Here is a 121,235-nt window from a genome sequence, read left to right on the forward strand (position 1 = left end):
TGATAGCCCAGTCTTAGTGACATTCATGATGTCCGCAGATACTTTTGTGAATGTGGCTTTTCAACCTGAGCATTGAGAACACCAATAAATTAAATAAACTAAGTCTGCCAGTGATCCTATAGCACCTTCTTTTTCTTTTTATTAAAGCAGTCAGAAAGGCAAAAAAAAAAATCAAACCCACAAATCTTCCACCATTTCACTACTGAGCTATAATACATTAAATCAGACATATGAGTCAACAACATCATGCTGCTGGGAAAAATGGAAAACCATTGTGGGACGAACAACCAAGTGTCATCTGTGGAACACATGGACCAACACTCGCGCTCAGCGCGCTGGGGGGAAGTGGAGGGCTCAGCTGTGGGCACCACCATCCCAGCAGGATGTGGGCAGAACACAAAAATCCTGGAGAACAGGGACAAGGACAATGAGGGGCCTATTAGAGAAGACTTAGGGCTGCTTGTGTTGAGGAGCAGAACCCTAACCTCAATCCCCTTTGTGGCAGTCCTGGGACACGCGAGGAGCAGCTGGGAGGAAGGAAGGGTTTCCTTCACACCCCCAGTCCCTGGACAGCATTAAGCCCTCTGAAGAGCAGGAGTGTCAGAGACAAGACTGAAACAAGCACCCCTGCTGTGACTTTCAGTGTAGCAGGGATTATAAATTTGTGCAGTGCAATTTGGCTAATTTCTGAGAAGTTCATCATGATCTTGCTGTGTGTGCTTGCTCTAAGTTTTCTTACCCCACTGCCAGAGTGAGAGTGCTCAGCTCCCCCTCCTGCGTCCACCTGGGCCTTCCTTCCAAGCTGCTCCACTTGGCTCTTCCTCCTTTCTGTTTACTGTTACTGGCTCATCAGTGGTTTGCCTGTCTTTCTCCTGAGCCTTTCCTCCTGGAAGCTGGAAAATGTGCTGGGCTCCCTTTGCTGACTCAGAAACACTTCCCTTGGAGCAGCTAAAGAAACAGTAACAGCAGATAAAGTAACCCAGCAGTTTCCACAGACTGACCAGATTGCACAGAAGATGTGCTGCAAATTAAACAAACAATTCAGTTAAAATAAGTGGTAGTAACTGAAAAGTGCTTGAAAGGACAGCAGTGCTATTTTAAAATAATTATTTCTTTAATTTTTTAAATAACAACTTTGTACAGTAACAGTGAAATGCAAAGTTAAAATGCTTCCAAGCACCACTATTCATTTGAGGCAGCAGCATTCCCATTAGAAATTTTAAGCAGAGGGAGTGGGTATGGAGAGAAAGAGAAAAGTCTTTTTCAGAATTATGTGTTGATAAATCCAAAAATAGAAACATTTTCCAAACAAATTTTCTAGGTCCAAGTATCCCACTTTCCCATCAACTCTGTCAGTGACTTAATGGTAACTTTGTGGGAAAGCAGCTCTGGACAAGAAGCTAAGAGCTTTTTGGAATCTATTCATAACCCTGCATTTGCATTTGATAAATTGCTTCATTGTTATAACAACTCCCCTTAAACATGATGATTAATTCTTCTTGTTTTACACAAAAACCCCCATTTGGTTTAAAATACTCATCTTTCAACATTTTCTCTATCATTGCATCAGAAGTTCTGTCAAAATGTTTCAAAACTTATAGAAAGTTGTTTAAGGTATTTTCCTCCACTAAAACTTTCATGGGCTAAGTTTCCCAACATTTTATATAAAACTGTCTCTAATTTTTATAGCATGTTCTTAATAGGTTTAAAACAAGATGCTTAATTACCTAGATAATTATTTAGAGCTAAAAGAAAGTGAGTTGTAACACTGTGGTAGCCATAAAAGAAATACAAAATTTTGTCTGCTGTTTTCAATTAATATTCCAGATATTTGTCAATTCCCCAACTGCATTCACAATTTCTTGAAAGAATGGCACAGGATCCTAGTTGCTTCTAATTTATGCAGTCGTAATTTTTTTTACATAATGGAGTTATTCACACCAACATGAACAGGACCACACTCTGAGCAAGCTGGATCTTAAAAGTATTTAAACCCAGCTAATGCCAAGGTAAGGGTTTCTTTAGAACTTTTCAACAGAAATTCATCCAGCCAATTCCTCTTCCCTAGTTTCAGCAGCAGCAAAGAGCTCCCCCAGCACACTCTGAGCTACCCAGACAAGCAAAGTGAGCAATCAAGTGCAGATCTGGTTTCTGCCAGCATCCAACAGAGCTTTTACCATGGCACTCCTGGTGATGGGCACAAAAGACCCCAGCCCCAGGGTATCAAACAAAGAGCGGCTTCCTGTCCCCTCCTGGGCAGAGCCACCCCAGCAGCTCCTTGGGAACTGGGTACACAGCAAGAACCCCCACCTGCAGCTTGACAGACACCCAGCCCACACGTGCTTCAGATCCTCTATATTCATTTCTACTTAAAATTCAGCTTTCCCCCAAGTAGTCTGTAAAATTTTTCTCCACTTAACCTCAAATTGCCTTTCTCCCCTGCTCATAACTTGAGCTGAAATGAAAAAAAAAAAAAAAAAGAAAAAAAAAAAAGAAAAAAAAAGCTTGGCTTTGGCTTGTCCTGGAGCATCAAGAAGTAAAATCAGCTTCAAAACAACTGAAAAACGGCACAAGTTGGGTTTCAGTGGGACTTCTAATGTGCTGTGAATTACACTGGTGCTTAATTAAATTACCTTGCTGAGCCTGGACCTAAATTAATGTGAGACACACTCCTCGGTGTTTATTTGGCTTGTAATTAAGGGAAGTAACAAAATGAGGGTTTAGAGCTAATGTAAATGCAAGTCTCAGTAATTAAGTATTTTTTCTCTCAGGCACCTGGCACAGCCTGCTTGGTGAATATAGTGACATAGAAATAGGTGAACAAAATCGTTGTGCTGCAATCCTCTGCTACACAAACCAAATGGGGCAATTCTTAAGAACCAATCTTACCTCATCCTCATCCATTTGTAAACTATTTCATTTCAAGCCATTAAATGATTTTCTGTGTCTCTTTTGTACCCCCTGGTTCTGGGTTCCACTGGAAGCAATCAAGTGGGAGCATAAGCTATTTACTTATTTACTTTAAGCCTGGAAAAATGAGAGAGACTTTGAAAAGGCTGGTGTCTTCTTGAGAAGTGGATGAAATTTCACACTGGTTCTTACTGAAACCAATTCACATATCCCAGGCCTTTGCTCTCCCTACCCCATCTCTCCTCTACCAACATAATTTGCCCATTTATGCTTTAGATCTGGTGTAATAACTCCAACTCCCTAAAGACTCTGAACCCATTTCCACTCTGTAACATGAGGGCAACTCCCCCCAGGGCTGTGAAATGGCATTAGGGTAGTGGAGAATATGCTTTGCAGTATTAACATGAATTAAACTGGAATTGAAAATAAAGACCCCTGAACAGAGTTTCTTTTTGCAGCACTAATAAAATCTGCATTCTTGGCAGCAGCACCCAAAATCTGGCTGGTGCACTGAAAGCAGAAACCCTTCCTCTGGCTGGTGTCGCCCCTTTCCTTCCCAGGGCTGCCAAGAACCACAGGTCGCTGCTGGAGGGGAACACCCATCAAGGTCTCTGTTAGTTTGGGGTCCCACCAGAATGAATATTAGCTCAGGGATACCAATTCATCTGCCAATGTCCTCAGCTGATGGAAGAAATGGATTGGAACAGGAATGAGTGAATGGGGGGAAAAAAAATCCTCAAAGTTTTGAAGTTGTCAAAGGTTTTGTTTTGATGTGGAGTTCAAGGCTCCAATAAACCTTTCTGCAAGTTTAAATGAAACTGAAAATGTGATAAACTAGACTCTGCTTTGCTGGAATAACCAAAATCTATGGACCACACTCATTTTTACTGAAGGAGACAGAGACAGTGTAGTAGCTTTCTTACACCAAGTTCTTATTGATGTTTCTTTGTTGTCACCTGCATTTATCATCCACTGTATACATGTAATTCTGAAATCCATCTTTTTTCAATGGCATCTCTTATGTCACTCTAGTGAGACACCTGTGAGGAATCCTGTAATGACCAGCTACATCCAGCAGCTCTTGTCTCCCACAGGACACAAAGAGGGATGATAAGCCCTTCAAAGGGAGCTTTGAAACTCTGCAGCAGCAAGTCCTGAGAGGGGAAAAAGTACCTAATGATTTGAAGGGCTTCTCTTAAGTTTCCTGCAACATGGCATCAGCCTTCAGATGATCTGCTGGGAGCTCATCAGGCCCCCATGAGCATCATTACTCACAGTACTACACTGTTATCGTCTTCCTACAGCCAGCACAGGCAATGCCAGTAAATAAACTATGGAAGCCAAATCAGTATTCCTTCAAGATCTAGGAGAAATATTGCCACAGAGGGATCATTGTCTACTGCACCTCACCATTACAAAAGTTTCACTGGAAAAAACATAGATATTGAAGAGAAAGTTAAAAACAAACAAAGGGGACTCCAGGGCTGTTTCATCTGGATTGCTGTTTCTGGTATTCTGCTGTCAAGTCTCCTGTCACTATCTGGAAACTTTTTAGAATTGATAGAGTGATCTAACACCTTCTGCTAAACTTGAACTCTCTTCAGCCTGCAAACCACTCTGTACAGCCAGACCTGCCTTGTTTCCTCCTGTCCCAAGGAAAACTTACTGAATACCTGGCCTTTCAATCTCATGGATATCCCCAGTGTCCACAGCCCTGCCATGCATTATCCCTTAGTCTCCCAGCCTAGCCAGTGGATACACTCAGGAATAAACCCACCCAGCTGAGAGGTCCCTTTTTAACTCCTTTTTCAGGTGACATAACCAGGTTACCAATCAGTCACCTTTCTAAATGACAAATATTCTGTGCTACAGTCAGGAAAAGTGCACCATCTTTTACATCAGTGGATTTGAACCCCAGCCCTTTCAATCTCCCTTTTCAGGACATCAGCCTATTAACTGACACAGAACACTTCAGAACAACCTGAACAGCCTCCAATCAGAAGAATGCTTTTGTTGCAAATAGTGTCAGAGATTTCTGTAAACAAACCATTGCAAAGGACCACCCACGGGTGTGATCAGCTACTTCATTTTACCAAGTACTTTATCAGTGTCTGTCCAGATCCCTCCCAAGTGCTCCAGCTATTGCCATTGTCAACTGCACACTGAGAAATGAGTGCAGGAAATGGACTTAGCTGAGGCCACAAAACATTTATCTTAATACTAGTCTGCTAGATTACCATGTTTATTTAAAGTGGCATAATAGCCTACAGTTGGGAAAAAAACTCCCAAGTGTAGGGATTTCCCAGTGCTTTTGAGTTCTCAGTGCTTTCCCCTAGTGATTTTGATTTCTCATCAGCAAATAAAAAGATGAAACACTGTTCCATGTGGTACTCTCTTCAGTGCCAAAATGTGGGCAGTGTAATGGAGGGTTAACTCACATCACCTACTTCCCTTGGAAAATTAGTAGGCTGACCAATAATCCTCAGTCTTTGGAGGCTTTAGGAATGTACAAATGACATTATTTGCAAATGTCTGTTTAGCTCATGCAGCTTTTGAGATATTTTTATATTTGCTACCCACTTTGGACATGTGAGTTATTCTCAGACTTCAATCAGGAAGCAGCTGGTCTGATCAATATACAAGCTTTTGTCCCACAGCTACTGGAGAAAACATGTTCTTGTCCAAGAAATTAAGCTCCTTGAGGTCAGGATCGCAGAATTGTGTCCAGGAGTCATTACCTGAACCCAAGAACACTAAACTTGACTACTTGCTACGAGATCCTGAGTTTTACAAATTAACGTGGGTCATGATCTGCCAAAGCCTTAATAAACTCCATTTATATGCATTATAAATTTCTTTCAGAGTCTTGTGGAAAAAATTACTTTTCCTGCAAAAAAAAAAAATCTCTAAAACACAAACTTTTAGTGACTCATACTTGCCAGCTGTATGAAAGCCCACCAAGGATATCACTCTAACCACAGAAATCATACTTTTGAACATCAATACCCTAACAAATATCACATTAGAAAAATAAACCAATCCACCTAAAACTCGTGGATTTTGCTTTGAAATCCATTCCCCTGATCTGCCATGTTCATTTCTCAGAATGAGCTTCAATGTGAATGCAGCTTTTTTGCAAGTCAGAGAAAAATGGCACAGCCATACAGAAAAATGTTCCCCAAAGGCTCCCTTGTTGTGTGTAGGACATTAATAATGAGTTATCTCTACTGGTGGCATTTCAACATGACACACCCCAGTGTCACTCTCTGGCTTCCTGGGGATTTTTGCTTTGTTTTTATAGCCATATAACCTCTCTGTATCACCACAATATTGGTCAATCACATGCAGAAAAAAAAAAAGAAAAATAATCTTTTTCTCCAGTGTTACAGCATGCAGCATAGAGGAGGGATAATTAACTCACAACTCTCCCTATTTCCCTTAGAAAATTATTATGCTGGCTAATAAACCTTACAGTTATGAGGCTTTTATGAACTTACAAACCCTGCAGTAATTTCAAGTGCGTATGTGGTTTGTTCAGCTGTTTGAACACTTCTCACCTCAGTCACCCTTTCTCCCTGTGAACTCACACCCCAGAAATGCTTTGCATCAATGAAAAAGAACTGTGTGATTGAAAGTGTATGAGATTCCTGCACATTCACTCCTTCCATGACTAATTAGAGGGTTTGGGGATATTTTTTTTTCCTTTTCTAAGTGGAGCTATGCTGCCAGACGCTGAGAATGGGGAGTTTGGTGCTTAACACACTCTGGATTTATTCCCTGATCTTCAGGTGAACCACTTAAACCTCTAGTGGTCTCATTTTACCAACTGTAAAACACAAGTAACAGTCATCACCTACCTTTAGGTGCCTTTGGACATTCCAGGGAAAACACCATCTCAAGGCCACGAGGATGTGCCAAACTTATACTGTGGGATCAACTTCTTCCTCCAACTTTCCACAGCAGTTCTTGCCATTAAGAAAGCAGAGAATGCAGAACATGCAGAAAATCCAACCTTATGCCTTCCCATTAAAAAGGCCTAAAAGATAAATACACTACATATAGTATTTTCCAAAACACTGCACCAATTTCACTAAAGATCACTTAGAACAGTAAAAAATGAATAAGTTTGAATAAATATTTCTGAATAAAGAAAGAACTGTTCCATATAACAGCTTGTGCCAGTTTATCTCTCTCCAACTGAAAATACCTGAGAAAACTGATGGAGATCATGGGTGTCCTCAGAACAAGTAAGAGCTGCAAGGCATCATCCTGTGATTTTCTGAACAGCATTTCCCTCTTGGGCTGCTGATGGGATCCTCTTGGACACACAGTCAATAACGTCCTAGAAAATATGTTTTCACTTAATGAATAATTTCTTTAACCAGTGTGAATGTGATACTTGGCTCTTTCAGTACTGTGAATAGCTGAGAAAAATGCATCTTCAACAAAGCAGGAAGGACATGAAATTCATTTTCACTGGCACATGGGTATTCCTGAATGTCAAAACACACACCAGTCACCAGTATATTTGGGGACTTGAAAACTTCTGTAATGCCAACTGAACAAATCCAGCTGCATCATTTACCTGGTATTTAATGCAAAGAAACACACTGTGCTATGTCTCTTCCCTGGTAGTTACTCCAGGCAAGAGATTTTTGTTCTTTATTTTTCATATCAGAATTAAAAAAAAAAAAGAAACCAAAAAAGAACCACCTTAAAACATCACCTCTCCAGTAAATACTCACTATCATTGTTCCTTTTTAAATAGGGAGATGTGACTTCACTTTGGCAAAACATTTTAAGAGATTCTAAGTCATTGCAAGCACCAATCACAACAAGGAAATGAAGCTCTGTTCAGTTTTGCACATCTATAGTCCAGTGCATACAAAAATCACGGAGCACGCCTCAATATATTTTCAGAATACTTGGCAGCAATGCATTAAATATAATCATGGCTGCATGTTGGCTCTTTGTTCCTATGCTCAGAGGTGGAAGATTATGAAGTGGTGTCTTTCATCTTCTTAAGTTTGTAGACTTATTTCCCTTTAAGTATACACATTACAAGGTTTGCAGAGGGTAAAGTCAACAAACTGTGCCCAGCAGCTGGAACCCAGAGCAGAGGAACTAGTTCCTGTTGAGGCTGAGCCTCCAGCTCCAGATTAGTCACCAGGAATGCTGAGCCCTCAGACAGAGGTGCTTTGTTCTCATCCCAGAAAATCCCAGTGCACCCAGGGAAGCTCAGCTCACAGAGGCCTCATTGCAGAGTTTTGCAGTTGTGTTCAGGGCTCAGTTTAAACCTGGGAAATTCACAATGACCTGAAGTGCTACGTGCCAGCATTCTGCTCTCAGTGCTCAGCTGGGCTGTCTCTCAATGCTCACAGCAGTTTGGGCTGCTGAGATTTAGAGGCCTGGGACCCAACTTTATTTACAGCACACATCAGACAAGAGCTTGTGTTGATGATCATCCCTATAAAAGCTTTTTATATGCGTATAAAATAGATTAACTCCCCACACCATGGGTTGCCTTGAACATTTCCTGATCTATATTTACATTTCTTTGGCCTGGTGAAGGGAAAGTCAGCACAACATAGAAAGGTCCTTATTTATACCCCACAAAACATGTACCTCTGGGAGAAGGGATAATAAAGTTCACATACCTACCTAAGGAGTGCAGTTTTGGTGACAAGCTGGTATTACTGCTCCCAGTCTGCTTTTTAACTGGTTTTCCTTTAGAGCAAGACTATCATGTCAGCTTAAAACATTACAGTCGGTGAAAATCATCTCCTTCACTAGAAGGAAAAGACGACATCCAAATTAATTAAGGAGACAAAAGAAAAATTTTATATCAGACTATTTAGAAATTCACACCACGAGGAACAGTTTAATTTAGTGCTCTCAAATGTGTAAAATTGAAAGATCTGACTTGAAAAAAAAAAGTTTACGTATTCTTCACGCTGCATGGCTGAATTTGCTTTATCTGACACTTGCAGAAAGGATGATAACATTCTCTCCTCCAGACAGAAAGATGTCATCTTCATAGCAGACTAACTCTGGGTCCTCATACTTGAAGATCTCTAGTCCATGACTGGGACTCAGTCCTGATCAAGCAGTTAACTTAAGCAAACTTGTCACCCTGGAAGGCAGGGCCATAGCACAGTCCAGTCCTTTACACACAAACTGTCTTTTCTCCAGCTCCCTGCCTCATTTGAGGTCCAACCTAAACACCCTATGAAGGCTGAGCTTTCAGAGCTAGGAGGAAGCAATTAAAAGATGTATCCAGCACATGAATGCTTCCAGGGAAAAAATGAATGCTCTGTAGCAATTCCTCACCTCTTTAAGAACAAGAATGTAGGATTTGCCCAACAATAAAAGTTTAATGGCAGTTATTTTACATGGTGTCAGAGTCAGCCCCACGCTGATCATCTGCTGGACTGAAATTCAAGACATTCAGATGCTCACCACTGACCTGCAAGACACAGGCCAAAGCCATACCTGGAACAACACCTTGCTATGAGGTTTTTATGAGGGCTATGCAGCAGAGCAATGCACAGCATGAATGCTTTTCAGGGAGGCAGGGAAGCTTTGCAACCCAAAAGCTCCTAGTGACCCTAAATGGGATCAGCTTACAACACTACAGACCTCACAGCCAGCAGGAGCTGTGCATGCCCTACAAGAGAGCTCAAGGCAGATTTCAGTGCTTGCTACAGACCATCCTCTCTGTACCAGCACAACACAAACACACCAAAGCAGAGCTGGGTGGCCCCAGAACAGCACCTGGGCAAGATCAGAGGATGCCAGTGGACGTGCTCCTCCTGCAGTCCCAGCAGAAGGCTGTGCCAGGGACAGACAGTGTGTGGGAACTGCAGCAAAGGGGCTTCCAACCACAGCACCTTGGCTGTGCTGCAACAGTCATTTGGTACTTTCCCACATGGCCAGCCAGCTCTCCTGGCTAGCAAGACAGAGATGCAGCAGAAATATCTTCCTTTCAAAGGATTACTCCTGGCTCTGGAGAGGTTTGTAATTTTTGGCAGTCTCAGGATGGGTTGTGCAAAGGGAAAAGGAACTTCTCTGCTCCCTCTCCCACACTGCAACCACGCAAGGCCCAGCCATAATGTAGCTCTTAATAAAAAAGCACAGATGTGCCCTGTAGGCACTTAAAAGACTAAAAGAAAAAAAAAAAGAAACAAAATGTTCCTGTGTGTTTCATAAATCGGTATATAAGCATAATGCAACCTACTATCCTAGATAGCAAATGAAATATCTTCAGAAGTATTGAATCCTTGGTGAATTTCCTCAGTGGATCGGCATGAAGCTATTTAGCCCAGATGTTTCCATAATTCTGATGCATTAGGAGCTGCACAGCACCGTGGCCAAGTGTTAACACAGTGAACTGGTAATGTAAAACATGTAAAGATCCTGGCTTCCAGAGTTATTGGAAGTTTTCACTCTAACCACTATGCTTCCTTAAGCAGCTCTATTTTCTTTACAATATGCACTTATATTTTAATGCAGATGGAAGAACTAAAGCATTCCCCTCTCCCCCATCAAACCTAATTCTGTGCCTTCTCTGGAAGAACACAGAGAGGCCAACGAGGGATTGACACAGACTCTTTCAGAAATGGCAGTCTCACCTCTGAACAGCAAATCTCACACTCCAGGCAAAAGCAGGGCCAGCAAGGCACAGCTGGGTACCACATGAGCAGGTGAAGAAGTGATGGTGAGATTTCTGATGATAACCTGGTGTCCAAAAGACAGACTGTCTCACTGCGAGGCTCTCGTTTGCATCTGTAATGGATTTAGGGATTTGTAGAGGTAGTTTCAAAGATATTCAAGCAGGTGCAATGTGTATGTTGGAATGGCCTGACTGAGTGTAGGAGCAATAATGGGAATATGAAGCAGCACAAAGAAAGGTAACAGCATGTGCTTAGCAGAACATGAGATAAAGAGTGCAAGAAATAAACTGGCAGTCTCTACAGAAGAACAATGCAATGGAATACCTTGCATGGACAGTTCATTTGGAAAAATCTTTGTCACTATACTTAATTATTCAAGAGTTTAAAATAGTTCAGGGATTATTTATTCAGTATCTACCTGCCAGGATGGGAGCTGAGAGTTTTGCAATTCTTCAAGACCTTATTATCTTAAAAGCACAAAACACAGTCCTAAATTAATGAAAATTAGCTCCTGCTACAGCCCTGAACCTGTAGTCACAATTCTGATTTCTTGTGAGTATTTGCTGGAATAGATCTCACACTCAGACAGAAAACCAGGTGTGAGAGGTGGAGTAACTTCCATTTCTTGGAACAAAAATGCCAAAACTTCATTTAGGCTGGGTGTTTCTCATGCCTTTTTAAGGCAAACAAATGTTACTCGGTTTTAGGGTCTACAGAGCACACTGGAGCAATCCACCATGGAGTATCAGCCTGACTATTACTACACTGATTACCCTCCAGAGCAAAGTAGGCCATGGAGGCCTTGTTTCACTTCTACACAGTAAAAGTTTAGTATCAAATTTTCTGTATGCTACTGTGAACTGTTCTGCTTTTTCTTCCCCACCCCATGGCTGCACAGCAACTTGTCCTTCAACTGTATTTCCCAGCATAACTACTTCAATTCACATTACTGGCTGCTACTTTGATTTAAAAATATTACAGGACTTCCAGTTAGTGAGAAGAGAAACCAGTAATTCAAAAACAGAGTTTTTAAAGCCATGGCAGGTGGCAGAATTTGTTCTTCTCTGTTACAGAGCTTAATCCCAAACCCTCTCTTCTTCCTGTCTGATTTAAACCATTGTTCTTTTCAGTTGGATACAGTCCTTGATAGCTGTTGGACAAAAGCTGATGACATCCATAACTGCCAGATAGCTCTCCTCTCTTTAATAGCCACAGAATTATCATCCAGGCATGGAAAAAGTAAAACATCAGCTTGTATGAGATTGTTCTACATTGTTTCTAAATTAGTGCTCTGCAATTTAAAAACCAATTCTCCTATCATCCATTTCATCTTTATCTGTTTGCCAGCTCAGAGGTTAAATGAAGCAAAATATCATGTTACCTTCCTTTAAATTTAGAAAAGGAAAACATATGGGGTTGTGAAAAAGAGAGGCACAGTCCTCAGATATTTTAAACTATGAAAATATTGTAAAATAACCAATATTGTCATGTTAAAATAAATGTTTGAACACAAAACTCCCAGATAACTAATGACCAGAATATTGTAACAATTACTTCTGTTCTAAAACATATTTTGAAAACTGTGACAGAAAATTCAGACTAAAGAAAGTACTAATAATCATTTGCACATTTGCCTTGAGTTTAACTCACTTCCTTCTCTATCCTTCTCTATCTTCCTGTCTGAGCTTTAAGAAAGAAAAGCATTTTTTCCTCCATTCCAATACAATCCTGAACAGCAAATTAACAGCTTAAAAATTGCAATTATTACTTACTGAGACTGTGCAAATGCTGCTATCTCCATTCTCTTTTTCCATGAGATTACTAACAAGAACATTACCTGTCTCTCTCCAAATAACAGACAGTAAGGACCCCATAAAAAATGATCAATTGGATTATCCAGTTTTCACACTTCATTTTGTAGAATTACTCCCTTCCTGTACAATTTTCAGTGATGTTTAACCAGCTCCCAAATGGCTCAGTGTCCACTTCGCTTAACTAGCTTCAATTTTTTCCCAAAATCTAATTGTTCCAGCAAAATTTTCCTGACATATAACTCAAACCTCTCTTTTTCTCGGTGTTTCTATATGAAATGGGAGGCCAGCAGTTCATTTCTGAGTAAACACAGAGACAAAAACACCTGCAGAGAGACAAGAGCTCCAACAGCTGAGCTGAGAGAAGCTACTTCACTAATGTTTAATAGCATGTGTCACCCAAAAGCACTGGGAAAGAGATAATTCATCACAACTCGTATACTCAGGCCATAATCAGGACCAAAATCTTCAATATTTTCTCATAAAAATAGTGTGACTCAAACATATCTGCATTATCTGCAAGTTTTAAAGCTCCTGTTTTGTTGATCAGCAAGCCTGTAGATTGGCTAGTCCCTAAATTCTTATATTTATTTTCACTCTTTAAACACAGCATATACCTGGGTTTGGTGCTTTCTGAAAGAAGTTTTCTCTTTACTTGGTTGTAAGATCAGAAATGTTCTAGTGAGTTGTTGTCTATTTTTGTCTATGGTATTTCTTGCTTTGCTCACGAAAAACAAAGTAAGGAGCAATTTTGTTATGAAGGAAAGACTCCTCAGAGCACAGGCATGGGAATGCCATTCATTACTGTAAAAATAGGGAACAAGAACAACTGCATGTCCCCAGTTTCAGTGCCTGTGCAGAGGTTTAGGTACAGTTGGTCCTGTCTCAAGTGTGATCACTCCTGTTCTATTTTAATGATTCCATTATTCTTCTTTAACTACATTTACCTGTTTTTGACATGGGCACTGCAGCACTGATATCCAGAGATGAAGACTGGAGCCCATAGAGGCTGCTGGGGATAATCTTTCCACAAACTATCAATCTGTTTTTGCCACTATGAGGACTTAGGGTATCACTTCCTATTTGGCAAGACAACACTAGTATTCATTATATCCATTTACACCAGCAACAGCCATTTTTGAGAGACTTCAGGATCAGTTTCTGATGGATTAGCTGTAATATTAGATCAGATGCAGAATGTTTGAGGTTTAAAAGCATTTTTCCAATTTGGTCTTGCAATACATTGTCAAGAATACATTGTTGCAATATTTCCTCCCAAGTTCCATTAGGGCTGTGGGTTATAAAATATTTGTAATTAGAAGTGGGGCTGTATGTCCGAGGTGCTCTCTTTCTCTCAGACAGAGCAGCAGAGAAGGCTGATTTCATACACCAGGCTCCACTCCTGACAAATCCGTGCCTGTCACAGAGGTTTTGCGCAGTGATGGACGGACTCGCACAACGATGCAGCCAAACACCAAGTTATGACTCTTCATATTTGACATGCTTTCATTTCCTCCTCCTTAGCCCTGCACCCTCAGGGATTCTGCAGATCCACCAGGAGATTTCACTTGGAATAGAAAACCCAGGGCCTCCACCTACAAACTCTCTTTATTGGCTGCACTTCTGTAAAACTTCTGGGGGTGGCTGCTTGCATTCCACCCTCACCCCTAATCTCTGCTTCACACCCTCACTCAGTCCTAGCAATGTATCACTGCTTTTCCCAGCTTTCCAAAATGCCTTTCTTACAGTGTCACAAGATGTAACAAGAACAACCTGCTCTCCTTGCCCAGTATTTGTGTTCCTTCCCCACTCAAATCCACCTGCCAGATGCTCATCTGGTACCACATAAAATTCGTCCCTTGTCAAAACTTCTTTTCCCTACCATTTATCCCAACTGTCAAGCTTTGCACTGGCCTATCCCTCCCAATCCATCACCCTGTCCATCTGTTTGTCACACTGCTCTACAGCCGGCCCACGTGTCTTTCCCCACACAAAGCTCATGCCAGACACACACACAAGTGTTTTCTAAAGACACTTTCAAAGCCTTGTGACAAACAATGACTAAAATGGGCTCATACCCATCCTAGAAGGCTCCTTTATTAATTAAGGAACAGAACACACTTCAAGATGTGCAACTGCTCTCCATGTGGAAGTCATTCCTTTAGACACCACTCTCCTGGCAGGAAAACACTGAAGCCCACACTCTTTGCAGCTTTTCCAGGCAGCAAAGAGGCACCTAAGTCACCAAAAGGATGAATAAGGCAGAGGGAAAGCTCCAGAACAGATACAAACCAGCTTATTTCTCATTCAATAAATTTTAATATTGTACTTCTTAGATAGAGCAGCCTCTCATACCTTCTGAAGAAAAAAATCTAAACCAAACAAAACCCCAAACACTGCATTAACTGATATGAAAATATCTGCTATAAGACACTCCTTGGTTCTTGATTAGGGTTTTCTGAGCTACAAACTGGGCTGCCCCTCCAAAGCCCCTCATCATGCTGTGCATGCTGTGCCTGCTGCAGCAGGCTGTCATTCTGGTAGAAAGAAATTCATTCCTGCAGGTCACCGTTCTAAAAGGTGACCACACTTAGTTCCTCATGCAAAATAAAGCAACAAGACAATGACCTCACTTACCCCAGGGTATAAAATGTGAAGACTGGAGAAAAGGTTTTCTAGCAGTCTGGCCTCCAAGACTAGAAAGACTTTGCTCTGTGACCTCTCCAGGTTTTTACCCTTTTAAAGCATGTGCTTGAATTTCCGAGAACACAGCCGATCGTGTTCTTATGAAACAAACAAATAAATAAATAAATAAATAAATAAAATAAAACATTTTTTCTCCTTATTGCAAACATGCCTGAAGTAATAACCAGTGGAAGTAAACTATCCCTACTGAATCATTTTTGAATGCACATAGCTCAAAAGTAGCCTTTAGCACACTGAGAATTACACAACTGAAAATTCTAAGTCAGCTTTTAAAGGAATAAATGATGTGGAGTTAATAACAGTCAGCAGAAAATGCAGAACAAGCTACTGTACTGAAGCTGTTGCCTTCATAGTACATAAAAGACTCTTTTTTTCTAACATAAACACCACTGGCACAAAGCATCTACTTTGTAGTGCCAGAGAAATACAAAATTCAGTCGCCTGTCTACAAAACCAACCTTGTCATGCAAGTTGTCCTTAACTCGGGGGTCAAACAAAAATGTAGTTCTTCAGCTCATTGTGAGGACTGAGGCAGCAAAGGTGGAAAAAAGAAACCAGGTTCCTTTGCATTGCGCAACAAGTGTTGCCTGTGATGAAGAAGGTGACACTGAGCCAGACGAACAGCTGCTACAGGCTGAGACCAAGACTGCAAATCCCAGAAATCAATGGAGGTTACAGGTTTACAGAATCCTGACAAAAACTGTGGTTTTCAAGCCATCAAGCACAAGAAAGCTTCCAAAGCATCCCAGTAGTTCCAAGCACATGAAGACAAACTGTGTCATACGTGTTTTACTCTGCAGGAAAACTTGTATTTGAAACAATGGACTCCTGGGGATCCCCTGTAAGAGCTTCCTAAGGGGAGATGCACAGTCTGCTACATGACTAAAAGCAACACAATCAGCTATGCCCAAGGCTGATAGAACACTGGTCATCTCTTTTGACTCAAGTGCTCATATCTTTCAAATATATGCAGATTATAATCATATACAACTGTATGGGAAATAGTTGCTAGAAACAAACTGGTTTCATAAATCAGTTTGCTCAGTCTCTGCATAATTTTTGGTTTTGTCCCCAAAATTGCAGAACTGCAGAGAATTTCAAAGCAATTCTGAAAAATGTGAAATGCTTAAGAAAGAGACATTACCTTTCATCTAGGGGGAGCCCAAATACACGGAGTAGCTATTGTTTGGTGCCATAAAGCTTCACTTGCAGCTCCTTTACACAGCAATTACACCTGAAAAGCACAACACAGGATGTGACACAGCTATAATCAAAAGGGTTAATTCCATCTGCAAGTCATTAGGTACTTTGGTTTTCAAACAAAATTAATTTTATCACGAAACCAGCCATTCCACTGCAAGAGCCACCAAAACACCCATTATTAATTGCACAGAATTATATCATCAAGGTCTTGTTTAAAGCTGACCCCAGTCCAGCCAGCGCAAAGTTCTTCTTTGTTTGCCCACGCCATGTCTGCAAATCCGCTCTAAGCCTCATCTCTCAAGCTCCATGAGTCTGTGCCCAAAGCAAACAATAAATTTTGTATCTCTTTATAAAGCATAATAAAGAATCCAGAAAACAATTTGCTACTCACTCCTTAACAAACAATAACCCTTTCTGTCCTTACTATGCTGACACCAATTTGTAAACACCCCCTTCTTTTTGAGGGTGACCAAAACCAATGCCCTAAGGGCCCAGAGAAAATGCCAGAGAAAAGAGGTGGATAATGGGAAGAGTTTCTGCTGTACCATTTCTACCACAACATTTGTGAGGCTTTTTTTGAATTAATCATATATGTTTGACTAGAGTAACAAGATATCAACTAAACTAATGGTAAGTCCCTGGTTCAACTCATTTGATGTGTTTCCTTCTGGCCATAAGAAGATTTTAATGTGACACCAGTCAGGTTAATTTCTAAGATGTCTTCATTCAGTATCTTCTGGCAATCAAACCCTAGGGGCTCACAACACTAAATTTTTACCACATTTCAGAACAGCTGTGGTTGTAAAAACAGAAACTTCTGATCATATCATAGTAGGTGTAAGAAAGTTCATTTGGCATAATTTTTCACCTGAAAACATGAAAATAGGTCACATCAACAAGAAAGTGAGATCCTTACCATGTGCTCTGTAAAGCCCTATAAGCACAACATGAGTACAGCCAGCCAGAAAAGCATGGGCAGTGTGAGTGCAGCTATCAATTATTTAAGGGAAATCTGCCTGGAGACAGCCATGCCAAGCACCTGAATCCACTTTAATGGTGGAAGTGAACACATATGCTTGGGGACTTCATATCCTTTCTGAGTAACGCTCACTTATGATACAGGAGCAGAGAACAAACTCTGAGCAAGACTGCAGTAAGTTCTGGGATTTGGGGGACCTTAGCCTGCTGTGGGTTAGCATTGCACAAGCTCTATATTCACTCATATTCTGTATTTATTGATGCACAGATGAAAAGGCAGGAGGTTCAAGTGATCTGGCATAAATGAAGGTTTCCATATCACAGCTGCTTGCTTTGGTAGTACTCACATGAAAAGGCCTAATGAAAAGTTAAGTGAATAATGTTGCACACTGGAAAAAGGACTCCTTTTGACAAAGTGATTAACTAGAGAGCCTCCACCAGCGCGCCTTGGATGCATTCCCAGGAAAGCCTCTCTTGTTCCTGCTATTCCTCATCCTAGATAAATAAATGAATACAAAACATCACTCAAACATGGACAAAGTTGTTTTCAGCAACTGATAGGATGTGTTTTGATAATAGTGTACTCTATTTTAAAAATACACATATCAGCATTTACAGAGAGAGCATTATTTCTCATGCTGCATTTACTCTCAGCTTAACACAGCATTTCAAAGTCATTTAGTTGGGAAAAGCAGATGAATATATGATACTGCAGCAAACCTTACTTTTAAAGTACTTCTTATTTCCTCTATCAATATTCCTTCGTAATAACTTGTGACGTTTAGGAAAAATAATTTAATTATAAGGAACTGTAACTTGAAACTACTCAACTCACTCTTTGGTACTTTTATAGAATATAACGCCTCTTTTCCATGAGGTATTATATGTGTCACCTGGAAGCACAAGCTGTGTCAACATTTGATCCAAAAGGCAATTGACATCAGTCAGAAGAAAAGGAAACCACACAGCCTCCCCAAGAAATTGCAATTACAAAAACTTGTAGGCTGTAAAAGCTGCACAAGATGAAAATGGGGGAGTGAGTGAGACACAGAAAAAGGATTTAATGGGAAATTAAAGAGGAAAGACTACAGAAAAGAAGAAAGGATTAAACACTTAGAAGAAAAGAGAGCTCTGGCAGTTTACAAGCAGAATAACTTCCAGGACAAATGTAGAAAATTTGGCATCAGAACTTGAAACGAAAACCCCAGTGGGACTGAGACTGGGAAAAAAGGCAACGAGAGAAGGAGAGATGAGCTGTAGTGTTGGCTGGCCACAAAACAAAGACCTTCCCAGCCTCATGTGTTGTCATGGCTAGCAGGCAATGCAGATAAATACACCTGCCAGTTTGTGGCATGAAAGCATCTGCAGTTCTTACAGAACCTAAATTAAGTCAGGAGGTTTTAATTCTGACCCTATCTCTAATTTTAGAGCCGGGACAATGGTCTAGGTCTTTTTGATGCTCTTATTCTGGTGCAATTGTTGTTGTCTGTCTCACCACTTCTTGCTCTTGTGCGCATCACTGGCATGGCCAGGCAGATGCAGAGTTTCCACTTGTTGCACTAACACATTTGGCACTGGAACTGAAGATGCCTGCCTACACTGACTGAACTAGTGGGTACTTTGGCATGCCAAAATACTCAACAAATTAATATGCAATGGAGTCTCAGAAATGGCAAGGGAAAAGGTGGTCAGAGTTGGGATTTGGATTCCTTTACCAGAAAATTCAAACATTCCAACCCCAAGTGCTCATGAAGTACCTAAGAGTGATGAAGCTGAATGGCCAGGGATGAATCTGTGGAATTGTGGTACTAGCTAGCTTCATATGGCCCTGCACAGGCATGCTGAGCTATCTAAGGTGTGCAGAGCTGCAGGCAGCCAGTCCTTCCCAAACACAGATGCCAGGTTTGTTCCTGTCACCCCTCCCTCCTCTCACTGGCAGTTCTGTTCTGCTGCTGACAGGGTGCTCAAAACAACATCACTTTAAAATGAGCTTTTCCTGCACATTTTATGGGCTGTGCTGAGGGTGTTTCTGATGAGCATTTTGCTCTGTGGCACAAACAATGACACCATGTGTTGTGTGAATGCCTGGGAGGATTTGACTCCTGTGTAGTTCAGTGGCCTTTCCTTCCATGATCTCAGGACATGCTGCTTCTCCCTGCCACAGCAAAATGGTGGCAATTACATCTCCCTCTTGTGTTTAGGTTGCTGAAGCTCATAAAAACAAGGCTGTGTTATGAACAGAACATTCCTGTAACTTCACCAGAAAGAATTGTTTTCTTCCTGGCTCCTCTTCAGAGCTCAGTGGTTAACAGGGCCAGGCTGCTTCTTCTGAACACAGGAGATATTACCAGAGCTCTTGGCCATGCACCACAAGAACTTCTGCCCAATCTGAATCAAGAAACATACTGTGTTTTGCAAAGGACAGGGAAAGAAACATGATTGTAAAGTCTTACTTGGCTTTTCTCAGTCGAGCTGACAAGCTGTTGTAGGCTGAACAAGTTGGCAGGAAAAGAACAGTGTTTTCCAAGCTGGACTCTGTAGCCAGGGCTGATGGGTAGCATAACAGACTGTATAGCCTCCAGGCAGAATAAAATCCAGAAAATTAAAAAAACCACAACAAACCACAGCATGCAGCCATCAAATCTATTCATATGTTCAGGACTGGCTGCATAATCAAAGGAAAATTACTTCATTGGGCTCACAGCCCAATAACAAGCTGGAAAGGGTGAGACTTTATTTCTTGGATTTAATTGAAGGCAACCAGGCTGACATCTCTAGCACCATAAAGCTGATATTCCTTGAACAGTTCATGATGACTTTTTTGTTTACTGTAATCCTGAAAATGTTACAACACAAAGGAAATCCAGAAAACAAATGATGCTGCTGTCATATAGAACCTACATATTTAAACAGGAAGAATTTCCCTAACTTCAAACATAGCCAAAACTTTTTATTGCTAAAATTATTTTCCAGTCCACAATGTTTGTCCTGGTTCAACAGGCATCTGTGTTTTAAGCTACAAACCCCTTTCATCTCATGACTGTTACTTAAGTTTTAATGAATTTGGGTGTTTAGACCACACTTTGACTCCTTGGCTGAGGCAATACCATTAAGCAAGTGTACTCCTTATGAATGCCTACTGCCTTTCTCCATACTTGGCTCAGCCTTGGAAGAACAAAGGCACAAAGGCAGAGAGAAGGTGCCAAGTGGTTTCTCCAGTCAGGGGAAGTATATCCCACCACTCCTGGGAGATGTCTGTCTGCCTTGTTCTTGAGAAAAAGAATCTTGAAAAGGGAGACATACCACCGCTTTGAACAGCTGGCTGTTTTGGGAGATCAGCTCTGACATCCAAATGCCTTTTTCCTGCAAACCAGTTCTTGCCCTATCCCTAGGGGACGTGGAGAAGCAATCTCCACCATCCTTCTTACATCCAGCTTTATCAAAAGAGAAATGTCAGAGTAGCCTTTATAAAACAACTCAAAATCCTCCAGTTTTCCTAAATCCCTTACTGCTCTGACACACTTCTCTGAGAACTTCTCTTTGTTTGCCTCAAATCTTCCAAAATTGTATCAGGCCTGACTCAGTTGTTGGCTACAATCATTAGCTGACTGCTTCAGCTTCTCTCTCAAGCCTTACACATGTCATCAAACTCTGATGTATGCCTAAATTAGCTACCTATTCTTAAAGCTCTTTTTCAGTATTAAGCTAGAAGTCTAAATTATTGGTTGTCAAATGAACTTTAAGGATTTAATTATTTGCATGGTGCCAGATCAAATGTATTAAAATTAATGTTCACAACATGTAAAAGTTCTTAACATTTGATGCTGGGACCAAAACCAAACTGCTAAACAGCACAAAAAATCTTGTTATTATCTCTTAATGAGAACCACTGATTATTTTTTACATTTCATTTGACAGTCTTCATCCTAATTAATTCTACATGGCAAAGTGAAATTACTCTGGTTAATGAGGCTCATTCTGGCTCTGAAATACACTTATTAAATGAAATTAAAGCATGGTGCTAATCAGGAGAATGAGCATGTGTTGCCAACCAAACATACAAACCCTGACAATGAGATAATGACAGGTAAGGTGACAGACACAAAGCACTGCTATTTAAAGAGAGTAAAAGGCTTTGAGCTTCCCTAAGAGAAAGGGAAACCTAGATGTCAATCTCTGCAATCTTCAGGAAGAACATCTTTTGCTTTTTAAATTGTGTTTGGTTTGTATCTCAGAAAGAAAGCAGCACCTGTATTGCAAAGGGACTAAAGACTGGAAAAGTAGTGGAGCGGACTGCCAAGCTGTACCAGAGCACAGGCCTTTGCTAAGACACAGTGAGAGCAGTTTCCCTCTAATGCCCACTAATGTTTCCCAAGTTTTGGCACATTCATCCAGCAAGTTATTTCAAAGCAAGTAAAAAATCCAGATTCAACACCATCTTCCAAGTGACTTTCACTAAACTGGGATATATTTGTTAGATCTTGAGTCAAGGCAGCCCTGTGTATGTGTAGCATGGGAATAACCTGGCACAGGTAAGTGAAGCCAGCAAAGCTTGCATGTTGATGCAATGATAATTTCTGAATTAGCTTCAAAAGCTTTGTTTTGCTCAATGGCAAGTGAGATGATTAACAGCAGAACTTTTTGCTTTCATTTGCATAGAACACATGGTTCCCTGGCTGAAAGGATCATTTTTCCTGGCAAACCTCTGACACAAGAAAGGGCTGAAGACAAGACCTGGCAGTGTAAATGTGTATAAGGATGCAGGCTGACAGAGGAACTTTGCTCTGAGCAACAGACACTTCTGGCTATGGCAGAGATCTCTTCTGTGGGTCTGAGGAGAGGGGAAGATTTATTCCTGTGCTTGCCTGTCCTTGTTGGTTTGGAGCTGAGCCATTGCTGGGGTGATTAAGGAGCCTGTCTGCAGTCACTGCGCTCTGTCATTTTGGAAAACATTTTTAGAGAGATACAGGGGTGTTCAAGAACTCTAATGGCTTCAATTCATTTCTCACACAGCTTTTCAAAGATGAGACAGGAGCGCAAGTAAAGTGCCATGAAATGCTGTGGATTAAACTCTTGAATATATTTACTACTTCTGCATAGCAATTACTCACAGGTTTTCCAGGGAGAGGAAGAAAAGTCTGCCTATGTTTCAGAGAAATTAAGTCCTATGCTTCTCCAAATATACAAGCGGAAGTTCACCCAAATGTTTTGCTCCCTGAAGTATCCCCCTTCCTGACATTTCTGCTTTTGCTGGGCTGTCCCAGGGCATAATTAAACCCAGATCTTATCTTCCAGGGACAATCACAGGCTATATGTTAGAAAATAAAGTAGCTGGGGAACCAGAACAGTTGTTTGCAACATATTATTGTCTAGATCCTTGAAGCTTTACTACTGGTCTTTTGAGGAATGCACTCAAGTACAGAATAATAAAGTGTATCAATTTGTAATAATCTCTTCCTACTCTGAAGAGATGGGAGTCTAAAATCGGCCACATACAAGAAGAAAAAAGATGGAGGCAGACTCTTCCATTATTTAAATTTGCATTCAGCTCAGCAGACTCTTTTGCAGAATAATTTGCACCTGTATTTTGCACCAGAGTGAGCCAGCACTCTTGGGCCTACAGCTTAAATTCAGAGAGGAAGTGTAAATATAGACATTTTAACTCCTTGTTTAGGTAGTTCAGATACTTGGCTAACTGTGCTGATATCTACACTAGCAGCTCTGCACAGGAATAAACGATGTCTTGTCACTCTATTTGTACGAGCCACTTGGCTGTAAAAGTACAAATTTAACTACCGTTTTTTATTTTTCTACCATGGTACATAACATAAAAAGGAGATATTGCAGCATGGGTATAACTTTCAATTAGTTTTTCCAGCTTACCCTAACTCTTAACAATTAACACTGAATTGCATTTGCCATTTTCCAGAATGGAATCACTTTATACAGACAAGCACTAAAAAACCTGGTATTTTAAATAGATCACTTTTGGTGTAGGACTGACTTGACTCAAAGTATAATGGCATTTTTACTACTATTGCCACATTTATTTTCAAAACTAAAATTTTAGCATTCACTTTTTAGAAAGCTTATCTGTTTGCATCTAACAGTGGTGCAGGGGCATTTTGTCACACTGTGGTGTACATTTCAGGAGCTCACACCCATCCTGTTGTCATTCAATGATGAGCAAGGCTCACTGTGCCATTTCTGAATACAATTAAGGGCATTTTGAACCAAGGGAGTGCCAACATACCTTAAGAGCAGTGTTCTTTGACTTCTAATCTGTACATACATTGGTATTTATGGTGTCTTAACCTCCCCTCCCTTCCAGTTTCTAAATTCAACAACTAAGAGAGATGATTGTAACATGCAAGATAAAAAGAGGGTGTTGAGATGCAGCGTATCATCTTGGTATTTAGTGCAACATGTACTTTACAAGAGCTGCAATTATACCCAACACTGATTTACTCTGCTAAATTGTTCAATAAACAAAGTGTTCCACACAACCAGCACTCCTTGGAGATGTATTATTGGGGCAAATTCTTTTCCCTCAGCAGTGCCTTAGAAAACTAAATATAGATGCCTAAAATGAAACCTAGTCATGAATTGCAAGTGTAACACAAACCAGCATTAAGGCCAGTGAGAGTTCTGGGCACTCAAGAATGAAGAATATTTATGAAAACCGTCGCAGACAAGAGTCACTAATTAGCAACTGACCAAAACAAATAGAGAGCAAGGATACTGTGGAGCTAAAATAAAATTCTTACTCAAAATGCATGCCTAACTTTTTCCTGAATTCTTCAAGTCCAGCTGATCCATCATTTCTATGCTCATTCTGAGTCCCTCTTTGTTGCAGGACTAGTAAATGTGAGGTGTTTTCCAAGCTTCTAGGTAAATGGATCTACTTCTCCATTTCAGAGAAAGAGAGAGAGAGAACAGCTGTAAGTCAGCTGGATGAAGCTCTGCAGTGACTTTGCATGGTGGCCTGTCCCAAAACTTCCCAAAGCTGTCCTCCTCTGCCAGCTCTACTGCAGATCAAAGAGGCAGCTAGCCAACCTGCCAGAAGGACTTCTGTTCAGCAGCAGGATTAACTTTTATTCCACAAACTCCCAACAGTAATTTTTTGATTGCTTTTTTAATTTTCAATGCCACCTCTTCTATATTCACCTCTGCCTTGTATTCTTAAGAGCAGACAACCCTTGCCTGTCAATAAGGAGATTAGGTCTTGCATCCTCCCACACTCTGTGGGCACAGCAGGCCCTTCATGGCCTGGAAGGCTGAGAAACCTGTTCTCCAACCAATGCCTGCTGTCAGATAACATTAAAGCAGAATAACTACTTTAATGCAAAGTTAAGCCTCGCCTTTCCAATCTTTCACTCTGAGGAAAAAAGGGAGGTTGAAATTGCAAATTCTTAATTCGCTGCCATGTTAAACCTAAGCCCTCTCCAGCACTTCCACCTTTTCATAACACTTTTCACACCATTCCTCTCCACACAAGCCCACGCTTCTCTTGACTTCATTTCCCCCTGGGAATCTCTCAGGAGATGGAATGGGTGCCAAAACATTGTAACCCACATCCCTTTCTCTCAGGAGCAGAGAAACAATGATGCTCTGGAGTTAGGGCTAAACATGCAAGGACACAAAGACCTCCTGCACTGCTGTCACTGGCAGGGCAACTCTGGCAGCACAAGTCTGGATGAGCTGCTATGCCAAGAAGCCTCTTTTATACCTTTTAAAGGCCATTATGAAACTGCCTAAGGTGCAGGAGACCAGCAAACGACCCAGAGTACCTTTCACATGCAAATGTAAGAATAGGAAAAGCTACAGCTGGAGGCAAAGAGTCAGACAGAAATATAAGTGCCAAACCCTGGCAAACAGAGCCAAAAGCAGTGCGTGCCTGGCTCAAAGCACCCAAACTGAAGCTTTCTTGGCCCAAGAGATAATCAATCCTGGGAAGACAACATAGAACTGTTTTAATATCAGAAAAATAATCCTTTTTGCAACACTGCTATCTTGTCAAGAAAACTGCTGTGGTATGGAAGATAGATCATATGAAAGATGGGCAACAGCCCACAGCCAGTGTATGGACTTCCAAGATTTTACCATAATACACTGGTCTTTGCCAAATGGAGGAGGAAACATGCCAGCAAAAATAGTCCTTCTTCTCAAGATGAGACCAATCACACTCACTCTGTTCCAGGCCAACTGCTTCTGGTTTCCCCCAAGTTCTGACTCAGGGCTGGGGAGGTCACTGCCTCTTGCAAACACTTTTCCTCACAGTCTGCTCATCCAAGTTTCTGGCCAGAAGAGCACTGTGGCAGGTAATTCCAAGTCTGACCCTGAGTGGGTTTTGGCATGCAATCCATCAATCAACCAATCAATCAATCAATCCAACCATCCAGTGCGATGCTTTGTCCTGGTGGGCAAACCCTATAAAGCTGTGAGCCTCACTTCGGGCAGTTTGCATCTCCTTTTTGCACCAGTGCCACGGTCAGATTCAATGTCACAGCCTCAGTTTAAACACCACTTGTTTATACACATCCTGTGGTTTCTCCAGGCAAGATTAGACACATATAATCCTTCCTCAAAACAGGACCTGCATATTACAGTATTTAGAACATAAATATGAAGGAAGCATGCCTTAGGATTACTGTGATACAGCATACAGCCCAATTAGACACACTATATTCTTTTAAACCCTTAATTTTTTCTTTAATGTACTTTCAGGATATTTCAGTTACCTAAACAAGCCAGCTAAAGAACTGACTTGAAAATATTTGGATCTGGACATTCACTACACTACATTGTACTCTCATCTAGTTAAGAATATGCAACAGCTGATATAAATCAACAAAGCTTCCTTGATTTCAGAGCAGTGGTGCCAATTCATAATGTACAAGGATTTAGCTGTACTCTTCCAGCTAAAAAACAAAATTTTATTCAAGCTGTCCAAATACACTTTTGACTCACATTTAAGAAAGAAGAAAAGAGACAGACATGTTTTGATGAGACTAATCAAAAAGAGATGCCTCCTCCTTTCCCACAAATGCACATTTGCACAGCACTGACAACACTCCAAGTCCCACCTTTCCATCAAAGGAGTAACATGGAATAACCTCATCCTACTCACAGAGGATTCCTATCTCTCTTCAGATCACTCCCTCACCTCAAATATTTCATTTTGATGCCTCAGGACACACAAGAACACCAGCTTAGGAAAGGAATCTGTCACCTTTGGCCTTTAAAACAAACTTACTCAGAAAGGTGGAAGAAACCCAGCAGCCGCAAAAAACCTTGTAGGGAATTTGGTGTAAGAAGCACAGCAGGTACTTACCAGTGCTCAGTGTCCTTGTTTCACAGGCAGAGCTGGGTGCAGGTGAGCATGAATTCTGCTGCCAAGTCATATGGGAGGTCTCAGTCTTCCCTGCCTGCTGGGATCCTGTAACAAAAACTTCTGTCACCCTGAAACACATTTCTGACTTCTCTTACAAGACTGTGAGAAGGGCTGGACTGCTGAGGATGGAGAACAAAAGCTCCTTCTCTGCCATGCCCAAAACAAAGTATTCGTGCATTTGACACATACATACACATTTTCTTCAGAATAAGGTGCTAGTTCTGTCATTTTGTCTACACAAAAAGCAAAAAAGGTGATTAAGAATAAGTCTGTCTTCAGTTGTAATCTCAACACAAGAGTCTTAGTGCTGGGTTGAGCACCTGGTAATGTTTGCTCTGTGCTAGCAAGCAGAGAAATCACAGATCACATACCTGAGAGATATTTACTGATTTGTTTCTTTTAAAAATGAAGCATATAAGAAAATGAACTTACCAAACAACACTTTTTTTTCTCTTGCTTCACTTTAATTAGATTACCCGATTTGGGTTTAAAATACTTAGCTAAATTATAATAATCTGTATCTACCAGCTACAGATTTTTGCTACAGAACGTAAATGGCACATTTAAATGCTATTAGCATACAAACTAAATTACTTTTAGAAAGAACTGGCTCTACAGATACTGTGTTTTCATTTTTATATATAGATACCAATACACACAGTTTTAATTCCTCTGCTTTCTTATAGCTATAAACAAACAAAAATTTTCTGATGTTTCTTCTCCTTCATCTTGTTGGGGGAAAAACAAAAAAGTACAACAACAAAAACCATCAAAGACTCTAAATTGTTATGTTACTTCCACACTTCAAGCTCAGACTATTAAATTAACAATAACTATTATCTCACTACCACTGCCATTAATAGGAATCCCACCACTGATATCAATGAACTATGAATCAGGCAATGAAGCCAGTTTTCACATTTGTTACAAAGTTTGAATTAATAAAAAGTTGATTAATGCTGCATAGAAAAATGCTCAAACCACATCCTAATACTTACACTGAACAGAAACAATGGGAAATGTGAGAAATGCAATAGTTCCACTTTTAATTTGCCAATTGAATCCTGTATTAAGAAAAAATATTTTTATTCAACATCTAAAACAACCAGAAGTGAGATCAGAGTCAAATCCAGAATTTGCTGGAGAAGGAAAAACCTAGAGTCCTTAGACTTGTTTTTCCCTTGAAAACACTGCCAGATGAGAGAGTCTCATCAATACTGCAACACAGCCTGACATGTTAATTAACAGCTATGAGGATAAGAAGTATTAATTTACTGTCCCTGCACTTTCAGTGGCAAACAGAAAAATTTTACCTGTAATTTCCCCTAAAAACTGAGAGCCTGCTTTCCCCATTGTGCTCTTGGAACAAGTGCAAAGTAAATTATCAAAAAATGCAAAACCACAAAAAATATACTCCATTCAAGTGACTTGAGCAATTTTACTGTCTACAGTCATCTGAGGACTGAACCCTGAACTGCACTTTAAGGGAGGAAAAAAAACCAGCTTGAAGAATAACTTGGCCTTACCAAACTCTGCCTCAAGATCTGCAAGAACACAGCTGTCCCTGACCTCAAGTCAATGCTGTACCTAAACCTGCCACTGTTCTCTGCCCCTGAGCCATAAAAATAGGAATTCCTCCAAAGACAAAAATGACTCATTTCTCAAAAAAGTTACTTCAACTGCAAGCATACACTTAACTTACCTGCTGAATCATGCCAATCCTTAGTCTGAAGTAAAGAAACATGATCTGATTTCTGTTCTCATTCAGAGGCAAGATTTACAAAACATCACATTGATGGCTTATCAGGGTGCTTTTCACTGACTACACTTTTTTTTAGCTAACTTCAAACCACTGTGAGCAAAAGAGAAAACAATGGCTGACATCCAAAGCACAGAAAGACTTTTTTCAGTTCTAAGAATAAAGTTATATTTGGAGTTTTAGGCAGATCATTTTAACACAGATTCTGTTTTCCATGATCTTTTCAGCCAACTTCTCCAGCTTCCCACCACATATACATAAATCAGACACACACTTTCTTAATTATTGCAGGGAGTGGCATTATAAATCTCTGCTTTTAAGATCTACAACCTCATAAAATTAGAATAATGTGCATCATCTCTCTTGCATAGCTTCTGGCATATCATTTTCACCCTCCTCCCAGCATAATTGAATACTCCATAGGATATTTGTAGTAATAGTCATCAGTCTCTCTAATGAAAGAAGTCTGGAAAAAATATGGCAGTTTAACTATCAGATGCCATTTCATAAAAATAAATGTTAATGTTTTCCAAGTACATATGATGTTCTTAATATTATTAAACTTGGGATCTGTTGGCAAAAGCATTTGTATATGGAGCCATCAGGACTGGAGCTAAAACTATTTGGAGAAAATGTGAGTAATTTACAGTGAATTCTGAGACACTGCCCTATTAGCAACATACCCACATAAGGAACAGCATGGACAAGGGCTGCTCTCAGGTGAGTTACCCGTGCCCCTTTTTATTGCCTAATAAACCTACACTGTAACTCTATAAGCATAACCTCTGAATACCAGGTGGTCTTTAATTACACAAGCAACCCCACTGATTCTAGTCATATTTAACAGGGGTAAGAGTCTATTCCTCACAGACATAATTTAGAAATCTGGAAGTTAACTTGCTTTCCTCTTTTAGCTCCTGGTTACCAAACATTTTATTGATTTGTTAATTGCTTTCCCACAACAAATGCAGATGCATTCTGTTCAAATTTCTATCTCAAAGCTGCTATCAGCTGAGTTTAAGTTTCTATTTTGGTTCCAGCTATTATTTCTATAGAGTTGCTTCTATTTGAGAAACCATAGAAAAAACACTGCTTACCAAATGTGGTAATAAGCACTGAAGATAAACCTTGGGCGTTAGGATAAACACAGTGTAATATAAGTTTGATTTGATTGAAATTGAATGGAGATGCCACCACTCAGACTTACTCTAAATTCAGCAGAGTAATTCAATCATGACCAAATGAACAAAGAAACAAAAGAAACTTTTTGCATAATAGTTACTGACTTCTGTGGGGTCAGTTCTAATGAATGTGCTCCCTGGGAGAGTAAAGCCCCACAACATACACAGCTCTGAAATTTCCAAAACCCAGATCCAAGCCATGCTTTAGTAATACACTGCCAGCAAAACTGTTCCTTTGAAGAACTCAGCTTTGATTTTCACCAAAATTCTTATTACTCTAGAAGCCTCTCTTCTTACCTCCCTACACTGAATGTAGCTACCATCATGTGTAGCTACAATACCCAGTGTATTTGGTATAAATTGTATAAATTGCCAAGCTCAGCAGATATGCAGTAGAAATTAAGGTAACAGGACACTGATTTTTCCAAGAGCTTCTCCATGACAAATATGGTATTTAATAAAATGATTCCACTGTCCAACCTGGAACTTTATGCTCCCTCTGAGCATGACATATCTTGCGCCTATGAAGTCAATCAAATGCCAATGTTATTTTTGCTTTTATTACCCAGGGCCAGTAGAGCAGTTTCAGTAAAAATAATTTATACCAACTGTTTCCAGTTAATGGAAATTCAAAGTCTTCAGACAGTGTTTTTTATTTCTAGTGCTTGAATTCTCAAAGAAATAGTGAAGTCTAATTGATACCATATGCTTTTTATTGTTTTCCACATGAAAGAATCACGATTTCCAGTGGATCATCGAATTCTGCTGTGGCACTGTGCCAAATCATCAAACACCAAGGTCACATGTGATGAAGGTACAGTGTTCAAAGCAGGAATAGCATGTATCATATCTTGGAATTGAAGGTTTATTTTAGTTTGTCTGAGTATACCCAGACAAGAAATTTTCTGGGGTTTTCTACAGCCTACAAAGCATCTCCTTGTAAATTATGGGCACAAGCCCAAGAAAATGTGCAAATATTCATCAGCAAACAACAGGATTACAAAACACTATCAATTCAAAAAGTACATGACAGTAGAGCCAAGCCAGCATTTCAGACACTTCAGAAATGTTAATAACCATCAAATCTGAAATTAACTGCACCAACCATATTTCAGGATTATCACTGACACAGAAAAATAGTATCTTTGTCTCAGAGTTGTGCTCGCAGAAGCGTCATGTTTGCTGATTGTTTTGAGTATTAATTTAATCTGCTTTGCTCGTCTGCTTCAAAAAACTCACAGCTAAAAGGCTATTTTTAGAAAATCCTGCAAATCTTTTTGCTTTGGGATAAAAACCTCACTTTTCACTTTGCCTGAAAGACCACAGCAGGCTGAGTAACTTTTTATCATTTTCGGATCTTTTTATCATTTTCGACTGATTTTGTGATACTACTTCTTACCTTTAGTTCTGCTGTATAATTTCAAACTGAGAACTTCTGGAAGGAGAACATCACTTTCATGATATGTGTCCTACACAATGGAGAAATTAGACACACATCCAGGAACTACAATTCCAGCAGCACTGGACAATCAAAAACCAAGGTGTGAGACTACCCACAGAGTCAAAGTAGTGACTTTTAGCTTGGACAGTGCTTCAAAAAACAGGAGACAACTTCCTTTCTCTCAAAGTTTGTTCCTCACATCATAAAAAGAACAATATAACACAGGGAATGACCAAGCATCAGGAATAAATCTTGAATTATAAAGTCTGAACTGCTTACAGGGGTATTGCACATGCATTTGTCATCAGCAGACCAACTTGTCTCTTTTGTGTCATACACAAAACCATTTCTAAAATAATGTACATACCACCAAAAGAATTCACCAAAGGCTGCGGAACCAAAAGTTCCATGTAACAATTCATGATGCCAATAATACCAAAAGAAGTTAAATTGGCATATTTTATCCAATGGTAGGGCTTTTGTACAGAAACAGGAACCCAGGCAGATTTTATCTCTCTGCTTCTCAGACAGGAAATTTAATTTTTCACCTTCTGGAAAGGTTTCAGTTGCAAAGACTTTTGAAGGAACATAATGACAGTATAACCTAAATTGATGGTTTTAAAGAGAGGAAACACTAAATTTATGGCAGAGACTATGCTATAATCCAATATCTTGGCCTTAGTTAGAGGCAGAACAAACATCACCCCAGGGCTTGAATGACTCTGGGGACAATCTGAGAATCTGTCACCATGGCTCCTCCAGGTCACAGATGAATTGATGGAAAAAGCAACCCTCCCTAAAAACATGAGCAGGCAAAGAACTCTGAGAAAGAGTCGCCTTAGTTCTTTCTGCAAAAAAAATACAAAATGGCAATCTTGCTGTTTTAAATTTTTCCCTATTTTTCGCCTTTCTGCACACTCTCTTGTTCATACATAACTTAGCCATGAAGTTAATTTCTGAAAATATTGCAGGGAGTGTCTGGAATCTGCTGGTAGAATAGAGGTAGCTCAGGATAGAACAAGGCCCCAAACATTTCCCACAACAAAATGAAAACTTAAAACACCTTAGAAACATTACTTTTTCCTTTCCTATGATCATCCAGGCAGGAATGAGAATGCTTCATTTTTTCTTGAGGAAGGAGATAAACTTACAGACACTTTCATTCTGATGAAAGAATCAGAGATTTATCCACCTGTCATCTTTACAGAGCAGTATCCGTTGTAAGATGAGATTCAAAAATAGCAGTAGTATGCATATGAGATGCAAATTAATTTTTACCTATGAAATATGTACAAATATAAATGAAGTGCTAATACCTACCTGCTAAGGTTTTACACTCAAGAGGATATTTTATATTTGTCTATTTTTTAAAATTGGTTATGAGTGCAGTATTACCCTTGCAGCTATCATTTTTTTCTTCTTATTTCTTTCCTTTTTCGTTGTTGTTTTTAAATTACACATTCCTGGGTGTCTGCCTAAGGGAATTTGGACATTCTCAAAGAATGAGGGATGCTTAGGTCTGTCTCAGCAAGGGGAAATAAGATGAGGTTTTGCTGGAAATTGATTTAGAGAAAATAAAAGGATTGGGGAGGAATCTGAAGTATTAAAACCCATGTAAGTCCAGCTCCCTGTTGTGAATTCAGCAGAAGTTTAAAGGCAGTTTTGGTCTGTGTCTTGCCCTCATTTTCTAAAATAATTTGTATTTATGTTATGTTAAACACATACCAACTTCACCCTGCAAAAATGTTTAAACCTCTCACAAATGAGCTTCTGTGTAAATACTGTCAGATAAACAATACTCAAAGAAGTCAAGACACTGTAACAAATAATTTGAGCTGATGGCTACAGCCATGAAATGCTTTTGCCAGAGGCAAATAAATTAATAACCTTGCTGTTTTACTGTACCATCTCTAATGCAAAATACTTGTCTTTACTATTTATTTAGACATGTGCAATGAGACATGAAGCCATGGTTTCTGTAAAATCCCCTGGAGGAAGCTTATAGAGCCAACACTTTGGGGAGTGGGATAGGGATCTGATACTGTGTTCTTGTATGTGTTTCCAGCTCTACATATATAAGATAAGAAGCAAAACAGATCAATTCACCAGCAGAGATTTTGCTACTTGGCTTGAGAGATGGCAAGGCATTCATTACTGTCACTCCTGTTGCCTCCTCGAAAATTTTATTTGAGGAAGGCACTAGCAGCCATATGTGCTGATGATGAGTGCATTCTACTCCTTCAGGTGTGGGTTCACTTCAGATTTACTATGCTCAATGTACTTTCAAGCCTTAGGTGTATAGGCTTTGTTTCCATATATTATGTATGTCCCACAGATTGTATTCACTCTTGTACCACAGAACCCATCTGGAAATGCTTCCAGTTACACACAGTTCCTATTTCCCTGTCGAATATATTCAACAGAATGGCCAAGAAAAATGGGAGGAAGCACAAACTTTTAAAAATAAACAAATGGAGCGCAAGACAGTTCTCAGCTTTGCACCACTTGTTCAGCCCCAGCTACACAAGTGAATTAACAACACTTTTGCCAGACATCTGAGGAACCTCTGCCTGCTCATTTACTCCTGTTTACAGTGGAATATTTAACAGGCTATCAGTCCTGTGGAAAGGGCAATGCAATTTCACCTTGTTACTGCTGCACATCCATCGTGGTCAACTCTTTTCTTTGTGCTTCTTCACAGCCTGTAAGAGCTCTGGACTTCAGGGCCAATAGCACAAATTCAATTATCCCATCCCTCCAGTTACTTCACACTCTCCTGTGAGAATATTCGGAGCCATCTGCTGTCAGCACCAGTAGGCTTGCAGTCCCTGGAAGCACGTAAATTAGCTCAGGGTCAAAAAACACAAAGATCTCTTTTCCCAAATGTTGGTCACAATGTGGCCTTCCAAGTCACAGCTCTCACAGTCCCATCCCGAACACAGTCCATGCCCACACCTCATCATGAGAGCCAGGAGCTGCATGGTTCTAGGTTATAACCTAAAGATATTAGGTTTTTTACTTTAACTTCTTTTCACCATGGATCAGTGCAGATAATGCTGCCCATTTTTAAAAGGTGTGTTTTTCCCTGCTGAACTCTGCTTTAGTACTTGAACACAATTAAGCACAGGGAAGAGACAGCCCATGTAAGCATGAAGGAATGATTCCCTGAGACTGTCACCACTGTTAACAAACAGAGCAGAACTGTCACCAAAGCAAGTGAGACTTAAATCCCAGCTGGGAGCCCAGGAATTCCCCAAACTCCCTCATCCAGGAGACAGATGATGAACTAGTTCCCCACTTGCCAGCTTAGCCACACTGTGGGGAAGATAATCCTGACAGTTTTTGCATCAAACAGCTCCAAGCTTCAGACACGTACAACTGGCTTAGTACGTCTCATTAAGGACCTGTAGCTGGCACTAGAGGTAGTCAGAGGTGGATTTTGGATTTATTTCATTTCTTTTTCTTGAAAAAGGTAGTATTTCACTGCCAGAGAGGCCAATATAAAAAGACCCAGGTGTCAGAGCATGCCTTGCTCACTTTAGCAAGCAGAGCACCAGTTTGGGACTTTGGAACACTGCTTTGTGGCAAGGGTCTTGCATTCTTCTCCAGAAACCCTCTGCTTAGCTTAGGGCAATGTAGATTGTAGAGGAAAAATAAATCAAAATGCCACAGTTCTCTCTGGAATAAGAGAGGATTAGAAAATTACACTAGAATACCAACAGAGAAGATCAAATTCAATTTTGGCATCCAGACCCAAACTCTGCAACACTAGCAGAGTTTTTGGCGCTCTTTCAGCTTATTTAGACAGTAGCACTGACTCTGCAATTACATTTTTCAGTATGGCAAAGTAGTTATTATCTCTCCCTCTTTTATTCACATTTGTCACAGCAACTTCCAATCAAGCACAGAAACGTTATAAAAGATAGATGTGACTGAGCAAATCTCAAACTCAGTATCACTTTTTCTTCCCTTTCAAGACAGCAGATAAAGACAAAAAATGTTCCTGGAAGATTAACTTGATTAATAAAAACATCTGCAGGCTCAATGCTGAAAAAAGCAAAACTCCTCCTTTGATCCTTTTACTAGGAACTGTATCACTGCAGACCGATAAATGTCCCATTTTTCTAACAAAGTAACACAAAGGAAGCAGCTGAGATCTGCATTGTTATGTATGTAGAGAACCTAGCAGATAATCTAGAAATGTAATATTGTATTAATGAGGAACTGTGACTGATAAATACTGATGATACTGGAAAGCTGTAGGAGAAATATTTCAACGCTGGCACTGTCCAAGGCAATTAGAAAACACATCTGATTACACTAATCCTCAAAATAGGAAACCATATCAAGGATTTCCAGCTAATAGCTTTCCTAGCTGAAACTGGGGAAGTAGCAAAAGCTCAGGGCTGTCAAACTGCAGATTTGCATCCATGTGCAGGAAGGTCAAATGGGTTTCATAAGTCAGGTGCTAATAGCATTGTTCAAGGAATAATGCAGTTAATGTCTGAGCTCTGATCATCTGAATACTCGTCAGAATCTTCTCACAGGTTTGCAGAAAAGCACTGAATAGTCCTTACAACATCTTGTAGCAGTTCTCCAAGCAATGCTGCCTGGGACTGACAGCATCCATAAGGCTTGAAATACAGTGCCCTGGTAGAAAAGGTGGACATAAATCCCGTCCCTTTCAGCACAACCATGAGTGCCTCCATGATGTCTGCTTCCTCTCCTTTTAACTTCTCCGTGGAGACAGGCACTACTTATGCATATTATGTCCATATTCTGTTTTATGCTACAGATAAAATACTGCTAATGTGATCTTCAGGTAAGCAGAACAGCTACAACCAATGTCATGGCTAGCATGACATGATTGAGAGGAATCATAAATATGCTTTCAGGGCTTTTCTGTACTTCATCTGCTCTAGTTCACTTTGGTGGATATTCTTCATTCATGTATGGTATAAACTACACCAATATTTTTCAATTGTGCATGATGCTGATTAAGCATATGGTGGACTAAAACATTGCAAAAGATGTGGGGTTATAATAGGATAATGACAACAGAGTACTGAAATCAAGAATACCTGTAGACAGGTAACAAAACAGTAATCTTCATCTGTTTTTTGGACATCAGCATCTATATTCTCACCATATGGTTTATATTTTACCCTTGTTTTCTCTTTTCTCTCTATTCTTGCAACACCAGTTGTCAAGCAATGCTTTTAGTCAGCACACACCAGTAACTACATTTCTCCTTGTGGAATTCCTGCACACACATTTCCTTAGCAGCTCCTGACAGGCTGCCTGTGCCCCGAGTATTTAATTTCAACTGTTCCACCTGTTGTCTACAAAATTAACAACAACAACAATTTTTAAAAGACCTGATTATTATTATTATTGCCCAACTTCAACCTCCATTACACCCAGAAGAGTCTCCCTGACGTCTTTCACAGGAACAGGCTCTGGCCAACAGAGCACTTGTGAAAATCCCCCCCTCAGCAACAGGAGGGAAGCACAAGTCACCATAATCACATTAAGACAGATCAGAAACACATAAGCAGCCTGTTAGCTAGGTCTTTTCCAAATTAAGACCCCCACCCAGCAAAAATGATAGAGAGACCGACCTCTGCCCCATGTGGAGATGATCACAGGAGTAAGGGCAGCATTTCTAAATAAATCCTTATGCATCCTCCAGAAAGACTGCACAAGGCAGTGCACAGAACAAAAAGGAGCCAGAACAGCACTTGAATTCATATTCCTGCAGGAATATATTCTCTTGGGTTTGCAAACATTCAAGTCTTCTTTACCTTCTCATTACTTGCTCTCAGATCACCAAGGAAGACACAATTATTAAATCTGCAAATGAAATCATAAGAATTTAGCATTATGACAGAAACACAAATATTCCTGCTATTGCCTGTTTTTCTGCTAATTGTTCCTATTTTCTTTTTTTTTCTGGCAAAAAAAGTAGGATTCACACAAACGGTGGAAACCATCCTCCAAACAGTACAATATTCCATTAGAAAAGCAAGGCTTACTAAGTGGTGATAATGTACAACAGAGCACGGGAGTCACTGGTGTAAGCTGCTGCTGTGGAATTGCTTGGAAGATGTTTCTTTCCCTCTGGCAGGCTGTGTTCATGCTGTGAGCTGAACAACCAAGTTTGAATTGGGAATTCTGCCCACAGCAAAGGCACGTATCACACAAAGGAATAAATGAAACCTCAATTTTCTGTCTAAAAACAAACCTCATCAGGAAACTTTCTCTCAACCTTTGCACAGAGTGCAAGGGCTCACTGTGGGCAGCACTCAGTTGTGTAAACAGGGGGGTGCAGTGGCATTTCAGCTGCCCCAGGCCATGTCTCCTTGTCTCCATGAGGCTGACAAATGAGCCAGGAGATCATGCCCTTCTGGGCAAATGCTGGCCCAAGTGAGTTGTCCTGGGGCATCTTCCAGAGCACAGCAGGGATAAACGTTCAGGAAACCAATTCCCACCCACAGAGCACGACTCGCCAGCGTCAGGCCTGCAGCGTCGGGTCTGTTACAAGCAATTCATCTTCTCTTCTGGCTGGTTTTTGTTATGGGAACAATCTAACCAGAGCAGGTACAAAGAGATGAAGGAGAAAAACAGAGAATATGGACTGAAGTGCAGAGTCCTGAAATATCCAGACAGGGATCTTGAGGCAAAAGCAATCCTGCCAGCAAGGTTCTCTTTCCCAGGCATCTGCTCCTCCTATTGTCATTCACATTTGCATTTACTGTATACTTCACCTTGCAGCATGGAGCAGCATCTGAGTGCAGCACAGTGGTAACAGGCGGTGATAATCCCACAGATTTCCTTCAAGATATTATGGGAAATGAAGTTTTTACTGCCTGGCTCACGCTACTCATGGAAGAATGTGCAAGAGTAAGGAGGACAGCTGGGTGGAGTAGATCTGCTTCTGATTAGAGGGGAGGAATATTGTGCACTTTGCATGAAGGCTCCAAGACCAGAAATCATCCTATGCCAATTGCTGGCATCTGCCTCTGAATTTTAATCTTACTGACTCCACAGCCATCTAATTCCAGCTGATGTACTTAGGGGCAGCTGATGCTCTGCTCTCTGAACACATGTTCTGTGTACAGCAATGCTCAGCCATTTTGGAGGCACTGTGCTCTTCCTGTGCTTGGAAAAAAGTCAGTCCAGTGAACACAAACAATCTCTCTCTTTGCTACTTTCAAGGACAGAGAACAACACTAACGTCTTGAAGGTATCAAAAGACTTACATCCTGAGATAGCTCAGAATGATTTTCTAAGAGCTCACCACGGCTGATAGTCAAAATAAATCAAATTGCAAACAATGTTGCACAAAGGTCCTCAGTTAAACTGCCAGCTGCATCTAAGAAAACAGGCATTACACGTCTATATGCCATAAATTCCCAAAAGTTTTCCACTGCTGCTTTGCAGTGGAAGCTCCACTAAACTCAGGAACCTAGACAGAGCCATAAATCCAGCAGTGAGGTGCAATTAAACACCTCCCAGTGTAAGCCATGAGTTTTACACTCATTTTGCAGCAGTATAAAACAGCAACATCCAGCACAGGCGAGCAATGAATCAGTCGCTCCGTGCTGCACTGGCGCTCAGACAACAGGAGCTATCCGACAGTCAATGGAATCTCATCTCATTTCAGGGAGAGGATAATATTTTGTCCCCCCTCCAAGGAAATCCCACAGGGATTCATGTTCCAGATTGGACTCCAAAGCAAACACCCAAAGTGATGATGCACTGAATTACCTTCAAACCTGAAAACCACAGCAGTTTAAACTGCACAACCCTTTCCAAGTGTAAGGTCTGAGCAGTGGGATTGCTAACTCAGGCCAAGAGCTGGGCTCTGATGCTCCAGGGATCAGCACTAGTTTATCTACACTGCACCGAGTTGCACATTGTGGCAGCTCCAAGCCAGAGCAAACTTAGAGATCTTGGCACTCCTTTTCCTGTTACTTTTGTCCTAACTTTTGAGTGCAGGCCTATAAAGAAACCTAAGCAGCAGATGTAGAGGGGTGGATGTCATCAAGCAGCAAGGCAGTCTGCTTTCTTCAAGAGAAGAGATGACAAACTCAGAGCATGCTGATCTCTAGTAGTTTCATCTAATGTAGAATGACTTTGTGCATCTTAGTAAAACTGCAAATGGCATCAGAATTCTTGCATGCGACCCCTGATATGATTCAGAAGGAAAACAACAGAAAAATCGTGAACGGTATTCCAAACACGATTTCATTAAATGCCTACCACCACGTGCACAAATGTAATAAATCTGATAAAAGAAGTAAAACAGAAAGTAAACTACATCCAGTTATTTGCAACAGTGCCATCAATGCTAAATCTCCTCACGTCTGGACACACTTTCAGAGGCTCAAGTTGAGAATGTTGATTGCAAGAGGCTAATGTTTGAGGCTACAGCCAGAAAAAGAGAGACATTACTAGCTCCACGTCCTTGTCTGGGCGGAAGGCATGTGAGAGCTTTGATGTGGATGCAGACTACACGCTGCTCAATCTCATGTCAGGGTTCCAGTTCTCTTTGCTTCTGGCTTTACATGCAACACATGTTCAATTGTTAGAGGCTTTCTGTGTATTGCCTCACTGTAACAAGTGACCTCATGAACTTGCACCGCTAATTCAAAAGGATTAGCGACATTTGCTCGACATTTCTTTGAACTTACTTCTACTAAAGGATGGTCTGTGGAACAGAAGTACATCCTCCTGCAAAAATACTAGAAAATAGGCTTTGGTATCTGTTAAAAACATGTGTATCAGCAGGAAGCCTCCTGTTACAAGAGGGAATTACTTCTGATATCGCACAGAACTTTGATCAAACCCTTTTTCTCTGCTGAAATACAATGACCCCTATTGTCTTATGCAGTTCCAGTGGCTGAGCAGCTTCAGCTTCAATTACTGCAGTGTGGCTTTGATAGATCACAGAATCAAGTAGCCACAGTAAATTATTCAGAGTTCTAGATCATAGCTGTTTCCAAATTATTCCCACTAAAGTTCAGGATTTAGAGTATTTAGCAGTCTACAAATATGATTTTTTTCTATTTTAAAGAAAAATCTACCTTTAATTAGAGAATAAACAAACCATGCTGCCTTTTTTGCTTTAGATTTCTGATGTGCTACTTCCCACTGTAGCAATCATTTAATATTTTGTTTCACTGTTCAGATTTGGAAACAGAAAATTCTAAGAAAATGGACTGAGGAGCAGACAAAAACTAAACAAAACAAAGTGCAGCACAAAACCAATGTCTCTTTTTAACCTGAAAATTGTCCTATCTGATTGTTAAGACAGTCTTTGCTGTAATGTCAGAAACAGAGGTTCATAGAGAAACCCAGGGGTCCTTCCTTTGCCACTTTGGGATTCAGAGCCTTGGGTTATAAAATCAGCTTTTCCAGGGATAGGCAACCACAAAACACACTCTAAAGGAAGTGATGCACCTGCCTCCCTTTTTCTCTCTCCTCAGAGTGGCACATCCCCAACTATAACCAACTTTTTTATTCCAGGTCATTGCTCTAGAAAATAAGACAACCAGAGGGCAAAGCTCAGTCCATATAATGTGTATGCTATAAAAGTAAAAAAAAAAACCAAAACCACCAGAAATGTACCTTCACCAAGGTCATGATGTACTTTATACAATTGTTCTTGGTTTCCAGCTCTTGTTTCTCTCTTCTTGAACTGCAGAGAAGACCACTTGTCTTATTATGTGTGTACAGCCCTTAGCTCAGCTGCCAAGGACCTCCAGGCTTTACTGAAACGTAGAAGACAAATAAGATACTGGAACACACACACACTCAGGGTCTATCTCAGCAAATAAAGCATCTTCCCTGAAACAATCAGCCCTTTAAAAGAAACATGCAGCTTTCACCTATTTGCTGAGTTTTGTAACATTTGTTTTATATATAGAAAGATGGGTGGTGGTGGTGTGAAAATTAACTAAGTGTCATGTCCCTCCAAGAATCTGACACAAAACAATACAATATACTGTTATCCTATAAATCTAACCCAGGCTGGAACCTGGCCAGTGCTGCACCATTTGAAATACAATTTGCATACTGTCACATATTTTAAATCTAAGGGTAACAATATATATCAAAAGCAGATTATTCTCATATGGGAAAAATAAAATAAAGGAAAAAGTAATTACAAAAACATCACCAGATCCCAAGTTAAACCAAATCCAAATAATAATCTCCAGGCAGCCATTAATTATGTGGTGTCCTCAGTCAATTGAACAGCCACTGCTGCATCTGTGGCTTGGGGGACAGGGATGGGAGAGATGGGAGAGCTCTACTGATCAAATAAGCCACAATACTTACTGCAAATTTAATACTACATAGTTTATTTGAGCCGATATTATAGGCTGAGTGTTGCTTTAGCCCTGTGGTATACAGCAGTAATATCCATTGTCAAATGCCTTCTCACCATCTACCCTGAGGTCCTGCTGGCACAAAATACCCCAGGCCAAGCCATGTCTGAAAGGATTCAGATCCTCTGCAGCTCTCACTCACCCACTGAAGGGTCACCAAACTAAAGAAATCTCCACTGAAGATGATAGGGCCATTAATTTTAATGATAACACAAGAAACTGTAATGAGCGTGTGCCCTGCAATTCTGTTCAGTTCAGAAGAAATTTAAAGTTTCCATCTGCACAGTATTTACTGAAACAAGCCAGCACAGCACCCTCCCTTCCTCTTCAGCTAATAACGAAAAACAAATCATAGTGTGGCTGTTCCATCCATCAATAATTCACACGTAGGGCAATATCAATCTGCTGAGTGATGCTGAGCAATCTTTTTTGGGTCAGCAATGTCTGTGTCCCTTCTGCTGGGGTCACAGAAAAAAAATCTCCTGCTAATAAAAAGTCAACATTGGTCTCTTGAAATCCATGCATATGTTAGTTTGCACACCATCTATAGCAGGAGCTGAGAGTTTCATTTTGCAGTTCAGTTTTCTACATTCAATTTTTACCTGGATGCAATTTCCTTCAAAAACTTTCTCACAAGATAAACTTCCTCAAGAAATCTCAGTTTAAAAAGAGCAGAGGACTTTTAAAACAGTTAACAAACATTTCAGATTTTGATCAAATCACTCACAATCCTCAGGGGAATTAAACACTTGAAAATGGCAGAATTTACAAAAAATAGCTGCAGAGTTTCCTGACTCATTGTGTGCTCCTGAAATCTTGGTGAGTTTTGCAACTTTTGCCTTGCTACAGTGAGATAAAACTGAAGAACACAATTGAAGGGAAAGGAGTTTGTCTTGAATGTACTGGCATTGAAACTATAGTTAGATAAAAAATATCAAGCAAGTTCTGTAAATGACTATGTTCCCATTTGTTTACTGCAATGAGTTTGGCTATCACAAGATGTGACTTACTGCTTTCATCTTTCCAGATACCAATTGGTAAGCAAATTTCCAACTTACATGCCTGACTGCTCAAGGAAGATGGATTTTGAATGACCCACAAGCCCCAGAGCAGAGCACTCCTCCCTTCTCCACCCAGAAATACAAATGGGGCCACATGACTTATGTGGAAATCAGTGTTTGGATTTCTAACATCAGATTAACACACTGAGAAAGGCAACCACAAATATCAGCCCTGAACAGAACACATTCAGCCTCCCAGATATTCCTTCAGAGGACACAGAAGTCAAATTACTCAAAAAGCTACTCACTGTAGACTTTTCACTGGGATCTAGTTAAAATGTAAACAACCATTGGAAATTTAGTTTGTTTTTCCTCTTCCTGTGTTATGCAACATACTCAAGTTACACAAGGCTGTTTTTTCAGCTGGATCACAACATGGTAGCACATTTGCAGACCAGTGCTGATGTTTCATTAATGATCTCCATAACAAGAGGAACATTGTTGTCTTTTATGTAAATGCTGGCCAAGTTACAATCGCATTAAAATTTACTACATTCTTTTGGATGGCCCAGTATCAGAGAGCAGGTCATGCTTCCTACCACTAAGGACACTCCAACAATGTACAGGCTATTTTGGGTGAGTGCCCAGTGATTAAAAAAGCCACACAGTTAATGAAGTCTGCCAGCAAAAGAGGAAATCTCAGTTGTTCATGTCAAAACAAGAAGAGAACTTGGTTTGTTAGGTGACATTCAAACTACTCCATATAAAAAACCCCATTTTGTGCAGCTGAAACTCTTCCCAGTCAAAGAGTCTGATCTAACAGCTGACTCAGAAGGGTTTCAAATTCTAACTTTGCCACAGACTTCAGAGCATGGCCAGGCCAATTCATTATTTCATTCATCATCTACCAATCACAAACTAGAAATGGTATTTGCCTTCATTTTTCTCAACTATTTATCTAAGCTGTAAGCTCACTGCTTAGGAATAACTAACTAGTTACAATAGAAAGAGACTTAACATCCCAGGCTGCGAGAAAGAACAAGCAGACCACCACAGTGCACACATCAAATAAAACTGTAATCTCACCAGAAAATGCTGACAACACATGTAACACCCAAACACCATTCCAAGCTGAAAACAGGGGTTTCAGTTTTTTGTTTTCCTTACAGCTTATGTATTAACTTTACCAAATAGAAAAACATGCACAAAAATTTACCCAATGCCCCCATTACATGCAGACTCCGACACTCAGACAAGCACCATTAATGCAAACTGGAGATGCTTTAGGGAAAATCCAGCACAAGAAAGAATCAATAAAGTATCAGTAATAAGCAATTAAGATGCTTTTGTTTTTCTCTTTCTTAAGTAAACAGCTAGGAAGAAACCAAAACCTTACTAACCTTCAAAAAATTTTCCACAGAGATTGCCACACAGGGGGCTCCTCTTGGCTGGGTAAAGTGGGCAGCAGGCAAGCAATTCCAGAGGGACATGGCACCTCCTCATTCAACACAATGCTCCTTCTCCCACCAACACTTATGGGTGTAATTTGGCTCCTTCTTTTGGAAATACTGAAATATTGGATAACCACAAGTGTAGTAAGGAACCAAATATCCTGGTATTTATCTTCCCAGTACCTGCTTGGGCACAACCACAAGCAGCCAGTCTCAAGTGCTCTTCTGAATACCTAACAATCCTGGCTGCCCTCTATTCAGGCAGCTCTGAAAAGGTTAGGAAAAAGTGACTAAAACTATCAATCCTAATTGAGCAGCTCACTAAAGTAGGTATATATCACTGCAGGTGATAGTAACAGCTACATTGCATCAAAGTTAAAAACACTGCAGCTTATATCAAACATACCAGCTTTCCTAGGGATCTTGCACTCTGCATAATTACTTATGTTAGAAAAAACCCCCATTCCTGCTTCTACTGCTTGCACATGCATTTTATTAGGTCCCGTTTTATCCTAGAAGTCCACAGCAGCGCACAGCCACTGCAGTGAGAGTTTGAGCAGGGACCAAGATCTAGCAGGTGCCTATGGAGAAAGACTGCAGAAACACTGGGAAAAATACTGGTTCAAGTTGTGAAATCAGCAGGGAATACACCACTCATTTTGCACATTTGTTGTTCTGCAAGTAGACGGATGCATCTTTCCAGATTTCTTGGAGAAAGATCTAAACACAGAGAAAGATGAACAGGAAAGGAAGGGTTGAGAAGGTGACATGGAACAGCAACAATAACCTGCAGGGAAAAGGCAAAGAGGAAAAAAAAAGCTAAGAGGGAAAACAGATTTCATATCATTACTAACGTACTCCAAGAATTCTACTAAAATAAAAGATTCCGTGGAAGTGAGAACAAAATGATAAATATTCCAAGAAAACACTTCTGACATTTGCCAGGACTTTTGCAATGGCTAAAATTCAATTTTCCTCTATTTCACATGAAAAAACACCTCAACTTAGATGAAAGTAGCTCATATAAGACATGCAGAATGACAGCTCATTCTGCATCTCATTTGCCATGCACCTAGACTCTGAGATATTCTCTCCTCAGTTCACACATCCTACAAGGCCCCACATTTTAACCATTTCTGCTAGGGAACAATAACATTCTTGCAGTCTGCTGCTAGCACACTCTCACAAGTTATTCCAGCAACACAACTGCAACAAGAATGCTGCAAGGAAATAATTCAGCCTTCTCAAAAGAGGCAAATTTGTGTTCAGAAAACAAATATGGCTAAAAGAAAGTATGAAAAAAATCTGTCATTTGTGGCCAGAGAGGAAGTGCAGTTCTTGGCTAGGAAGATCTAAATTGCCAGAGCCACTGGCAAGGATTCTAGTGAAAGGAAACACATGATCCATTAGCAGCTCCTCTCTGTTCCCCTCCTCACTCCTACACTTAGTTATGTATTCTGTTCTGACACTGAATCTCTACAGAGGTTTGGGCAAATCAGATGTAACCAGCTTGGCTCACAGAGACCCCAAGTTTCTGCAGCTCCTGTTTCACTCAGTGCAAGAGGCAAATGCTTGGATTATTGGCGAACAGGGCAGTTAATTGCTTTGTGCTTTAGTTCCCCAGTCCAGAAAGTGGGGGCAATCTATCTCCTCCTTTTCTCAGATGGGGACACCTGTTCTTCTGCAGCAGTGGAGAGGTGAGAAAGCAAGACAAGGACACAGTCAGAGGACTCCTTCAGGAGTAACAGGGATGTGAAACTATCTGAGCCAGCCCAATAGTTACAAGGAAATGGCAGCAGATCTAAATCACAACCATGTGGGAGGTGGCCCTACCCACAAATGTGACAGTCCTAGCAGGTTCTGTTCAGCAGCTCTTTTTGCTGTAACAATATTATTGCACCAAAGTGAAATATTTTGGCCTCACTCCAATAATAAACGAGGCAGGCAATTGTTCTGGAAGAAAACTTTGCTCAGTGTGATGGAAGCAGCCACTGCCTACTGGAAAGAAAATTCAGCAAAAATCTCTCTTTGTTCTGGTATTGTGGACAGAGCCTGGACTTCCCACCCTAATGTCAGGAAAAGGAATACTCTGTAAGCAGGACCTTAGCAGCAGACAGTGGTTTGAATATGTTGCCTTGGTCTGGCACACTGACTCTGTTAAAACAGTTACACATTTTCTTACAGCCATAAGCCCTTCTGGCTTTCCTCTAAGTCAGATAAATTCACCTAAAACAAAGCACAGAGTGCAAATCAGACCTAGTCAGAGTGTACAGATTTTATTACTGGAATCTACTGGGCATCTTAGAAACCTTGACACTCCAGCCTAGGAGTGTAACATAAATAATGAAAACATTTTGACAGTGAGACTGGCAAGCAGAAAACCTAACAGAACACCTCTAAGTACTCAAATGCACTTTAGGTGTATGTGCATAAGCCCTTTGGCAGAGTGAAAAGAAAACATCAATAGTTGCAGAAGCAGAATGCAGACAAGACTTAGCCAGATAATGCTCCAGCGAGACTCTGACTTCCTGGCTTGTCACTGACACTGTCACCCTATAAAGCAACACTGGGCAGCAATTAAGGAAGGGCAGTTATTCACCACTAAGCCAGGAAAGGAACAGAAATGAATGAGCTTTCCCAGGCTGCAGTAGTTCCAGATTGTCTCTCAAAGGGCTGCATCAATTACTGTCACTTATTTGTCAGCAGTGTGCAGTGATTAATTGGCGAGCTGCACATTTTTGCGTGCCTTACGTCAGACACGGCTCTGCTCCCCCATCTGTTCTTGCTGCTGCTTGAGACCAGAACGTTCCACACCACGGACCTTGTCAAGGCTGTATTAATGGCTCACAATGGACCCAAGCTAAAACAACTTAAAACCCTACAGATTACCTAAATGTGCTGAAAACAGAGATGTAAAGAGAAGTGACTGAAAGATTTAGTAGAACTGAAAGCTGAGATGCAAAAAACAGCAACAGGCTACGTTTCTTCAGCAAAATGAGAATGTCATGTTGGCAGAAGAAGGGAATTTGTTGTCAGTATTAAAATATGTGGAGAAGTTTTTTATCACTAATTCAGAATAAACAGTGCTTTACAAAAACTCCCAAGATATTTACAAAGTAAGTTGTTACTTAGCAAGGACATCCAAAACAGCCTTAAACTTCTCACATCCTTACTTTGCTATTTATCAAGGCATTTCAATGCCTCTGCCTTATTTTCTAAAAATCATGTGCATTCTATGGACTTTCACAGAAGTCTAACATGCATTTAAATGTTTCCTTGGAGTCTTAGCAAACGCATACACATATGTATGTCCTAGGTAGGGAATAAATAATTCCACACACATACTAGAGCACAGAACAGCAGGACAGTATTGGGTAACACACACACTTATGGTTGTAACTATAACAATGAATTAATTATCAAAATACCATTTATCATTTATGTGAGCAGTTTCATGTGTAGAGATGGATGTGCTTTGAAATTTTATTGCAATATGTGTCACAGCATGACAACAGCATCTTCCTGGTATCCAGGAGCTGTGGTCTGTGTGATCTCTGTCAAAGAAATTGCATAAATTTACTTCAATGCCTTTATCACTCTCAGTTTCTGTCTGTTGTTGTACCATTTGTAACAGCAGCACCTTAACCAAAGTGACCTCTAAAGCCTCTACTGCAATTCTGCAACACCAAAGTAAACACAGAGAAAACAAAATCAGAGATTACAAGCCAGGTCTAGGTGAGGTAGTATATGGCACATTAAAGCTCAGTAATCATCCAGAAATAAATTTTCATACACTTTGAATATTTTTACTACTTTCTCAAAATTAAATGGAAAAAAAATTTCTGGAACATCACACAAAGTATTTAATGTAAGCACAGATTAATAATGTTAATATAGGTTAACATTCATGCCAAAATACATCTGGCCAAGCTTCTGTCATGGCTCTAACCATGATTCCATGGTGCCTATCAGAATATCAGCACTATCAGTAGGACAGGCTCTGACAGCTCCTCATGCCATGCACTGCGCAGCACAACAAAATCTGCCTGTGAGATCTGCCCCTGATCTGGGATTTACTGGTCCCAGAAGGCAGGTCCCCACCTTTGTGGTGCAAAGCTTGTCACTGTCTCTCAGGTGCCATCAGTACCTTGGACAGTGAGAAACCAGCAACTATTTACAATTTCTGTTCAAGAGCTCACTTTTCACACTTATTTTTCAATTCCTGACTTGGGCCCCATAGTGTACATTTCTCCTTTCTTGTGCTTTGGCTGTTATCCTTCATAAGATATAATCTAAGAGGCTCTCTATTTTTATTTTGTGTTGACATAATGATACTGCCTGATAGGTCATTCATTTTACATTAGCTAAGTTTCTCTGCTGCACACCATGAACATCAAACACCACCTCCTTTTTCTGTAGAAAAATTCAAAGCTGCATTAGCTTAAAAACATTAACAACACTTTGTATTATTTATTATATTCTACCTTGCAGGCTCACCTACACTAATCCTCTCGGATGCATTCAGAACAGGAGTGATCCTTGGCCTCCAACTTTAAAGCAATTTACTACTACTGCAAACACAGCAATATTTTAGATAGAAATTAGAGGTGGCATTGGAAAAGTGTTACATTGTAGAAGGCTCTTGCCTGTCTACCTTATGACACTAGAGGAAGTTCCTAAAGCTGCGACAGTATCAGTGGTATTTGATATGCCTTGTCATTATCTTTCCATTCACAATTCCCTAAGACAGATTTGAAGAGCATTTGTGTGACAGTATGGGGTGAGAAATGACAACAAATGGTTGACAAATATGGTTCAAAAACAGAACAAAAGAACTTCCCAAACCAGAGTAGGCAGAACAATTCTTTTAGTCAAATAATGCATTCAGAAGAAATGCAGAAGAATCCTAGAATACATGCATCCCTTTCTATTCTAGATAATGCAAATTAGTCACCAGATCGTCTCAAAGACCTGCTGTCTTAAAACCTGGGTAATTTATATCTACAGTATTTAATGCATTTAAAATCCACAAGAGGGCAGACACAGAGGTAAACTGAAGACACACAAAGATGGCAGATCAAAAGAAGCCTCAAAATCCTGCCCGGTGTTCTGAAATATGTGTGGTTGGGCTTGTCTTGGTTCTGTGGTTTAAGAAGAATTTGACCATATGATAGGGGCAATTTTATTAATAATGCATTTAGACTACTGATTGCCTTTACTCAAAAACATAACCTTGCCATATGCTGAAAATATGAATCCTATTAATCCAGGTTCAGGCAATTCTTCATTTGTTCTGAAGCCAGCTTTGGCTCCACAGATAATTATAATGGCCACATAATTTGCCTTGTTCAGTCATTATTAAAAATTAATTCACATCCACAGCAACTCTTCCCTTTGGTGTCCATGGTTTGATCTGGGTATGTGCATACATGCTACACACATGTACAGTACACAAATATATTGTTTAATATACTGCTTGTGCCTACTGTAAACAGTGAACTCCATAACCACACTCTGGCACATGTATTTACTGTAATAATTTCTTCTTCCTACATGAGCGTAAATCAACTGCCCAAAGCAAAGTTAAGCAAGTACAAGATGAGAACAAGAAAACATTCTTCATTTTCTCAGAGGATGTATTGCCAAAATCTACAGCAGCTGTGGATTCACCTAAGGTAAGTCTGAAATGAAACACAGACCCAAGGATTCATCTGTGACCTATTTTGCTTGGTTTCTAGAAAATATTGTTCTTCATGTCTGGGGCTTCTCAAAACATGGCATGAAGAACACCAAGCAGAAAAAGAGATGGTGAAAGCAGTTTATTCAGCCAGAATCTGCTTTCAGAAAAAGCAAATGCAAATGCCACAGCCACTTTGAGTGCACAGCAAATATGCAGCTCCAGATTCTTTCAGAGTAAGCACATTCAGAAGTTGATTTTATATTTCTGAAAATACCTTTTGAAGCAAAACATGTACGTGTTTATCCTCTACTGACAGAGGGGTGAACTGTGGCTAACATGGACAACATGACAGTAGCCCATATCCTGAGCAGACCTTGCCAGACTCTAATTTAGGAAACAGCACAGCTAATCATAGGAAATTTGTAATTACAGGATTAGCTACTGACTGGGTTTTTATATTCACAAGGGAAGTTACCAGCAATTATGAAATAAGTCTGCTAGAGAACACACATGTGGTTGGACTTTCTTAGGTTTAATAAATTTATTCACCTGACTGAAAACTTGACACTTGATCAGTACTATGCTCAAGAGTAGCAATTTACAATCACAACTAAGGGCTCCAAAACTGACTACTAATTTTCTGTTTCTGGAAAAATCTTGCCTTGTAACATTTAACACAACTCAGAAAATATAACTTGGTCCACCATCCACACTGAGCAACCACATGGCTGGTAGCTGTTAGCCTGAAACTTAAGTAGGATGATTCTTTATATAACTTGTCAATTCAAAAAAAGATGAATTAGACAATTGCAGCTGAAGAGATAAATAATTCCTAGTGTCACTGAAATATACAGCAGGAAGGTACCACTCTGGTACAAAGGAAATGCACTAATTTATACCAGGGAAAAGCTTTTTTTTTTTTTACTTCTAATAGGCTATTAACTGCTTAAGCTTAAAAAGAAATCATTAAACTTGCACACCAATCAGCAATTTGTCTCTCTGACTGAGAACAGCTAAATTTTAACCCCTTTGCCACCCCTACAGTGATTGGCTGAGTCATGTCCTGTTTTGTGGTGGCTTTCTACAAACTGATATTTAGAACAAGGAAAACAAGCAAACAAACAAGCAAACAAAGTTCAAATCATTGATTTCACAGCTTTTTCTACTCCAATTCTCATCTAAATTCTATAGTCACATTCAACCCTATAATTGCTAGGCTAATGTAAAGTACCAAAGCAAGGAGAAGAATCACTGCTTCAAGCTTTGCTGCACTGTAAATGTGTGGGCAGAAGAATTTACAGAAGGTTTAGTTTAGTACACCAGGTCTCATTTGTAGCTCCAACAGAACTGATCTCAGACTCTTTTTCTATATTGGAGAGCCAAGCCCAACCCAGTCATCCCACACAAGTATTCAGGACCTAGCTGAGGAAATGTTTAGAAAGGGATAACCTCACCTGCTTGGCTTATCAACAACAGCCCTTACTGCAGAGAAAACTTTCCACTGCACTCATTTGAGGAAAACTTTTGGGTCAGGTTACTCAAAACTGCAGGATTTTCACTCAGACAAACAGTGTGAGTTTAGCAAATAAAAATATAGCAAGAGATTTAGGAGATTTTAAGAAGGTGTCATTACATGGCTCAAGGCTGTTCACATCACAAGGAAGGATAGGAAAGTTCAGGCCTTGGCACCCTCTGCCCAGAATAAGCCAGTAATACAACAACCTTCTTCTCTGCAAAAGCCAAACAGCAGAAAATGTCCTCTGCATAAGCTGTCAGTGTCACCTGGCAAGATTGAGTTACAAGCTAAACTCTATGCTCAATACTAGAAGGGAAGACAGCAACCTGCCCTGGTTGAAACAGCAAATTCCCATAAACACAGAAAAAAATGTGCATCTTCAAAAGATTAGTGTACTCTTAATTTAATAATTCATTCTCCTTCTGCCTTTTCTAGGTAGAATCTGATTAAATAGCTATTTTCATCCACAGCTTTATTATTCTAAGTTTTTAATAATTTTGTTATAAGTGCTAAAGGAAGAAAACAAATTGAGATCTGTAATCACAATTTTTTTCTTCCATGCCCAAAAGAGCTTTTATTATTTCATCTCAGCACATCTAATCCCCCCTTTACCTACTATGAAACTGAACAAATTGCACACAGAGGCAGAAGGTAATGTAGGGACCAAACCCTCCAAGTTTTATCACAGTATAACTGACCTATGTTAAGAAGTCAGAACATGCCAGACAAAAGGACTTGAATGCTTTAAAACATTTAGAACAAGATGTCATTTTATGAAACGACTTTGGAGCTTCTTGTCCTGCTAAGTGGATTTATGATCTACCTTGTATTTGGCAGATCAAGTTTGTTAAAGAATATTTCTCTGAGGCATGACACAGAGAATGATCACATTAGTAGCAAATGATCACAACAATTAGAACCAAACCTGGATAATGTTTCAGTGGAGGTTTCTCCTCCAGCAGCAGCCTTACCTGTTGTAGCAATTCCTCCCAGTTTTGTTTGAACAGCTGGTAACTGGAAATGAACTTGTGGATTTAAGGGCTTATAGTATTTCCCTATAGAAGGATAACAAAAAAACCCCCTGAATCCACAAACCCAAACCAACTTTTATTATTGGTGCCTTTTTGCTGAATGTCCTTCTCAGAGAAAAACAGAAATGAAAACAACCTCTCTTCAATTATTGTTCAGCCAAGAACATGCTGCTTCACCATGCAACAAAACAAATTAGAAAATTGAAAATCAGTTATTCCCAGTTCATTATGTGCTTCATCTACCTGATGTTGCTGCTGTACAAACATGCTCAGACACTTCCATTGCTTCTGAGATTTGAAAGATAAAGGCTTTGAACACATGACCAATGATTTTTGAAGTACAGCTGATCATATCTGTCTGTGATGCAGATGGGAAATTTATATATAGATAAATTAAGATGCCTTATGGGAAATTTATATATAACAAACATAACAATAATAAAAAGTTGCAGTTTTGTCTCATTGTTGCTCTAAATTTTTTTGAGCAAAGTATCAAATTTAAACTGGGACATTTTCCGCTGTATTTATACAGAACCAAGTTCCTGCTTATCAGAACATCCTGCTAGGGAAAACCTAGACAATGGAATCAAATGCCAAAATTTAGTTAACTCTACTGATTTCCAGGAGCACACACAATCAGACTTCCAGAGCCCCTTGAAACTGTGATCTCGCCTTCCCATTCTAGCCTTTTATATATCTGACCTATATAACACTTTTGGTGAAAGCCATGTGGGATCACACCATTTCAAAAACCTAGGTGGCAACTCTTACTATTTTTCTCTTTCTTAAATTGAACAATAATTCTTAAATCCAAGTTTTCTTGGGATAGTTGTTGGAAAGACCTTGTGGTTTTACACAGTAACACCAGGGGTTTTGTTTTTCTTTCTCCATCTCACTACCTAGATTTTTGTGGTGTACCAGGCCCAGGCACAGTGCAGTGATGGAGATCCAGGAATATTTTCCTGCTACCTCAGCTGGAGTCCATGGAGACAAATGGACCATCAAGTCTCTCCTGCACTTGTGACACAGGCAGGTGTTTCCTCCTCATTTCCCTCCTCTCTGGAGGGTGATGACAGCTTAGATATCATGGCCAGCTCTGATCCCTCTGCTGCTGTAAGGTGAGAGGCAGCTGATGTGAACAAACTCCCTGACACTGCTGCTACTTGAGCATAACAAACAGGGCTCGGGGAAAATCAAGTGAGCAGCAAACACTTGGCAAGCACTGAGCTCTGCCAGGTCACTGTCTGCCCCTGCCCACAGCATTGCACAGGGTCAGGAACAGCTTACAAGGAGAAGGGGACAGGAGATAAGAGGAACTAAATAGGCAATAACTATTAAATAAAAGACTGGCTATCCCAGGTTGAAATGTTCAGTTAATAATTTTCCAGGTCAAGAAAACTTCATCTATGACAACTCTTCAGCTGTGACTTAAATTACTTAAATTTCTCCCATCTTCTTGATGTACCATAGAACATACAGCTGCCAGAATTCACGATGAAGAAGACAACTTCTGAGCTCACATTTGCCTAAAAAACCCAAACAAGCAGATCTCAAATCTCACCATGAAGAAAATCCCAACACTTCAGTGCAGTAAGCTTGTAACTGAACTGAAAACATTTTACTGTACCCTGACCACACCCTGACAGCAGCACACTGAGCTCCTCTGCTCAAAGTGGTGCTTTAGAGGGACTGTTATGCTACACTTCAAACGGAAAATTCAAATAAACACAGAGTCAGGTGTCTTGGAAGAATAACAGCATTGGTTCTTATTGACACAAATGTAGAGCACTAAAGGCTGCAACCTAAACCAACACAAAATGCCCAGCAGAGATTAACTTACACTATCCCCTCTTTTATCTGATTTCTGCTTAGGACTTGATAGTTTAAATTAAAGAATCCATGAAATCCTTCAGAGTCATACAGACAGACCAGAAATCTAACATTAGAAAATTAAAAGATATTTATAATTTCAATGATTTATATCACCTTTAGGCCCTACAGCTGATCAGAACGAAAAGCAAAAGGAACTAGTGAGAGTGCTGCTGTTCCCAACATCAGAAATGGAGCTCTCTCCAAGAGGAGCCAAAGGTAATGGAAAAATTAGGAGAACAAATGGAACAGTATCTGCACAAAATTACAGAACATGGGGAAAAAAAATCTACAACCTTCTAAAATTGCAGTGACTACACACTTACAGGAATATCTCTAGATTCTCATATTATTCTGCAAGGCACCACTCACTAAGGAAAAGTCAGCATTTTAACAAATTATGATTAACGAACAAACATACAAACACAACACTAAAAATTTACAATTACCTTTACAGCAACAGGTTTCACTTTATCACTTCTCAAAATCAAGTGCAGGAAACATTCATTATTTTTTCCAGGTAATACCAAGTGGGACACTGCCAATGGAAATTTTTACTCAAAGAAGAACGGTTTGCTGGTTTGCTTTTTCCCCCTTTCTCTTTGTTTTGATTTGTTCCTTTTTTTTTTCTTTAAGAAAACTACAGATCAAATAAAAAGATGTAGCATACTGGTAAGTCTGCCTTGCATATAAAATCAATTACACAGTTCATGAATCCAGTAATGGGAAACACATTACCTCTGACTGGGAGAAATTCAGACCCCCATGGAAAGAAGAGGGCAGCTCCTGCTGTGGCAAGACCTGGAGCTGCCAAGCCAGGTGCTGGCTCTGCAGCAGCTCAGGGCTGCAGTCATTTCAGCCCAAAGGGAAAGTTCCTGGAGGACAAGATAGAAAAGATCCTCACCTGGAGCTGGGCTTCAACCTTCTGCACCTGCTTCTTGTATTTGCCAGCAAGGTCTGAATTCCCTCATGGATCCTGTCAATCCCTTGTTCTGTTGACACCATTAACAAGATCAAAGCTTCAGCTGCTTAACTGGCATTGCTGATTACATATAGCAAGATTAATCCTTATGTATTGTAGCTCACCTAGAAACAATTTAAAAAACAGGATATTCTCCTCTCTACTTACTGACTTTCACAACTAGATGTTCTTGTCAAAGATAGATATTAACCCTAAACACAAAGCAACTTTGCAGTACAGCTCTGGCAAAAATCTTATGCAAAACATGTAAATATGTTAAATTATCCTCTTTTATTCCTCAAAAGAATTTTCTTCTTTGTATTTTAACAGACTTGTTCCTCAAGAATTCCTTAGAAAACCTTCACTTCTGTTTTTTTGGTTTGGTGGTTTTTTTTAGTGTTTTAATTTCCTTTTGTTCTTTTTGCATGAGTTTGCACTGACCAAATAGAAGGAAAAATATAAAAGGCTGGAAAACAAACAATGGAATCTTGGTTTTTATATGACTCAATTCTTTTCACTGGCGTCAAAAAGGCAAACAACAACAACAACAAAGTAACCCACTTCAGACATGTCAAAAAAGTGACCAATCTCATTCTCCTTGGAGACATTCAAGAACATATAGCTAAAAACCTATCACACAACTCAGTATATGATACTGGTTGCTTTTGCTCTCTAACCCTTAAAATTATGTTCTTTTTTATACCAACTACCAGTAAATTAAAGTTTTCTGGACCTAGAAATAAACAGTTTTGATAAATTGTAACAAAATCTCTACAAATGAGGAAATATTCTTTACTCAGTTTTGTAATGCTTATTTCAACTACATTTGTCTTGGACACTTAGAACATATTTAATTTATGTGAACAAATGATTTGTGGAATGGAACTGGCAAAGTCTCCAAGTTTCTCTTACCTCTCAGGAAGCAAATAGCGCATGAAGGCTTAGGATACTTTTACACATAAGAAGTTGCCACAAACAAGAGAATTATTCATAATTACACTTGTCCAAAATCTGCAGGAACTCTGTACACATGTCCCTGTTCATTTTGCAAAACACCGACAGGTCCAAAATGAATCTGAACAGTTTGCTAATGCCAGAGCCTTAATATTAACTGCTGATAACTCAGGAATTCCACATGCAATCAACCTCTGAAGTTACAGTTTTACTGTCCTTGTAGATAAGAATTTATTGGTAATCTGGCTGTACAAGAGGGTCTGTGGGAATTCTTTTGAAAAGTCTTCTGCAGCAAACAACTCACTCTGATAACATGAAGAATTTGATTGTTACTTGGTTTTAAAGCAGTATTTGTCCCAGTGCTCATGAACAGTACTACAGGGAAAAAAGAAAAAGGTATTTAAGTGATATGAAGAAATCCAGGGCATCTGATTCAGCAGGAAGAAACACTGTGGGAACCAGCTATTCACCAGGAAATCAAACATATGTAAACTCAACAATTCTAGCTGCTCAAGCCACCCTGTTCAGATGTCTTTTCACTTGCCTTGCCAGCCACAGTGATGAGTATGAATACAGCACTTAAAACTAAACTGCTCAACATTTTCACTTCAGTCTTGTTTCGTGTAACCAGATGAAATAAATCCTCCTCAATCTCATGCAGGAATACTGAATGCTGACACATTTCCACAGTTCTCTACCCACACATTTTGGCATCTCAAGAATCAATTCAAGTTAATGAGTTTCATACAGTAATGAGAAAGCTGCAAATAAAATGAGACAAAGTTGTGTTACAACAAAATGCCGAATTATGATATGAATAAAACAAGCCTGGATACAATCAGCAGTCAATTAGAATGACAAATTCTGTGTGGTTTCAAATTAAATAATTTTAATGGAGCGTTGTAGGTTAGATACAGAAATACAGTTGCAGGCAGCCAAGAGTTTAGTTGCAAGTGTCCAGGATTTCCAGGCACTGCTACTAATATCTAAGTTTCTAAGGATGTCATTAACAAGGAAAAGTTTTTTTAAAGCTTCTTTGTTTAAATGAGGATAAAATTTTTCCAAAGTTCCTGTATCTTCGTTTTTTTAATTTTCAAGCTGTTTTACATCAGAATGTCTTTCAGGTTTTTTTTCTTACTAACATATTTACAACAAAATTGGGAAAAATAACATGTGAAGGCAATACAGTTGTTTCTCCTGACTGTGCTTACTGGCCAGGTGGCAAGTCTCAAACTTGTGCACGTACAAATGCAGCACTTTGCATCCACCCTTCTCACTGAGGCTGTATTTAGCTCTCAGTTTCTCCATGGACATTTTCCATGTGTACTTTGAGGTAGTCATTCCTTGTAAACTTCTTGTGGCAGAGCTGGCACTCTGCCATGGGGCGGTTGGGGTTGTGAGTCAGCTTGTGCCGGATCAGCATCTTCTTCAGGCTGAAGGACAGGTCACAAACCTGAGGCAGTGAACACAAGACAAAGACAGACAAAGTATTAAAATCTCAAGCATGTATAACACTCCTAAGGTTACATCACTGAGACTACAGCCACACATACCTGCAGTACTTAATAAATGAGCTAATCTTCGGAAGAAAAATTCCTTCAGAGCACCTGAAAGATTTTTACTCTGCCTGGAATCTTTTTATGCTGTATATTAGGAGTGGTACCACAGGCACAGGGATGCTGTCTGTCTAAAAAGACTCAATCTTCAAAACACCAACACATGGAGGTGTCCTGGTAACATTGTGGTGCTTTGTTCAGGTTTTTTTTAATGCTATTGTTCTATCTGGGATGCAGCAAAAATTGTGACAAAGCATCACGAGCAAACATCAGTTCAAATGAAGTATTTCCTTCCTGACCTCCAGAATGACACCTGCAGCTTCCAAAAGAATCAGTTCCAATTGCTCAGTTGCAAGGAGGGAGGAGTGAGAATGAACAGGTTCTGAAAACGGCAAGATTAACTACTAATGTAAAGGAAACATTGTTGTTTCATCCTTTCTCTGCCTGACTCAGAAAATGGCAGACATCTGATAAATGAAGGTGCAATTCCTTTGCATTATTATCTGGTGTGCTGCTCTCTCTCCTCCATTGTATTCCCAGCAGTCCACTTCGTTATGCCATTGGAAGAGATGGACAGAGGCATGAGGGACTCTGCCCATACTAAAGCCATTCCTTTATAAAAACCCCTGTACTGAAGTTAAAATGAAAAACAAAAGGTTAAAAGAACAAGTTCAGCAAAGAAAAGTTAGAATTACAAGTTAAAGCATGACATCAACTTGACTGAAACTGTGCAGTTATACTGTCACATTCACCTACTGTGCAAGGAAATATTCTAGCATGAATTTGACAGGGAAATGAAGAAAAAAAGAAAAAGAAGCAGCTGCTGATTTGACAAATGAAATAGACCAAAGTCATACAATTAAACAAGAATGAACATCCATAGGCTTGCACTCTTAAAATTCCATGTTCATTCCAGACAATATCTCTTTCATGCAGAAAAAACTTCAAGGAAGCCAGGACAATTCCTCTGGAGAAAAACAAAGCTTTAAATTTATACTGGCGCCCAACTACTGCAAATGCTGAATGAGGCCTGATTCCTTTTGAAACCACAACAAGAGCTGACTATCCAAGTTACATCATCTTGACCTCCAGCATTTGGATTTTATGCCAATTATGGCTAAACCAGTAAATGACCATAAAATGGCAATGGCCAGAGGCAAGTTTTGTACCCAAAATAATTTCTCCCCGCGCTGTGTGTGCTGCTGCACCAGAACATTTTTGACTTTATGACATGACGTAATGCTGAAGACCTTCATGTAGCAACTGCAGCTCTCCAGCTTTCTCCCAGTGAATAATCTCTGAATAAACCTCTTTGAGACCCAAGCAACAGCCACCCTTCGTTACTAACAGAGAACCTCAACTGCAGCACCCACCGGCCAGCTCTGAGCACCGCTTTTGCCACAGCCAGGTTTGTTGCCCCTTCACAGAGCACACAAGGGGAACCCATAACATCTATCTAACAACAGCCACAAATCCCAGTGTGTTAGAAGTGTCACACACTCATAAATACTCCATGTTTCTTGAGAGCCAGGAGGCCAATCAGGGATACACACAAGACAAGATGGGTGTTCTGTGTATGTTACACACATCTCTTCATTTCTAAAATAAACAGCTTATAACACAGCCTCAAAGTACTTGTCATTCATTTATTCTGCTGATGTGACCAATGTAATGTGTCCTTCTGTTCCTCCAAGGCTCTAACATGTTGTGCTACCTTCCTTCTTCAAAAAAACACATGGAATGCACAGGATTGTTATAGGTATGGCACATCCTGTGCTGCTCTTATGCAGAAAAAAGTTTTGGGGACTTTTTAAAAGAGTTTGATTTGTATATCAATTTTGTAAGCACAACCGATACTTTACAGATTTACAATCACTCTTGCTCATGTGCGCTTGAGCTCTAATCAGTCTCTTCAAAATGATCAAAGTTTTGGTCAGGTAGGGAGGATGGAAAGACTGACATTTGAAATAAAGTGTAAGGTCAACCAGAGGCAGAGTGGAAGGAAATATTGTATTGGAAAGAAACCAGGACAGGCAGTACTTGACCTTTCTGCCCCCCAAAAATAATCTATTGTCTCTGAGAAACTGAAGTTCAATTGGCCTTCCAGTAAAAAACAGGCTGGTCTGGAGAGGGCAGATATCTAATTTTCTATGAAAAATTGCATTTCTATTTCCATATTTCAGTTATTTTCACTTTTCTAGGTGACATGTATTAGAATTGCCATCTTAAAATGGGAATATTCAATTTCTGCTATGATCCGTGGGATGTGAGAGCTTTGATACATTAGGGTCTAAAAATGCTTTTGCTGACTGATAAGACACAGAAATGGTCACATAAATAAACTGCAGCACCTCCCTCAAACAGAGTACAAGGATTAATTTCACATGTAACTCAGTCCTGCACTGTAATGCCTGTTCCATGTGCCTGAGAGAGAGACAGGAAGAGAAGACATGATTTTTATTTCTGACCCTGGAAAAGAATATCTATTTAAAGCAAAAATATAGACTAAAAGAATTGGTATGTGGTATTCCAGAGATAAGAACTTGTGGAAGCTGCTGTCATAAATTACCACTCAAGTCATTATATGAAAAAATGAGAGCATCTAAAGCTACCCTGAGCAGAATAAAAAACTGTAGGTGAAAAATCAGGTAGTCCACAATAAATGCCTCCCACAGGGATGTTTTTCTGTAATTGTCCACTACTGCTTTTCCTGTAACTGCTGCATAAACATCTGGAATCATGCAATGTGCAAGACAGCTCCGGAGGAATGGGCTGCTCTGGGGGACATTTACTGTGTCCCCAGCATGTGCAGAACAGGAGTCCAGGTGAAATAAGGAGAAAAGACTGAAAACATCAATTTTAGCCATCTACAAGTGTGCATTAAGTAACAGACCATGGTGGGCACCTGGGTGACTGGAGCATGCGGGAGTGAACAGTGGAGGCAACTGCTCCTATGTCCAAACCCCAAAAGATCAGCAGCCTCTGGCAGGGTGCTCTCAACAAAAGGCTCCTTCTGAAGGCTGATTTTGGTGAAACAAGGTAGAAAACTGAAGTACAAAAAATATCACCAGTAACTGAAGGCACACTCTGAAGATTTCTCAAGTGAAGGACTAGGATTAGACACAGATTACAGCTGCTTCTAGAAATGCTATGGTTTGGGAAAGTACATGTCTACTTGATTAATGAGGAAAACTGAAGGAAAAGCTGAAACAGGGAAGTATGCTTTCATACAGCTCCTATTGCTAATTAAAGCAAGGAAAAATGATAAAATATAACCACCATACCAAGTCAGTCTGCAAAAGCACACTCTGAATCCAATAGCAGTGAACCTTGGATCCACAGTGTGGGAAAAACTGCATTTACACAGCAAGCTGGCCAAGAGCTGCTAAACAGTATAACAATCTGAAAGCTGAAAAAGTTATTGTCAAATGATTTGGAGTTAGAGAAATCCTCAAGGTACTACCCAGAGCCAGGCTGAGATTATCCCAAAAGAATACAGCAAATCTCTTAACTTATAGACGTCAGCAAAATATCTTAGTTGAACTTTTTCATGAAATTAATATATTTTATTCTCAATGAAATGACATCAGATCATTCATTAAAAACCAGAACAGTTAACAGACCCTTGAAACTTTCCTGCCAAGCTGTTATTCTAATTTTGCATGTAATTATATAAATTTCTGAGGAAATTTACAGCTGCTCAGACTGAGCCATCTAGGATATAATTGAGAGCTGGCACTTGCCTGTGACTGCCTCATGAAGACTCAGTATCACAAAACAAAACACCTACACTAATTCTACACCCATTCTGATACCTGCCTTTAAATCCTTGAGCAAAAATTTTGGCATTTGATAATTCTGGAAGACATTATTCCCCAACAGTTGCTGCACATTCAGCCTTCCCACCTACCTCCCAAAAGCTGAGAGATGTTGCATACAAGGGGGGCAGGCTGCACCAAGGGTACCTGACAGTGATCTATGAACTGTCACAGGATATGCTGCATTTCAGCCCTGCGAGCGTGCACAGCATCCCAGATGCCCTCACTGAGCAACTAGAGGCTGTGGGCAGATGTTGAAAATATCAGACCAGATTTCACCAGAAACAGCCAATTCTGAATTCATATTTGTGTCATTCAACATCAGAAGCATTGAGATTCCATGTAATAAATTAAATCCCTTTTCCTACACCAGCTAATCTCCAACTATTAACCTGTCATACAATTCATACAGGAACCCAAGCAGCACAAACTTGTAAATGGTAACGTACAAATTGCATTACTAATGGTGAAAATAACCCTCATGGGATCCAAAACCATAAAATGAACGGGTGTGCATGGCTCTTGGCAAGCAAAGAGGGTACATGAAATTCCCTGAACGGTCCTGAATTCCTTGGGCAATCCAAGCCCATGTGAAGTGTAACCATGCCACAAGCTCTAAGTACAAGGCCACAATACCCCTGCAATTAAATCCTGAGGCTGAGAAGACAAAGGGGAAAGAGGAGAGGAACTCACATCACACTGGAAGGGCTTCTCCCCGGTGTGGGTCCTCATGTGCTCGTCCAGGCCTCGCTTCTGACTGAAAGCCTTGTTACACTCGGAGCACTGGTACGGCTTCTCCTGCGTGCAATGACAACAGCGAGTGAAAGTGAGTCAACACAGAGCCCAGGCCATTAAAGGAGTGGAATTCCATGCTGGATGGTGCAAGTTTTATTTTCTCTCCAAGGTATTACAGTCAGTGAAAACAACAGAAAACGACTTTCAAATGATTAAGTGAAAGCTGGGAAAGCTGAGGCCTGACAGTTTCCACTTCAGCACCCACTTATGAATTAATTATCCGTTCCAGTCTTTCAGACTCAGCCATTTGGGGAGCCTGCTTTTTGTCACGTGAAAGGTACAGAAACATACAATTCCAATGTTCTTTCATTTATCCCCCAAAAATGCTTAAAGCACACAGACAAGTAAGATTATCTACAGAAACTTCGAGTTTGTCTGGAGGTTTCCAAGCAGGGGAAGAGGACGTACAAGGAAAGCTTGTGGCAGCAGAAAAACTTACTTTGAAAAGTGGTGACAGAAGGTTAATCACATACTCATTGCAGAATCTCAAAAGAAGTGCAGATGGCAACCAAACCATCTGTATTTTTATTAGAACTATTGGTTAGCAGCTACTGTAAAACATGATGTTAGAAAAGTTGCAATCTCATTAACCTGAAACAAATAATTAGAGATAAATAAGGAAACCCACTTATGTAAAGATTTTTTTCTTATGTTCTTCCTTCGTGTAGAAATTTTTATAGGTGTAATTCCCCCTCAATTCCACTAAAGTTTCAGAAAAACTGTATAGAAATCAACAATAAATCAATTAAATGCAAAAATTAGCGTTATGGCAGTGCACATGGCGTCATTAAAATTTTCATGTTCTAGAGGCACCCTTATTTTTGCACCAACTAGACTTCCTTCACCCTTGTTCTACCTTTTTCTGTGGTCTTTAATTCTGTACTGCTTAAGTTCTGAAGAAAGGTATTTTAAGAAAAGTAAATGCTTTTTACTAAATTAAATTGAAAGCAATGACTATAAATCAATAGGCCAAAAAAAAGCAGCTAGATCTATGAATTAACAAATAATAGGCAGTAATCAAGTTCTTTGGGGAGATGATGTGGGATCCAAGGATGAATGAGATGGAACAACTCAGCCATTAAAGCAACCAAGAGAATAAGCTGTCTGGTTATTGAATTCCTACTCTCAGTCTCTGGGAACCATCAGGTCTCCATTCACCATACACCTAACACAGTGCACAATCAATTAGTGCTGGCTCTGTCCCAGTCTCTCTCTTTAGGGCAGGTCCAGAGACCTCAGTGGGGCAAAGATGGGGTTCTTTTATTTCACAGTCTCCTCCCACCAAGTTTCCTAGAAAAGGCAGTGTTACTGCCATGATTCTTCAGTAGAAAGCAAAACATAACAAATTACCTAAAAAAGATCTGAATTGATCTGCAAAAAGAAAAAAAAAAATCATCTAGACCAAGAAGTTCATGTCACAAGGAGCTTTGCTGACTTGACTAACAATTTCATGGAGCAGGGTCTGCGTTTTTAAGGGAAATGTACGAATAAGCCATGTGAAAAGCAGGTTTCTGCAACAACCCTTTAATTGGTTTTGCATTGTGGTTAACACAAACCACATTTCTGTGAGTTCTCCAAAAGCAGCCTTTCTGTGTGGAGGCTGTTCCCCAGAAAGCGCAAAGTGAAGTATACGATGTGCACATCTTAAACACCTACAAAAGCATTCACTACTGCAAGCTGCCCCAGGTGGACTGGCTCCCTTTTTATTATCTTGGTCTTCAGCTAACTGAAGAACTGACTTGATAAGGACCAGGTCAGTCATTCCAGTGCTAAATGGATTTCAGGATTCCAATTTGGACAAAGAGCCATTTTAAACTCTGGGAAGCTGGAGTCACAAACCTGGGCTGTATTATCTTCCTCAGGTTATGTTTGGCCATTCTATATTTTATATTTGTATTATTCTCTGTGGCTAAAATGGTGTATCTAACACCCCCTTGGCATTTGTATTGAAATTTACATCTGTAGTGCATGAAACACATCCAAAGCTGTCTTTGATCTAATTTTAGATCCCTTCCATCTGTATATTCCAGTGACTTCAGCAGACATAACTGATTCACACCAGCCTCCTCTCTCCTGAGTGAAGCTGCCCTCCATTCACATCTGTGTCTGTTTCAGGAAAACCAGTAGTGCTTTCCAGAGCAAAACTTGGCCCTCAGTTTATCTCCAGAGAAAAAGACTTATTTTTGTTGTTGATTTTGAAGAAAATATCATCCTCACAGATCAATTTCTTCAAAACAAAACATTCTGTGCTTTTCCCTTTCTCTCTGCTTCTTCTCCCCCTCATGTCAAATTTCCATTGCACAATGGCTGGAGAAAGCAACACTTGTAACATGGAAAAAGTGATATTTGCTTGGCATAATCATCACTGCTTTAAATGTGAACAGACAAAAAAAAAAGATAAAAACCATAGCAACAGGTCTGAAAAAGCTAATGCCACCACCAAAGGACAAAAGGGGCCAACACTGAGATAAGAAAAAAGCTGGACAAATTTAAAACATGAAGAAAAAGGAAAAACCTGCTAACTATCAACAAAACAGGAGCTCATTGGGAAGATGATCCAAATCTGACTTCAGTGGAGTTAGCAAGTGCTGGTACTATAAATCTGCCCTCTGCTGAAGAAGCATCTGCCAGGCCATGGCTGTGGTGGCAGCCAAGCTGAAGGGTTACATGTGTTTTCTTTTATTGACCATCTAAACAAGGAAGGGAGCAGGGAGAGCGAGAGAAACAGGACATGGCTGATACTGCAGTGATTTAATACCTCAGTTTTAAGCATGCCAGGTATGAACAGAAATATGCAGGTCAGGATTTACAACCTTTCTGCCTCTCAACAAGGAAAGGCCAAGGAGAGCCCAATGATCCTCTGGAAGGTGCTTTGCTGTAAGACTGACCCATGCTGGCCCAAAAGCTCCCATCTCTGGTGGGTTTCACCATTAAAACTGAGAGAAATTAAACATTTTCAAAACCACATCAAATAAAACAGGGCCTGCAGTACACACTCCTGTGTCTGTGGACGGCTCAATCACAAATCACACCTTGAATTCTAAGCAAGTTGTGCTTTGCACTAGGAAAGACCTCACTCAAAACATGACAAATCTCAAGGACATTTGGTGAACCTTCAACAGCTTGACACAAACTGTGCACAGAGTGTCCTGCAAGCCCAGCAGATGGAATTACTCAAATGCAGAATATTTGAACTGCCAGCTGCTGCTGTAGCTGCCTGTATGGTCCTTAAGAACTATAAATACATTATGCACACTAAGGTAGCACCTGTGCTCTGTAAACCTGGCAATATTGGTTACACAGGTGAAACGGGAATGACTTCAGTAGGAGTCTCTCCAAGTTGCTTTCTAAATCTGAATTTAGAACTATTTCATCAGCTCAACAGTTACAGCAAGACAAACATAATTTAAATATTATTATTATTAATATTATGATTATCATTATTACCCAATAAACATATCTCAGATGAAAATAAGAGTAAGGAACACAACTACCAACTTGATGGGCCTATATTTTCAACATGCTGAAAACTGAAACTTGAGAGAAGCTCAGAGAAAAAGGAAAAGCTGATCAGGTCTTGTATTACATGTAAATATTTACACTTGTGACGTGAATGTGACAACTGACAGGAATAATGGTGATGCTACAGGACACAAAAAGCAATTAAAATAAATAAATAATCCCTTTCTTTCCATTATTCTAATACAAAGCCTTCCTTTGCTCACAGAAAAATCTTAAAATGTCTGTTCATGAGACACTGCTACAGTAACATTATCTGCTTTTAAATGGCATTTTATGTGAAAATTTTGAAAATATTCATATTACTGTTACTAAATATGATTTATATGCTTGCATTATCACCTGAACAGAAGGTTTAATAAAAACCTGCTTTGAAAAAAACATCAGGCAAATGGAAAAATGTGGCCTAGAATGAACAAACATGACCAACCAGATAACATTGAAATACACCAGCCATGTCTGCAGCTACCAGGAGCTCATTACTCACAAAGAGAAATCTGGAAACCCTTCAGCTTTGCCAACCTGAAAATGCAGGAAATCTGCTTACACTTAAAATCACAGATAGCCCAAGTTAATGGACTCCAGTTTTCTATCTAAGTGAAAAAAAATCCAAGAACTAACAAGATGCTTTCTCAGAACTAGAAAGTTTCTGCAGGTTGCAGCAAGTGGCTGGCCCAGAGACAGAGGCCTACTTAAATTACTGACATAACATTGACACTGGAACACAAAGGGTGATGAGAATTTACAGCTCTACAGAAACAGTAGGGATTGGAAACTTATAATATTAAGCCTCAATTAAAAATCACTTACAAGAACATGTTGAAAAGCAAAATCCTTTAAAAAAATATTTCCAACAATTCGAGCAGGCCAAAAAATTTTCCTGTTAAAACAACTGTGAAATAATTCTGGCAGATTTAAACAAAATGTGACTTTTATTTGAAATGGCTAATGGTTTTTTTTAGAACAGGTCTCAATTAATTCAGTTTTAGGAGTATTTTTTAAAATAATCTTTTTTGCAATAAAATTTATAATTAAAACAAAAGCATGAATCTTATCTCAAATGCCTGCCAGAAAAAAACTGCATTTCTTAGAAAGATCTAGTATATGCAATTCATTGGGCTTTACCGTATCATTAACTTTCAATTTTCCATGACAGTCCTGCCCATTTGCTGCCCATAAACTGAAAAGTTCTCGTTCCTTTGCAATTTTTTGAACTTCTGAGGTAATTTCTGGCCCTAAAATTTAGTGAAGGAGAGTTTATGTAATCAGCATTGATGAAAATTCTACAGATGTTCACCTGCTCCTGGAAAACAACAACACCAATATAGAAAAAGTACATTTTCACTCTATGAGGAAGGCATGGTCATCAGTCAACATCACATAAAAAAGTGTGAAAATATAAGTGCAGTGGTATTTAAACCTTCCACAGTCTATATGCAAACACAGATTCCAGAAGCAAAGAAACCACAGCCCTGGCAAAGTCATCATCCTCAGGCAGATAGATGGGAACTCAACCCCTATCTCACCAACAGGGAAATATAGATAAAATCTAAGGTGGAAAAACCCCTCCAAATTCAAGCAACACATCATATTATCTCATTACTCACTGTCATGTGAAGTCTATCTTTAGTACACAAAGACATATTTTTTTACAACAGCATTCTATGGTGCTTCTAAAACACACAACACTTCCTCAAACTTTAGGTTCAAATATTAGCTGAGAAACACAGGAAAAGTGAAATTATGTCAATCCTGTCCTTGCATTATTTCTCATTTACTATTATCTTAATACTCCTTGGGTTAAAGAAGGGGGGGCAGTGTAAAGTTCCAAATGAGTGCCTTGGAGAGCCTGTTTAACTCAGGGCCTGCTCTTGGTCAGGGAACAAAAACACTGTCTGCAAGAGTCCTCTACAGGAAACTGCCTCACTTCCACACTCACCATGATTTATCCCTATGCCCATGAAATCCATAAATAAAACTCGAAATTATTTCAAGGTTGGTTAATTCCTACACATATTGTAGTTTAAACCTATTTAAATATTAATGTGTTTTAAAATAGTAGGCACTTATGCATGAAACAAAAATTATGCACTGAAATGCCTCCAATCTTTAAACTACCTCAGAAATGTACCTCATTTAAGCACAGGCTGGCAGCTTCCACCCACTGGAACTCAGATTTTTAAAGCAGTTATAAAAATTAAATATATCTGTTATATGTAAATATAAAATATTCAAATCAAGTCATGAAAAGCCATTTTCAAATAGCTTCAACTCTTTCTGTTTTCCATCACTGAATCCAACTGTAATAAAATCACCATTCACAGAAGTAATGAAAACATCAATTCAACATGACAACAACTCTGGGCACCTATCAATGGCCATATTTCCAAGCATTAGCAATTCTATTGCTACAACACAGAACAATTTTTCCACATGTTTAAACTCATACATTGCCATGTTAAGTCAGGCCCTGAATAAAGCCTTAGGAAAGAGCTGAAGTTTCCTGCAGCGTGAGGGTTGGAAATGTGCATGTACCTCCCTCAAAGCTGATATGGTCTGTAAACTCATTTCATCAACAACTTCACTAAGTTCCTCATTTATGTTTTCCTAGGCTGTTATATTTCTCCTTAAGGGAAAAAACCCCAAACCTATCAAACCATAAAGCAAACACATTTACTTTCATAGAAACAAATCAGTGCTCAGGTGACATTTTACCATCAAGTGGGTGGTGTTTTCTGCCCTGCCCTGGCCAGCAGGAGTTTGGCCTTACCTTCTCTGTTTACCCCAGAGCTGGAGCTGACACCTGTGGCCACCCAGGCTGTGCTCACTTTAGCAGCTGCCAGACCTTAATCAACTTTCTCCAATGATTTTTCCAGCAGCCTTTCCTGATCCCCAGCATCAGGTCTGGCATTTAAGCCCACTGGTAAAATACACTGAGATTTAATCTCTACCATCTTTGGTGAATGCCACAGTATTACTTTAAAGCTACTTTTCACAAACTTTCTGGCCAAAAGACCAGATTCTTTTTTTCAAGATATTTATAAATAAAAAATTTATCATTGCAGAAGAGTGCTATGATTGTGTTTATTTCCACATTGCTAGGCTCAGCTGATAGAAAAATACTTTCAGTATTCATACATCTCGTTATTTACTTTCAACAATGATTTTGCATGCAAGAATGAATTTCAAATAAAATGCATGTGTAGGAAAGGGTAAAAAAGAAAGAGCAAACAACCTTACACCATTTTTAAAAGTCAAAACATGGGATGACTGAAAAGAGAAATTTTAGGGGGGACTTCCTGGTTTTTCTAGTTCTTAGAACTGACAGAAGGACCCAAACCTTTTGCAAACACAGTGCATTTTTTATTTCCTAATCTTTAGTTCATCTTTGTTTAAACAGCCTAGGAACACAGAACAAGTCCCGGTGCATTAGCATTGTGCTCAGGGGTCTCAAATGCTTTCTGCACAGGTTTCTTTCTTCCCTGGAGAAGTCCTTACATGGTGCAGTTAGAACACATCTCCTTCAGAGTCAGGATTCAGATCACAAGCCCTCACTTCAGGACAGACACCCCTGGGCAGCTCAGCAGCTCTTTCCTCTGCTCAAGGGGGGTTGGTTCGGTTCTGATTTCCTGACAAGCATCAATCTACTACTAAGATTTATTTAATCTTCACATTCTGGCCAAGTGTGTGTCTTCCCCATTTACCTCTCAGTATTGCTGCTCCCACATTTCCTTTCCTTCCCTTTCCAATTCCCTTCACCACTCTGTTCTTCCACATCAGCTAAAATACATATTTATTCCCTTGTACCTGTACTAATATTAGTACAAGCTATTTACAAATAGCTGGTAGTAATATTTACTCACCTGAACAATAAAACAACAATAGCTTATTATCCTGTAGTACTCCATGGATAATGTTCTGCAGAACAGACTCTGGCATAACTCCTTTTCCTGGCTTGAAAATCCATGGAAGTCAGTAATAAACTTTGTTTTTATTAATAATTTCAACCCTTTTTTTTCCCCTCCTCGTCCTAAGACCTCCTTTGATTTTTCAGCTGTCCAGTTCTACTCAGATATTAAACAAGGTGAACTGGGGGGAAAAGGGGAAGCTGAGACATGCAAGATTATAGCAACAGACCTCAATTAAGAAATTACTATTAATGTAAATGTTATCAGTACTGCTTGTTGTTACTTCTAAATAAAAAAAATATTTACATGGAGACAAATGAATATGTAATGGCAATCCAATATGAATGAGCCTCACTGTCCAGTTTTGGGATAAGAACAGCATAATCATAAAAAGAATCAAAATCTAATCAAGTCTAAAAAACCATGTTTGGTCTGCACATTTTAATCCTACAGCATAGCTGTGGGGATGACCAGCAGTCTTCTTAGCCCCTTCACACACAAAAATAAAAAACCTGAAACGTGACCCTTGAGATGTAGATGATCAACACATCTCAAGTATATGGAAATACTTAGATTACATTTGGTGTGCACTGAGTTCTTTGTACCTCTAAGAATAGTATTTGGCCTCCATGGTACAGTAGAGCATTTCCTGAGACATTTTAAAACAAATTTTATTATGTCTAAAGCCTGTCTAATTACAGTGTCTACATATATTAAAAAGAAATAGGTGCTCCTTAAAATTTATTTTCCTAACTCCTTCCTTTCCTATCAGCTAAAAAATGCTTAGAAGAAAACATCATTTGGTGTAAATCACTGTAAACTCTAAAAGCCTAATAACGTTATTTTTCCTCTATTTTCCTTCTACAGAGGCTAGGGAGTGTTTGTTGTTCTTACTCAAACTGTATGAAAAATCAGGAAAAAAAAAAAAAGGATTTGGCACCATTTCAGAGCTTGTTTACTCCTCAGTCATGCAGAACTTAGATGGGTCATGAAACTTCTCATAGTGCAAACACAGTTAAGAGGTGACAGTAACAACAGAAAAGAATTTATAGCACTACTTAAAGTGATTTAACAGCTGGAAAAAAAGGAGAAACAACTAACAATATGACACTAGCCTGTTCCCAACGAACTACCAAGAGTATTGCACAAACTACTCATTACTTGCATAGCTTGGGGTACAAAAGCTACAACTTTATCTAGCACCTCAGACTTAATATGCTTAAAACCAACACAGAACAGCAGAAATTTAAACAGTTTTTAATTTTACTTATTTAGAAAGCAATTCTGTGTGCCCACTTGTATATGGAGACTACTAAGTCAAATGTCACCTTTCCTACTTCCCAGTAGATGCAAAATTTTTTTGGTTTGGCCTCAAGGCTGCATTGATCTCTATGAGCTGTAACAGCTCCCAGTTAAATAAAGTTATATAAAAATTGTTGTCAGTTAATAAAGTACAGCCTCTAGAAAAGCTCACAGTGACTGGACTTTACAGGCACAGTAAGAATCAAAGCACTGGATATTGAAGTTTCAGTCACAGTGAAGCCTTTACAGAGCTGTTTACTCAGTGAACATTAATTTATATCTATAAATAACCATGGGTTAAATGAAGAGGTTAGTACAGCTATTATTTCAACATAAAAGAAATTAAACACAGAAAAAATAGAAGGTAATGGAGTTCTAATTAGAATTTGCAAGTTAATGACTTGAATCTTTGCCTCTTATTTTGATAGGCATAAAATACCTTGGTTGGCAGAGCCTAATCACTACACAAACAGCAATTAATTACTTTTCAGCACAGGAGTCCCAGACAATCCACAAGCAAGCATAAAAACTCCTCTTGTGGGGGACTTACCCTGGTGTGGGTGCGAATGTGCATCTTCAAGCCATCGTTCTTGCTGAAAGCTTTGTCACAGTAGGGACACTGGTAAGGACGCTCACCTGGGAACAAGAGAAGCATCAGGACCCAGAAATGTGCCCTCAGAGGATGAAGGCCTTGCAGCACAGCTCTTGGTCAAACTGAACTGCTTTTCTCTACAAAGAGCAGATTTAAACTTTAGAAAAATTACAAATAATCCTGCCTGAGTGGGATAGAGTGCTGGATCAAAATATTCCTCTTTGCTGACTGATCTTGCACTACAATATATGAATACACACAGACAGCCTTGGGGAAGTAAAACCAAAAAGAAAACACCTAATGCCCTTGCTCAAACCACATTCTACAGTGATTTACACATGGTCACTTTTATGGTTAGGCATTAACTGCTCCCAAATATTTTTTCTATTTCACATCTGGTCATCATTAGAGGCCTCTGGGTGTCAGAATCCCAATGGAATATAAAATCCACTCTTTAATAATGCTGGATCTGTGTTAGAAGCTGGTTAATCAAAAGTTTCTGCAGTATCTGAGTTCCAATTTATGACTGAAGTAGAAGCAGAACAGTGTTAGCATCTCCCTTGCAGCATCCCATATCTGAAAGGTATTTGTTTAATGCTCCATTATGCCGGTGTCATTTGGCATCCATTTTCCCAAACTCACATTAGTGTAATGTGGATACTGAGCCGTTCAGAGACAAACAGCAAAGAGTTTCTGAGCACCATCGTTTGGAAGACATGTACTTGAATTTTTAACTCTTCAGGCAATGCACCAGTATCTGAGTGTACTGCCTCCTGTTCCTGCATACAACACTTTAAAAGCAAAGATCAGGCTGTTTCCATTACAAAACACAGTAGAAAAATTGATAGAAAATTTTCTGTTAACAAAATGGATTTTGTTCTACACTACCATAATGCTGAAGGTGTCTTTTCAAATAAAGGTTTGTCACAAGTTAAGCAGAGCCTGTTTCATAAAAGTCAATGCACTGCTTTCTGCTCACAAAGATATTTCTGCATGCATAGATTTGACACAGACCAAATGTCAGGCACTTATTAACACTCACACTCAATCTTCTAAAACAGGCAAGCAAGATTAACTCCATTTCACAGTTTAAAAAATCCAAACCACACTATTTCTCTGATATACCAAAAATATTTACAAAGAGGTACTGCTGGACATGAAATCTCCATTTTCACACATTGTGTAGAGATTCAAGGGCACCTGAGGTGAGATGATTATTTAGGGAAGAGGATTGGCCACCCTCCTCTATTTTGTAGAACAATTATTTTGCTCTTTTGTCTTTTACTTCTGTAGAGGGAACTGTGAATATCAGAAGCACAAGATTGGCCAGTAAGGCACTTGTAAACACAAATATTCTTCTCTCTTGAATTCTGTTATCTCTCAGAAAGCTCAGCTTTCTGAGAGATAACAGAATCGGTGTGAATTGGGGTTTTGAGGTTCTTTTTAGGAAGGTGACAACCTCTCTGTTAGAGCTGTATTTTCACTGAGCAGTTTGATATATGATCCTCTCTCTCCTGACCCTCGATGCCTTTAATTCATGCCCCCGAAATTCAAACACACCAACAGTTGTCAGTACTCAAATATTGAATTAATTCAGCTGACATTTTTATGTCTGGGGGCTTTTGAACGGAGAATTTAAAGCTTTCAGCAGTTTGTAAGCAGATGAGCGATGACAGGTAGGAGTTGTACCCTCCTCCCTCATGTCTCTTTAAAGAGAAAGACTTTTGCCTTTAAAGGATGGGCTTGAGTTTGTCTGAAACAGATTAACAGCGTCCCTCTGAAATCAACCACGGACACCATGGTGCTTGATGAGGAAAGCCTCAGAAGCTTTCAGCAGATGCCAGCAGAGGGCAACAATGACTCCACATCACCTGAAAAAGTCACACCTGAAAAAGTCGGGCTTGGAGCTGCTGTTATAAACTGTCCGCTGCCAAAAATCTCCACTGCTCCAAAAATCGAGTTTACTGCCTAACTTAGACTGCCAGCTCTGACTTGACATTCAAACTAGGAACCATCTTGTTTTTCTAAATGATATAAATTTCTCATGCACTTGGGTGAAAAAATTCCCAGTAAAACTACTTAAAAGATGTTCCTAAGTAATTTTACTGTTGCTCTTACTTTTTGTTATTTTCTTTCACCTTTGGAGCTTGCATGCTTAGAATTTATTCAAGGTCCCTGGTGCTGACACAAGCATCTACCCTGAGCATAAACATCTTTTAAACTTATAACTTAGCTGCTACCTCAATTTTGTAGGATTTTACAAAATTAACAATGGACCACTTAAAATACATCTGTGCTAGCAACAACCAAGTTTCTTAGTAGAAATTTCTTACTAACTGCTCTCTGGAAAGGGCCTCTGTAGTCTGTCTCAGAAGTGAATAAACTGCCCTCTGACAATGCATCTTTTTTGCGATTTACTGTCTCAGGAGCCCAGCTAACTAACTTACATTAAATATCTGATCTTGTGGACAGCAGATCTGGCAAGATTATTACAACTCTACATAAAAAATAACTTCCTTCCTTGCTTCTGAGCCAGCCTAGGCAAACGTTATTCATGCTGCCAGTCAGCTTCTCATCAGAATGATTCCACATTTAAGGAGATTACTGGGAAGCAGGTGTTCCCCAAGAGAAATCTTACACACTCTGTCCCACTCTAAGTCCTGTAAGATAAACAGCAACCGTTTAACTTCCTCTTATAGTGTTATAAGCAGATGGAATAAGACGGCAACGAAGGGAAATACAGATTTGAAAAAATGAATGCTAGAAATATTCCTCCCACTTGTGAAGGCTTGTGCACTTGTGAAGTGCAACGTTTCATAGAAAACTACTGCCAGTGTCCACAAAGGAGAGGGGGTTGTGCTTGCACAAAGTTTAGAATTGTCACTGAGACAAACTGGAGAGCAAGAGCCATGTGATAGAAGCTGCTGGCAAAGTGACATTGTCCAGCAGGGCTTTCACATCCATCTACAGCCAGACAAGGACTACCAAAACCCCATTACAAACACTGCAGTAATAAATTTCAGGTTGTGCACTAAAATTGTGGAGATTTCCAGATGCAAAATTCCTCTGATCAGAAAATGAATGGATCTCTACCAAAGAGTTACTAAGAAAAGCAAATTAAATACCTGGCAAGTCATGAACCTCTATTTCCCTCGTCTTCACAAGAACGAGTTACTAAGAATTGAAGTGAAAGAAAGATTTCCCCTAGATAAACTACAACTTCTTCTTGGATTTGCTGCTAGAAGAACATTTATGAGATGGTGTCAATTTGTGATAACACCAGACTAAGAGGGGGTGCACTTTAAGTAAAGTCAATGCCAATTAACAACTAGGCCATTTGCACTCTGCATTTTTATATAAACACATTTTTATATATAGTTATATACACAAAACATAGAAGTATTTTTATGTTTGCGTGTTTTTAAAATTTGTTTTCTAAACAAAGCTATTGCTTTCATTAAAATAACAGAACAGTCAAGCAAGTCAAACGTAACAAATATGTAAGTTCACCCCTGAGTTACAACTGACTGTCATGTCCCTGCTGTTCCAGAACAAACTGCTCAACACATTAATGGCACTTCTGTACAAATAACCCCAAATAAATAATCCTGGGATAAATTGCAGTGGATTTAGCATAATTCAAAGTCTAGACATTCTACTTCCAGATTTTGTATGAACAAAAAAATCAGAGCTTTTAACATAATAACAATAAATTTAACCTTAATACAAGGATTATGAAAAACAATTCCATGATTGAAAAACATATGGGATTTTGATCTGAAACTACGTCATGACAGAATGGACATACTTTTTTCTCCTCTCCATCTCTAGCTTGAGATCACAATACCTAGTGGACCTTAATGTGGCTTAAGAAGTTAAATAGCAGATTCTCCCATTCTGGTTGGGTTCAGGACAGCTTGCCATGAGACATCGGCCATCAGAGGCGCTCTAAGGCAGCATTTACACTGAGTTTAGCACACAGATCTCCCAAACTCAGACACAAAACAATTAAGAAGCAAATCTATGTATACATTAGTTTTTGAAGATTTCAGTGGCTACAGGTAGACATTTAATAAGGACTTTGAGACAGTTAATCAAGCTGGTCATAAGCATTGCTATTTTCATACCGCATTTTGCATTCCCTGGAGTCAGCTGAGCCGCAAAAATAAAGCTGGTTCTCAAGTTAGGTGAAAACCTGATTAGAACTACCAATGTTACTGATTACTTCAGAACAATAGCCTCAAATAAGATTAAGCCAATATGTACTTTACAGCTGAGAAATGCATTCCCATCCAATGAAAAAAATGAAAAAGGAAACATCCATCTGAGAAATAGTCCTAATCTGAAGAGCCCAGCAAACCAAAGAAACAGTCTCACTGCTCTTTCAAACCATACCAGGGACTGATTTTATTTCATCTGTGAAATCTGCAGTCCTGCTTGCTGTCCCTGTTCCCCTGCAGCTTGCTTAGACACAAATACACACAAATACAATTCTCAGGTATTCATGTTAGCCTTCAAGCAGGATTCTCTGGCTTGCTGTCTTTACTGGAACTCAATTGTTCAGTTAAGGAATGAAGAATTTGAATTAAGCAATGAAATTATCAAGGTGGGGTTTTTCATACACTTTTTAATACATTTCTGCCCAGTTGGGGAATTGAGCATCAATTATTTTGGTCAACACCCACAAACACCAGAAAAAAACCTACAACAAACTGCACAGAACATCAGATCATGTGCAGCATATGCAGCCTCAAGAACTCCTCTGTTTAGTTTTCTTTACAAAAATGAATAAATATAATTACAGCAATGTGGTCCTCAGACTGTTCCACAGACTATTTCCCTTATTCTCCCTTTCATAGCTCCCTTTCAGATGGTGAACTATTATTTTTTTTTGGGATTAGAAGATTTTTTTAAAATAAAAAATTGTTATGTTTTTCTGTATAAATAGATATATATGTGCATTATTTCAAAACATCAGCTTTCACAACAGTTATAGCTAATTATAATCCTTTTTAAAGTCCTAACTCAAGCCTGGGGTAGGGGAGAGGGTTAGAAGGGAGCCTCTACCACTGCCCAACTGCAGTGGAATGAGCAGAGTTCACCTGGGGAGGAATTTGGAGGCCATCTGGATCACACATTTAACACTCCTTACCAGATGATCCACAGGGCAGCCCAGAATGGGAATTTCAAGGGGGCTTTTTTAGTCAGAGATAATCTGGGGTGATGACAGCATTCAACAGCAAGTAAGGATGGGCAAAAGGTTAATGGATGTAACAAAATTATAATCTGTGACATCTGCTTCAGAACACTGCTCAGAGAGGGCACCTGACAGCTTCACACATTTATTCTCAGCTGCTCTTGCCCTTAAACAGTGTTCCCATTCAATTAAAAACTGTGTGTCCTTAATTGAACATGGTTCAGTTAATGCACTATACAAATATGCACACACAAACACAAATAAACCTAAAATACACAGCTCTGAATTTCTCCCACTTGGAAGGGGACTTCATTAGGAATCAAAATTAAATTAAACAGGAATTCAGTGAACCCAGTGATTCCATCAGAACTTCAATTAGAAAATGTCAGGAAACCATTCACTGAGGAAAGATTAAAAATTCCCAAGTCAAGAAAATATTCAGTACATTTCACCACTTTGGTGTTGCAGTCCTGCGAGAAAACCAACACCTCTTTAAAATAATGAAGTTCCTCTTGTGTAGAGGTGGCAATTTCCTACATCCTGAGTAGCATCTTCAAAAGCATTTAATAGCCTGCATCTCTCAGGCATTTCTGTCATTTTGACCAGGGATTCCAGGGAGGGAAAAGAACGGAAGAGTAATCAAGAAGCCTGGCCAACTGCAACAATGAGCTGATTTCCTTATGACATCTGGACTAGTCTGAATCCAGCCTACACAATAAAAAGTGATCTGGCCTGTGCAAAATCCTGGCCTGCCTCTTTTTTAGCCACTAAACACTCAAAATTTAGCTCTTGAGAAGGTACAGGAGTCCCCACACAGAAACAGCTCTCTCATGCCAAGAGCTAAGCAACTTTGTGATCTGAAAGATAAAATCTTGAGGACCTCAGCTGAGACAAGACCCAGAAACACCAAAAGCACAGGTAATTTTATACTCATCATGGGCCAGATAAGGAAAGGGATAGGTCTGACTGCTCTGAGAACAGTCCTGTGCTCTGAGAAACACTCCTCAGGTATGGGGCAGAGACATTTCTTACTTCATTTTAACCAACATTCAAATCTGGCAGACTCTGAAGACAAGAGATGAATGCCTCTGTTTTTTCAGGTGGTTTGTTTCCTCACTGATGATGAATAACTCTGAGTTTGTGTATTTGTGAATGCTTTCTAACCAAACTCCAACACTCATTTTCCAGGCACCAGGGAGAACTAGAATTGGTTTCATGTAAATCAACAACGTGCATTTCCCATCCACTAAAACAGTCACGTATTTATTAAGAAAAAGCCTCAAATCCTATTCTAGCAAAGTAAGAAAAAACCAGAAGGCTTGAAATATTTTTTCCTATTACTTATCTTTTTCCTAGTATTTAGCAATGCTTTAATTTTTGAGGTATAGAAGTGGTATTTTCACAGCTGAGATGGTTTGTTTTCTGCAAAGTTTAGGGTTTATTCAAAGAATTCAGATTATTTCTACTTAAGACCAGTAAAATGTTTGCCCTATGTGGTCCACCAAAATTATCATTATATAATTGAGATATTGGCTATTTGCCACTAAATGAATCATAAAGACTAGTAAAAAATCCTACAAAATAAGAAGACTATCTGAATCCATGCAGTGAAGCATGAACTACCATTATTACTTACTTACAGCCTCTCATCAGTTCTACAGTGGTATCAAGATTTTAAGTCATCTTAAGAAAGAAATAAAAACCAGACACAACTTTGAAGAAAAAACCAGTTCCATTCTTTGCAGCTATCAGTGAAATTAAACAATCTGATTTCTCTATGAATGGAAAATGTAACATCTATTACTTCAGTGAACCCAATGGTCAACTAAGTCTTTTAAAGAACAGCATTAATCCATCAGTAACTCATTTGATCTAAAGAGGTCTCATTCAAATAACCTATCCCTCAAAAGAACATTTCCTCATTCATGGGTACAGACAACAAGAAGCTGACAGCTGCATGAAACTTTACAGGTATTTTTAAAGATTTAGCTGTTGTCTGGAGATGAACAAGACAATGATGTATAAACTGAAAGGTTTAGAAATGCAGAACCTTACCTCTGAGGCCTTCTGCAAGCTCCTTTTTAAACTGGGTAGATAAAGGAGGGATCATTTATAAGTTATTATTAGAAAGAACCTATCTGTAGACATTTGCAAGCTGTTCACTGACTAGATACAGATACATTCCTTCACATACTTCATTGGCATATGAGAGGAAGTTCCCTCAAGCTTGCCTTTTATCTTTTTTCCTATGTAAGAAAATATAAATTACTTGTAAGGTAATTTAGCAGAAGATCTGCAGGAATGAGGATCCTGGCTGTACATTATTATGTACCTGAACCAACAGTTGCTTGTTTAGCTATTAAACCTTTGGTGATATATTTTACACCATAATAAATAAAATTTATCCTGTACTTGAACTCATTACTTCCTTCAACTACTTTGAAGTCTTCTGTGTTCAGAGATGACTAAACTACTGTTAAAAACCAAAGATCTTTATTATTACAACTCCACTACTAAAATTTTACTTGCCCAGGAATTTTGTCTTAGAAGTGAAAAATCTGAACTGAGACATTTATGTAGTTGGGACTAAGTAGGATTGTAAATATGCTCAAAAGCTTAGTTAACTTGTAGAAATGGGACTACAATGGCAAAATTAGGTGCATAACATCAGGCTCTCAGTGCAGGAGGCATTTCAAGAAGGCAATCAGCAACTCAAGTTATATATCTTTGAAAGCTTATAAAACAATCTCTAAGATAAATTGAAAAACATTGCGTTAGCACAAAGGATAAAAAAGTCTGTGGTCCAAACGCTTTTTGCTGTTTTAATGTAATCTCTCAGTATTATCTTTTACTCATACACATGGAAGTCAATTTTCAAAGAACCTTCTCAAGTCATGCTTAAAAAACCAACCTGCTTTTTGCAACTAGCAGAGCATGTAACATGTAAGAAAGACACAATAAGTCATGGCTTTCAAATGATATAGAATTGAAAAACTCATCTTTTCAGAGAACATTTAGGACAGATGTAAGTTATCTTACTGGCTTATTATCAGGACTTGGACTAACTGTGATGGTAAAAGCAAAGTAAGGTTACATTTTAACCTATATTTACTCATCATTTTCTGGAAGACGTTTATGGCCATTAGTTGTTCTGTATCAGTAGGGAAAAAAAGGACAGAATTACAGTTAAGTCCCTTAATTCCCCTAGCTCTAAAAGAAATTTACCTGCAAATATAAACCACTTCAGAACAACTTTCACTGCTGCACAGCTTGATGTGCTACATCCCAAGGATGGAAAGGATTAGGAAACAACTAATTAGGAAGGCAACAGCATAAACAGCAAACAGATAAAATGTGTGTGTTTTTATATCCAGATACCCACACAGGCACGCACAAATCCACACACACCCCACAGCAATTAATACCTTTAAACAGATATGCATAAGGCAACTGAGAAGCTGCACAAACTGCAGCCAGAAACTGCTAACACTGAAAGTTGCTTAAAACTTCAGGGAAGCGATTAACCTCCCAGCCCCTGGGTTTCCAGCCCGTGGAGCAGACCATAGGATTTCTTTTACAATTTATGAACAAGCCAAGGAATTTATATCACAGTCAAAGGATTCTTTTGCTGAATTAACCCCAGCTCCCTGTGACCCTAAGAAGTCATAAACCAACAGGATACAGGAGAGGGAGAATGTGCTCTAGTGTTTCAGCTGACCTGCAGAGCGCTGTCTGTGTCATGCCAAGGCTGAAACCCAGATGATGAATTACAGAGCAACACTCCAGGTTCAGAGGCAAAGATCACCCCCTTCCCTCTGTACATGCACATGCAGACATGTTCACTCACCCCAAACCAGCTCAGTTGCTGCAAAAGGCCAAGTGCTGCTTGGGCTCATTTACAGAGTCTTATTCTAACACAGAAGAGGGAAGGAAATTGCTTATCCAGGAAGCGTGCATGTCTGTGTGGAACAACATTCAAGAGCACATGCTGCATATTAAATAAAAGACAAAACCCCACTGAGCTTCTCTTTCTGTATATGGATTATTAAGTATATCAAAAATATCATTCCAAAGCAGAACCAGAGAGGTACCCTAGAACCTCAGCTTTTGTAAAGAAGAATTTCATAGACATAAGGAAGAGAAAAAGTGATGTACAACACTTTTTAAAATAACCTCTACCTGAATTTGTTTTGTAAATACAGAACAAAACCTCTACACAAAGTAGACAATAAAGCAAAGTCTAGCTGACCACAGAAAGATAATGGGATAATATGACAAAGACCTCAAACCTCATCACCTGTAACCACAAAGACAAAAGGTCTTGGCAATGTTTACATTTATGGTGGACTGCTTAGTTGCACCAAAAGCTCAAGGCTTATTCAGAAGGATGAATCATCTGAAAACAGACAGTGGCTGCTTAAAATGGAAAGTGATACTTTCAAGTCTGACCAAAGAGAAAAAGGATGGCACGGTTTTGAAATTATTAATTCAAATCCAAAGAATTTAACAGACACCAATACCAATCACTGCAACATTTAGAAACCAAACATTCATCTCTGAATAAATTAAGTTCTGAAGATTTCTTACTGCTCAGAAATTCCCTGTAAAGCTATCAAGAATTTTCTCATTGTAGGGAACTTAAGAGTGCTCAACTTCTTTTTTACCCTGCTTGCAGATGACCTGGATTTCCTTCAGCAGCTCCCCTTACGTTCTTTGGGAATGATGCAAGGTATTCCTCAGAAATCCACGTTCCCTCAGGCTCACTGAACACTGGACAACAATTTCCCCTCGTGATAAGTGTGCTTGTGTTATGACAAAGAACAACATGGCTGAAGCCTTCAGGTACAGCACCAAACAAAACCATCTCTCCAGATTTACAACAAGAATCCAATTAGGCCATTTTCTCACTCAACCCTACATTAGGAATTTTGCCATGTAATAAAGATACTCTTTTTAAACCTACAGTCATAACTTAGGAGAACCCCCCCCCCCCCCCCCCCCCCCCGCCGTTATTCATCAGGATAATCAAAAACTGGCCAGGAATCGTAACAGAGTGACAAAAATAACCATAACCATCTATTTTGGCTAATTCTCACAGTAAAGGATGCAAACCACCAAAAATGTAACTGACACTGGACTAGCAGCAAGACTGGAAGAGGAACAAATCAGCAAATCAGTTTGTCTCTCAGGTCATTATAAATGAATTTAGCACAGCATTTTTCCTGTAGTAGTAACTGTACAATGACTGCTTCTAGCTTCTCAGGTAAAAAAAAGAGGCCTTGAAAGTTTCCCACCTGCACCATTATTCATTCATAAATTATTTCCTCATTCCAAATTGCTGTAATTCCAACCTGTATCATCTCCTGGCAAGGCAGTTTCTCCCCCTGCCTTAATTTACAAAGGCACTAGAAATCTTCGGTGCCTTTCTGCTTGAACTAAGTTCAAAATGTCACAGCCTCCTATAACAGAGGTTACAAATTTTGCAGGGCTCTATACTCAGGGTTAGACGTCCCTCGTGTGTGGTTTCACAAAACTCACTGTTGTCATTACATTGCAAGGGTTCCACATTGCTAGAGTTTTGTACGTCCTTGACGTTTGTCACAGGCAGTTCCTCTAAGCACTGACTCTTCCTCCTCAGAGCAACCAGCTGACTCCAGTTCCCCTCAGCCAACCAACCAACCCACTCTTTTATAGCACTCTTCTTGTTACTGGCTACAGCTGTGGCCTGTTAAAGTCAGGCCCATTCCTAATCTTTAGTAATTGGCTTAGCTGCAACTTGTTATGTGGTAAAATTACTTTCTATATTACCTTTATTTTCTTATATTGTATCCCCCTACACTCATTAGTCTAACTCCTATATTTGGGAAAGTCTGCTTGACAGAGCTGAAATCTAACTGGTAGCAGCACACATGTGAAAAGTATTTCTGCTTGAACATCTCCAGAGCCATCTGCACGGTGAGCTTGAAAAACTGGAACTTTCTGCTCCAGGCAAACTGATGGGTAACATCAGCAAGCAGCACACAGAAATTACTGCCATCTCCCTGCAAGCCAAACTTGGTTATGCAGAGGCAAGAAAATGGCATGCCAAAGGCAAATCTACACCATTTTATGTTGTAAACAAATTATCACAAAGAAACCTCTTTCAGCCGCCTGATGCCACTTACCTGAATGAAAGTGTAAACTTGCAAAATGAAACCTGACAACAGTTTTTACACATTAAGCAGGTAAAATGTCTGACAAAGATGCTGTGTTAAGCCTACATGTAAATCTGCCTGTTTGTAGATAGATAAATTGTGGACATAGAGCTATCTTGTTACAGATTTAGAAAATCTTCTCTGTTCATCATAATAAATACCTGTATGGCTTCGAATGTGAACTCTCAATGTTCCATTGCTTGCAAACTTCTGTCCACAATATGGGCAAATCTTCTCTTTTTCTCCTGTGTGAGTCTACATGGGGAGGGGATAGACAAGAATGACTGTTCAGCATTAAATAAAAAATTGAAATATGGAATTTTTAATTGTATTGACACTGACTGCTATTACCTCTATTATGCATTTTACTGTCACACCAGGCAAAGATTCTAATTAGCTCTAGCTGTTAAAGAATTGATCACAAAAACAACATTGTAAATTTCACCAGCATTAAATCACTGAGTTTGTCTTTTGAAATCAAGCTTTTAAGGCTGGAGGACCTCACTGATATAAGAAGAATTATTTCAGAATAGAAAAAAAAAAAGTATTACAAACTCTTCCATCCAACCTGTGTGGTCAATGGCAAGATCACCCTGAAATCAATTACACACAAGGTCACTATCATTTTCCACACTGTACTTTCAACACACAACTCTAAACTGAAGATCTATCAGTGCATTGAATTACTTTTCCTTGTAACTGTGCCGGTTCTTTAAGTAGAGAATTTCTGATTACTTCATTTAGAAGTGTTAATTTAAATGAGATAGGAAAGATAACACACTCAATTATATGAGCAGCTGATTATTTTGGTTTCCAGCTAGCATATGACCCTCTTCAGATAGGGAAATTAATCCTTATGTTGATGAAAAAACACCATAATGACACAAAATTCTTCATTACATCATAAAAAAACTTTCTCACATAGTACATTTTATGCTGCAGTTGAAGCAAGAGTAAATGAGAGCTCATTTCAATACTGGATGGACTTGCACTGTTTTCATTCTCTGACATTAAAGATATGAATGCTAAACTCCCCTTGATTAGGATACAGTTATTTGGAGATCATTTGTATCTCTTCCAGCAACACTGGGATGTACCAGACCCACAGCTACTAATTCATTCCAAACACCTAAATACCAAAAGGATTTCTGGGAGCAATACAGCACAACTACAAGGCTCACAAACACAGCCAGTCCTGGTCTGACAGGAGCACAAAGCAAAAGCAATTCTGATTTTACACAAATGTATGATGCACATAGTACATGGCAAGCATTACATGCATGACCTTTTTAAACAAATTCTCACAATCTGAATTAGGTGGCAACACCTTAACTAACTTTTCTCAGCTGATTTTTCTTGAATCAATTATTTTCTTTGCATTTCTTCCCCATAACTTCAATCTTACCTCAGATCAAACCAGTGAGCAAGCCTCCTCCTGAAGTTTGCCCCAATTCCTTGGCAGAGTTTGGTGGAAATGATCAGGGCAGCCAGGCCCATCCTGCCACACACATGATGCTGGAGCACCTACACTGAATTTATACACAAGCACCAGCTGCAGATTTAGCTGGGCACCAATAACCTGCAATCAGCATTTTAGGGCAAAGTCAATCTACTGAAAAGCCAGAGAGGCAGAAGCAGCTCTGGGGATTCTACACTGAATAACAACCTTAAGAACACACAAGAAATGATCAGTTTGCTCTACTCACTTTCTTATGGCTCTTCAGGACTGAGGGTGTCACAAAAGCTTTGTCACACAGGTCACACTTGTATTTCTTATGTCCGTCATGTACAACTTGAATATGAACATTTAATGTGTCCTTTCTTTTGAAAGTGGCATCGCAATGATCACACTTGAAGGTCCTCTCACCTAACAAAGAGAAAAACACATCTTCCTCAACTACCATCCTCTTAAAAAAAAAAAGTCACAGCACATGATTTTAGAGAAACCTTCAGGAAAGACTACAATTCTGCACATGGTGAATATTTTGGATATTCTGGAAATGCTTGTTCATTAGAATGCACATTACTGAACAGGTTTTTAATATTTTCCTTCACCATTTTTAACATTTAACACTGGGAAAAACATTTATGACATCCAAAAAATTGCAGAAGCTTTGAAAGATAATCGTAAAAGAACAAACTGAACATGCCAATCCAATAATTCATCTAACAGAAACACTGTTATGCAGGATTAAAAAAGGAAACATTTGTGGTTTTCTTAGTTATGCCAGTGTGAATATTCCCCCAAACCAAGTACTGTCTTCCAAGCTGCAAGGATTTTAGATCATGAGCACTTTCTAAAATCAAAACTGTTGATTTTCAAAGGTTTGAATGATAGTCTGCACGTATTAAAGATGGAGAAAATTCCACCACAAATAAATCATAACACAGTCAACTAAAAAAAAAGGACAGAATGCCAAGAAAAGTTACTCATGAGTGAAAATGGCCACAGTATTTCCCTGAGCTGCTCCAGTTCTGTGCCAGAGGCAGCAAACATGAGCCTGGGCTGGCACAGGAGAGACAATACCAGAGTCAAGCTCTAAACTGGATTTCCTACAAAAGCTGAGCAAGTCACCGACTTATCTCTGTTTGCATTTGTCCTTTCTTAAAATGGAGGTAACACTATCACATTTAATGCAGAAACAAATTTCTTGCCATCAGACCTCAAATAATTCCTGGATTTTCTACAGCATATTTGGATTTGCATTTAAGTGCATCTGAAGGCAAGGTTTGAATTTGGCTCTGAATTTTTTAATTCCCTGGATACAGAGTTGAGTCCTAGTACCAATTTAACACAGCAAGCTGTATATTGGAGCAAAGTGCCACATGTTTGTTTTTGTCAGTCACATATGAGAATGGAGAAAGCTGTTTTTCCTCTGACTTTGCCCTTACTGTTATGGATTAACAGATGTCTTTGTAGAGAGAAGGGGGTTCGGAACAAGGCTTTGCATTCCTCACACTGGAACGGTCTCTCCTCAGAATGGGTCTGTGGATGAAAGACAACGTGTCAGAGGAAAGGCTCATGGAAATCCACCATTGCAGTAACTGCTTCATTTTCTAGATGGGACTCAGGAGGGGATATCACAATTGGAAGCACCAGGGGATGAAGAAGTAAAATAATCATTCTGCCTTTATTCAGGATCCTAAAAGCCAGCACAGCAGCTACTCAGTAACTGCCATCCCGGTCCTCACAAGTGTCACATGAGGTGGGCACATAAACAGACATAAAACCACAGAATAACCAGAGGAAAAAACTACAAGCTCAGCTGCATTGCTTCAGCAGTACTAACACTGGCCTGGAATTCTTATTAATATGAATAAATCCTTTGAAGTTGTCCGCACACAAATCTCTTTCTTTTCATTAAAGTTTTAAGGGAGAACCAATCTGATTTTCAAGACAACACCTAAAATTTGGCAAAGAAAATTGCTCAAATCGTGACACTACTCTTATATATTGATATAGCTTCTTTTATTTTAAAAAATAACAAACAACAAAAACCACCAGAAAAAAAACCAAAGCCATGGAAGCAACAGTACCGAGATTTTTGTTGGCTGTAGAAAAATTCATTGTAGCTGAAAAACAGTCTCAAAGCTATGAATAAAATAAAAGGCTAAGCTTGGTTGAATCTCCTCAACTGCAGAGTTGATGAAGGAAACTTCTTTTCTGAAGAAAAGAAAATCTTGGGAAACATCCAGCATTATTTTACTTTTATAAATTCCAAAGCACTTTCCCTGCTTCCTAGTGTTTTCAACAGCTGTCCCACTGTAGATAATAAGTTGTGCTGATTAATTTACTATCTACCCAATTTCCTACTATTTTTTGCAAAGGAAAGCAGGTTTTTAAAGCATCAGCATCCAAATACTTTATTAGCTCACAAGAACCTTATTACAAGCTGAAGTGCCCAGAGGAAAAGGGGATGGACAGTAAGTGTTTTATAATATGCAGGAAATTAGGTAAATGAGTTAATCTGGTAGACTAAGGGCAAATATCAGCATAGTACATATTTATATAATCCATTTCTGCTATCCAGAATCCATGCAACTGTTATTCTACCCCTTCAACTGGGGGAAAAAAGGGGGCTCTGGGCAGACAGTAAAATTCTTGAGAGGCTGGCTGATGGCCTTGAACCCAGTTTGATTTTAACACCAATGTCCTCTCACACACAGCACCAAACCCTGAATGTCCTGCAGTGGTATAGGGAGGCCTGGGGCTCAAAATCAATTCCTTGACCTCAACCTAAGTCATTGAAAGCAAAAAGGCTGCTGGAAGACCATCACAGGTGTGGAACATATCTCATGTTCCTTGAAATCTGCTGCACGCTCCAGCCCAGACTCTCCAGCAGGCTGGCATTAGCTGGCACCCTGCTCAGCCCCCCCGGCAGTGAGGCCAAGGATTGACAGGACATGAAGAGACTGAACTGCCTTCTCACCTCAACAGGGGGTTCCTCCAGAACAGGCTTGGGACACATGGACGAGACACTATGGGGAAGCTCGCAGTGCTGCTGCCTGTGCTGTACCTGTTCTGTGGATAAATAGAAGGGTTCAGTCTCCAGAGCTGTCAATCTGGCACCTTTCACGAGCGCAAGAGTCATGCTGCTTTTTAAAAAATGCCCTGCTTTGGAGCACTCAGCACGTGAGTGACAGGTCTGTACAAGTCACTGTGCTCCTCAGAACTCCTCCTTAGCATCTCCTTTATACTCTTCTCACCTTTTGATCAAAATACACAGATTGATCTGCACGTCTTAACTTCCCTACAAAGAAAATCACCTAACTAGGCATACCCACATACCCAAAATCACCTAACTAGGCATACCCACAGATCATCCCAGCAACTGAGGATGGGCTCTCATGCAGCATTTCATGGCAGCCTTTCCTACCACAGCATCTGTGGAGGCTTAAGCCCAGCCCAAGGCTACTTATTCCCAATAGATAAACTGATGGAATACAGTTGTTTCAAATCATTATGCTCCCCAGGACCAAACAACCCTGGATTAGCCATAAACCCTTTAAAATCCTGTGTCTGATGACCTATTTCTGCCGACTGTCATGTCCTCATATTTTGTTCTCTGAACTCATCCTCTGTACATAACAACAAAGGAACAGATGGAGCAAAACCATCTCCTGTATGGAGGTAATCTGCATTACATGGCTCAGAACATGCACCCTCATCCAGTCTAACCTGCATGAAAGGTGACCACTTTTATCGGTAGCACAATCCCTTTTTCCCTCCACATTTCAGATACTGTTCTCTTGCCTTGTCACAGAAATGGAACTGTATTTAAGTCTCGTCATTTAAGATCATTCAAGTCACAGCCTGAGCTTTCACAGAGGACATCTGAGCTGGTTCCATACCCCAGAACACTTCCCAGCCTGGACACCTCCAGGAAGTGGCAAAGCCAGCTTGCACACGCACCTAAGCAGAGCAGAGCAGCACCTGCTTGCAGGAGCAGCAGATCACAGAGGCACCACAGCTCCTGCCTCACATGTGCAGCTCTAAGAGCATAACAAGTGCTAAGTTCAGGCTCACATCCCAGTGCTACATTGAACGGAGCAGATAGGCTCTTGGCAACTCCGCTGTATCTCCCAGTGAAATCCTCTGAAATGAGAGGAACTAATCTCCTTCTGCACTTTTGAAATGACCCAACAGACATCCACATCTGAAAGATGTTTAAAAACACATGTTGTGGGAGCCATTTTTATTCTGAGACTTCCAACATGAAATCAAGTTAACCCCCCCCACCACACACACACAGGAATTACAGAAACAAAAGCAACAAGTTTCCATCTAAAACACAAATAAAGAATTCAAAGGCACAAAACGTATCTGGACTCTCTTATATATAAAAAGGATGCAAGTCTGCTGCAAAATCCCAAGGTTTTTAAAGTATGTTGCTATCAAATTTAAAGGTATGTTTTCTATTAAATGCTGTTGATTTAATTGGTTTTAACTGCTATACCCATCATTCCTACTACAGGTATCTATGCTCCCTGCTACCAGCCCATAACATAATCCTGAAACTCAGAAAAGGACCCTGAAATTATTTCAAATTCAATTCTCCTCCTCCAAAGGAAAATGAACCTAGGAAGACATCTTACAGGAAACACACATTTAAAAATCATTAGAAACATAAGATGAAGAAATACATAGAAGTATAATACACAAGAAAGTTTTACATTTACACGTTCCTGGATCAGCATTCCTGTGAACAAGCAAGAGAACCACTGTCCTCTTTCCCCAGGCACAGCCTTCCCAAAATCATGGCACTCTAAACTATTTCAGCCTTCCAAACCACCACCTCTTTGAGCTGTATGGTACAACTGGCTTTTGTGCACACACACCCACTCCCCTCTGCTGCCTGCTCCCTCTCCTCCCGTTGTTTCCTCAATGGAGAGAGGTGTGTCTAAAAAAGCAACTCCGGCCATCCATGTCAGTCTCCTGCCTCTCCTGTTCACCTCCTCACTCAGCAAGTAAATTTAGAGACCTACATGTGGATGGGTGAACAGCCACAGCTGTTTGGGTAATCTTTATGCAAACCCAGGAACAAGTTTCTCTCAATATAGAGCAGAGTTGATTTACAGCCAGTATTAGGTGCAAACAGGTCCAGGAAACCAGCATTCCAAAATGCTTTAAGGAATTCCATCAAAATTTGGTACCCACTAAAGCTGTCTAAATTTTAATATTTTTCCCATTAAGTGGAACCTCTAATCCTTGTTTATGCTGGTGGTACTGCTGCTTTAAACACAGAATTGGGTCAAAGTGTTTACTCCTTCATACTTAATCCTGAAGTCCATTTTCAACCCAAACTCCTTACCAGTCATCAAGGCTAACATCAGGAAACATGTAAAAAGTATTCATTTAAAATATAGGTCTATCTTTCTAGGTAATATTTTATACATTTTTTCTTATAATATATCCAATCTGCAAGGTTCTGTCCAATTTCCTTAAAGTCTAGACCATAAAATATAATGAATGGGATATAATCTTGTCCTTCAGCAGGCTTCTGCATGCTTTCTTGTTTTAGACAGTCATCACCATTTCATCCTGTGAGAGGCATTATTATTGCTCTTACATGATTTATGACTGCAAGTGCAAGAGATGGTGCAAAGATCCTGTGCCAAATTCCCAGATGGAATATAACATGAGCCACACTGTGAAAGGCTTGGACGTATGGCTATATCAGGTTGGGGTTTTTTTCTTTTTACAGTCTTGTAATTCTGAAACAGCAGTCCTGGATAGAGCCCTGCCATTAGAAATGGCAAACCCAGGTTAAAACTAATGACAGGCATTACAAAAATTAGGCCGAGCAGATCTGAGCTTCAACACAGGCAGAACATCCCTTTGTGAGTCTATTTTTCAGGTAACGTTTCTTCTGATGTTGCTTAAATATGTGAACACTGCACCAAGTTCAAATTTAGTGCAGTTTGAAAGCATCTGCTGCTAAGTCCAACAATGACTGCAAGAGGACTACACATAGTTTTATTCAATTACACTATTAAAAAAAAAGTATTTGAAGACATCTTTGAATCAGTGACATGAACTTGGTAATCTAGTAATTAAAAAAAAAAAAACCAGCAAAAAACCACAACCAAAGCAAAGCAAAAACTTCAAAACAAAACAAAAAAAGTCAAAATGGGATTTATTTGATGCTTTTAACCAAGCAACTATGCTTTACTTCTCCTTATTTAACTTTTTTGTTTACTAGAATTGGTTCAGCCTTTTGAAATTTTGGATATAACAAAGAACACTAAAACTACATTCTCCAATACTTTAATCCCATGTTTATAAGCATGGCAGAGCTTAACGATGAACCACTTAAAAAAAAAAAATCTGCAAATCTGAGACTGGCAGACCTGTAAACAACAACAGCAGAGTGCTTTACCTTCTTGTGATTCTTGTAAACATTTCTGTGGGCAAATCCCTTTCCACAAAGCTTGCATTTATAAGGTTTATCTTCACTGTGTATTATTTTGTGTGCAGTCACTTGATCAAGTCGTTTGAAGGACTTACTGCAAACCTCGCAGGTGTAGGGGCGTTTTTCTGCAGAAAATGAGTGGGGGACATTTAATCTCCTGTTTATACAGGGGGAGAAGATGAAAGGCAGAGACAGTCATCTCCTCAGAGAGATTTCTGCAATTAAGTCAACCCAATTAAGATTAAACCAATTAGAAAGACACCTAATGCCCTTTATGTTAGACAGTTAAGTCACTTCACAAAAGATGAGCCATCGTGTATCTCAAGAAATTGGCACATTCTTTGCAATACTCATTGCTAAAACTAAACTCTGATTAATTAGCTTAAATCAAAAGAGAATGACTTCAAAGAGGAAAACTCTGTTTCCAGATTACAAATGTGAAAGAGGCCATGACAGTTTAAATGTTTTAAAATTTAATTAACAATATACATATTAGCTTCCAAACCCAAAAGTTCCTACGCAAAAAGCCTTTATGCTTCAACTGGTGACTGCAACTTAACTGCACTAATGCTCATCCAAAAGTGTCAAAAGAAAGCCAGGAGCCTCTGAGATACAGATTATATTACAAGAAATGAGATTTTGCTGTGGACTGATACCAAGAAAACAGTTCAACTCTAAGCCCGTGCAGCTGTAAAAATCTGCATTTGTTTAAATGCTAATGCATTTGACAGAACATTGTTTGTGTTTCTATTGTGTTGCTTGATGTTTCTAATCACTGGTGAGGGACACAGAAAATGCTGGACTTGCAGTGGTCAGATATCCTGCCAGAGCCACCTCGTGCGACACTGCCAAACCCAGCAATGGGACACTCCCTGCTCAAAGGGGACTCGTGCTGGCACAAGGGAACGTTTGCAGGTGGTCTGTGGATGGGGTGGCCCGTGAGCTGCTCTCCTCTGACCAGAAGCTATGAGCCCACTAACACATACACAGATACACAGGAAAACAGCGTAGCACAGATCACTGACAGCACACCCAGCTCCCAGCCTCTTCTCCTCAGCAGAAAACCTCAGGCACTGTTTTGTCACCTCCCCTCTCTGCCATGTAGCAACCTTTTGCCCCACTCCAGCTCACTGACCTCATCTAGCTAGCAGGACAAAACAGCTTGAGACAAAGCAGCAGTAGGAAGAGGACTACTCCACATCACTTGGAATTCTGGAAGGCTTGGAAAGGCTGCCTTAGACAGTTTCCTTGGAACCTGAGACTGGCTTGCCCAACTTAGATAGCAGAGACTTCATGAAGCCTTCCATAAGAAACTAATCCAGGTAAAACTCCACATACATGAAATACACATCCACACACACAGAGTTCTGTGCATTTCTGTACATTACCTGAATGAGTTATCATGTGGCGCTTCAGCTGGTTCGCCGAAATGAATTTCTTGTCACATTCTTGACACTCAAAGATCTCATGGACCTGCAAAATGTTTTATGATAATCAAATGTGTGGCTAAAACAAGACTATACCACTTACACAGATATAAATACTCTAACAGAATGGAGTTACTTATTAGCCAGTAGCTCTACTAGTACTCCAGAATATTCTGTGATTTCACCCTTGCTTGTCCCTTGCTGGAAAACATCATCTCCCAAAAAGTAAAAATTCATAACTGCCAACAAAAAAATCATCATTACAATTATACTGCCAGTTTGTATCATCTGTGTTTCTATCTACCAGAGCCATTCAAAATTTATTAGGAAAGCATTAAAAAACCAAATGCAGACTAACGTGTCAGGACATTTTCTTCTAGTCAAGATACATGTAAAAATAACACAGAAACCACTTCATAGCTTCTGTCAGAATTTTAAAAAACAAGTATTATAACACCCTTGCAGGACTGTTTCTCTTAAAAGCTTTTAGAGGCCAGACAGTGGAGGGGCAGCATTGTCTCAAACTCCAAATACAGTTTTTTCAACATCACAGCACATGACAGCATTTAGGACCAATTGCTGGAAAACCAGGAGGCAGCTGACTGGTAAATAAAAAATAACGATTGCCCAATAGAATAAGACACTGTTCAGTGTTAAACAAAAAGGTCAGAAATTAACCCAAAAAGATGCTTGGAACCGGAAGGTAAAAAAAAAAAAGGGGTCAGGGGCTGGAAAGCAAAGAAGATTTTCAAGTGTGACTCTACTCACGCCAATATTGCAGGAAGTCCAGCTCTACAAATTTTAAAAAGTTGAGAGACTCAAGGGTTCTCAAATTCTGACCAAAATAGGATCTTGATGGTGGAGGCATGACTAACACTGCAGAAGGCTTCAAGCACCAGCACCTTATTGGTCTTCAGCCCAGTGTTTTATCCCCTCCTGTTGATGCCCTGCACCCTTTGGTGGTTGGGCAGTGTCCCTGGGCTCTCGTTACCTTCAATGCTGCTCACCTGCTGCCCACAGCTGTAGCACATTGGGGATGAGGCTCAGCTGCAGCCCCACCCCAGTCACCACAAAGTGTGCACCTACAGGATCTACACCCTGCTCTGGTCCCTTGGCAGACAGCACTACAGCTGAATGGAACTGTACAGGTCCATGGAAGAAATCTGCTGAGAAATCCAGAAAGGCACTAGCACCAGTCTTAACCGTAACACACAAAACCTGCAATTCCAAATCCAAAAAAGCCTGATTGCCCTACACTCCAAGTGTCCTTAATCTTCTTTCTTAAAAGAAGAATGAGCTGCTTTACCATGAACACATTAAGAGTGTGATCATTTACCATTACATGAAGAGTCAGAAGCTCAGTCCACAGCTGTACAGCCAGGAAGAGAGAGACTCCCCCAGCCCACCTACAAACACTGGAAGTGCAGCACTACCAACTCTGACTGGGAAAAGAACGAGCCACCCTGAGATTGGTTTGAATGTTTCTCCCCTTTCCATTACAGTGGAGCATCAGTGGAGAGGCCTGGCAGCCTGTGCTACTCACATGTACCTGCTCACTTTGAAATATGACTTCCTGTGAATAATTCTAATCCAAAACATGAGATCCTTATATTGAAAGGAATCATTTAGCACTGACTGCATCAGTAAGATTAACAGTCCCCTCACTTTCCTTCTCATTATTATCACTGTTGAGTGACTGAACTTAGCATTTTACTCAGACATCAGAACTCAAGTATCAGAATACAGTTAGACAGTTAAGGCACAAGCAGTGCACAAGACACACAAAGCTAAAAATGAGTTTAAATTTGACATGAAAACTACAGACGTGAATGACCATGTCTTCAGAAAGTAACATGCATCAATTCCCTCCAGCCAGCCCCTTTACCTCCTTTCTCTGTCTTTATCAGACTTTTTCTGTTGTTTGGGCTTATTTTCTGTTATATTTCACCTTTTTATTCTCCACTTTTATTTCTTTACATTGAAATGGGTAGGAGGAAAAAAATTTGTCTTTTTCTCCTGGTTTTACCTATTATTTTCATACTGGTCTTACTGCCTGTACAAATGTTTTTGCCAATGCTGATGATCCTGCCCCTCTTCCTACATAAGGAGATTAATTCAAGCAAAAAAACAGTGTGAGTATGTGCTATCTCCTTCACTCTCTGATATAAGTGTGTAAGTCTGGAATAGCCATTTTCTGGATGTTTTAAAAGAAAAAAAGAGCAAAGAAAGTTTTATGCACAAAATCTTCATGGTGATTCTTTAGGTAAGTGCTGAACTGATAACATCAATCATATTTGAGAAACTTGTGTGTCACAATGTCTGCCCAGAACTACAACTACCTAAACAGAACAAACATTTAATAAAATGGACACTCTAACCAGAACATTTTGCATTTTAAAGGCCTGATGTGCAAGACCTGTGCCAATGTGTAAAACTTGTAACAACATGTGGCAAGGAACACCACTATAACAAAATATGGCCCTATTAGACAAGAAGTGCAGGGCATACTAATGCAAGTAAGGAGAAAAACAAATTAAAAAGGAGGGGCCCCACCATTTCCTTTGCAACAACATACTTTAATTGATATCATTTATATCCTCAATGGATTCAGGTTATAGCCAGGGTATTATTAAAGACTTACAGTTAATCTGATAAACAGCACAATGCAGCTTTTTGCAAAAACAGATTCTCCTGGGTTTTAGTGGTTTATCAAATTAATCTTGCAGGGACTTCCTCTGGGTATAATGGATTCAGAATCTCATATTCATGGTCCATCTGTATTTCTACATGAACACCCTTATTTCCAATAGATGCTTTTCAATCTGTTAACCCCTCCTGTTCTGGTTATAAAAGATTATGTGCATTTAAAAAAAGACATTCAAATCTGGGTTTGAGGAAGAATTTTTTTTACTACTGCATAACTACAATAGAAGTAACTCCCCTAAGTGGTATTTCAAAAAGCAATAAGAAAATTACTGTATTTTGTAGAAAAACTGAAGGCTCATTAACCTATTTTATGGTCTGCATGTATGCCATGGTTACATAACACACTTTAAGAACGCTGAAGAACAGCAGGCAACTGTGACTTAATGCTGGAGTAACATATTAGCATTTGGGAAGAGATACATGAAAACTTTAGGGGGATATTTGGCTAGAGCAAGTGCGACTAAAAAAGCAGATACCCACACTGCACCAGGTTGGCTTTGTAAGCATGAAAGAGATCACCCAAAGGCTTGCATTACAGCAGCTTTCAAGTGACATGAGCAGCACAGCCTCACATCTCAGGCAAGTCAGTGCCTGCTGTGAGCCAGCCTTCATCTCACTGACCTTTCGATGCTCCTGCAGATTTGTTGCTGAGGAACATTTCTTATTGCACACTGAACACATCAGCTTCTTCCTAGAATTTCCTGAAACAGAAACAAAATACCACCAACATCTTCAAGAGGAAGTGCTAAGAAAGAACCTAAATATTTCCACTGAGCCTGTGACATTTCACAGGTCATTTGACTGACATAAGATTTTTACATTTGTATCCCATCTTCAAAGTACTCTGCATCAGGAGTTCTCTGTGGGTGTCCAACAAACCAGTCACTGGTGGAATGTAAATTAAGAAAACCAGAACAATAAAGCAAAAAACCTTTCAAATAGATGTTATCGTACCCCACCAATCCCACATGAAGAGCACAGTTCACAGCTGAGAACAGCTCACTTGGCAACTGAACAGTTCATTTCATCCAGAAATCAATACAGGAGTTAGTGCAGCAGTGACAAAAAAACCCTCAAAATTAAGTCAAAACCATTTCCTATTTTGTTTATTTAGAAAGCATTAAGCATCCTACTACATAAAGTATCATTAATGGTCTTTAGCAGAATTAATCAGGGCAATCATATTAGCACCAGATAATGAATTCAAATATTTTCTAAAATGCAAATTACAAAACAAGCTATAGGTCAGCTACCAGACATTTTCCTTCCCTTTTCACAGCTGCTTCAAAAAGTCACAGACCACTTAATTGAGTTTATCTATTACTTACCTTTACAGATTCTTTCTAGTACGCCACAAATAAACCTAATTCTTTGTTTATAATTTAAGATGCCCATGCAAGATAGTTCCTAGCTTAGGTAAAACACATCCATACTACACTGAACATTAGAAACATTATAAAAGTAAAAAGTTACAAAACTTATGACAAGTATTTATATGTACAAATAGACACATACGACTGGAATATACTTAATCCTTCAATGTGGAATTCATATACCACTACATAACTGACAAAAACTAAGCCTAAACATAAGCGTTCATAGATTTAAAAAATTATTAATGATACCAAAAAAAAAGAGACAATTTTTGTAAGAATATGACAGAAAGTTTTCTCTACTCTGCAAGAGTTTGGCAGCAGAAAGAGACTGAAAATCTTAAAAAGATTTTAAGATTTTAAAAAGCATCTCAGTGCTGTCACCATCAACTGAAGACGGTTTTCTGTCACTCTGGAATTCTGTTGTCCCCACACATAAAGGTATTTCTTTGACAAGGAGAGGGGACACACAGACAGTGCAGAATGCCAGAACTGGGATCTGTGCTGTGCACCTGAGAGCAGTGCTTTGCCCTCCCATGAGAAGAGGGTGACATTTCAGTGAAAACCACTCACAGCAGACAGATATGAAAACACCAGGGCCTAAGAGGACCAGTGGATGGTCTGGTCTGACTTCCTGCAAAACAGATGCTACAGGGTTTTATGCAACCCTCATCAAGCTTAATCGTTTGATTAGGCAAAAAAAAAAAAAAAGACATCCTATTGTGTCCTGAAAAAGCCAAAAAATCAAGAACTCAGCATTTCCTGTGCCAGTGGTTGACTTTCCTCACTCCAGTAACATTTTGCTTCATCTACTCTTTGCCTAGTTTAAACTCCTCAAGATTCCTATTACATTTCCTGCAGGAGACTAATGATTCATGTGGCCTACAGTAATTTCTCCTGGGGCGGGAGGAGGAATAGTAACTCTTGCAATTAAGTTACTTCTTAATTTTCTATTTGATACAAATGAATCCATTAAAAAAGAAATCAAAGACAATGTTTACTCTGACTTGCAAATTTAAAGCTAGAAACACGTCCGTGGGGATTTTTTCTGAAGGAACATTAAACTCTTTCTTACCACTGTGAACATTTTCTTTGTGTTTTTTCAGGGCATCCTTGCTCTTGAATCTCTTCCCACAGCTATCTGCCTTGCATATGAACCTGGCATCCCCTCTGCACGCCTCCTTGTGCTGCTCATAACTACATGGGATAACAAAGAGAGGGGAAAAAAACAAAAACACATCAGGCAGTGTCTCCAGAAATCAGAGCTGTAGCAAGTACTCAGAGATGAACACATGCTGCACTGCAGAGTTCCAAGGCCACCTCATGCATTACTTACAGCAGAGAGGAAGGAAAGCATTTGAGTCCTTGCCCTGTTAGGATTCCCAAACACTCCCAAGCTTTTGGAAAGCTAGCATGCAAAGGGAGGCCAGCAAGGACATGACAGCAGTCCTGTAACTCAGACACAAAACCTCGATTCCAAGCTGAAGGCAGTATTGCAAACAGAGCACTGGAAACTTCTTGAGGAGTCTCCTGGGCTGATATTCTCTGTGCACTGAAGGACACTAAGAGACAAAAAAAGAGAAAAATTGAAGTAAGGGCAACGTTCTACAACTTTCACAGGCTTGCACTAAGTACAAACTACATATACCTTTACAAAATATAGATTAACAATCTGTAATTAAATGTATAATAAAAAGTAATACATCTATCTAATTGTAAGAAAATGTATATATAAACAACAAAAGAAAACCAGTTATGTTTCTGTGCAGAAGCATAATTCTAAGATATATATGACTTTAGTGACAAACCTGCATATTTATACTCTCAAGGACAACAAAGTCATGTTCTTAAACCTCACATCTTTGATGTTTCCATTTTTGTTTTTCCATCATGCAAATATTTAATTAAGCGAACATAAAGTGCTGGTTTTCCTTTTATTTTCCTTAAATCTTACTTTAATTCAGCACCAGCATCCACAGCTTGAAAATGACACCTCCTAAACTACTAAATATTCCACTGATGAAGACCAGTAATGCTGCACCAAACTTGCTCTGGTCTGGTCTCCAGAATGTATGACTTTAACACACAAAAAATGGTCAATATTTTTCCAATTCCCATTGAATTCTACACCAAATACAAGAAATTAAGACATTAAAAGATTAAAGCAGAGGGTAAGGGTATAAATACAGACGCAAAAAAAATTAAAGCTTAGCTTGTGATTAGGTCAAGAGAAACAAAGGATTGAATTAAATTGATTTAAATGGTCCCTGGAAAACACTGCTGTTTCTACTCACTGTCTTTGCAGAGCTTGCTTAACAGGGAATTTCTTTCCACAATTTCGGCACTTAAATTCCTTTTCCTCACTGGGTTTTTGGTGCAAAGTCTGCAGATGCTCCGCTAGGATCTCCTGGCTGGCAAAGCTGGACTCACAGTTTGGACAGGCATGGTCCTGTTTACAGGCGAGGGGAGCTGCATGAAAGGAAGCAACACCAATGTAAAGGAGTAGGTCCCAGGTTTTTGGGTTACATTAAGAGAGACTCTCTGCCAGAAACAGATTATGCAAAAGGGTGGCATGAAACTCACAAAAAACAGTGTCTCTGAAGAGATTATAGACAGCCTATCTCAAATGGATTAATTACTGCCAGCATTACTGAAAATGGATGGAAAGTGTTAAGATGGGTGTGACTTAGACTGTTGGCCCAAATCAGTCATTCAACTCAATCAGAACCTCAATGCAAGTTGTCGTTTATGAATTCATCTTCATCTTTGACAAACATGCTGAGAATTCCCCAGACAGCTCAGCTCACCTTCCTTTTCCTACACGCCTTAGGATTGGCTGAATAGCTCTATGGGAAGGTTTATTTCTCTCCCATCTAAGTAAGAAAGAAACTACCCCTCTTAGAGCAAAAGTTCTGCATTTATAAGCCTGTGTGTCAGGCGAAACAAATTCTGTCTTCAGTTCAAAAATTAATGGTTACTACCCAGGCTCACTCATTCATTCACTAATTCACAAGACTTGCTGCTCCTTATAAGGCAAAGAAGTTCAACCCAAACCCCAAAAAAGAGATAAAAATAAAGCAAGAACTCAGATTCAACCCCAGGGACTTTTCAGTTCCCCAGTCCTATACAGTGAATGTTCTCTTTGTTCATCACCACTTTCAAGCTCTCAAGTTTCCCTATGTTTTACATATTGCCCACCTGCAATTTTTTCACCAGATGGCTGAACTTCTTTATTGCTGCCACTGTCTTCATCTTCCTGGATAACAGTTACTTCTTCCTCCTCCTCCTCCTCTTCTTCCATGTCACTGTCCAAGTACCCAATCAGAAGTTCTGTGTCTGTTTCAATATCTTCCACAGCCAGATAGAAAATATTTTCCCCCTCCTGTTGCAAACAGGAAGTAGAGGCAATAAACAATTATGTCAGAAAAACAAAAATCTGGACAAGTATGGGACCCTAAACTAATATTGTCCCTCAACCACGGAAGGGTTGGCTCCACTCCTCAGGAAGCACAATGCTACAACAGCCTTGCTAAAGACTTGTTTCCCAGAGTGGCTGCATGGACAAGGTGCTTTTGTACTCTGCTGTTTTGGGAATATTCCCCTGCCTCACCTGTGAGGCTTTTCCACTTTCCCCTGTAGCTTAGACCAAGGTGGAGATGGCATTAAAGTCCTTTCCTGCCACAGTCCACTTGACAAGAACTTCAGGGTTTGAAAATGAAAGATTTGAGGAATAGAAAAACAGCAAAATTGAGATAACCAGCACAGCTTTATCTCTCTCCCCAGCTGACTGCAGGAATTCTATCACAGCTTTCAGCAGCATGTTTACATAGTGTTATTTTCTCTTTCTCCCTCTCCTCAAGATTCCCAGCCTTCTCCAATGGGCTTTCACCCCTGGTCAGTTATCTTCACTATCAAATTAGCAGGCACATCTGGAAAATGCACTTTAAACCCTGTGCTGGTTTAAATCAGTGTGGATCCACAAAAGGCCAAAGGATCCAGCCCCATTCCGCACAACAGCACAAACTATGAAACAAAAAGCTCCAAAAGCTTCTTGATAATGCCTGGACAAGCTTCCAAGTAGCTACATAAACTAACAACTTTGGGCTTTGACACTACTTCATTAAAGTTACCAAGGCTAGCACTATGGGGTGTGGGGAGGAATCTGTACATCTGTTCCCTAAACTGATATTCTGGGGGATAGAGATGCCTTTTCTTCTTTCTATATGTGAACCAACTGCTTGAGGTGCTGCCCAAAGCACTGAAGGAGACTCATTTCTATGCAATGAAGACTCCCAGTTCTACCATAAATCCTAAATCTTATCTGAGTAACACCCAGAAAAGTTAACTGAAGCTTCTTTGCCCTGCACCTAGCCATACATTTTGTAACAAGCTTCCTTGAACAAGGACAAGATAATGATTTTTAATTTTTGTAACACACTAAGATTAATTTAAACTGTCAACAAGGATGTAGCATTCCCTGAGCTACAGTAGGTCTGTTATATTTTACACAAGATACTGTCACACAGGAGTGAAACCTACTTAATTCAGTAGACTGGATAGAGCTGCTACTTTCAAGGATGCACCACTTTTCTGTCCTTATCTCAACATCAGCATTGGAAAACAAAAAAATTATGATTTTTTTTTCCTCAAGATCTATTCTGCAGTCCAGATATCTATCAGCACACCAACCTAACCTCTGTACACATTGACAAGTTGCAGGGTTTCATATGTCTCTGTCAAGTTGCAGAAACCTTTAATTTAGTACAGTCTAAAGTCAAAACAAATCCTCTTGACATGAGGAAAAGTAGAAGGTCTTTCTACACTCAGTCTCCACACAGACAGGATAAAACCAGTAAATCTCTATACATCACTGTTTAGGACAACCTTACTCTAAAAGGAAGACAACCTCATGAAGGGAAGCACAATCTATTACTGGATTACCAAAAATAATAATGGAAAGAATTTAAAAAATAAAAGATTTTCAAAATTTGGAAATAAAAAGAAAAAAAAGAAAAAGTCATGTATCCCAAGCAAAAATAAAGCCCCAAGTACTAGGAGCTGTCAATGTTAGAGTGCTCTGGGTTACATTTGCATTAGAAAGAAATTAGCTTTGGTCCCAGCCCAATCTAAACTCATTTCTCCTCCAAGGTTAATTTGTTTGGTTTTTCCATCCAAACAAATGCTAACAGCCACGTATTCAGAGAGCTAATTAATCAAGATATACCCACTAGCTGTAGTAGCTCCTCAAGGCAGCATTTTGAGTGAAAGCAATGGAAGCTCTCCAGAAACCACAAAAGAATTTAAATCTCTCTCCCCCCACCAGCAGCACCTGTATGAATCACATTAATCTATGTGCATGCAGGCACAGCAAATAGTCTTTTAAATTATTTGAATAATCCCTCTGTTTCTAAGAACACATCTGCAGCCATTCCACCTGCCCATGTGCTGGCTGTTTTCCTAACACTCACCTGCAGCAAAACCACAACTGTCCTTGGGAGAAAACTCCAGGTGCTTGCTCATCATGGTGGCACCACAACCTCCCTTCCTGTTATTCCTGGTTTATTATTCAATTGTGTTTTTCTCACCTCTGCCTTCACTGTCCTCTTTTACACCATAAGCCACACAGACCTGCTCAGCAAATAGAGTTTTCCAGGCCCAACAGCCCTTGCTGTCTCCTTCTTGGTCCACTACAGGAGTCTTCCACGCAGACTCTTGGCTTTTCCATACAGTTAAACACCTTCATATCTGCTTTATAAGAGGGAACACAGGACCACTGACAGCCCATCACACTTTAATCAAAAGCATAAAACACTTAAGTCATCACTCCTGAAAATTTAGAACACAGGAGGAGGAAGCGGCACAGTCTTGTGTTACCTCAGGGAGTGTAGGGCTTTTCCACCCTTCAGAGCCAGAACAGCTGGCTGCATCCCAGCCTTCCTAATCCTTACCCACTTTGCCTCTGTGCCCTCAGAGTGTTAGCTGATTTCCCTCTGTATCTGATTTCCTGGCAGCAAACCATCTCTTCAGCCTACCTGTTGTGCCAGCTCTCCCTGGCTACCTCTCCCAACAAGCACACTGCCTTTCCCAGTCCTTCCCCGCAGCTCCAGGATGTCAAGTCTGGCAGAGGTAACACCAACACAGGCAGTGTCTGAGGGCAGAAACTGCAATGCAGGAAATGCACGGAGATAACTTCACACATCCCCACACAGAGCCCAGATTTCAGATCATACCTCATCTAAAATACAGCACCTGAACCACACACAGCCCCAAGATCCAGAAGCCTCAGCTCTTTCTCCTGATCTATTCCTATGGTGTTACATTGCATGGCAAGGCAGAAAACCTAGGAGACACAAATGTGACACTGAACAGAACACAAGGCTAAACTACTACAGCAATCCTGGCATTTCTCCATGCTCCAGTTTTCAGTAACAGCTCCCAGTGAAGGCTAGAATATTTTTCCATCTGAACACTGTGGATTAGGATAGGCTTTAAAGTCCTAAAAAACCCTGTGAGATAATTTGGCAAATTTTTATTCGTTTCTATCATTTTCCTTATAAAGAAACCCACTGGTATGCACTGGATATTCCATTAAAAGTTCTATTCAGAAGTTCAGGTCATTTACTGGCAAGATCATAATGAACATGAATTGTTCCCACTGCTCTCTGCTGTGAGCCTCACTTTGCCTTTGCTGCCAATGACTGTGCACTGATGAGGTGCCAATCACACCTCCTGCATGAGAGCCCCTCATGTCTGCTACCATAAGGAGGATAACGAATTTCATCAGAAACCAACTTCTGCTTTCTTGGCATAGAAACACCAAATTTTTTTGTCTGGCCTCAAAATAAACTATAATTATTTTGTCAGGGACACACAGGCTAATCCTGGGGGAAGAAAGTCATCTCATTATGAAAAAGCAGAACAGTCATTTTAAGAAATGCTGATAAATAATTCTCCTTTTCCTGACTGTTTTCCAGTTTGGCTTACATCAGCAAATACCTTAAGTTGACCTGAAACAACATTTTGTAAAGCATACATTTTGAGAAAAAAAAATGCAGAGTCATGTAATTCTTATTTATGTGGGAGTGGAAATTAATTTACTGTGAAACTGTCCTGTTAAAAAAAAAAAAAAAAAACAAAAACAGATAGCTAATTTCTTTAATAATCTCCAAAAGAACAACAGCTGGATGGAAAGGTGTCCCTGTCTCTGTGTTATCCTGTAAAGTCACAGAACACTTCCAAAAATGAGCAATTAAACAGAGTAAGATTCTCCAGCTTGAGAGAACTGTCAAATAGAAGTGAAAGGATATAGAGTTCCATAAAATCAAAGATGGCACAGAAAAATAAAGTAACTATTCACTGTTATACCAGAACTAGGAAATCAAGTGAAATTAGGGAGTGTCTAGAAGAAAAACAGAAGGATATTTCAACATAATTAAAGCAGTGGAACTCATTACCAGAGAGTGCTGCAAATGACAACTATAAAAATGAAAAAATAAGCTGGATAAACTCAGATCAACAGCAAAGACAAGAAAACTAACTTTTTTTTATTAATTTATCCTCAGGCACTATATGATCATCCTATCAGACAATTAAGATTGTTCAATTATCTATTTTCTACTTAAATATTTTCAGCACCATACCTCCTTTCAAGCCTGTCACTCTTCCATAATTAACTATATAATATGTTACCTATATTATATGATATTACTAATTTTATTGAACAACAATGATAAATGCATTATTCTGGTTTACACACAAATAAGCCCATATATCCAAGTTTGGCATGAAACACACACAGGTCTCTAAATAATTATAATACTTATGCCTTTCAAATAGCATCAGATTCCAAGGACTTTTCTGGTCTTTCACCCTACCACTCTTATTTGTGCTATTACCTTAAGCAGAAGAGCTCTCATCTAAAAACAAAGGCAGAAAGGGAAAAGCAGTTTGCTACTTTGCTCAGATCTTGCAATTTTATTACAAGACATGAAGGCCAAAGAGGAAATCCAATTAGTAAATGAGCAACAGGAATCAAATGGTAGAAATCCACCAAATTTACCTGGATGGCTGCCAGGTTCTTCTGTTCCTGGGATGGGGCCTCGTGGACAAAGCGCAGCCAGTTTGAATGGCGAGGGTTGCTGGCATCCAGGATATAAAGCACCTCGCCTTTGCTCCCACGAACCTGAAACATTCCAAACAAATCCCTGAGCAAAATTAAAACTAAAAACCAAATATGTCCAGGCTTTGTCCATTCAGTGAAAAAAACACTTTAGAAAAAGAATTGGGCACACAAGATATATCCATCTCCATATCAAGACCTTTTGGCTACCATTACAGATCCATATAATTCATATGATTTCTACAATTTTGACAGAATTCCAGCTTACAGTGAAAAAAGGAAGATAACAGAAATAAAAACTTAATATTAACTAAGTCATTCTTCCCCCTCAAAACACAAAGACATACTGCTGTACAAATACATCTGTCACTGCCAAAAAACCCCTTTTGTTTCATTTTAAATAACACATCACTTGAATCTCCACTGATCCAGACAACAGAGAGCCATGCAAAAAGGTCATACAGCCACACTATTGTTCCATGTGATTTATTTATATAATGAATGGATTTTATTTTCCATCTGTCAACAAGGAGTATCCAGGGCAGGTATTTCCTAAGAGCTAGGGAATTTGGCTATGTAAGATCAAAATTAGATTGTCTTCGTGGCTTTGTATATAAATTGCTCACATTCTTGCTATATTTGTTTCTAATAGAATGCAATATCATATTTCTTCAGTATGACTGCTTCAATTACCTAAACATTTAGGGTATCACTAAAAAGACAAAAACTGTATTCCATTACAATAATAGCTGGTGACAGCACGTTGTTCTCAGATTAAGCAAAAAAAGAATTACTGTAGTTCTGCAAACAAATAAGGATCTTCAAAACTCATTACTGCTCTTCTGAAGGAAAAAGGACACATCATGAAAAGGTGCCAACATTCAAACTTTAAAAGCTCTTACTTTCCAGCACATGGATTAACCACAGTGAAAAGTGTCAAACCTACACATTGAAATGCATCTGGAAACAATATTATCTGACACTAAGCACTAACGGTTTGCCAGAGAGGCCCTGCATGTCCCAACCCCGGGAGTGTTCAAGGCCAGATGGGATGGGGCCCTGAGCAACCTGATCTAATGAGTGGCATCCCTGTCCCTGGCAGGGGGGCTGGAACTGGATGCTCTTTGGGGTGCTTTCCAACCCAAACTATTCTGGGATATTGTAATAATCACCCAGCTCTACAGAGGCTTGGTGCTTTAGCTACCAAAGCACAAGTTACAGGAGCCCACCATGTAGATCCTAGAAAGGCTTCCATCAGATTTTCAGTTGGAATGAGAAGCAATCCAGGTCCTAATATAAAAACTATACATTACACTACCTAACTTTTCATCAGTTTTTCTTTATTGGCTTGATCCTTAAATTATATAACTTATATTTGCTTCAGTGAATCGCAGTCATCTCAGTTATGCTTCCAGAGTCTCTGCCAATCCACAGAGAGATGCCAAACACGAAGCAGAGCTTTAACACATAAGGAAACTATCGATAAAGGAATACAATAAATCCCTTAAAAACATTCTGTATTTTCCACTGCTTCTTTCACCTCATAAAGAAATAATGCTGCATTGAATATACAGATGTGAGCATGAGAAATCAAGAAAAAGTGCAAAATCACTGCACTTTGCGTGGACTAGACTGGTGACATGAACCAGTCCTTTCCTGGATGCATCAACAGAAGATTCCTAAATGAACTGATGGCAGAGGACCCCAAACCTAGCACTTAAAACTAGCACCTAAAATGGATACACACATCCACACCATGTACCACAAACTGAGGTGCCCAAGAACTACCTTTTCTTGAGAATCAACACACAAGGTGTCACTGAACTAATTCAGCCAAATGTAACAGGAAACACAGGACATTCACTGTCACCACACAGCGTGAGGTTCCACCCCAAAGCCAATCAGGACAGTTTGAATGATGCCACATTAACAAGCACCAGAAAAATTCAGGAACAGAAGAGATCAGGAGAAGATGTGTCCCTGGTCAATGTATAAGCTCCCCATATGAAACCCTACACAGGCCTAAATAACATCTAAGCTGCTTTCTGGAAACAATTTCCTAAACGTTTCTAAATCAAAAAATCTATGTTCATCAAACAATCATGTAGAGGAAAGTACTGGTTTCTGCACTGCTTCTTTTTGGATTAGCTGAAAACATGACCTTTATTGCTGCAGCATAAAACAGCTAGATCCAATACTTCTGCATCCTGAGTTCAGACCATCACAGAGCTCACTGCAGAGGGGAAACTCACATTTTAACATTGCTGGAGACATTTAAAATAACTCCAGCAAAAGAAACCTGAGGCAGCAACTGCTGATTTGCTTGCTCAGTAAGAAGTCTAGGACAGAGACAGCCCGTGACATTTTCCTTCAGCCAAAACACACAGCAAGTTTTCCATGGTAATGAAGCTCCTTGTGGTGCCTGACATCACCTGATCCTGCCAGGGACAGAAGGGTAGAGGAGGTTCACTCCCAAACTCCTGAAAATTGTGGAGCTTTCAGGGGCAGGACTGAACTTCCCTTTCCCTGGAATGACACCCAAATCTCCCTCTCTCCTGTGTGTGATCTTCTAGAGTAAGCTCAGACTGGAATGCAAACACCTGAGCCGAGCAGCACGTGCTTTCCAGCATCTCAAACACATCCCATAACTGAAGATGGGAGGTTAACACTCAGCTACTTTCAGGCATAGATCCTTCTCATCACACAAACCAAGAGATCAGTAATGGGCCTGCTCCAAAAGTCACTAAAATTAATATAAAGCCATACATTTAACATGGCAAAAGATGACTAAAGCAAGTCTTAACAGAGCTGATTATGACCTTAGTAAATACTCTGGACATCTATCTATCCCATTAGAGAATAACTTACTAAAATTGAAAATCTGGGATGTAGACTTGCAGCTGAGATAGTGCACCAATTTCTGATTTGTGTAAAAGCCCAGATCATTTAAGAAATGAGAAAAACAAAAGCATTTCTGAAAATTAAAAAAGATTCAGCCAAAAACATTTAAAAGCCAACAGTTTTCAATATGAACAATATTTGAGGAACAATCACTGGGAAGGTAGTCTACACACAGAAAAATTCAAGACTATATTGTTCAGAATTAGATTTATGGTTTTACATTCACCTTGACAGCAAACACAGAATTCACCTAATTAAGATTTATTTTATCATTAATCTGTGGACATAATTTTACTTAATGACTTGTGTGTAAGAGCCTTCCTAAGCCAGAAGCACATTTTATAGGCAAGATATCAAAGAAAGAAGGAAAAAAAAAGTCACAAAACACAAGCTTAATGTGCTTGACTTCTTATACCTCAATCCTAAACACCACAGCTCTGATCTGAAGCTGGCTGCAGCCGATAGCAGATTTTCTGTTGCCTTCACCAGTTTTCAGGCAGGCTTATTTAACTGAAAACAACTGTCACAGCAAAAGTGATGCAAGTGAAGCAGTAGAAATGTAAGTTCATTTCATTTCCTTATATAAATAAACACAAACATTGGCTTCCATTGAAAGACTGTTTTCTGATCTCTTTGGTTTCAGTATAACAATGAAGAAAACATGATCCTGGCAGATAGACAGAAACCCAACCTGAAATATGTAACATTCAGCATTACATGGTGTATTATGTTCCATCCAACCCTGACCAACATTTCTTCATGGAATGTCAGAGTATTTGAAGAAGGACCAAATCTTTCCAGCGCTCCCTGTTTCAACATTTGCCAAAGTCATCACCAGAAGTGCATGCCTGCCACAATCCAGTAGGAGTGAAATGAATTCCCCTTTCTTGGTTAAGGATAATGAAGAAAAGGAACTGAACATGCATAAATGAACTGATATCTTCCCTTCACAAAGGCACATCTGAGCCTCCAGAGCAAAAACCTCTGTGAACTTCTAACCTGAAGATTATTTCCTGCTTGCCTTTAAGCACTTGCTTCTCCAGCAAACACTGTTCAAAGCTGCTATGCCAAGTTTACTAATACACACAAAGAAGTATTTAACCAAGGTGTAAGAACAAAACTCTCAATGCATCACCAGCAACAAGCTGTGTCCTTCACCAGCACATTTAGAGAGCTGAGGGATAACACAGAGGTGTTTTCTTACCAAAAAGAAATATAAAGCACAAAGCCATTTGGGCATTTTCTTGGCTTTTTATTAGCACTCTTAACTAAATGGTTACCACAGGCTTGTTTGAGGGTTTTTTTTCCCCTTTCCCACCACTCATAAGTACAACATTTCAGTCTGTAGCTCCTTACAAAGATAACAGCAAGATCAAGGATGCTTCCCACCCACTGGAATCTTCCACTTCCCAGGAATCTGTTGAATGAGCAAGTATAAACCTTTGATTTCTTCACAACTATGCACGTTACAGACAGAGTAATGGCATTCTGCTATATTTAAACAGAAACTAACATCTTCAGTATTTTACTGAACAAAATCACTGGGCTCAATAAATGTTCTGGGTGCCACGTTTTCCCTGAGACCAGAAGAAAACAATGCATACAATTCCATCTCAACACGATGCTTTAGAGATGCCAACTCACAATGCTGGTCTCGGAGAAAAGGGAATGGCTGGATCAGAACAGACCACATCACAGAGCACTACTCTGCACAACTAGAAATGCATGTGGCAAACTTCCTCACAGCAAAATATTCCATAAAATTGAAGCCTGGATCCCAGGCATCACATGCCAAGGAGAGAAATGTTGCACTAACACCCAATTTTTTCCCTTGACTTACAAAAAGCCTCCACTGCTTGAGACTTCTTTCTGAAGGTGTTCTCTCTGTAAACATTTTTTTTTGATGGCCATCAGACTGTGAAGTCAGGCTTTAGTGTGCCTCCCACCAATAGCCTTCAAATTAATTATTTTTAATATCTTTGGTACAGCTGACTACACACAAACTTGGCCAGTTTCTGTGCGTGCTTCCCACAGGCTCTGGAATAACCATCTACTTGAGCTGTCCAAGCCTTACTTTCTGCATTCCCTGGTCTCAATTTTCAACTTCAGACTACTCCCAGCATGATTTAAATTATATTATAAAGCTCACGTTCAGATCAACTTCAGTAAACATGAACAACTTGGTTTAAAACATTCAGGAAGTCATAAAATTTGGTATGCAGGAATCTTTTCAAGGCTCTCAAAACTAGGTTACAGTAAGATATTATGAAATGATTCTAAAACAGCTCATAAAAACCTCATTTTCTGATTTGCTGTCAACGGGGTCACATTAGTGTCACCAATAAATAAACCTATTTGCCTTTTCTTTCCTGTCGTGCAGCAACAGATAAATCTATTTAAGTATGAGCAATGAGAAATCTGGAAAATCATAAAGCTTTCCAACAAACCCAAAGGCCTTCTCGCTGCTGTCATGTACCCGCTGTCTCTTCTGAAAACCTTGTCGTAGCACAAGCATTTGACTGATTTAAAACAACCTGCAGACACATCAGGCAGGGCCAAGTGAGCCAGGGCACACCCACATGTCCTGTGCTCAGCAAACACCTGCAATAAATGCACACTGCATTGCTCTGCTTCCAGCTGGGAACAAAGAGGATCAAACTGCTTCCTCTGAGCACACAACCCAAAAGGGAATGAATTGTCCACACCTCTTCTCTGGGAAAGGGCATCTGGAGCCCACCCCTAGACTGAAATCGACAAAAGAAAGGGAGAAAACAGCTTCAGAAGCTGGAGTGAGCACTCACCTAGGAATATGTCACCACTCACAATATTAATACTGAGTTTGGGTTAAAAGAGATGGGCTTTGAGCATTCTCACATCTTTCTAGGGCATAGCTCTGCTAAGGCTGCATCAACACTCTGCTCTCTTCATAAGCTGCTCAGTGATGTTAATGCCAGAGATTTTTCAAATAAACCTGTATTTTGTGCTAAATGCACTGATAGTGCTTTATGCCAGATGTCAAACATAAGTTTTTCTATACCATGCAGTAAACAGTCCTTCCACCTCTAATCACAGAAAGGTAAAAAAAGTAAGAAATGAGTCTTCTCCTCAGTGCAAAAGAGGACTAAATGTGCATTCAATAGAAACTGCTTGGCTGAGGAAAAAAAAAAGGAAAAAAAGAACAAAAAGAAAAAATAAATTCTGCTCAAAGAACTAGAGCAGTAAATAAAGATTACAAAGACAGAACAGAGGCAAAAGAAAGAAGGCGTTTTTAGCAAGTTGGAAATGTTGTTATTGCCAGTATTTTTCAGTCAGTGTAATCTCCTCAACTGAACTCAGGTTTTACTCCTGGCACACAGAGGTACAACAGGAGCTAGGATGGGTTATGTACCCACGGACAAGACCTAGTGCATAAACTGCTGTTCCACAGTGAAATGCCTGCCCACCGCACCAGGCTTCTATTTTGCTACAGGCCTCACACCTACTCATTGCATTAAAAACTGCTCAAATTTTAAAACTTTGCTCATGCAGTTTGATCCAAATCCCAACACAAGTGTCACACAAGGAAATGTTTCATATTACAGCAGAAAGAAGCCATAAGCTGGTACCTGCTGATTAGCATAAATCAGTATCTCTGTAACTTACAATCTGCTTCCCAATTCAAATTAATTTTTCTAATTATTTTCACATGTTTTAATGATTTTTCACAGTGTTATTATATTCATATTAGGCTTGACTTGATGTTTTTTCACACTTCATTGATTAGAAACCATCATTTGTTTTTTCTTTAGCTTTAAGGAAGTCAATCCTCCTCCACCCAGGCAGCATAATTTAAAAGTACCAAATCTCACTACAGGATCTTTAAACTATGACACAAAATAGAAAGGATTTGTTACAATAAAACCTAACTCTGAGAACACTGGGTGCAATGAATTCACTTTACTCACTTCCCACATGAGCCTGCAGTCTGTGTTCTCATCCAGCTCCTGCGGCATTCGCTTCTCCCCTGCAAAGGGGCCAAACTTTTCACCCTGAGGGAAAATTATAAAAGAACAAGAATCAGTAGGAGGAAAAAAGAAAAAGCCAAGTCAATCACCAAACTGCAGCAGAGGAGTAATTTTTAGCCTCAAACAGGAGAGTTTTCCTTTATTGCCAAGAAGGTGCACATCCTTGACGGTTCAACTTGAAGCTCATTCCCATTCTTCACATACTTTGAAGAACCTCATAAAACCATATCTACCTTCTGCATGCTTATTTCTCCTTTGGGAAGCAGGATTTTTCTTTATTTTAAATAAGACTGAAATCTACAAGTCAAATTTCTTATATTTCTTACAAAATTTTCAGGAAGCACCTTGCAATAGGCATCCAACTAAAACAAAGAACTTGGCACGCACCAAGTTTACATTAGATTTATTTGTGAAATTATTTGCAACGCTACTTTTTGAAGTGCCACAAATCAAAAGACTGAATAACTGAGGGCTTGATCATACAGAGAGATTTGTTTGAAATTGTAAGGGAGTATGCACGTACTTATGAATTAATTTGAGCCTTCATAAACAAAATTAAAATGTCCTACCACCTGCTAGTCATAACACCCGCTGTGAAAGCATCCATTGATGTGTTCTTCCAAAAGTATTTGGCATCAGGGGTTTTTTCCTGCACACACGTCACAGAGGCAGCAGGGCAAAACAATTAAATAGGACTTTCTTCTCCCACAGGCCCAACCTCCCCCCACACACAGGGACAGGCCCTAAAACCTGCCATGCAGGATGCTGCGCTCCTCCAGGCAGCATTCACATCCAGAAATGCTTATCCTTTCAAGCATTAGAGATTTTAAGTGTAGACAGAAAAGCAACTTTGGTGTTTCTTTTAAAAGCAACAGTATTTTGGTTTAAAAAAAAAGTATCGATCTTGTCCATTTATCCCTTCCTCCAGGCACATTGCATATTCCCAGCAACAGCCTGCTACATGCTTTCCTTCTTGCTTAGTTTTTACACATTGCCTACAGGTAAAGAAAAAAAGTGGAATGGAAAGCATCCAGGACTGTTCCTCTTGGAAACAGAAAATCAATTTTTTTTTAGACAAACAAACAACTTGTATTTAAAATTAAACCTGAACTGGTAATAAACAAAGGAAAAGGAAACTGACATTGCAGAATGAGGCAACAGAACTGAGGGACAAATTTTTAAATGTGCACAAAGAACTTTTCACCACAAGGAACAGCAAAGCAAAAGGTAAAAGCACAAGAACAGCACAAGTCAGCAACTGGAGCCCAGAGCAAGAAAGGAGCCAGACAGGGGCAGTGGCAGTAAAAAGTGGCACTCTGGGGCTTCATAGCCTTACCTCTCATCGATTTCCACACCAGCCTGCATCATGCTGCTGATAAATAATGTCAGAGTTCTTGCCCTGCCAGTTTTTCAAATCTTGGGATTCAATACTCAGGCTGAAACTTCCTCCTTCTCTCACCTCATGGGCAAGGAAGGTGGAAATGGGCAAATACAGCTGTATGTGTACAGCACCCACAGGGCCAATGTCACCCATCGCTGAAGCACAGCAACAGCTCAGAACTGCAAACTCCACACACCATTCCCACCTCAGCGCTCCAAACCAGCAAATCTCCACTGCAATGTTCAAATCCTTCTGGAAGCTCAGAACAATGGCAAAAGCAACACATCCACCTCTGAACACAGAGTAAATAAAACAAAAGCTGCAGGTGATGCAGATTTCTGAGCGCTTTTTATGGCTTCTCAAATCTGGGGAGTAACCAAAACCTGATGTCTTGGTCCATGGGGATAAGTGCAATTATTTGTTTAGCTTTTCAGACCATTTTCTTCACATAGATATATATACACACACACACACATACCCACAATATCTCTGGTTAATAGACATGTTGTTATATGCCAACATACATTAATCAAAAACACACTCAAGACTTCAACTTCCCCTCAGCTCAATAAAAGCGAGCACCCAACACAGTCTGAAGGCGGAGAAATGATTCAGTACAGAAAAGCACATTTTTCCAGCGTTGAAAAGGTTATTTTCAACAGCTGCTTTCAAAAAAGCAGCAGTGACTAATCTTCCAGTTGCAGCAAAACACTGAGAAATGCAATGGCTCTCTGATGATTACACTGAGAGCTTCATGGTGTGGGTGCTCTGCAGCCTGGGGCCAGCTCACGGAAAACAGAAGGTACTCGGCAATCACAGCTTTGTTAAGGCAACAAAACAAAGTTTGCACCTTTTATGATTACAAACAAAATCTTGAAAGCCCCCCACGCCTAAAGGTGCACAAGCAGATGGAAGGCAGCAGCAGTTCAGAATGTATTATTACCAAAACTTTGCTAATAGCAGAATTTTCAGAGGCCTCCACAACACTTGGAGAGTTGGTACTGCAATTACTGCAGTTGGTACTGCAATATATTTCTGATTATAAGATCATCCAATTTTTTTTTTTTTTTACTTTCAGTTCAGACAACTGCAATTGTGTGGCAGCAACAGAGACAAAACAGTGCAATATTTAATACTTAGCAACTTAGGTTTTACTTCACAATAAAGTGTCACATTCAACACCTCCTCCCAATCCCAAAACTCCATGGAATTAATTTTAACACCTATAAGCTGCTGTTAATCACAGCCACAAAGTGTGGTACTTCTGCCTCATTACTAGACAGGGGAACAAGCTGAGAGCAATTCAGGTGTGAATTCTCTTTCCATGGAAAAGAGCAACATGGAGTCTGGCTCCATGTACTGGTGTCCAGTGTACCACCTGTGCTATTTACACATCCACCCTTCTCCCAACAAAGAACACGGGACTTAGGTCCCAACAAATTTTAGGAGTATGTTTTAATAAACCACAGAGCAACTCAAGACTTGGTTCCTCTGCCTGTTCTTCAGAGCAGGGCTTTGCACAGCACAGAGGACTCCGTGCCAAAGGACAGGTCTGTGACAGACACCGTCACCAGACACTCCTAACACAAACAGATCCTACTGCAGCTGCCTCTGCCTTCTGCAGTCCTCATGAAGTACGCACCGCATTAGCAACACTTTTTCTAAGTGGTTGCACGGCTCTGACCCCACACGCTTTGCCTGTATGAAGTTCCTAAGTAAGGTGGAATAATTTAGGCAGGAAAACGCTTTATTTGTCCCAGCAAGCAGCTCTAATGGTTCAGTTGTCAACAGTGTAAAGGACAGAAGCTCTGACCCCCAGCCCTGAATTGCGGATACTAATTCCCATGAGTTTCATTCTATTTCATTCTATTTCAGAGTCCAGAAATTAACAAATGCTAATAGTGTACAACCTTCCTTGCTGTGTGAACCCAAAAAGTTTTGAAATGAAACTTCAGAACCTCAGTAGAAAAGTTTTAAAGAATTAAACCAAACGAAATAAAATTGTTCCCTCACGGTCCCCTTAACACCCAGGGACACCTTAAAAATGTGAGACTTCCACCCCATCGAGTCCAAGTCCTGTAGATGAAACCAGTAAAAAATTAGGAAAAAAATCAGAGCCGAAACGAGGACAAAGATGGAAGTCGAAACATACAAAACACAGAAAAGTGTATACTAATGAAGGGTTCATAGTTTTGCTATGCCTTTATGTGTCCTAACAAGCCGCCTGGACAGTCGCAGCTGGAATTTCACACGATCAAGATACTTTCAATTATGAAGTGTGAAGAGGCATCACCTGGTTGGAGTACGAGACTGGGTTCAGCTGAATGACATGGTTCAGGGGCCCGGCTTCATTACGCCGAAAAAAGGAATTAAAGCACGGTCCGGCCGAGCGAGCCCGGAGAGCCGTGAGGGAGGTGACGGGAGCCCGAGAACCCCGGGCGGCCGCCCTGCCCTCAGAGCCGGACCCTCACGGAGGCGGTCCCGCCCGGGAGAGCTCTGCCCTCAAAACTGTGCCAGGCGCACAAACCAAGATTTTTTAACAAAAAAATAAAATAAAATAAATAAATAAATCACAAAATGGGGGACATAAAATTCCTCAGAGCAAACCCTCCGCCGGCCCCCGCGCCCCGGGAGGCTCCGTGTACCGGGAAGGGGGAGCGGGCGGGCGGCGCCTCCCGTGAGCGAAGGGAGCCCGGGCGGGCACAGCGCAGCTCAGGCGAACTTGGAGCGGGACAGAGGGGCGGGAGAGCCGCCCAACTCCCCGGTGATACGTGGCAGCCTCTCCCCGCCGGGCCGGGCCAGGCCGTTCCCCCGCCATCACCCACCTTCTTCACTCTGCGGGCCGTGTAGAGCCCCATCCCGTCCTGCACCCGGGACGACTTCAGGGCGAACCTATCCGGCACGTACATGCCCAGCATTTTTGCACCGAACACGGGCCCGGCCGCCTGCTACCGGGGAGAAGGAAGAGGCTTTTACGGGGGGACTTCCATCCCACCGGGAGCGGCGAGCGGGAGTCCGGGAGAGGGGGGCAGGAAGAGGGGCTGGATGCGGGGGCTCCCCCGGCTCCGGAGGGGAGGGGCCAGCGCGCGCCGCGGGGCGGGGCGGGGCGGCCGCAGGGGGCGCGCGCGCCCGGCGGGGCAGCGGCGGCGCTGTGAGGGGATGGCGGGGCCGTGAGGGGACGGCGGGGTCCCGTGAGGGTTTGTCCCCCAGCCCGGGTTTGTCCCCCCTCTTTTTTCCTGTTCCACCAGTGCGCGAAGGCAGCTTCGTCCCTAAACCAAGTAATCCTTCCCTTTCGGCGGCTGGTTTTGAGGGAGCGCGGATCTAAAGGCAGAAATCGGGCATCCTCGCGAACGCGCAAACGTGACGTTTTTTGTCTAAAAAAAAAATAAACAAACATTCTGTATATTTCTGTATATTCTTACGACATACCCAGCAAAGGCATGTTTTTCTGACTAAAACTACGCACAGTGTAGTCGAACAGGGAGGAAATGTTCGACTTCCACGGGTTGCTAGCATCACACCAGTACTCTTTCTCAAAACTGCAATATACATTATAAGTACACGTTATATATATGCACAATATATATTATAAATACACATTATATATATATGTACAATATACATTGACTTTCTAGAAGGCTGAATAGCTTTCTTGGGGATTTTTACTCACGCCATACTCATTGTTGCTCTCTAAACTGAAGTGGTGGTGTAGCTAGAATAGGGATTTGTAGCTAGAAAAGGAATATGTAATCATATCTGATTAAGGAATTAAAAATAAGTACGAAGGCATGTGAGGCAAGCAGAAGGAAAAGGAAGAAAAGGGGAAAAGAACCATTTATAGACATATTTTAAAATTGTGCTGGTAATGATAATAATTAAATCACTGGAACGTAACAAGCTCTTTTCTCTCTACGTCTTTTTACGTTAACAGATGTATAAACAGTAGAAGTTAAATATTAAAAGCTCATAGTTTTCCAGCAAAGTGTTAGGAAAGTTCTGTGTCAGTGTCGTTTGGAAGGAATGAAACAAATATCCTGAATTTTAGATACCACATGCCAGGGATCAAATCATCATAAAGTGCTTTGGATCAGTTGGATTCCTGCCCATCCATAGGTGGACATTAAGGCAAAAATTAAATTTAAAAAATCAGGTCTAGCTGAAAATGAAACTCACTTTGACTATTTTTGTTCCCTTATCTATTTGCACACAATGGCTTTTTGTACTTAGCAGTGTCGTAGTTTAGCTATCATAAATGTCTTACAAATGTGATGTATATTTCCACCAACACACATGTCTATACAGAGAAATTTATATAATACTTCATTATATTCAATATATGAGCAAATGCTCTAGTAAATTTCATGAGGCCCTTAATTTGACAAGAAAAAAGGAGGAAAGGCTCTAACAACATGGTTGAAAGAATAATTTTAGGAATAAAACTGCAGCAGACCCACAGATTTCACACCTTCACTGATAGCCTGGACACTGGCTACTAATTTAGTAATAGAAATGGAGCATGTAAATCTGTGTAAGTAAGAACTCTACCATCTCAAAAACAATAAATTGAACTGAGAGGAAATAAGTTGCCTGGGGCAATTGCTTCAGTTTTATGACTAAGAGCAAAATTTAACTATTCTTTCAATTAACATTAGCTCTAAAGCTTCTCCATGCATAATTGAACACACTTAATATTTCTGGAGACCAGAACACTTCCTTGATTGGATGCTAGTCTTTCTTAATATATATCAGGTTAAAATGCTAGCATCATTTTCCCTGTCTCTGACCTTTTCCAAAGGCCATGAATATTCTAAAATAATTTTGCATTTTACGAAGGCATCAGTATTTTTCGCTTCAGAAGAGAAAAAAAAATCTGGGGGGTCTTCATTCTGAGCCTTAAAAGATTTCTTCTATGGGAAGTTAAAGGTAATATTATAGTTTGGATGCATTTGTGTCTTGGTTTTAAGCTCTTTCAGTACACAAGAATAACTGTTTTACTTTTTAAATTTCAGCCATTATTACTCCAATATGGAAGGCCATTACCTGTGTCTTATGCTGTTTAATCAAATTAGGAAAAACATGTTGTAGCACTGGACAAAACTGTCACCAGTCTTTCCTTTCATGGTGTACTGGCTTTGTGACATTGATCACAAACTCACAACTGCCTGTCCACCTGCAGCAAAATACCTTTTTCCCCATTTAATAGCCATTACCCTTACAGCTGTGACTCACTGGCAGTGCAGCACAAACAAACTGAACACGTTGACCCTCTGTTTCTGTGTTGCCCTATACAGTAAGCCAAGGAGAAACACAAGGGAATCCAGCAGCCTTCAGACTTGAAGCCTTACACTGTCAAAATTCATGTTCATAACTTCCTTGGAAAAGGAACAAGGTATTTTCAGATGGAGGCTCTTATGGAGTCATGAATGCTGCTGTGCCCCACATGAAATTCCATGGCAGGAATCCACCTGTGGTGACAAAATATTGCAAGAGCTTTTGTCTGGAGTTACACTACTTGTTGTTGCAACACCATAGAGGAGGCATGGTATGTTAGGCCTCCACTCGAGGAACAGCTAATTAAGTGTCATATTTAATATGTCACATTCTAACAAACAAAAGGATCTAAGACCAAAATACTCCTCAGGATGCCAGAAGTAAACATGCCAGCCCCTGAAGTGTCCAGCAGCTTAGAAGGAAAATGTGGTCTCCAATGCATTTTCCTTTTCACTGCTAATCCCTTGTTTAGATGGTGTAGTATCATCTCTAAAACTTTTCAGGGACTTGACATTTCTATCCTCCCCCCCCTTGCTCTGCAGGCAGTTGGACTGAAATCTGAGGCTTATGGCTTTTAGCCCTTTCAAGAGTTCCATGCATGGAGCAGTATTAAAATATTAACTTTTGCAGCATCCCTAGCAATGCCAGAACTAGATTCTGGCAGCTGACACCCCTGAGACAGGGTGATATTCATGATAATGGCTCCTCCTTCCCAGTCTGAATTGGTCCACAAAACATTTCTACAAGTTTGCAGATATGTTTTGGGAACTTCCTTCCTGAATCTATGGATCTCCTCTCCAACCCCATCCTCTTCCTCTTAACCTGGTGTGATCAGAAGCAGCTCTTCTAAAGCAAATCTTTATTTTATCTGGATTGTACCTCACGTGCAGGATACGTAGATTGTCAGATTGTTCCTTCTTAGCTCATGTGTACCTGCACGTTTCAAGTGTGCAGATAACACCTAGCTTGACCAGGAATGCAAAGGTTTCAGGCAGGTATTTCCCTGGAATTTGCCAAGCCCTTTTCTCTGCCTTGGTACAAAGTCCTGAACTTCATTTGGGACCTTGTTCTTTTTTCACAGTGACTTCCCAGACCTTCCACCCTGCAGTGCGTGGACCAACATGTAAACAGGATTTGCCCTGACTCATTTTGCACTGAAAGTTTTCAGGAAGGAAAAGTTTCAGCTTGCCTCAAGGCAGAATCTGAGTGAAAGATGGAAAGAGAAATAGCATAAAGAACTATCAGGGTTGGGGGGTTTTTTCCTTTCCTCAGTTGTACAGAGTTCCACTTGGAAAAAACAAAACAAAACAACCTGAGCTTGCTGAGAGCTGTGTACACCTTTAGACCCTGCCCTGCTTTGGGGACAGTGGCACTCCTGCCAGCAGTAATCACCAGGCACAGGGACTTTGAAGTACCTGGAACAAATTGTGTTGACATGGAGTCAACTTAAACCGTATGTCAAACTACCCACTCAGAACCCAATCTCTTTCATGTGAAACAATCTACTCTCTGAAACAATTAAATGTGCCTGTTTAAAATATGACAACAAGTCCCATCTACTCAGTGTCTTGGGGTCTTTTCCAGCTCTGTTTGTTTTGTCTGTATTTTTTGGTGCTCTGAAAAGCTTAAGTTGATCTTTCCCTAATGCACTTTGATTTGCTGACCAAAATTCCTTTCAGAGCTATTTTTAAGGATTGCCTCTTTTTTTTTTTTTTTGGTGGTGTGTTGTGGTTTTTTTTCCTACAGTGATTCTTTTGAAGCTTTTTAAATTCAACAAACAAATTATTTCCCTACCAAAACTTCTCTTCTAATCAATGCACTCTTGGCTTTTTGGGTTTTCTGTAAACTAATACAGAATCCTTGAGTTGTGATATTCAAGGCCATGAAAAGCTGTACGTTATAAGATTAGTTTTAAACTTGTCTCTTTCTTTGCTTACATGCACAGAGTAGTTGCTGTCAAAATATCTCAGATATTTGAAGTCCTAGAAGTTGCTGCCAGAATTTCAGAATGAAATTTTTTCTCCTTCCCCTTTGAATATACTAAAATTCAGACATGCATTTGTACTTACATTCTCCAGCTGATGGCATATTAAGCATCCAGTTCAGTTGTTTGACAAGTTTTGAAAGTAGGGTTAAAAAAAAGGAAAAACCGGACAAAATTTTGAGTAGGTAGGAGATTAAGCTGGTACTTAAGGTTTCATAGTGATGGACCTGAAAGGAGCCCAGTATAATGGGACTGTGGTAGATTTAATTTTTTTTGCTATCTCTCATGAAAACTTCACACGAGTGATATAGGAAAGAAGTCTAAAAAGCAAGTAGAGAATGGTTAAAAATACTTACTTTAAAACATTTCGTATAAACCATCTCCATAAATTTCTTCAGGGACAGCAAGTGACAGAAACACTTTATGCAGTAGCACATGAACTGGGCCACATCCTTACACATCCCAGAAGCGGCTTCCTCAGCTCAGGAATATCTTATTTCAGCTTGAGAGGGACTTCCCTAATTGATGTCACCCCCCTGTTTTTCCTGTCAGCCCCTTCAGGATCGACTCAGCCTTTCCTTCATTAATGGAAAGTGACTTCCCAGATCCAGCCTCTCCCTGGTGAGCTCCGTCCTTCAGCTCTAACCATTGCCATGCATGCCCTGGTGCATAAAGGTTACACCTTCCCAATTCCCATTACAGCCTGCTCTGGAGCCGATCCTGGGCTCCTTCTGGGAGCAATCAGCCTTAAACTTGCCTGCTTCCTCTTCTGCTTGCTCCCTAATCATGAGAGGGATCTTCATGGAACACAAGGTTCATCGCCAAGCTAATTCCCACGCTGTGTTCTCCATTTTTATTTGCTGAAAAAACATGGAAATTAGGCTTCCCTTTCAGTACTTGCTCTGTGCCAGTCATTTAACTCATCCTGTCTGGCAGTTCAACCATACAAGAAGTTCTTTCTAAAACCTTGGAAGAGCATTAATGCTGGGAAATATTTTTCCACCATTCCTCAACAGGACATGAAACTGGAACACCACATTGGGTTTTCCTGTAGCAGGAAGACAGCTGACTACTATGAACTCACAGTGGTTTGCCGATATTATTTTAGCAGATGGATGACAACTCTCATGACTGACCTCTGCCTTTCATGGCTGCCAGGTGCTGTTGGATATTCCTATTTTCACTTCTCCATGAATCTCCACTACATGGAGTATCATTAAGCTGCTTGACAGAATGTTTTTAAATCCTTGGAGGGTGGCTACATACACACAGAAGGTATTTCTCAGAACTGCCAGCTATGGAAAATTCATTTTGCCATTCTGAGCACACATTTTCACAATCTGTGCTGTCCTTTTCTCAGAC

At 39.8% G+C, this 121,235-nt stretch overlaps 1 protein-coding gene across 3 annotated transcripts; it reads right to left on the reverse strand.

The window, feature by feature from the left end:
- Window positions 1-56,456: 56,456 nt before the first annotated feature.
- PRDM5 (PR/SET domain 5) lies at window positions 56,457-115,632 on the reverse strand. Of its 3 annotated transcripts, XR_010027939.1 has the most exons (17): window positions 115,444-115,632; window positions 111,178-111,261; window positions 104,273-104,395; window positions 99,412-99,595; window positions 98,508-98,682; window positions 97,683-97,775; window positions 97,289-97,410; window positions 95,462-95,541; window positions 92,096-92,180; window positions 90,675-90,832; window positions 85,687-85,780; window positions 84,501-84,661; window positions 82,956-83,049; window positions 71,362-71,447; window positions 61,981-62,085; window positions 57,125-57,366; window positions 56,457-56,674 (listed from the first exon to the last, which is right to left on the reverse strand). XR_010027939.1 is itself a non-coding variant. In XM_063158024.1 (16 exons), exons 1-16 carry the CDS (start codon window positions 115,534-115,536, stop codon window positions 57,202-57,204), a joined length of 1,836 nt encoding a protein of 611 aa, XP_063014094.1. In that variant the 5' UTR covers window positions 115,537-115,632; the 3' UTR covers window positions 56,815-57,201. The 3 variants fall into 3 exon arrangements, 2 of the variants coding, with proteins under 2 accessions (XP_063014094.1, XP_063014093.1); XM_063158024.1 differs by lacking the exons at window positions 56,457-56,674; window positions 90,675-90,832 and adding an exon at window positions 87,225-87,316 and having other exon boundaries at window positions 56,815-57,366; XM_063158023.1 differs by lacking the exon at window positions 56,457-56,674 and having other exon boundaries at window positions 56,815-57,366.
- Window positions 115,633-121,235: the final 5,603 nt, after the last annotated feature.

Source organism: Melospiza melodia, chromosome 5 (assembly GCF_035770615.1).
Source record: "Melospiza melodia melodia isolate bMelMel2 chromosome 5, bMelMel2.pri, whole genome shotgun sequence".
In the NCBI taxonomy this organism is placed as follows: domain Eukaryota; kingdom Metazoa; phylum Chordata; class Aves; order Passeriformes; family Passerellidae; genus Melospiza; species Melospiza melodia.

Excerpts from the sequence above, each read along its gene's own strand:
- PRDM5 (XM_063158023.1), bottom strand. The coding sequence starts at position 115,536 with ATGCTGGGCATGTACGTGCCGGATAGGTTCGCCCTGAAGTCGTCCCGG. Across the intron at positions 95,542-97,288 it reads CAAAGAAAATGTTCACAGTG|GAAATTCTAGGAAGAAGCTG; the intron begins GTAAGAAAGAGT and ends TTTCTGTTTCAG. Across the intron at positions 85,781-90,674 it reads TTTACAAGAATCACAAGAAG|ACCCATTCTGAGGAGAGACC; the intron begins GTAAAGCACTCT and ends TTTCATCCACAG.